The sequence below is a fragment of the Aedes aegypti genome, chromosome 2 (genome assembly GCF_002204515.2).
Source record: "Aedes aegypti strain LVP_AGWG chromosome 2, AaegL5.0 Primary Assembly, whole genome shotgun sequence".
Taxonomy (NCBI): domain Eukaryota; kingdom Metazoa; phylum Arthropoda; class Insecta; order Diptera; family Culicidae; genus Aedes; species Aedes aegypti.
Window position 1 is genome coordinate 244763490 of NC_035108.1, and position 144179 is coordinate 244907668.

The following is a 144179-nucleotide window of genomic DNA, read 5'->3' on the forward strand; positions in this document are numbered from 1 at the left end:
AGCATATATGCGCCAACGAACGATAAGTCCGATGACATGAAGGATGTGCTCTATGAAAGCTTGGATAAGGCCTACGGAGAGTGCCCAAAACAAGATGTCAAGATAGTCACCGGTGACACAAAGAAGATTGGAACGGAAAGCCTCCATTCCGTTACCAATGACAATGGCCTGCGGCTAGTAACCTTCACTGCAGCTAGAGATATGGCAAACAGCGGTACCTACTTCGCACGAAAGAATATCCGCAAACACACCTGGCGACACCCGAGTGCCGATGCCTGTTCCCAAATAGACCACGTGCTGGTTGATGGGTAACATTTCTCAGATGTCATGGATGCCAGGACCTTCCGAGGCCCTAATATCGACTCGGATCATTATCACGTTGTAGCTAAAATTCGAGCGCGGTTATCCAGCGTCACGAGTTCCAGAACAAAGAGAACGCTGCGCTTCAAAATACAATGCTTGTCAACTGATGGGATAGATGTACAGTACCGCCAGCAGCTAGACGAGCAGTTGGGAAGAATCAACATTGTTGGAGATGTCGACAGCCTGTGGGACCCTATCCACGAAGCTGTGGCAACAACGTCGCGGGAAGTGATTGGCACTGGTCAACGACTGGTTCGATGAAGAGTGCCAGAGAGTGACAGATATGAAGAATGTCGCCAGAAGCCGTATGCTTGTGGCCGATACCCGACAGAACAGAGAGAGGGCAGCGAGAGCCGAAGAAAAGCGAATCCACCGCAGAAAGAAAAGGTAGCACGAAGAAAGTGTGGTAGTTGAAGCTCAAGAAAGCATTAACCGGAATGATATGCGGAGATTCTATGCAACGGTCAATGGTGCGCGGCATAATACCGTACCAGTGTCGGCCATGTGAAAGAAGGGAATTTGCTGACCGATAAAACGGTGGTGGCTGCCAGGTAGAAGAAACACTTTCAGCAATTGTTGTACGGTGAAAATGAAAATGTAGCGAGAAACAGGATGAACATTGATGATGACGATCAAGCTGTGGACCCACGGACCATTCTTCTTCTTCTTTGCTTTAACGTCCTCACTGGGACAGAGCCTGTTTCTCAGCTTAGTGTTCTTATGAGCACTTCCATAGTTATTAACTGAGAGCTTTCATTGCCAAAGTTGCCGTTTTCGTATTCGTATATCGTGTGGCAGGTACGATTATACTCTATGCCCAGGGAAGTCAGGGAAGGTTCGAAACCAAGTGTTCGGATCGCAGACGTTCGTGACGTTAGACGGGTTGAAGCAGGGAGACACTCGAGGGTGCTATTAGGAGATCTGGCGTACAGAGAAATGACACTATTATCACAAGATTGCACATGCTCCTTGGCTTTGCGGACGATATAGAGTCTATATTATAGACCTCATTGGAATCGATCGCATGTCAGTGGAAGAGGCCTTCGTGTCTCTGAAGAGGGAGATAGCGAGGATAGGCCTGACCATTAATTCTACCAAAACGAAGAACATGGTTGCAGTTAGAGATAGAGTCAGGCTTGGTGGTGTAGGTGCTGAGGTAGTGTTTGATGGGGATGTGTTTGAAATTGTTGAAGAATTTGTTTACCTTAGAACACTTGTGACATGTGACAACGACGTTTCCCGTGAAGTAAAAAGACGTGTTGCGGCTGCGGATAGGGCCTTTTATGGACTACGTAACCAGCTTAGGTCCCGCAGCTTGCAAACGGAAATAAAATTCGCCCTGTATAAAACAGTGATTCTTCCGGTGGCTCTCTACGGGCACGGAGCGTGGACGTTGAAAGAGGCAGACCGGAAAGCTTTCGGTGTTTTTGAGCGTAATTATCAAGCGTGTGAAATACGCAGATTTCAGTGGGCTGGTCACTTAGTGCGAATGTCGGAAGGAAGAATTGCGAAAATAATATTCAGCAGGCAGAAGTCGGCGGCTTCGGGGAAGACCTCGAATACGCTGACTGTAGGAAGAAGACCTGGCGACCCTAAACGTTCGGGGCAACTGGAGAAGTTTCGCTCAAGACAGACGAAGATGGAGCTCTACAATACGCCCGGCAATAGCGTGACGCTACGCTGTAGCCATTACGATATCATGGTAGGTATGTAGTTACAAAACGTTATTAAAGTTTTATAAAATATGGATGATAGTGTTACCTAATACAGAACACCAATAAATAAGAAATGAATGTAATGTTTGACATGATACTAATGAAAAAAATAAAAACGACAATATCACGAATTGAAATGTAGTACTATAAACACACCATTCTACAGACCAGCATAAAATGTTTCATTAGCTAGCGACAATTCGTGGATATCAATCAAAACCTACCTTTCAAATCAAATCCTAATCATCGAAATTTGAACAAATTCGCCACAAAAGCCCTCGCCGACATCATTAGCATGCACCGGGCCGTGTTTCATCTCAGTCTATAGCGGGAATACACTGTGGGATGCGCTTCGGATGCTAAATTCCGGTGAGAAGAGTTCAGGCCAGGGCCAATATATTTATTTTATTGAAATTTTCGAGCACCTATTTTTGAGGGAAAAACAACGCCACAGCTGGCTGGCAGACGATTGAAAATTGAATTCTAATTATCGCAACTTTATTCTCATTGGCAGAGTCAAGTTGGTTCCGATTCGGGAGTGAAGTACCGTGCAGCTGCGGAAGGTCGACATCTAAATATGCACTGCACCCTTACCCAACGAGCCACATTCGAGTTTGTATGCATGGTAACGGACAAAAACTGTTTGAACTGATATGCATAATTCTTGGTCGGATCTGATTGATTGGATTTTGCACAGGGCACATTTCGAATACATTTCAGTTCAATGGCAGGGTAGCATTATTTTGCAATCAGTGCAGGATTAGCCCGGACGGTAACAGCGGCAACGGAATCTACTGTGGTTTTGTCTTCTGTAAATGTGGTAGCAGTAAAGCATAATTGCATGCAGGATTGGATTCAAATCAGACGAATGTCATCGAAAATGGCATAATGGGTATGATATGACTTTATAATTACTTCTACTGAAGTCACTACAAAGGTCTTCTTATAAGTAGCGCTCAACTTAGATTTGATTTCCATTCCAGTTCGGAAAACTTTGCTTTGCCATCCATTCTCATAAAATCAGAAAAAAAACAGCAGTTTACTATTTTCAGACGTTGTGGTGCAAAGTATTTTGCCTTTTTCTTCAATTTACATTGCGCCGAAACGTCGGAAAATAGTAAATTGCTATCTTCTTCTCTGGATGCAAAACCAAAGCAAAACAGTTCCTCTGTTGAAACGCATTTTAAACGCAAAGTACCAGAATGTCGATTCCTACAGGAGATATTTTACTGACGGGACCCGTTTCTATGGTTCCACTGGCTTCGGTGTCCTCAATGAAAACTCTTCCACCTTCTGAAAACTTCAGGAACCTTGCATGGTTCATGTTGCTGAGCAGGCAGCATTCAACTTCGCTTTAGGATTTATCTCCAACATGCCCACAGACCATTTCTTCATCTTCTCGTATAGCCTCAGTTCTGTTGAGGCACTTCGATTGATGAAACCTGTTAAGCATGCATCTTAATTTCTTACAAAAATAAATAAAATAACAGATATTTATGACTGGTCGGAAGAAAATAAAATTTAAAATACAAGATTACATTTGTATGGGTCCCCTCACATTGCTTAATTTATGGCAATGAGAAGGCGGACTCTCTCGTAAAGGTGATTTTTTTTTCATTTAGTAGCGGGTGTTCAGTACAAAATGAGAATGATTTCAATATCTTTCTTTAATTTCAAAAGAATTTCTGTCTGGACTCCCTAAAAATGGGTAGCATGTTTCTTTCCGCTCGGGTTCTGTCAGTTCAATCGAAGATGGCGTCGAAACAGCAAGCTCTCCGCAAGTGTGGTGTACGGTTTTACGTACGTGCCGAAAGAAAGGAACCCGACCAACTTGCTCTAGTGCCGTCCCATTGAGGATATTTTAGGCTCCCTAAGTGTCCAAGTGTATAAAAAAAATTGGTGGGCCAAGGATACGAAGCAGTTGACCACGAGGAGCCGGAATTGTATCTGGAAGATGGACGACTATATTCAATGAGGTTTTTTTGAAAAATGAACATTATTTCGTGTATTTAGTTAACACCTAAACAAAACACTGAATCAACAATTTCACGCCACAATACTCGGTTCGTGGCCGTATCTCTCCATCCTCGGTTCTGCCCCACGCTCGCCAAATCGATCCAACCACCTAGCGAGCTGCACTACACGCCTTCTTGTCCGCGAACACCATCTTTGTAGGGTTGCTGTCCGGCATTCTTGCAACATTCGTTCGCCGTAGAGTTGGCCAAAGATCGTCCTAAGCACCCGACGTTCGAAGACTCCAAGTGCTTGCAGGTACTCCTCGAGCATCGTCCACGTTTCATGCCCTTAAAGGACTACCGGCCTTATGAGCGTTTTGTACATGATACATTTGGTGCTGGTATGAATCTTTTTTAACCGCAGTTTCTTGTGGAGGCCATAGTAGGCCCGACTTCCACTGATAATGCAGCTCTGTATTCCAGGACTAACTTTATTATCAGTCGTCAGCAAGGGTCCAAGGTAGACGAACTCGTCAACCATCTCAACTTACGTGTTTCTTGAGACCGGCACAGCTACTCCATCTCCTCGCACTCCGTCTTCTCTAGGCGGCGTTTTTTCCTCCCTGCTATTGCCGTTTCCGTCTATAACGTTCCACGTTCTGCCGGGTCCCTTGTTGCAGAATGACCGCCCTGCATTCTTCTCCTCCAGAATGTGCCTACATTCTTCGTCGAACCAATCGTTCCGTCGACTCCGTCCCACGTACGCTCTCAGCTGCAATGTTGATGGCTGCTTTCACTGTTCTCCAGCAATCCTCAAGAGGGGCTTCATCCAGCTCATCCTCTTCCGGTAATGCAGCCTCGAGGTGCTGCGCGTATGCAGTTACGACATTAGGTTGCTTAAGTCGCTCTAGGTCGTACCGGGGCAGTTGTCGGTACCGTATGTTGTTAACGACGGAGAGTTTTGGACGCAGTTTAACCATCACCAGATAGTGGTCAGAGTTGATGTTAGCCCCACGATAGGTCCTAACGTCGATAATGTCGGAGAAGTGCCGTCCATCAATCAGAATGTAGGCGATTTGCGATTCTGTCTGCTATGGTGATCTCCAGGTGTATCGGTATGGCAGGCTGTGCTTGAAGTAGGTGCTACGAATGGCAATATTCTTGAATGCGGCGAAATCAATTAGTCGTAAGCCGTTTTCCTTCGTCAGCCGGTGAGCCGGTCAGCCGGTCACCATCAGTGCTTCCAGAGTGAGGGCACACGTGCACACGTTTATTATGCTGAAGTTGAAGAACCGGCCTTTGATTCTCAACTTGCACATTCTCTCATTGATCGGCCACCACCCGATCACGCGCCTCTGCATATCACCCATCAATATAAAACCTGTTCCCAGCTCGTGTGTGTTGCCGCAGCTCTGGTAGATGGTATGGTTACCTCTAAACGTTCACACCATTGATCCCTTCAAGCACACTTCCTCCAACGCTACGATGCCGAATCCGCAGTCCTTCAGCACGTCGGCGAGTATGCGTGTGCTCCCGATGAAGATGAGAGATTGACAGTACCGAGCTTCCAATCGCTAGTCCTTTTACTTCGCTGTGGTCTTCGCCGATTGTCCCGGTTCGTATTATCTCGTTGATTATTCTTTGCTTGATTTTTTTTCGGCTGACTTGCAGGGCCTGACACCAACCCCCTAGATTTCCGGAGATGATAAAATATACTGAATTCATTGAAAAAAAAAATTTGTGACTATATGACTGAAAAAAAAATCTCATTTTTAATTGAACACCCGTTATGTAGTTCAAAAGAGATTTGGAGGATTTGAGCTGATTAGTTTTTTAACGTAGATCCAGAAATTACTGTATTGAATAAGTTTAAGCAAGACTTACTTGAAATATACAGTAACACTATCAATATATGCCCACTTGAGTACTTCGCCACAACCCATTCCATCCAGCTGCTTGAATCTGTTCAAGACCGTTTCGCTTATTGGATCCATCAAAGTTGTCTTCCAAAACCCCATTCCAAGATTTAGTTTTAATATTGTGACAGCAGTCGTAACGAACCCGACAGCACAATAAATTATGTTCCCTAAAAGTAAATACCCGGAATTTATAGCAGTGTCAGTGTGGAGAGAGTTCTGCTACGAGCAGGAAAAAGTTACGACGAGTAGCAAATTTGATGTATAGCATAGCCGGTATTCAATAAATAAACCAAAAACAATGACGCTTATTTCGCTTTGTCAGGAAAATGCTTCAACCGCATTATTGCGAGGATAAAGTTTTCAAAAATTTCGCTGCTGTCAGGAAGAAAAGAGAAATCGAGGGAAGGACCAGCAACCAGAACCAGTACCAGCCAGTAAATGCGATCACATGGGTCCTCCACAGTTCGAGACGAAGGGGATATTTTAAACTGAATTTTTCTTCCACTAGGGAGGGAGAGCCAATGAAGTTTACGAACGATACTATGAAACGAAAAATATTTTACACAATTAATCCTTTTCCCTGCCTTTACAAACTTTGCACAGCATTTTCGCTGGAATACATCACTATAAGCGCCCACATACAACCCTCGACGGGTGGGCTCTTTAGTAAAGCTTATGAATTGGTTGACGTCGTATAAAATGTTTTAAGCTTCTTTCAGTCACAAAACTTTCCTCCAAAGCCGGCACAACAGAAGAGCTCCTTCTGCTTTGATATCTTTATAATCACTAGAGCACAGGTGAGTAAACGACCGATGGTAGTTACTGGCAGCACAAGGTTCTAATGACGATCAAAAGAATGAATTTCAGAACCATTTATGCGAGAGATTGGAAAAGATGTTTTACTGGCAGGAGATTTTTCTTTAAAATAAAAGTTTATCGTGTTGAGCAGGATTATTTTTGACGGTGATTATTTGAGCAAAATTGTGTAGATCTTGAAGTAATCACTTAAAAAAATGATGAAATATGTGATAAACTCGTGGTGGAGAAAATTTCTGAAAAGATCTTTGAAGAAAGTTTTGGACCTTTGAGGAAATTATAAGTAGACGATTCTTTACAAAAAAAAGGCTAAATCGTTATTTTTCATAACCAATTGGAACCCTGTATATTATACAGTGTATAATATTCTTCAAGATTCTTTGAATGAATTCCTTAAAAATACACGGACGGAAATTTATATATGAATAATCGGAGGATTTCAGGAATAATTGCTGTAGCAATTTTTGGCATGAAACTCTTAATGGTTTATTGAAAGATCTACTTGAGCCGTTATTCGGAACATCTTTGAAACAGACTGCAGGAATGATCCCTGGATAAAATGCTGGAGAAATCTCCAAAATAATCTTCGAAGGAAATTCCTGAAAATACTTCATAACTAATCCCTGCTCGCAATTGCTAAGGGATTTATTGAACAGTTCCTAAAAGATTTCGTGTAGTATTCCCTGGAACAATACCTGGGAGAATCCATTTTCGAAGCAAACTTCATTAAAATATCTGGTAAAATTACTGGAAGAATCACCGTTGGAACTCCACAAGGAGTTTTTGCAGGGTTTTCTGCAATAAAATCCAAACAAATTTCTTAAACTCTTGTAATAACCATTGTTGATTTTCCATTAAGAATTTCTGTAGAAAAATTGAGAAGATATCCTAAAAAAACTGGATAAATCGGTTAAATTACTGGAAGTATCTCTGAACGGAATTATAGGGGAGATTTACTGAAATACATCTACGTTGAACCGCTGAAGGGTTACCTGGAGCAAAGTCTAGACCGAAGAACAATTCGTACATATAAAAGTTTTGAACTTATTTGAAATTTCTCGAATATGAATGATTCATCGTTGATTATTTTTGAATTCTTGACAAATATTTTAGACAACTCAAATGCTTAACCCTCGCTGATTATTCAGCACTGAAAATTTTCGAAGAGAATATCAGGTAACTTAAACGTTTTGAACTTACTGGAAAAAAATCAAGCATTATTAGGTTTACCTATGAATATTTAAAAGACTTTTTTGGTTCATTGATAAAAAAAACAAATACTTGTAGCTAGCTCATCGCCAGAGAATCTTCCAAATTTCAACTGAACCAGCGAATCAATTGTCAGACAACACACACTGCAACAAAGACATTGTCCTCTTCTATTCTAATCTTATTCCGCAGAATCAGTTTGTCTCAACTTGAACAGAAGATGACAATGATCGCTTAGCGATTTTCTAGGCATTTCATTGCAATTTTCGAGAGCTCTGGACAAACATTAGAGAAGGTCTTGAGTCTTTTTTTCGGAAACGATGCTGTTAAGCCCTTTTCAGACCGTTCACGAAATCTAACACCACTATCAGAAAGGTTGAGCTTAACAGTGTCTTTTAAATCCATTATTTACCAACGTCGATGTGCCCTTTTCTAATGTTTTTCCAGAACTTCCTTCTTATTGGTAAACATTGCCAATTTATTGAATAACAACCATAAACAAATTAGATTTTGTGTTTAAAATAACAAATTGAGAAGGTTGCAACAATTTTGCCCTCTGTGTTTCTCATGACAATGTTTCTTGATCCTTAAAATTCGGGATAAACTATTGTGAGCGCGCTTGCTTGTTTTTTGTTTTGCGTCTGTTTCAATGCCAATTTGATTCACTGACCTGAACTATCAAGATCATTTAGATTATTACTAAGTCTCGAGGTGGAAAAAAACCAACAGCAGCTTTGAAATTGATATCAATGAGATCAAGAGTTTTGATCTTGCTTCATTTCTTCAAACCTAACTATTTAACCCTTTGCGCAATTGAAAATCATTGTCTTGGCAACTATTGTGAAAAAGTTCATAAGTTTCTAGGAAGAATTCGACAGCATAAGCAAAAATGCGAAATAAGATTTGATTTCGCAACCTGCCTAATATTGGCTCACGACTAGACCTGTGCGTTGCCGCGCCACGTCGCCGCCGCTGATCCATTTTACGTCACGCCGACGCCGAATGAGGTATCGGCGGCACGCCATACGCTGATCTGCACTACGCCGCCAGTTTTGTATTCTTTTTTCGAATTCAGCTCGTAAAAGTTGATACTTTTACTAAAAAAAATGCTCTTAAATGCTTAAATGCTGCTTTACTAAAAAATATAGAACTATTTTGTAGAGCATTTTTTTTAGTAAAAGTATGGAATTCAGGATTTTTTCTATCAAATCAAGGTTTAAAGATATCTTCCAGAGATTCTTCAGGGATTTATCCCGGAATACCTACATGGATGCCTATTAGACCTGAAATTACTCTTACAATGGACCTCAAAAGATTCATCGATAAGAATCAACTGTAATTTCTTTAGAAGTTCCTCCAAAACACTTCCTTGGATCTTGATAGGAGCAGTGTTGATAGACCCACACTCAAAATCTCAATCAATACGCTCTCCCGTGAGAGCAAACTCATTAGAGATCTGTTTCGTAAATCTCAAGCTTGAGATTTTGATGCAAAATCAACTCAATCAACTCAAACCGTAAAAAATGATTCAGTCGCAAAACCCGGCAAAAACTCGTGAAACCCGAATGTTGTTGTTTACGTTAGAAAGGATTACTATAACTTTACCAGACTAACAATAAATTATTGCCGTGTGTGAGTAAACTGCGGAAATACGAGACAATGAGTTAAAAAGGTGAGCCAACTCATCCATGATTTTTTGACTTCTGAGTTGCATGATTGACAACTCACACATGATAAATCTCAAGCGTGAGTTGTGAGAAATTGAGTTTTTCACAACACTGGATAGGAGTTCCATCATATATTCTTCAACGAGTTGTAGCAAGTCTATGCCCAAGAATTATTGCCAAATTGTTTTTTTTTATTCTCAATTTACTTATATTCTAATTGGAAGCTCATTTCGCCATTGAGCATCACTTGAGCGAGGATCAATTGGAATATTGTGCTAGAGCACAACGCCTAAATTTACACTATTTTATTACCTAATCTATTTTTAGATCTGATGCTACGCTGTCTCTTTGCGCTCTCTACTTTTCGCAGGTAGATCGAAGAGCCCGCAGGGATACTTTATCAGTCCAAGAGAGGTCCATTTGTTCATAGCCGTTGGTCGATTGCCGTGTTAATCTGGGTACAGTTGAGCATTCGCTCAGAGAAGGGTCAGATGTCAGTCCGCTTTCAGACAGCCGTGATGTTGGACGGATGTTCTTGAGTGGACTGACGAAGTTTGACGAACGTGCAGCCAACTACGCCACATTGCCTCCCTTATTGCCAAATTGTATCGGGGTATTTGTAGAAATTCTTCAAAATATTCTCTCATAAATTACTTTATAGATTCTCCCTGCAGTTTTTTTGTTTCAAAACAATGCACAATGGTCGGAAAAAAACGAAGTTTGGCCAAAACTAGTCTTATCGCTTTAATCGAGGAAATATGTAATCTGAATATGTTATTTGGCGTTTTTATTGTTTCAGAAAGGGTTATTCACATATTACGTAACATTTTTTGAAAAGTTTATTTTCATTAGAAATGCAATCAAATTTGGCTGAAAGCACAAATTTTGTTTTTATTTTAACGAGTTTTATCAAAATATGTATGAAGAGCGGTTAAATATATTTTATATCAACTTTGTATGAAAAATATCGTCAAAATGCATGAAAATATTGAATTATTCAAACAGCTCTAACTTGCAAATCAGCAAATTTCTGCATAAAATTTAAACGTTTTTTGTAAGATCTAAGGTTGTATTTTAAAGTGCAATATTCGAAATGGCGGCGACATGACGCGTCAAGAGTTGTTTTTCAGGTTCAAAATCACACTCTTCAAAATAATGAAAATTACTGTGGACGTAATTCTAGTTGTGACTGAATGGCACATGATGTAAGTGATGGAACGACACAAAAACGTTGCCTTGCAGATGTATTTAACCAAAAATGTAATTTTACATGTTGAAGGACACGAAAACGATAGAAGTGTGAGCGACATTTCCAGAATCAGACATTAACGTATTTAAAATTCGACTCAAATTTACGTCATTTGGCTCGCTTCTTTTATGTGCATCCCAAAAGACGTAAATCACATGATTTTTTGGTACTGTGCATCACAATTACCCAAGTGTAATATTGAACGGTATAAAAACTTCTACCAAATATTTTTTTCCATCCTCACGCTCGATAAAAGTGTTAACCATAAGCCTTCAGATAGTGTGTAACTTTGGGAAAATATTGCATTCCTTAAATAAGAATTTTGTACTTTATTTTATTGTTAAATTTTTCAATTTTTCGACTTCAGTCAGTTTTACGTCAAAGAAAGTTAAATTATAGTTCAATTTCAATTAAAAATTATAATAATATAATACATGAGGTATATTTTAAAATGATAAAAATCATAAAAATCTTAAAAAAGTGTTTTGGTAGTTTTGGCCACACCCTTAATATAGAACCCAACCATTGTGCAATGATGTAATAAAAATCTCGCGTTGAGTATCATACAGGCGTATCTGCAGTGATCGATTTCTCTTCGTCGATTTTCTCTTTGCATTATTACACGAAATTGAATAGATTTTCATAACATTTTAAAGTGCAGTACGATAAAGAGTGATGAGTACTTTCTACAGAGTCAAAAATTGCAGTCGAAAACAGTCACCCAGCCAAGTAAAAAGCTAAAGAGAAAATCGACGAAGAGAAATCGATCACTGCAGTTACGCCCTTATGATACTAAACGCGAGAAATGTATCCAAGGATTTCGTTTAAAAAAAAGCCTGCAGTTAATTTTCCATAAACCTTTAAAAACCCTTCTCGGATCTTTTCATATGTTTCTACAGGAGTTATTTATCTAAAGATTGCTTTGAACAGGGTGTCTTTTCATCCGGGAAAAGTGGGCAAACCTGATAATTTCAAATGTATGTATGGGAAAAATACGGGAAATACCCGGGAATTTTGAGAACACACCGGGAACATATGTAGTTCAAACATAAGAATACCGAAATTTAAGAATTTGTTTTATTTTTAACACCATGTGTGAAACTACAAAATTTTGCCAGGCAGTCGTGCAACCTGACAGCTCGTGTTTCATATCATGATTAACTTTTGGTGAATGGGTAGAGAGATAGTAACGGTTTATTATATTTTTGATTCTGAATTGTCTAAACCAAATCATCGATGTCCTAAGGAGTTGCTTGGTATATTTTTCTAACAATTTTGTGGGTTTCTAGTGAAATGCTTAGCAGATTTCTGGCGGCAAGATATTGATCAGATTCAAAGTAGGTTTTATTGAACATTATGAAGATCCTTGAAATATTCCTATAAGGGTACTTAGGGTTTTATTGCAAGATTCGAGGTAAGATGCTTGATAAATTTTCATTTAGATTTAGTTTTTTTTTTTTTTTTTTTTTTTTTTTTTTTTAATTTCTTTATTAGTATCATTCCAAACATTACATTCATTTCTTATATCTAGGTGTTCTGTGTTATTTGACAACACTATCATCCTAATTTGGTAAAACAAATTTAAGATTTAATTAACATTTTGTTAACAACATATTACATTTCATTTGCCGTAGCGGTTCAGTTTTTTTACAGGTGAGTTGATTTCACCTGCTTATAGGAGAAAAAAAAACGTTTTTAATATACTTAACCTAACTTAACCTAAACATATAACGCATTAATCGTGGCAATAGAAGATTGTAACGATTTTTGCCTGAAATTATTAATGATTGTATTTGACATTTGTTCCAATGTTTCAACATTGGATATTCTATGTAACTCATTGGTACTATACCAGGGAGGAAGCCTCAGAATCATTTTCAAAATTTTATTTTGAATTCTCTGCAGAGCTTTCTTCCTGGTATTACAACAGCTAGTCCATATTGGTACAGCATACAACATGGCTGGCCTGAAAATTTGTTTGAATATCAAAAGCTTGTTCTTAAGACAAAGTTTTGATTTTCTATTAATAAGGGGATAGAGACATTTTACATATTTATTACATTTGGCTTGAATGCCCTCAATGTGATTTTTGAAAGTTAAATTCTTATCTAGCATGAGCCCTAGATACTTAACTTCATCTGACCAATTTATTGGAACCCCTCTCATCGTGACAACATGTCTACTTGAAGGTTTCAAATAAAGAGCTTTTGGTTTATGTGGGAATATTATTAGTTGAGTTTTGGAAGCATTAGGAGAAATCTTCCATTTTTGCAAGTATGAAGAAAAAATATCCAAACTTTTTTGCAATCGACTACAGATGGCTTCGTCCTTTGGCGGAGAGGCCTGTGTCATCCGCAAACAAAGATTTTTGACATCCCTGAGGTAGCTCAGGTAAGTCAGATGTGAAAATATTGTATAATATTGGTCCCAAAATGCTGCCTTGAGGAACACCAGCTCTTACAGGAAGTCTTTCAGATCTGGAGTTCTGATAATTAACCTGAAGTGTACGATTTGACAAATAACTTTGAATTATTCTAACAATGTATGTTGGAAAATTAAAGTTTTTTAATTTTACAATCAAACCTTCATGCCAAACACTGTCGAATGCTTTTTCTATGTCTAGAAGAGCAAGACCAGTAGAATAGCCTTCAGATTTGTTGGAACGGATCAAATTTGTTACACGTAAAAGTTGATGAGTGGTCGAATGTCCATGGCGGAATCCGAACTGTTCATTGGCAAAAATTGAATTTTCGTTGATGTGGGCCATCATTCTGTTCAAAATAACCTTTTCAAAAAGTTTACTGATGGAGGAAAGCAAACTGATTGGACGATAGCTAGAAGCTTCTGCAGGATTTTTGTCTGGTTTTAAAATTGGAACAACCTTAGCATTTTTCCATTTGTCAGGAAAATATGCTAATTGAAAACATTTGTTAAATATATCAACTAAAAATGATAAGCTACTTTCTGGAAGTTTCTTGATGAGGATGTAGAAAATTCCATCATCGCCAGGAGCTTTCATGTTTTTGAATTTTTTAATAATAGTTCTCACTTCTTCCAAATCAGTCTCCCAGTCATTTTCGAAAACGTTCTCTTGATTGAGAATATTTTCGAACTCCTGAGTAACTTCATTTTCAATTGGACTAGTAAGTCCTAAATTAAAATTGTGCGCACTTTCAAACTGCATAGCAAGTTTTTGAGCTTTTTCGCAATTAGTTAGTAATAATTTGTTTTCCTCTTTCAATGCCGGTATTGGCTTCTGAGGTTTTTTCAAGATTTTCGATAATTTCCAAAAGGGCTTAGAGCCAGGGTCCAATTGAGAAATTTTATTTTCAAAATTTTTGTTTCTTAATTGAGCAAAACGTTTCTTGATTTCTTTCTGCAAATCCTGCCATATAATTTTCATAGCAGGATCGCGAGTGCGTTGAAATTGCCTTCTCCTCACGTTTTTAAGACGGATCAAGAGTTTAAGATCATCGTCTATAATCACGGATTCAAATTTTACTTCACATTTTGGAATTGCAATGCTCCGGGCTTCAACAATGGAATTTGTTAAAGTTTCAAGAGCATTGTCAATATCAAGTTTAGATTCTAAAGAAATGTTAACATCAAGATTGGAGTCAACATACGTTTTATATATATTCCAGTCGGCTCGTAAATAATTGAAAGTGGAGCTGATAGGATTGAGAATCGCTTCTTGGGATATTTGAAATGTAACAGGGACATGATCAGAATCAAAATCAGCATGAGTAATCAGTTGGCTACAAAGATGACTAGAGTCGGTTAAGACCAAATCAATCGTAGATGGATTTCTAGAAGAGGAAAAACATGTGGGGCTATCAGGGTATTGAGTTGAGAAATATCCTGAAGAGCACTCATCAAATAAAATTCTGCCGTTGGAATTACTTTGAGAATTATTCCATGACCGATGTTTGGCATTAAAGTCACCAATGACAAAAAATTTTGACTTATTGCGAGTCAATTTACGCAAGTCAGTTTGGAGCAAATTAACTTGCTGCCCAGAGCATTGAAAAGGCAAATAGGCAGCTATGAAAGTATATTTACCAAACTGTGTTTCAACAGAAACACCTAAAGGTTCAAAAACTTTAGTTTCAAATGATGAAAACAGTTGATGTTTTATACGCCTATGAATGATGATTGCAACTCCCCCACATGCCCCATCAAGTCGATCATTACGATAAACAAAAAAGTTAGGATCTCTTTTGAGTTTAGATCCAGGTTTTAAATACGTTTCGGTAATAATTGCTATATGCACGTTATTAGCTGTAAGAAAATTAAACAGCTCGTCCTCTTTACCATTCAGAGAACGAGCATTCCAATTTAAAATATTTAAATTATTATTTGGATCCATTAGAAAAACGTAATCCAATAACAATTTGATTAGTAAATTTTACACCTACTTGGACTGCTTCAGTCATAGTGGTGGCTTTGAACATTGCATCAATCATTAGATTCAATTGTTCAGTTAGAAAATTAAAATCAGAGGCAGACATGTCATCTGAAGATTTCCCATTGGAATTTTCGGTAGACGAAGAAGCGGGATAGGAGTTACCTGTGGCGGTAGGGTTTTTTCCATTTGATTTGAAACAAGTAGAATGGGTACTCATGGAACGAATAGGGGAAGAGTTCAAATTACCTGCTACGATATCGGCAAAGGATTTACCGTGGGTAGATACATTCGAAATTGAAAGATTCGAACGGATACCCGACGGATTAAAATTTGTTTGTGAATGAGCATGATTATGATCTTCCTGGTGGGTATGATTCCTAATCAAGCGATCGTTAACTGAAAAATGAGCATTGTTCGATACTCTACCAGGCAAATTCCGGAAACAACCGTTATCGTAACGGATATTATCTTTCATCTGCCTGGCACGAGCCTCAATGACCTTTTTGCGTGAAGGACAATTCCAAAAATTGGACTTATGGTTAGCCCCGCAATTACAACATATGAATTTGGTGGTATCTTCACTGGACAGACGTCTTTGGCGTGAGAAGAACCTCCGCAAATCATGCATTTAGCATCCATGCGACAATTTTTTGTACCATGACCCCACTTTTGGCACCGACGGCACTGAGTGGGGTTCTGGTAATTTCCTCCAGGTCTCTGGAAATGTTCCCATGTCACACGGACATCAAACAAAAGTTTTGCTTTTTCTAAAGCTTTAATATTATTTAGTTCTTTTTTGTTAAAGTGAACTAAATAAAATTCTTGAGAAAGCCCTTTCCGAACAATGCCAGATTGGGTTCTCTTTTTCATAATGATTACTTAGACTGGGGAAAATCCAAGTAAATCATTTATTCCTTTTTTGATCTCTTCAGGTGACTTATAGTCACTTGAGAGACCTTTCAAGACAACTTTGAACAAACGTTCAGTTTTGTCGTCATAAGTAAAAAATTGTGCTTCTTCTCTTCAAGATGTTTGAGAAGAAGCTCACGATCTTTAAGAGTTTCCGGCAAAACGCGACAGTCTCCTTTCTTTGCGATTTGGAAGGAAACCTTGATTCCCCTAATGGAGTTCAAGATCTCCTGCCTAAATCCCCCAAATTCGGAACAACTGACCACGATAGGCGGCACTCTTTGCTTCCTCACTTGAATCAAAGAGCCTGGGCTAGAGGCTGCTTCGATTTGGTTTTCGGAAAATTTGTCTAGAGCATCGAACTGATTGCTCATTTCGATACAATTATTCATTGCACCCTTGGAAGAAACTTCGCATTCCGGGGAAGCGTCCTTTCTTCCATTCTTGCCACGTGTAGTGACAGTTTTAAAACCCACTTTTTTGGAAGGAAGTAGTGAATTCAGAGATTCACCCTTCCTTTTGTTTGTTGTTGATACCATGTTTAATTAATAAACTAAAGAAGACGTGACCTTCGAAAGGTTTTTTCCCAAGACGGTGTCCAAGAAGGATTGCCACCGCTAGCTTTCGCCAACGGGTCCAACGAAAAAATCGAAGGCACGGGTCCAAACAAGGATCGTAAAGGGATCAATAGTAGAACAAATAGTACTGAAAAGTACTGTTTTAGTAGCACTGAAAAGTACCGTTTTTAATTTTAGCACTGAAAAGTACTGTTTTTGTAGCACTGAAAAGTACTGTTTTATTGCTTTAGGTAGTTTTTAAGAAAACTTCCAAGAGCAGAGAGAATTCGTGTACGCACAGCACGAAGGTACGATGCGCACTGATTTAGATTTAGGTCTTTAGTTCTTCCTAATGGGAATCGAGGCAATAATGGACTAGGGTAATTAGTAGATTGCTAATAAGATTTTAAGTGGATCCTTGAAAGTATTATTGGCTAGATTAGTACAGGTTTGCAGAAAGCTGATCACATAAAAATATTTGGCAACTTTTCGGGAGTTATACTGAAATCATGAACAGATTCATTGGGAATCAATCTATGGTGCATTTCTGGATTTAGTGGTAATATTGATTCTTGGTGAAATCTTATCAGAATTACTAGTTAGACTAGTCCTTGATATATATAAAAATCCGAATAAGGTCTCTGATGAGATTTTGTTTAGATTTCTGCACATTTACAGTGAGCTCTTTCAAACATTCCCAACAAATAAGAGTGGATTCATGACATCTCTTAAGCAGATCTTTGATGGATTGCTTGGAAAATTCTTTGATTTATGTTCTAAAATTTGGCCAGCTTCATAGCTCTCTTTGGATCTAACAAAAGTTTCGTCAGAACAAAAATTTCCCCAAGAACCAGCGATAGGAAAAGTCTATCGTATAATTCCGAAGCCATTCTTAGGGGGCAAAAGGTTGGCTATTGAATTTTGTCACTTTGTGGAGAATTATTATTTAAATTTAGGTTTTACATGTACACAGAGCAAAAGTGTGATCATATAATTTCAAAATCCCTCAGAACATTATTTGAATTCTAGAGGATTGACAGTATTTTACATATTTCAACAAATCCTTATATCTTTTTGTCCAAAAGTAGGTCCATTATGAAGATCTTTGAAATATTCCTATAAGGGTACTTAGGGTTTTATTAAACTTGTTTTTTGACAGGAAATATATTTGAAAATCTTGTTTGCGTGTTTTGTTAACTATACTATCGATGTGTTTAAGTGCAACTGTAAGAAATCCTTAAACATTTTTAAGGGATACTTCTACAAACTTCTATAGGTAATACTTCAGGAGTTTTTCCTAAAAAATGATCCACGCGTTTCTTTAGGAATTCAAAAACTCTTCCTCTAAGATATGCTCTTAAGATTTAACCCAGAACTTCTTCAGTAATATTCCCAAGATTTTGTCTTGTATTTCTGAAAGGTTTCTTCCAAAGTATTCTCCAGAACATCTTCAAGCAAGTCTTTATAATCCCATATTTTGCTGCTTGAATTTTTAAAAGGTTCTTGATTTTCTAAGGATTTTACTTCGAGAATTTTTTTCAAGCATTTGTGCAAGGATTCTTGGAAGAGTTCTCCCAAATGTCCAGCAAAAAAATTCCAAAGATTCTTCCTACATATTTTTTCGATAAACCATTCACATATTTGTGGGGTAATTTCTCCACCTATTCCTGCGAGTTTCTTTCTGGTTCTTCGAGTATTGTATCCTTGTTGTTATTTTTTCCAACGATTTTCTGTTTTTAGAATTTGTCCAGACATTTTAAAAGTATGAATGAAATTTTCAAATATATTCTGTTAGTATCCCATCAGGGTATAATTCCATGAGCTTTCCTGCAAGGATTTCCTAATGAATTTCTCCAAGGTTTTTCTAGGATCTGTTGCAAATATTTATTTCAAGATTTTTCAAAGTTTTCAGGATCTATCAAAGATTATTTCTGATAAGTGGATACGGGACAACAATTTCAATTACTGTATTATTTGAATTATGGTGATAGTGCATTAACTGTTTCGTCGCTTTTAATTTAGTTTATATACAGTCAGTGACATAAACTAGTAACCGAATGCTGTGTTCCCATACAAAATGACCAAGTTTGGGGTGCTATATCTCAGCTTTTGGTAGTCCGAATTGGCTGAAATTTGGATGACGAACGACAAATAGCTTTGCCTGTAAAGAAATCATTACATTTCAGTCATTTTACAAAGAGTTTTAGAGGGTTGTTCAAAGACAAAAGTAAGTAACCGAGAGACTTTTTAATTGAACTCGAAACAGTGCAAATATTCCGAAAATAATAAAATAAAATAATTGCCAAAAGACGTTATTTTGGCGTAATCTAGTTACTAAAGTATGCAGTTTTTTAAAGAGATAGTTAAATTTTAAAATCAGATATTTATACTGCTGTAGCCACGAACGAACGTAAATACAAATGTAAATAGTGAAAATTCTCGATAGCACAATAAACAATTTTAGAACGGCCTACTAAGATAAAGCTGTAAAACTTGTAGGCAAGAAATGTCAAATTCAATTCACGCAGTTTTATGGCAAGCGTAAAAAGCTGGATTATCTTTTGTCCCTCAACCCCCTTAAAGTGATCTCCTGGAAAACTTCCGAACTCTTGGGTTTTTATGGGTGTGCTAAATAAATTCCAAAGATATTTATTGAAAAACAAACAATGAAACTATTCTCTGGATAATAGTCTGTTAAATTTTCTGAAGAAATGCCTTTTAAAACATCGATCTGAATCTCTGAAGATTGTTTTTGATTAATCGAAATAATGACTGTAGCATACTGATCCTTGATGTGAAAATTTTGATGGATAGTTTTTTAAGAAATTCTTGTATGTTTTCGGGAGAATAATCCCTAACGAAAATCTTCAAAAACTCTGAATCAATCCTTTGAGGATTTTTTAGGTAGAACTTTTGTAGAAATCTTGGGAAGTTCTGCTAAAATAATTACTCGAGAAATCTACGAATGAAAGGATGAAAAGCTCTCTGAAGGGAAAATTGTCAGCGTAGGCTTCGTGGCCGTGCGGTTAGCGACGTCAGTCATATAGGCGCATTGTAATTGCCACGAGGCGTGGGCTCGACGATTCCCGCTCCGTTCGGTGGAAACTTTTCGTTAAACGAAAAATTCATCGCTGGACCCCTGGGTGTTTCGTGTTGTCCGTTGCCTAATGCTCGCGATTGTTCAGTCTATGCAGCCTTTGACTGAAGACGGTGTAAATTGTATCTTTTATCCCTATTGAAATTACTGGAGGTAAATGCGTAGGATTTAGAAAATAGTGACTTTAGAAACCATTTTAATCGAAAAAGAGATTTTAGAGACCTGCCATCAAAAATAGAAAGTTTCCAATTTTGTTTTAGAATAGTGAAAAGACTTATTCTGTCTTTAAAATATCATATTTACCTTAACACTTCAGTCATCGCGCTGTTGTATTTTGTACAACACTCTTGGAAAAATTACGCTTTTCGTTCACAATAGCAGCGTGGTGGTGCTGACGGTGGCAAACCGCGCGACGACTGGAGGGTTAACACCTGTACACCCAACCCCCCTCAGAGAGTCGGAAATGCAACTTACACCATGCATATCTTTCTAGTTTTCGAAGCGATTTTCAAAAAAAAAAATCAGCAATGGAACCGGACTCTATTCAAGATTGATGTTCATTTTTGGGGTTTTGAAATAGATGCGTCAAAGTTATTAAGCAAAAGGCACTTTCCTAGTTTTTTGAAATACGCATTTTTATCAAAAATTCAACAACAAAACCAAATTTAAAGCGATGACATGTAGTTTTTTCGGCTTGTTTGAGTGTAATGAACAAGTTTGATCAGAAATTGAAATATTTGATTGCACACAAAATTTCTTTTACCCAAAATATTACGAAAAACCCTATTTTTTGGATCCGTTTGCCTGTAACTCAAAATTCAAAGCGATGACATATAGTTTTTCGACATGAAATTGATTGCGAAAGTCAATTGAACATGTTTGAGTAAAAACAATGAATTTTCGTATACAATCTAAATTCATTTTAGCCGGAAAACCGCACTAAAAACGTTTTTCTTGAGCTTTTTTGTCTGTAATCAAAATAGAAGACTTTGACATGTAGTTTTTTCGACACGAATTTACTTGCAGAGGCCAAATGAAAAAGTAGAGAGTAGAGTAGAAAAATAAAATCAATGAAACATATCGATGTCTGTTAGAATTCATTTGCACTTTTTCTAACGTAAATTCAACAAGAAAGTGTGTATTCGTCATGTTCTGTCAGTTCTCACTAGCGTTGGGAAAATTTGTCTATAACATCGATGTTAGGGGTCGTCCATAAATGACGTAGCATTTTAGGGGGGAGGGGGGTCTTCACGAATTTGTGACGATATGTGACGAGGGGGAGGGAGGGGTTCCACCTAGTGGACGTAGCATTTTGAATAATTTTGGTAAAAAAGAGTAGAGCTGAAAAAAATTACAAATAGTTTTTTATCAAACTTTTTTGCCTGACTTATTAAACTTGGGTTATAAAATGATGATTCAGCTTTAAAACATTAATATGGCAAGAATATCTTTTTTCTAATAAATTTTAAATTTTCCTGATAAATGCAATCAAACAAATTTTATGAAACTTCAAATAGTTATGTGAATATTAAACTGTTTCCGTGTCTAACTATTAAATTTATAAATGAAAGAAAAAGATTAATAAGTAAAATAATAATCAATGCCTTATCGACATCCATTTGTTAACAAGACATAGAATCATCCGTTTTAATTTTATTCATATTAACTGTTGGAGTTTCAATTCTTCAATGGAATAAAATATGCACATTTGGGCAAATATTAACGTTGTTATAGAAAAACAAAATATTGATTAAGTGCGTTCCATATTGCAGGAGATTTCCACTAAGTCAACTCATCGGTTTGTTTTGATATATCAATGCAACATGGATGGAACAGCCTGGATAATAATAAGGTATAAGAATGCTACGGTATATCAAAGCATCATTCGTTAGATTATCCTTATGTTTCAGTCAGTAAATAATATCAGATAATATCGAACTTTGTTTTGAATTTCTGGATTTTATTGATTCATTTTAGCCCAATCGTTAAGTGCAAAATATAAAAAAATGGAGGGGGGGGGTGCTTGATTCGCTACGTATTTTTCCAGGGGGGGGGGGGGGGGGTGGATATCAGCATTTGTGACTAAATGCTACGAGGGGGGAGGGGGTGTAAAAAATCAGTGAAAAATTGCTACGTCATTTATGGACGGCCCCTTACTGAATCGAATCACATTTGAACTGCCGAATCGATTCACCGATTTAATCGAATCTTATGAATCGATGTTTTTGAAACGATTCGAATCGAGTTTGTATTCAAATTTTTGAAGTTTGAAATGAGACTATTTCAGATGCATTCGATTTTAGCATCCTTAAATTAAATCAATTTTTAAATTCCATGCAACAGATTTACTACTTGAAGGCAAATCCGAAATTTGATATTTGATATTCATCACTTCCAACAAAATGAATCGAATCAAAAAATCGAATGAAGTAAATCGATTCACCCGATTTTAGATGCCCCAAGCATCGATTCAAAAAATCGAATGATCGGAATGAAAACATCGATTCATAATCGTCCAACGCTCTCACCACAAACAGAGACAATTGTGCCAACGTTGCACTACCATGCAGGAAATTGGATTCGAATATTTGATTTATGAAATGTAATATTGAGGCTGTCTTTTGTTAAAACGTGAACTTATTTATTATTCTGTAATCTATGACAAAAGGTCGAAAGAACACAAGGTCGAATGACGAAATGTCGAAAGGAGAAAAGGCCACGTAGGACTAAACAATGGGCAAAATATAAAAAATCTTTTTTCAAAGACGGAAAAAATTTCCACCATTCAAATCATTTTCGATTATTTGTCATTTCGACCTTTTGCCTTTCGGTCCTTTGTATTTTCGACCTCTAGTCTTCCGACTTTTTGTTCCTTATCCAATCCAGAAAAATGAATATTGCTTTTGAGTTACAAACCAAAATAAAAAGGGGTGTTTGACATACTTAAGTGAAAGCAATAGAAATTTCAACACTGGATGGAATCAAAGAAGAGGAGGGTAACAGGGGCCCATGCCTGTGAATTTTTAGGTCTATAGCAAAACTTTTTGTACAATTTTTATCTTAATCCGTTTCAACAGTTCACCTAACCTCAATTTATTAATTTACGATGCATTTAAATTGACAACAACAAAATTAAAAAAAAAGAACTTGCTCTTGACCCCCCGATGGATTATTTTGATTTTAGCAGCAAATGAAAGAGGAAGGTCTTGGCTTTCATTGGTCCAAATTTGAGATATGCTTGTTTGTTTGTAAGATTGATTTGTTTGTTATAAATTACATAAAAAAGATACCGTGTCAACATTGAAGAAAATTTTGATTGTGATAAGAAAAACAATTTCTGCTCAAACATGTACACGTGGCTTCTAAAAGTTATTGCTTGCTGAAAAAAACTACTCGTCAAGGCCTTGAGTTTTTAATTACAGACGAACAAAACTGCCGGAAAAAACTACATAGCCATTAATTTTGATTTACAGACAAAAAAAGCTCAGGAAATACATTTTCTGTTTGGCTTTCTGGATGAAATAAATTTTGAGTGTTATCGAAAAAAAATTTTTTACTCGGTCATGTTCACTTGAGTTACATGCACAAAAATAGGAATATTCGTGATATTTTAGTAAAAGAAATTGAATGTAAAATTGGGGGTAAAATAAATTTTGAGTGTTATCGGAAGTTATTTTTTTTACCAAGGCATGCTCACCTGACTTTTCCAATCAATTTTATGTCGAAAAAACTATATGGCATCGCTTTGAATTTTGAGTTACAGGCAACCGGGTTTAAGTAAAAGAAATGTTGAGTGTAATCAAAAATTTCAATTTCTGCTCGAACGAGCAAATTCATGTCGAAAAAACTACATGTCATCGCATTGAATTTTGTTTTCTTGTTGTGTTTGTGGAAAAAAAAACAAGGAAAGTGCCTTTTGCTTAACCCCTCTACCGGCAGCTTCATTTTTTACCGCAAGAAAAAAATTCAAACTGCGATTACTTTTTTGTTTCTCGGTATTTTTGCACCATTTTTCCACAAGTTCTCAAAAAACTAAATATGAACTATACAATGCCATGTCATATGGAGCTAATCTGAAAAATAATGCAAATCGGTTGAATATTCTCAGAGAAATATGAAAATTACGATATGAGGATTTTTGATGTTTTTAAGATCTTTATTTGGCCAGCGTGGTACCAGCAACAAAATTGATTATTACTGAAAGACGGCTGCAGCAAATTGTTTCATTTTTTCACAGCATACTCTCATTAATGTATTGTTCCGAACAGTGAATACAATAAAAATTCAGTAGCCTGAGATATAGAGATATATACGTGGGTTATGGTCACGCGTCGGTCCCCCAAGGAATTTTGGAATAGCTCTGGATCCAGACGACCAATGATCAATGTTGACACAGATTCTTAAACAAGAAGAGTTTTTTGAAAACTTGTGAAAAAATGGAGCAAATATACCGAGAAACAAAAAAATTATTTGATTTGAATTTTTTCTTGCGGTAAAAAATGGAGCTGCCGGTTAATAACTTTGGGTAGATGCAACTATTTCAAAAACCCAAAAATGAACATCAATCTTGAATAGAGTCCGATTCGCTATCTTAAACCGGTCTGAATGCCTCTTGCATTAACAGTTTGTGCTTCAAACATGTAATTGAATGCCACTTGCATTAACAGTTTGTGCTTCAAACATGTAATTATTTTGACAGAATTGATTAAATTCAATCAGCTCATCTATACTGTTACAACACGTTACATTGAAGCTATCAGAAATTGTACGAATGTAAACAACATCTTTTCTCAAATTTCTGAACTGGGAGCGTAAAACTCCATAGGTTTTCATTGTTAATCGATTTTTCGGAATGTGTGCCAGCATATTAAACAAACAGTAGGGGAAGAGGTAGTAAAATCAACACCTTAAGGATATCATCTTGTTTCTGACAGAAAAACGAGAAATTTGTAAAGTTTTATTGCACAACATCGAAAATAGGGATATTATCTATACCAGCGACACGCATTCAGATCGAAATAGCTAAATTTTCACATATTTTTATTGCTAGCAAAAAACGATGCAAATGTTCATTTTACCTGCACTATGTGGATGGTAAAATGAACCAGCAGTATGCGGCGCCGCCATCTTTTCGAATCCAACATGTTCTAAGCAACCGTGGGATACTTAAATGCATTTCAATGCGGATACTCAAATGATCTTGGCTGCTGTCAAATTCATTAGGTGGGATTGGGGTTGCCATATACGTGAAATGAACATCAAGCAAAAAAATTGAGCAAAACAAATATTTTTGAAAATTTCCATTGCGTTCTCGAAAATATATCCATTAATGATTGTAACCCATTTTAAAAGAAATCTAAAGGTATCAGATTTGACATCATGTCATAACGGTGTTCATCTCACGGAAAAACCTCCAGACTCCCGAGCTAAAAGTTAAATCAGTTTTAATTTCCAAACGTGGTTTTCTAAAATCTTAGTTTTCGTTGATATTTACACTTCAATTGACCTCCGTATCAACTCGAACACTCCGATTTATTGTCTAAATCGTCCGTAAGTGATTAAAATTCAATAAAATTTGTTTTTTCTCGGTAAAAGGCACGGTGTTTATTTTACAACCCCTGTTTATTTTGCCACCGCTTTCCCTATGTTAGGCTTTGGCAGTGAAAAGAAATGAGCTTTGGCAGATAATGTTTGAACATGGTTTGCCGGCGAAACTAATTAGGCTGATACATGCTACGCTGGATGGTTCGAAATCAAGTGTTCACACTTAAAATAAATCGCAGTATCCTGTGAAATAAATCACCGAATTCGAACTGTAAACAACAAAACTACAGATGTTCCTGTGGAATTTATTATTTTACCGAAAAAATCCGTGAAATTGACTGTTTTACCGGAGAAAATTTGTGAAATCTACTATTTCACCGGAAATAAATCCGTGAAACAAACAATTTTACCGTAACCCTGTGAAATACTAACGAACAGGTCGGTAATGGCATTATTTTCACCGAACTTCTGTGAAATCGTGTGACAGCCGCTATGGCAGGCATGAGGTTCCTTTTGTTTCAGTTCTTGCACACCATTATTAAGCAAGAACGGACGATATAGACCTCATTGGAATCGATCGCAGGTCAGTGGAAGCGGCCTTCGTGCCTCTGAAGAGGGAGACAGCGAGGATAGGCCTGACCATTAATCCACCCAAAATGCAGTACATGGTTGCAGGTAGAGATTGAGTCAGATTTGATGGTTTAGGTGCTGAGGTAGTGTTTGATGGGGATGTGTTTGAAGTTGTTGAAGAATTTGTTTACCTTTGAACACTTGTGACATGTCACAACGACGTTTCCCGCGAAGTGAAAAGACGTGTTGCGGCCGCGAATAGGACCTTTTACGGACTACGTAACCAGCTTAGGTCCCGAAGCTTGCAAGCGAAAACCAAATTTGCCCTATATAAAACATTGATTCTTCCGGTGGCTCTCTATGGGCTCGAAGCGTGGGCGTTGAAAGAGTCAGACCAGAAAGCTCTCGGTATTTTCGAGCGTAAAGTGCTGCGGAGTATTGTCTTGAAAATGGTGTGTGGCGCAGACGCATGAATCTCGAGTTGTATCAAGTGTACAAAGATGCGAATATTGCTAAGCGTTATTTTACACGCAGATTTCAGTGGGCTGGTACTTAGTACGAATGTCGGAAGAAAGAATTGCGAAAATAATGTTCAGCAGGGAATCAGGTAGAGGTCAGCAGCTTCGGGGAAGACCACGAATACACTGGTTGTATGCAGTGGAAGAGGATCTGGCGACCCTAAACGTTCGGGGCAACTGGAGAAGTTATGCCCAAGACCGACGAAGATGGAGTTTTACAATACGCCCGGCAATGGCGTGACGCTTCGCTGTACCCATCAAGGTATCAATGTAGATATGTTAGGTTTTGTCTGCAATCGAATGTAAATGCCGCGGTCCAAAATATATACGCGGAGGATCCAAAATAATAGAAAACATTCAAAGCTACGCCCAGGCACACTATTATGGACCGCCTATTCATAATTACTGATAGTTATAAAATGCAATTTAAAAGAGATAATAAACATAGCCTTGAGCCATGAAAATTGTGTGGTTTTTTAAGAAAAACGAGGACTAAACTGTTTTTTCTTCGTGTGCTTTCTTAAATTTTACAGAACTTTCTTCTTCTTTCTGGCGTTACGTCCTGAGCCCACGGCATAAAAATTATATAATATAATAATAATAATAATATTAATATAGTACACCGTGTCTGACGCCCTCACTGGGACAGAACCTGCTTCTCAGCTTAGTGTCTTATGAGCACTTCCACAGTTATTAACTGAGAGCTTACTATGCCAATGACCATTTTTGCATGTGTATATCGTGTGGCAGGTACGATTATACTCTATGCCCTGGGAGGACGAGGAAATTTCCAACCCGAAAAGATTCTCGACCGGTGGGATTCGAACCCACGACCCTCAGCTTGGTCTTTCTGAATAGCTGCGCGTTTACCGTTACGGTTATCTGGGCCCCTACAGAACTTTATAAAATTCAATCAAACACTCGAGTTCATAAAAAAATCTGTTGGTGGTCTGATATTGCAACCGTACGTAATATTGATTCTCTTACCTGCTCGTAAACCACCTTTTCAGCGAACCCCTAGTGGAGTCATCAAAAAATCATGTAATTTTCCTTCCTGCCTGTTGAATTACTTACCATCTTTCAGGCATTGTTTATGCGAAAAGATTTCTTTCATTTGCATCTGTATTTTAATGTCAATTTGGAAATTGCGGAGCGAACCTACCTTCGTCAACGAACGGGAAGAAAACGTGCAGACGCCTGTCGAGAAGTTTTCCGTACCTGGGCTGTGGTATAATTGAAATAATGATTGAAGACGTTTTTTCCTTCGTGCTAATTTATTATCTTAATGTCATTATTATGCTAATTCTTAAAATTTTTAACAGCTTATTGTTTTCTGTTTGTTTAGGTATTTTCTCCGTTTCATTGTTAGAGCTTGCACTGTAATTTTATTTCGTTTGTGGGTGTTACTTTTTTTCTACAATCCTAGTCATTTGTCACTAGTATGCTTCTCATTCACTACGGTTCGCTAGCACACTGGCACTGGGGCATTCTTTTCTCTCGAGCATAACACAGCCAAATTCTGCATGGACTTTTTTGTATCTACACTTCCTCAATTTGGGGCCATACGTTCTGACTAACAGGTGGCGTCTGCAATGGGCCTTTGGTTTCCCTACATTCTGTTAGGAAATGTGCTATGCCTTGATAATAGCTGAAACGAGAAGACGAAGAACAGAGGAAAACGCTCTTAAATGGGTGTAATAATCAAGGCACATCATTCATATTTAAATGAGCCAGCCGGAAAATGAGATGCCATTGACACAGGAGAGGCAGTTTGAAACGAGATACCAGTGTAGAAGGGGAAGCAGCGGCCAATATTTTCCTCCTCAACTTCCGGACGAACGGGTTGCAGGGTTTGAAATTCGACCGACATCTGCACTCGTCTCGTCACTCAACGCGCTGATAACACTGCGGAACATGTTTTTGTCTCCAGCACCAAAATACTGCTATTCACTTAAATAAGGGCTGCTGAATCCATTGCCGTTTTCAGAAATATCATAGCACGTCTAGTTTTTGAGATATTGACTGTTGAAAATGCAAAAAATGAATATTTCGGCCAACTTGCATGCAAGTTTGCCAGCTTGTAAGGTAAATATATTGGCTTAATTTGCCACAGAATTCAAACTTTATGTGTATAACAATACTTATCATCAAAGTTTGTATTACTTTCGATACGGAAAAGTTATTTTTTGATGGTTTAGAGAATTGTTGTATTTTGCCATATAGAAGATACGAAGAATTTTGTATGGAGACTGCAAGCATGTTGAAAAAATCGTTTTAATCAAAATTTAATCGCGCAATTTCAATCAAATTATGTCTGAAATGAAAGTTCAAGTTCTATTTTGCATGTTTGGTGGATTAGATTACAAAAAAGTATGATAAATTGTACTTTAAATTTTATGTAAACATTAATAAAACCAGTGTTTTCTACAACTTTGGCGACCTGTAGCTAAAAATTGTGACGTGCTGGAACATTTCTGAGAATGGCACCAGATTCAGCAACCCCAAATCTACTAGAGACACATAATTTGATCCTTGAGACACGCAAAAATGTCATTTTTGTTACGCTGTGTAACCAGCCGAAACAACAATGACTTAGACTCACTGTGGGGCTCGGCTAAATCTTACGACGGAGGAAAATAATAATTTCCAACAATTAATCATCTCGCGGGAAGATTATATTAAGCAGCATTTGAAACGAGCGGGTGCCTCTAGCCGTGCTTCCTAGGAAAAGTTAATTTTTCAGTATAAATCATTTCATTATGAAATTAATAGCACAATAATTTACCGCCGGGCGGGCAATTTCAATGATAATTACTCGAAAATCACGTGAGCTACTTGATACTGAAGAATGCCGTTGATGATTGAGCATCTGTTTTGATTTTTTGAAATCGAATCCAATTTTAGAACTAGTCTAGTACACCCGATTCTGTTTTTGCACGAGGGATGCGTACCGTACAAAAAAAGTTTTCAGTTCAAAATTTCAAAAACCGTGCAAAAAAAGTAACAGCATTTCTCGACGTTTCATGCAAAAATAAGGTTTTGGCGGAAAAAAATGTATGGAAACGGCAGTGTAAAAAAAATCCGTGCAAAAACAGAATCGGGTGTAATAGCTTAGACTGGTATCGATCATTGGAACGAAAGCATTTACGTCTATTCCGTTACAAATGTAATTTAGCTACTGAAAAAAGGTTTTTTTATATCTTATTGGTAATAGGCTGTTAATATAATTTCATTTTTGTCTCTCATCCTAGTTTTTTTTTTTCAAAAAGGCTCAAAGCCAACCTAACTGCATGATATTATTTTCAGAATTTTTACTTCCTAATTCAAAAACCGTTTTTTGATTTCTTTATGCAAGTCCTGTCTTGTAATTTTCAAAGTAGGATTGTGAATGAGATGTAATTGCCTACTTCTCACGTTTTTTTTAAGATAGATCAAGAGTTCAAGATCATCGTCTATAATAACACTCGAATTGTACTTCACATTTTAGAAATGCAATAGCTCTGACTTTACCAATCGGACTTTCCAAAAACATTGCCATATCAAAATTCGTCAATCGATGTATGTTTTACGATTCTACCCCATTACCCCGAATGCCATTTCCCAGAATGCCACCACCCCGAATTCCATTACCCCCAATGTACCATTACCCCGAATTCCATCACCCCGAATGCTTTTCCCCGAATTTACAATTATCTTCACATGATGATATTGATGACATTTCCCCATGATATAGGAATTCGGGGTAATGTCATTCGGGGTGATGGATCATTCGGGGTTTTGGAATTCGGGGTAATGGCGTTCGGGTTAATGGCATTCGGGGTAATGGGATTCGGGGTAATGGGATAGATCATGTTTTACATGTACCTACTCCAATCGACCCTGCACTAACACAGCGTAACAAAAATGACATTTTTGCGTGTCTCAAGGATCAAATTATGTATGTATCTCTAGTAGATTTGAGGTTGCTGTATCTGATGCCGTTTTCAGAAATGTTCCATCACGTCACAATTTTTAGCTACAGACGGGGCAGGCAATCGTCGGATTCGTCACAGTGCGAAATAAAAAAAAGCCATCGTCATCCAGTATAATAACTCTGGCATGTAGTCACCTCGTCGTCGACGAAAGAATGCACAACGAACGTTAATCCAAAATCGTCAACAAACAACTTTGTTTTCATTCCGTTCGCTCCCCTTTATCAAACCAAGGAGGCGTTTATTGTACAGTCGGGTCTCCTATTAAACGCACTGCTATAACGTGCACTCCTATCACTATATATAAAGCGTTATAGGAGACCCAGGGCTTATGGGATTCCATCACTTTGGGGGTGTCGTTGAATATCTCGTATGCCAAAAGAGATAGTACTGTACTGTCTTCGGCGAAGTTTCAGTGCTAAGTACGATCTACCTTTAGGAGTTGAGGATCATCCTTTTAGTTGAGAACTTGGCCGGTAGGGGCGCGTTTTCAGTTTTGCACTATATGAAACATGAGGGATAAGAATGCAACATTTTGTAACATATGATATCTCTAGATCCTGATGTTTTGGAAGGGTGGTGTCTTCGGAGGAGTTGTTCAGTACCTCAAGGGCTGACATGCGGTGGTCATTCTGATACGGAATTACGCCACCAGGTGGCGCTAGTTAGCTTGGAATTTTTGTTTTGCGCATAGCTCAGTAGCCACAAGTATCACAAGGGCTAACATTATTTGAGCCAAAAGTTTCGAAATTTTGCCACTAGGCGGCGCTTGGGAGCAAATAATTTTTGTTTCGTGGATAGCTCAGTAGCCTGACCACTTAGAAAGATGGCGTCCTCGACAAAGTTGCTCAGTTTCACAAGGGATAACATTATTTGAGCCGAAAGTTTCGAAATTTTGCCACTAGGCAGCGCTAGTGAGCAAAGAATTTTTGTTTCGTGCATACAACTGAACAACATATCCGAAGACCCTACTGACAAAAAAGCTTCAAAAGCCAGGCCTGTTGTGTGTTGCCACGGTGTGGGACTCACGTTAGGCGTGCTTAACCACTAAAAAACTTTCCCTACTGCTCCTGTGCCTCGATCCCCCCCGGAACTACATCAGGCAACTTCATCGGGGGAGGGCTGTGCTCATGCATTTCTGTGCTCATGCACTTCTTCAATCTCAGCCTTTAACTGTACTGCTAGTTCGCTGTTGGAGCGTTTTGCCCAATTGGCGGTTGAACATCTCGCCGGGACTTTGGACAGCTTTCTGTGCGACGACGCATACTTCCCTTAGGCTGGCCTCGCGTCAGAGCTCTGTTGATCTTCTACTGGACGCTCATGTGCACTTCGTTGCTCTACGACGACTCGTTCTCCGCTGCTGCTGTTCGAGCTCTCCTTGTTGACCAGTTGGATGCCGAGGTCGGTCCAGCGATTCCGGTTGGAGGATGACTTCCGGTTCACTGGCGCCCAGACGACCCAAAACTGGTTTGTGACGATCGATGCTACTCGGCTTAGTCCCCGACGGTGGAGCTAGCCTACTCCGGCTACGCGCTTCTTCATGATTCGATACTGGCCGGTGGAGTGCCGAAGTCGGTCCAGCGATTCCGGTTGGAGGATGGCTTCCGGTGCACTGGCGCTCCGACGACTCAAGCCGGTGATACGCTACGTACTACTCAGAGTAGTCCCCGGCGGTGGATCTATCCTACTCCGACGAAGATTTCCCCGGCGGCGGAAGATCTCCCGAACCGATGCTATCCGGGCAGATGCCGAGGTCGGTCCTGCGATTCCGGTTCACAGGCGCCCCGACGATCATTTGCCGGTGCAACAACGCGACCTACTCAACTAGTCCCCGGCGGTGGACTTAGCCTACTCCGAAGCTGGCCGATGCCGAGGTCGGTCCTGCGATTCCGGTGGAAGGAAACTTCCGGTTCACAGGCGCCCCGACGACCATTTGCCGGTGCTATTTCGCGAATTACTCAGCTGGACCCCGGCGGTGGACTCAGCCTACTCCGACTCGACGTTGGTTGGCCAAGTGCCAGGGTCGGTTCTGCAATTCCGGTTGGAGGATGGCTTCCGGTTTGCAGGCGCCCCGACGACTATTAACCGATACTACGCTACGCCCGCTCTACTCGGTCTAGTCCCCGACGGAGGATCTAGCCTACTCCGATCGCGACCCGGAGCTCTCTGGTCTTCACGCCATCTCCTTTGCAGCAACGACATAATCGCCGTTATTCCCCTGTTCACCGCATTCCAGGTGCTTTCATGCTGGCACATGTTCTGCACGATGTTGTCCGGATTTAGGACGTTTGCGGTTTCTGGCATCATCTCGCTTCGTATATCCGTGAATCGAGGGCAGTCGAATATAACGTGCTCCGGTGTCTCCTCGATATTTGGACAGGCCGGACAATGTGGAGATTCTGCGTGTCCGAATCTGTGCAGATATTTCCGGAAGCATCCATGGCCTGACAGAAACTGGGTCAGGAAGAAGTTAACTTCTCCATGTTTTCAGGTCATCCACACCGACACGTTAGGAATGAGCCTGTGGGTCCACCTTCCTTTCTCCGAGTTATCCCACTCCTGCTGCTACCTGGCCATTGTGTCCAACCTAATGGTATTCCTCACATTCCTGGTGTCCTTTTGCTGGTAACATGCGATGTCCTCAGCCAGAGTGATGCAGATGGGGATCATCCCGGCGATAACGCACACTGCCTCCGATGATATAGTGCGGTAGGCACTCGCAACCCGTATAGCCATGAGCCGGAACGTACCTGCCAGCTTATCTCGATTACGTTTGGTTCCCAATGCTGCAGCCCAAGCCGGGACTCCATACCTCAGTATAGACGATGATACGGTCACTAGAAGACGCCTCGTGCTGCTTCTTGGTCCTCCAATGTTGGGCATGATCCTGGCTACTGTGTTAGCAGCTTTCGCTGCCTTTTCGCAGGCATAGTCTACGTGGCTGTTGAAGTTTAGCCTGTCGTCGACCATTACTCCGAGATGCTTTAGAGAGCGCTTCGATGGAATTGCGTGCCCTCCGACATTGATTTCCAACTGCTGTACCGCCTTGCAGTTGCTGACCAGCACCACCTCCGTTTTATGATGAGCCAACTGCAGCTTGACTCCAGTCATCCACGATTCGATGGTGTCTAGCGATTCCGCCGTCAGCATCTCCACCTCCTCCGCAGTCTCACCAGTTATCGCAAGAACGACGTCATCTGCGAACCCGACGATCTCGACTCCATTTGGCAGTGACAAGGTTAGCACTCCATCGTACATCATGTTCCACAATGTTGGACCAAGTATGGATCCTTGTGGAACTCCCGCCGTGACTTCAATTGACATCCGTCCCTGGTTTGTGTCGTAGACCAGTACCCGATTCTGAAAGTAACTTTGCAGAACTTTACACAGATATCCTGGAACCCGCATTCTGTGTAGGGCTGCGTCGATAGCCTCCCAACTGGCACTGCTGAACGCGTTCTTGACGTCTATTGTTACCACTGCGCAGTATCGATTGCCTCTCCTCTTCTGCTTGGACGCTTTCTCCGCGCACGCGATGACTGCCCGAATAGCATCCACCGTCGAAGTCTTTTTACGGAATCCGAACTGCCTTTTCGACAATCCGTTCTCGCCTTCCGTGTAGATCGTCAGCCTGCCGAGGATGACCTTCTCCAAAAGTTTGCCAAGAGTATCCAGCAAGCATATTGGTCTATATGAAGCAGGATCTCCTGGCGGTTTTCCCGGTTTTGGCAGTAACACCAGCTTCTGCACCTTCCATCTGTCTGGGAAGCAGCCTTCCGCTAGACAGTTCTGCAACGCTGTCCTGAATATGTCTGGGAACCCCAAGATTGCTGCCCTTAGCGCAACATTAGGGATACCATCTGGTCCGGGAGCTTTGTTCAGCTTCAATCCTTTCGCAACCGTTATCAGCTCGGCGTTAGACACATGTATACCGGCATTTTCCTCATCTACGTCAGCGTACGGTGTGGGCGGCCACGCTGTTGGAGCATGCGTAGGAAAGAGACCGTTCACTATCGTCTTCAGTTTGTCGGGACACATTTCAGCTGGGGTAACTGGGCCCTTGATCATCTGCGGACATCACTACTCGATAGGCGTTGCCCCAGGGATTTGCGTCAGCTTCCCGGCACAACTCCTTGTAGCAGTTCGTTTTACTCGTCGATATTTCCCGTTTGAACGCGGCTCTGGTAAGTCGGTAGGTCACTTTACGCTCTTCCATGCTGGCTTCGGATCTAGCTCTCTGCACGCGTCTTCTGGCTCTTAAGCATGCTGCGCGAAGGGTGCTGAGTCTGTCGTTCCACCAGTATGCAGGACGCCGTTGATTCCTTGGCTCCAATTTTCTCGGCATAGTTGCGTCACAAGCTCTCGCCAACGCTTCTGTCAGCTCTCCTGCATCCATGTTTGGAGCGTCGCTTACTGCTCGGAGTGCTTCGACGAAAAGATCCTTATCGAAATGCTTCGTCTTCCACCTTCGTTCTCCATTCCTCCTCTGCCATACTGAACAACTTTTCTGGCCAACGCAGTAGTGGATCGCCTGATGGTCACTGTGGGTGTATTCTTCGCTAACTCTCCAGTTCATATTGGTGATCAGCGACGGGCTGCAAAAGGTCACGTCTATGATGGACTCCCTACCGTTTTTGCGAAATGTGCTAGCGAGACCGTCGTTGCACAGCCTTACATCGAGCTTCGCTATAGCTTCAAGCAAACTGTAGCCTCTCGCGTTGGTCAGTCTACTACCCCACTCCACGGCCCACGCATTGAAGTCTCCTCCGATTATTACCGGCGTTCGACCGATCAGCTTGTCGGTTAGCACATCCAACATCTGGGTGTACTGCTCCAGTGGATAGGGAATCGGCCCATTACTTGAATCGCCGTCGTCTTTGCTCTGTCTGCTACCCAATTGCCGTTATCGGGAGGAACCCGATACGGTTCTGCAATGTTCGCAATGTCGCACTTTGTTTCTGTTGTCGACTGCCACAACAGTTGTTGTGCGGCGTCGCTATGATTGAGGTTCACCTGCGTTATCTCCATCATCATTACTGCCCTGCCTTCGCCTTCTGATATTTGGGGCACTTGAAGCCACCCGTCGTATGGGCGTTACCTTCCTCCACCTTACACAGCATACACCTAGGTGTATTCAGGCAGTCCCTGCCAACGTGACCTTTTTCACCACATTTCCTGCAGTGTTCGGACCTGTCCGGGCCTTTGCAGTTTATTGCCCGGTGGCCGAAATCCATGCATTTGAAGCATCTCTCCACCGGATTTGTCTCCCGAGGGATCAGTTTCAGCGGGCAAACCGACCATCCCACCTTGATCTTACCAGCCTCGACGAGTTTTTTGGCTGCTGCGACTGGTAATCGGATCGTCGCTATTTGCATACCTCCGTAAGCTCTCCTCAGCCAGATGGACTGCGGTGCTTCTTCCAGGTTGCATTGAGATAACAGTGCACCCCTCACGTCGTCTTCTGTTGTGATCTCGTCCAGTTCTCTGCATTCGATCACTGCCTCCTGGGATAAGGCTCTCACGCTTGCCTCGTTGCCCAGCGACTTCGCGACGAGCTCTCGGCAGGCCGAACTCTTGATCGACGGATCTTTTTTAAACTCGAAGAGCATGTCACCTTTCTGGGTGCGCCTGGTTCTCACCACGTTTTCATGACCACCGCATGTCAGCCCTTGTGGTACTGAACAACTCCTCCGAAGACACCAACCTTCCAAAACATCAGGATCTAGAGATATCATATGTTACAAAATTTTGCATTCTTATCCCTCATGGTTCATATAGTGCAAATAAGAAAAAGCTCCCCTACCGGCCAAGTTCTCAACTAAAACTATCCTCAACTCCTAAAGGTAGATCGTACTTAGCACTGAAACTTCGCCGAAAACAGTACTGTGCTATCTCTTTTGGCATAGGGGAAGTGTACCAGTTATGGCCATAGTGGTTCCCTATTTGGCCATATGTGAAATTTTGATAACTTTTAAATTTTAATTCTTTTTGAATGTTTTAACATCAAGATAAATCTTAAATCTAACTACTACAACAAACATAACTGGTACACCTACCCTACGAGAACACCCCCAAAGTGATGAAATCCCATAAGCCCTGGGTCTCCTATAACGAAGATTCCTATTACGCCCCCGAACCATGTGTCTAATAGGAGACCTGACTGTATATTCGCTTGCTATGCACAAAACGGCGAATGCCATCCCAGAATTGCTTGTATTGGCAATTTAACCCGTACTCCTCAAGCTTCAACAATAGCTCTGTTGGTAAGCGTTGACGATTCAGAGATCGTTTGTTCAACTCCGGACACGTTTTGTTTTATTTTCCAAAAAAGGCTCATAATCTATCGACGCCACGGTTTATATTTTTAGTCGGCTCAGAGCTCCCGAACGAAGATTCAACCATAACGAAGGAGGCTTCTTTGTTCGTCATGACGCCGAGCCTTTGTGGCGGACCACTGCAGCAAATCGTCATCCAACGCTGGTTGAATGACGATGACGATTCTTTTTCTAGTTTCGTCGACGACTTTTTTCTATTTGAGGGTAACGATTGTCTACCCATATGATTTTGATTTTCATTTCAGATTCAATTTGGTTGAAATTGTAGGATAAAATTTAGATTAAATCGATTTTTCCAACATGCTTGCAGTCTCCATACAAAATTATTTGTTTCTTTTATATGGCAGAAGAAAATACTTTTCAAAATCATCCAAAAATAAGTTTTGAGCATCGAAAGTATTAAGAACTTTGTTGATAATAATTGTTATACACATGAAATTTAAATTCTGTGGCAAATTAAACGAAAAAAGGCCATACAAGCTGGGAAACCTGTATGCAAGTTGTTTGATATAGTAAAATTTTGCATTTTGAACCGTAAATATCTCTAAAACTGGACGTGCTATGTTATTTTTGAAAACGGAAATGGATTCAGCAACCCTTAATTTAGTAAATAGCGGTATTTTGGTGCTTGAGACAATAACGTGTTCCGCAGTGTAATTGATAGTAGAACTGATAGGATACAGAATCAATAATGCGAAAATTTAAATATAATGGGGACATGATCAGTTTCTAGAATAGGAAAAAACAAGTGGGTCTATTAATTGTGCGTTTCCTATTGTAATTAGTGTAAATTCAAATTACACCTTTAAAATGGAAAAATTCCAAAGAACTACTGCTATTGTACGTAGAACCATTATAAAAACAAGATTGCTGAATGCTAATGAGTTAACTGGCGCAAATCCACCGTTTATTGCACGTAAAGGAGTACCAAGTAGACAGTCATGATAAATAATGTCAAACGAACAATCAATTATCCCTGCCAAGAGGTCTGCAGCCAGAGCTAATAAGAAAATTTTCTGCATTTGTCAGTCCTATTCGTTTAAGTCACATTCATCCTTCCCCTTGACTTGACCAATGAACGCCTGCCTGACTCGCATCGAAAGATTTTCATTACGCTCAATTGACTCTCACTGGGGACGGCAGCAAACAATTTCACTCGAGCTTTTTTTTTTCTCTCATGAAGTAGTGTTGAGTGGCGTCCACTGCAAGAATGGATTTTATTTTCTTCACGCTGTTCGAACGATTCGTATGGGACTTAATTAAAGGACAAAACAATAGAGAATACGCTGTAATCTTTCCAATTCGTAGCTAGCAAATGAGTTGAAAACGATGTGCAACAAATGTCAGCTTATTCTGAGCTTACTCTCACGCCATCGGGACCTGGCCAACAATTGGAGTAGAAACAAAGCACGACTGAGAAAAGTTTCATTAGTTGTTTGATATGTGCCAGGATGCAATTATGGTGTACATTGTGTTGGTTGAAAGCAACTTTCAAATATTATTTGATGGTTTGTTTTTCTAATGTTTCTGTTGATTTCTCATCCAAGGGTAGATAAAATTTGATTTCAAAATTTAAAAATTTAAAATTTATTAAAAACTAAGCAGACCTCCAAAATGGCATTTTCTAATAGCTGCCATGGGTGGTAAATGACTGGACAATGCGTACCATTAGTACTTCGCGTACCTGCAGGTATAAAATAGATCCCATTTGTGGTCCTTAGCCTCTTGTCCAATAACTCCTATCCCTACCTCCCCGTGGTGTCGTCTGGGGTACGAGTAAGAAGGGGAAGGTAGGGAAGATCGGGTAACCAACCCTGGTGGGACCTTGGTCGTATGCTGACAGGGATGTGGGCTCCTCTCTTCTGAGGGTATAAATTATCCGAGCGTCTGTTCTTCATGTTAGGGGCGACTCAAAACAGTGTCTGTTCTCCATGTTAGGAGCGGCTGATCATCGTCCTAGTGCCAGCGTGGAACTCGTAAAAATCATCAGTACAGGAAGCATACAATGTAAATTCGTACCGGAACAATCGGCATAGACCCAGGCATCGAAAACGGACTAACGATTGGAAACTCGGATCATGGAACTGTGAGTCTCTCAATTTCTTGGGAAGTACCCGCATTCTTTCCAAATTATTGAGGGTACGCAAGTTCGCATAGTGTACAGAGCTGTGTGAAGATATCGGGTGCATTATCGGACCCGTTTGAAACACGCAAAGGACTTCGACAGGGCAATGGTCTTTCCTGCCTCCTGTTCAATATTGCGCTAGAAGGTGTTATGAAACGGGCGGGCTTCAACATGCGGGGCACGATCTTCAATAAATCCTGCCAGTTCATCTGCTTTGCTGACGACGTGGACATTGTCTGAAGAACGTTCCAGGTTGTTTCTGAACAGTATACCATGCTGAAACGTGAAGCAGATCGGGTTGGATTGAAGGTAAATACGTCGAAGACGAAATATCTGCTGGCTGGAGGAACCGAGCGCGATAGAGCTCGCATTGGCAGACGAGTGACGATCGACGGAGATGAGTTCGAGGTGGTGGACGAATTTGTCTACCTCGGATCATTGATAACGTCGGATAATAACTGCAGCAGAGAAATTCGAAGACGTATCATTGCCGGAAGTCGTGCTTACTACGGACTCCACAAGACCTTGCGGTCTGGTAAACTTCACTTCCGTACTAAGTGTACCATGTACAAGACGCTGATAAGACCGGTAGTCCTCTACGGACATGAGACGTGGACAATGCTCGAAGAGGACCTGCAAGCGCTAGGAGTTTTTGAACGACGTGTGCTTAGAAGGACGTAGCGCCAGCAAAAGTAAAGTAAGTAAGTTCGACATCGTAGCGCTGCAGGAGGTTTGCTGGAAACGGTCGACGGTACATACGTATAGGGATGGTTATACCACCTACCAGAGCTGCGGCAACAGACATGAGCTGGGCACAGCTTTTATCGTGTTGGGCGAAATGCAGACGCGCGTGATTGGGTGGTGACCAATCGACAACAAAATGTGCAAGTTGAGGATCAAAGACCGTTTCTTCAATATCAGCATAATCAACGAGCACAGTCCTCACCTAGCAAGTGACGATGACGATAAGGACGCTTTCTACGCGCAGCTGGAACGTGAATACGACGGCTGCCCAAGCCATGATGTCAAAATCGTTATCGGAGGTCTCAACGCTCAGGTTGGCCAGGAGGAGGAATTTAGACCGATTTTAGGGAAGTTCAACGCAAACCAGCTTACGAACGAAAACGGCCTTAAACTGATTGATTTCGATGCCTCCAAAAACATGGCCATACGTAGTACCTACTTCCAGCACAGCCTCGCGTATCGGTACACCTGGAGATCACTCCAACAAACTAAATCGCAAATCGACCACGTTTTGATTTATGGAAGACACTTCTCGGACATTATCGACGTCAGAACTTATCGCGGCGCAAACATCGATTCGGACCACTACCTAGTGACGGTTAAAGTGCGCCAACAACTCTCCGTTGTGAACAACATTCGGTACCGACGCCCGCCACGATGCAATCTGGAACGACTCAAGCTAGCCGAACTCGCAACTGAATACGCGCAAAGCCTTGAAGCAGCGTTGCCGGAAGAGGGAGAGCTCACCGAAGCTGGACTGCTGGAGTAGTCTCAAAGTATGGTACAAGCTCTTTGGATTTGTCGAAGGCATATGACACGACCTGGCGACACGGAATATTGCGTAACTTAAGGTGGAGATGAAACGAAGCCAAAGTTCAAATTTTCAAGAGCACGGATCTGGAGAACCAAACATCTGTTTGAGCTGAAAACCTAATCGATTGGTCACCACCAGCTACCTTTGCCTCTCAAACGCAACTACTAAGTCACCACCAGCGAGTGACCAATCGATTAAGTTTTCAGCTTAAACGGATGTTTGGTTCTCCAGATCCGTGCTCTTGAATATATGAGGTTTGGCTTCGATTCATCTTCACCTGAAAGGAATCTACTATGCAACTCCCCATAAAAACATCATAAAAAATCACTCTTATGAATGATGATATCCCTTTGATATACAGATCTTTGGCATATTTACTGCCAATAATTAATGTAACAGTATAAATAAAGAGAATATCCTATTACCCATTTAAAGAGTAAATTCGACCACACGTCCATTCCGTCAATCGTACCGCTCATTTACGTATGGAGGAATTCCACGTGCAGCGAACTAAAAAAAAACTTCTCACAATTTGGCAAAGATTTCATCAGTAATTAAACAATAATCTAGCCATGCATTCATCAAACATCTAATCTGGAATCCGTTCGAGATGTAATCTATTATCCATAAGGACTCCTTTCCTACATATTATCCATGCATTTTTTTCTTTTTTATTTATGAAACTTTAAGCTTAATTAACCAGTTCATTCGTATCATTTCAAATGTTTTACAATTCTTTCAATAATCCAGGTTACTGTAAATATTTGAACATTCTTATATTTGCTTTTTTGTTATCGCTAAATGATATTGACACGTTCATTCGAATGCTTATAAACTTGGGCGACGCACGGTATGCTTTGATCGTTAAATGGAAATTTTCCATGCAAGGCCTGGCGAAGCCTACACGCAGAAGAATTTCTTTATGTTGAGATTACTATCCCGTTAATTACTTTTACCTACTCACAAATAGTTGTTTCGAAGTAAAACTAACTTACGCCAACACTAAATTAACGTCAAATCAAATACACATACTTCATTGATTCAGCTATCAACTTGTACCTATATCAATTATAATTGGGATAATTGCCATTATCCGAAAACATTCACATCTCTATACTTCAAGTCATGCTCACGAATCTACTTACTTTTAACTTGCAAGGAACAGGGTAGGTGATAGGCAAACCACCTCTTACGCAGGAGACCACGTATCAAGTTTACCGACGTGCACTTTATTTTGATTTTTGCAATGTTTTTTTTTAGATCGATAAAGCAGCAGCGAATGTTTTCAGATATGTTGATAAAGCAGAACAAAATGCTGAGTAAACATTGCAAAATATTATAAACCTAATTAAATTTACTTTGAGTCAACTAAATTATAGTTGAATTTTGACGTTTGACGTATGTAAATTCAACAAAAAATATAGTTATTAACAACTGTACGGTATAGTTGTTTCTAACAATATACTGTCTAATCAACTATATTTATATTTATCTCTAAATTAACATTAAGATATAGTTAACTTGACCGGAAAAAAATATTACGAACACGGCATCTTTCGAACATAAATCGGAAATTATACCATAGAAGCTATGGTGGAACCTGTTCCAGGTTGCTTTGGTGGAACCTGAGTCAGATGCTTTGAACCCGAAATTATTTTTCGTTTATTGACATGTTCTATAAAATGGAACAAGATGTTCTGTGTAAACCTTATGGATCGCGGGACAAATATGCGTAGAACGGTAGAGAACCCCCCCTCCCCCTATGGTCGTTTGTCCACGCAAATATTTAAAAAATTGTATGGACCGTGGTCATAGACCCCACCTCCCCCATTAATGACCACGTGGTTCATGGACAACCCTAAACTGATTCTTCATTTATTACCGAGTTCCCTCGAATTCATGTAGATTGAGACATCGCATTGTATGCTTTGGACATAAAACGGCAATGTCCGCAAAGAGGCCCTGGCGGAACCTGTTTCAGGTGCTCTGAAGTGGACAAATCTGTTGATAATTAGTTTATTTCTCCTTAATTGACATCTTCTTCTTCTTTTTGGCGTTACGTCCCGACTGGGACAAAGCCTGCTTCTCAGATTAGTGTTCTTATGAGCACTTCCACAGTTATTAACTGAGAGCTTTCTTTGCCGAATGACCATTTTTGCATGTGTATATCGTGTGACAGGTACGAAGATACTCTATGCCCTGGGAATCGAGAAAATTTCTTTTTACGAAAAGATCCTCGACCAGCGGGATTCGAACCCACGACCCTCAGCATGGTCATGCTGAATAGCTGCGCGTTTACCGCTACGGCTATCTGGCTATGTCCTTTCCAATTCACAAAGATTGAGACGTCGCACGGTATGTTTTGGACATTATACGGAAATGTCCCCTAAAAGGCCCTCTTGGAACCCGTGCCTAGAGCCTCTGGCACATCTGTTCGTACTGAGTTGTTTCTTCTTTTACTGACATGTTCTCCTGAGTTCATGCAGATTGAGACTAGAGATGGTCGGGTCTCGGGTTTTCAAACCCGAAACCCGACCCGAACCCGAACCCGACGGGTTCGGGTCGGGTTCGGGTTTGAAAATTTTTATTTTTTCGGGTTCGGGTTCGGGTCGGGTTTGAAGGGTAAAAAAATATCGGGTACGGGTCGGGTTCGGGTTTGAAAAAAGTCGGGTTTAGCCGGGTTTGGGTCGGGTTTGTGGATAATTGTTCACAAAGTAACAACCGGAAAGCTTCCCTATGCATCAGAAACGATGAATTTATCATCTTTTCGAACTCGGGTTCTATTCAGGTTTTTCTTACAAAACTTTTTCGGGTTTCGGGTCGGGTTCGGGTTTGAACAGCGAAATTTTTTCGGGTTCGGGTCGGGTCCGGGTTTGCTTTTAAATTTTTGTCTCGGGTTCGGGTCGGGTCCGGGTTTGAAGGAATAAAATAAGTCGGGTACGGGTCGGGTTCGGGTTTGAAAAATGTGAAACCCGACCATCTCTAATTGAGACGTAGCACGGTATGCTTTAGACATGAAACGGAAATGTCCTCAAAGGGGCCCTAGCGGAACAGACTACGATGTGGCGGAAGGGTCCCCTAGTTCAAATCATGTTTAAATGATGACAATCGATCATTATCATTACCCATATACTAACCCACATTGCACATTCAAGGGTCTGATTGTGCTGTTAACCTATCCTCAGTTTGTAATCTTCTCAACAGCTTGAAATTATATTTTCCACTAACCCCACCGTAACTTATTTTTTGCAATTTCTCAACGTAAAAAGCTGATTTTCATCACGCCAATATGTCATGAAACGACCTACTTTTCTGCAATGAATTATGTAGTGCGGTAATATTCTTTACGCAATTGAAACCAGTGGTGAGATGATTCATTATGCAACGCTTTCTCATTACGCAACTGTTTTGAATTGCGTTATGAGTCATTACACATTTTTTTCAGAAATTGTAAAATTATGGTGAATGCATTCCAATATGATTTCTGATACCTTCAACTGGTCTTCTTCGAAATTGCAAAAAATATGTAACTCGTTGCAGAACTCGATTTTTACAGCACTTGTCGTAATTATATAACTTGGCAAGCCTCATTGGATAAATGTACAACTCGTGTTGTAAAAATCATCATTCTGCACCTTGTTGCGTAAACTACTATTAACTCTTATTCGGAACAAACATGTTGCAAGTCAGCTCAAATTCAAATATTTTATTTTAATGGTACGTTTCGATTTTCGTTTGCAATTCTCCTCTACTCGGGTGGAGTGCTCTTCACATTTATCAAAATTGTTTCCAATCAATAGGGTAAACGACTGTTTATTTTGATTTTAAACGCTAACAGTTGGCGCCAGCGGCAAAAAGTAGGGGTTCCTGGGGTAATATGCACCACTTATGGAAAATGTGCCGAAATGGTTTTAATACACGAATCTAGTTGGTTTGGGTTTATCCCACATGGTGTTTAGCGAATTTTCATCACAATTACATTAGATTTTTGGAAAATTAAACTATTTTCAAACACTAATTTTGTACTTGTTTTTAATTATGAATCGTGGTTTACGGCCAACCAGTCGAGTGGAAGTTTAACAACTACCGAAAAGCTAAACATTAAGTACATATAAATTGCAATTGGATTAGATGGACAAATTGATGTGAAGATTTGCGAAAAAGTTACACGTCTTCTCAGTGAGAATCGAACTCACGACTCCCCGATCTCTAGTTGGGGCGCGTTACCACTACGCCATGAGAGGACTCATGAACGCAGAACTTAACCTGAATTCGATTTCAGCTCAATAATCACGTGGTCCTTTTTCGCAAAGTGCACCTCTTTCGGAAGAATTAGATGCCCATCCAAACACAACGCTTTCTATATATATATATATATATATATATATATATATATATATATATATATCCAATGCCTAGCCCGAGAGCACATTGTTTTTTTAGGTATAGGAATAGCACACTACACTAGCCAGCAACTGCGCTGGCTGAGGTTTCTATTGTGTGGGCTTCCAAAGGGTCGCGACGTTCTCAAACGACCGGTTACGGAACATGAGTCCGTTGCTCGATAAATACTTGTTTTTAATAATGAATCGTGGTTTACGGCCAACCAGCCGAGTGGAAGTTTAACAACTACCGAAAAGCTAAACATTACGTTAATTTCAGAGAAAATGACAAGGTGCGTTTTGCCCCGGCAGTGCATATTACCCCAGGAGCCCATAAGTTGTTGATGACATGTTTTGGCGAAATAACACAACGATTGGGGCAACATGCACTCCATTGGTCGGGGCAGAACGGTATACTTCAAAATAAGTTACAATCATAAAAGTTAGGTCATTTGAAGTCTTTACTAACGTATTTATGCACAATTGTATCATCTCGTAGACGAAAATCATCCAAAACTCGTGTTTTTACGATAAATTAAATTACGTTTAAAACACGATGGTACATCTTGCCTCATTGTTGTGGTGCATCATGCCCCTTTGTTTAGGTGCGTCTTGCCTCAATGTTGTGGTACGTTCTGCCCTAAAAAGCGGTGCAACGTGCCCCGCATCAATCTTAATTCACACAAAATTAGTGTTTGAAAAAAGTTTAATTTTCCAAAAATCTAATGTAATTATGATGAAAATTCGCTAAACACCATGTGGGATAAACCCAAACCAACTAGATTCGTGTATTAAAACACTACATACTTGTTGTTTAGTGTTCATTTCGCCACATTTTCCTTAAGTGGTGCATATTACCCCAGGAACCCCTACCCTGTCTCTAATCATCTGTTTTATGATGAAAGGTTGTAGAAATTCTCAATTCATCGCTTTTAAAACATCAAGTGAAATGATCGGGAAAGTTACATCAGAATCGTGTTTTTCGAATTTACTGTTCTATCTCCCTGTTAAGTTTTTAAAAATGTATCAAATTCTCAGGGTGTCAACAATTTGCAACGTTTAATCAATCCGCATAGTGTTTTCCTCTCAAAACTCGTTAATATCAGAGAAAATGACAAGGTGCGTCTTGCCCCGGCAGCGCATATTACCCCAGGAGCCCCTACAGACAACAACCTTTCGAACTTACAGTTTCTCTTGCTGGCCGCCGAGCAGCGACACTGATGTGTATATTCCACTCACGGATTGCGCTACGCTGGATTCTCAAATTTCTCAAACTTCCAACACAAGCGCATGGAAGAATGGTAGTCGGAGAGCTGTCAAAACGTATGGAAAATAATGAAAAACGTAAATTACTTGCAGTTTTTCTAACTTGATCAAAAGTAGTGATTAGAAATCAAGTGTAAAGTGAATACATAACTTTTTGTGTTTAGTTCATCTTCCGTGGTGCTTTTCAGGATTTCATTTTTACTACCACTGAAAAAGAGCCATCTATTGCCTTTTCAGTTTTGAATATCGCCCTATTCCAGACACAGAAATCTATTTTTTTTTAAACTTTTACAGCTAATTTGATGTGAGAAAATACCATCGCTTCCGACCGGATTTTCACCTGTAAATAGCCCCAAGTTTAGCACAATTGTAAAGAAACACATTTCCTCTGGCAACATTAATCCGATCAACCGTCACCGCCACGTCAGCCATTAGCAAATCAAGCGATTCCGACGTATTTCCCTCCTCCATTGCTGATGTGGCCTCCCTCTCTATTCCCAGGGGGTAACACCGTACGGTACGGGGCAATTGAATCGAATCCATTCACGCGGAAAAACGAACAACAACAATCACTTCAATTATGTAAAAGAGGATATCAAGTGGTGTAGAATAATCCTATCAATACGCACAGCTCGTAAAATGATGTCGATCTTTCGATGGTTAATGGTGGCGCCAGAAGCGATGTTGCTGTATTTCCATTTCCCATTGGCATTTTTTTTTTTTGTTGGAACTCAGCAAACGTACATTGAGTATGAAAGCAATAGAATTAGCTTTTAGCCCGACAAACATACAGTTTGCGGTAACAGAGCCGTTCTTGCTTGGGGAATCAACTCTGCCATATTGTACAGCCATTAGGCAACGGCACCAGCCCGCAAATATGTAAAATCATGTACGCCAATAAAATACCATCCTACATCTCACACGTCTAATAATGATGGCATGGTTGGTTGCCTGCTTTTTCTTCTTCCGCTACCCATAGTGGCACACACAAATATTCAACGCTTCTTGGAATCTATTCCAAAAACATCCGGCATTAAAGCCGGATCACACCACACCCATGAATAAATGATGGTTTGGAACGTGAGGACCTATGAGGACCGCGCATCCGCGGTCCTGAGCTCTCTACCTCAACGGGAACTCATTCACAAGGTGATGATTTAGTTGGTGAGTGACTGGAAAAATGACTTATAGAATACAGAAATATAGAATACCTGGATTTGTTTGGTATGATAGCATCAAAACTGGTGCCGCAATTACTCAGGATTTACTGGTCGGACTCGATGATCCGGAGTATCGATTTTTTGTTCACTCCGGATAATCGAATCCTCCGGATAATCGAATTATCAAAAGAGACCTTTAAATCTGCGATTAAGGAACTTATCCTTTTTGTTGTTTTATTTATATGATGCAGTGGCCTAGCCAGAATTTATTTCTAGGGACATTAGGGGTTTTGAAAAGAAAAAAAAAAGTTTTTGACCAGCATACACAAAAAACTCCTTTTCAAACCGCCGTTCTTCTTACCTACATCTAAAACTGATATTGTATATTGCAATACCAAATTATCTCAAATTTATTCATAAAAACTAAAAACAAAAATATCAATAAACATACTCAGGATAATCGAGTCTAAAATTCCGGATAATCGAGTCTCGGGATAAACGAGTCCGACCTGTACCTGCCTTATTTGTCTTGTTATTCATTTCAGCCCAGATATCAAAACTAACAAAAAAACAATTTCTAAATTCTTGCATCAAAAAGAGTAGTCGAGCTCATAGCCCACTTTTGCCATTAGGAAGATTATATTTTGTGCTCACAGGCCTGGTCATGTCAAACCGAATCCCTAACTCATGGTAACAATTTCATGCTTTTGACTGAAGTGACTTTGAAACGTCTGGTTGACACCTTTCTACCTTTTCGTTCCCATCCCTATTTCGCTGCTCTAGAGAGATACCCCTTTAAACCTCCGTCCGAATGATGAACTGTACACCCCCATTAAGCTTCCCATGCATCGTTATTTCGCCTTTCCTTAACCGTGAAAGTCAAAAGCTAACCCCTTGTTCGCCGTCTATTTGTGTAGCATCTCTGTTTTTGGATTTTCACGAGATGACAACTTCACCCTTATTCGTCTCGATGGTTGCTCGTTTGGTTTAGATACATATACCTTTTCCAAGATTACCAAATGGTGAGAGAGCGCATACATAGAGATATGGGACATACCGAAAGCACAGCCATCAGGATGAGAAGGGGAACATGTTATTATTTATTAAATTCACGGATGTCACATTCCTCAACGATGCTTTGGTACTAACTATTGCACGTTTGTGGTATCCTTTTCCCAAATGCAAAACGCCTAGTCATGGTTTGGCAATAATGACGGGGTAAAAGTTTTGCGGTTTCTTGTTAGACGTACCACGTACCTACATATGGTTATGGGTTATACACTTAAGGAAGAGTTATTTCCAGATGTTGCAAATATAGCATTCCTTCTTCTTCTATTTTTTTGTATTACGTCCTCACTGAAACAGAGCCTTTTTATTTTATAGTGTTCTAATGAGAATTTCTACAGTTATTAAGTAAGAGCTTTCTTTGCCAAAGTTGCCAGTTCGCATACGTATATCGGCAAGTACGATGATACTCTATGCCCATGGAAGTTAAGGAAATTTCCTTCAAGAAAACATCCTGCACCGACCGGGAATCATGATTTATAAGCCATGAAATTCATAAATTGGCTTCGATATGCTGTCAGGAGTCATAATCATGATTTTTTTTATAAGCATCCAGAGTGACAACACTAAGTGGTTTGCTTTGCTTCAAGTCATTCGTATCGATCACATTTGTAAGGTACGGGGCTCCCAATCAGAAGGTTCTTGGTTAAACCTCGCTCTGACAAAATTTGTTTTTTCTTTTATGTTTTCATGTTATCGAGTTGACTGATATAAAAACATAACGCTTGTGTTGCGTTACGACAATCTGCCTCATGATATCATGAGTCCGAATCATGGTATATTTTCATAAGTTGAAAACATTCTGGAATCATGATATCAGGGTGCATAATCATGATTTTGGGATCTGATTTCTACCAGTGTTCTTGATGGAGTCCATCAGCGCCTGCACTGTGGGAACGAACACGGGATCAGCGCATTTCTTCCGTTTTGCCCGCATTTCCAGGATGTATTTGTTAGAGATGGTCGGGTCTCGGGTTTTCAAACCCGAAACCCGACCCGAACCCGAACCCGACGGGTTCGGGTCGGGTTCGGGTTTGAAAATTTTTATTTTTTCGGGTTCGGGTTCGGGTCGGGTTTGAAGGGTAAAAAAATATCGGGTACGGGTCGGGTTCGGGTTTGAAAAAAGTCGGGTTTAGCCGGGTTTGGGTCGGGTTTGTGGATAATTGTTCACAAAGTAACAACCGGAAAGCTTCCCTATGCATCAGAAACGATGAATTTATCATCTTTTCGAACTCGGGTTCTATTCAGGTTTTTCTTACAAAACTTTTTCGGGTTTCGGGTCGGGTTCGGGTTTGAACAGCGAAATTTTTTCGGGTTCGGGTCGGGTCCGGGTTTGCTTTTAAATTTTTGTCTCGGGTTCGGGTCGGGTCCGGGTTTGAAGGAATAAAATAAGTCGGGTACGGGTCGGGTTCGGGTTTGAAAAATGTGAAACCCGACCATCTCTAGTATTTGACTGTCGCGCCGTTGCGTTAAACTCGCTGTTTTGAAATTGCCCTGTATTTTCCGACTGGTCCGAATTCCGGACAACTTGGGGACAACAATCCTGCAAAGATGGTGTTCGCGTCGAATCCGGTTGACACAAGAAGGCGAGGAACACAACGAGCGAGGTGGCTTGATCAGGTGCAACAAGATCTGGAGAGCGTGGGCCAAAATCAAAGTTGAAGGGACACAGCCATGGACCGAGTAAAATGGCGTAACATCGTTAACGAGGTTAACGATTATTTGATGTAACACCAACTAAATAAATAAATAATGAGTTATCGCCGGAATGATCCCCAGCAAAGGGACATAAGGAATGTGAGGAATACTATCAGATAGGATACAATGTCCAAGTGGCAGCAGGAGTGGAATAACTCGGAGAAATGAAGGTGGACCCACAGGCTCATTCCTAACGTGTCGGTGTGGAGGACCAGAAAACATGGAGAAGTTAACTTCTTCCTGACCCAATTTCTGTCAGGCCATGGATGCTTCCGGAATTATCTGCACAGATTCAGACACGCAGAGTATCCACATTGTCCAGCCTATCCAAATATCAAGGAGACACCGGATCATGTTATATTCGACTGCCCTCGATTCAGAGATATACGAAGCGAGAAACCGCAAGCGTCCAACATCCGGACAACTTCGTGCACAACATGTGCCAGCATGAAAGCACTTGAAATGCGGTGAACAGATGGATAACGTAGATTATGTCGTCTCCAGAGAGCTCCGGACCACGATCAGAGTAGACTAAATCCTCTATCGGGGACTAGATCAATTAGAGAGTTCTGTTTGATCTTTCGACCTTGACACTTGCTTTTGCCGGGGCGAGCGACGAGGGCACGATCAAACATGTCGCGCGTTGGTCTAGTAAGTGAAAAAGTGGCGTGATCGGTGAGTTCAGTTGGAGTAACTGAAAAAGTGCCGCGATCGGTTAGTTCTGTTTGATCCTTCGACCTTGACGCTTGCTCCTGGGCAGTGCGTCAAGAAAGCCCGAACAGTTTTTTTTTTATTCTTTTTGGGTCGCGCGCTTATTTTTTTTTTCCTGAGTGCTTTTTATAGCCGAGCAAACGAGTGAAGCCGAAAGTGGATTGTGGCTGCTCAGTCAAGGATAACGGATCAATTGGTGAGCTCGTTTCATGCTACTATTTCTAATCTATAAAATATGTATGACTGCACATTCAATCGTTACAATGGTGGGATGTAAATATGATTTTTCAACAAACTATGGATGGTTCGTCACTGTGAGTGTCGACACAAACTCTGATTCATGATTTATTTATGTTTAACATTTTTTTTCAGAACACCTCTTATATACCTTTATTTTTGTAATTAAAAAAAACTTTGAATGGTTCGACACTACAAGTGTAGACTTGCGAAAGGTTCACTTTATTCAACAAACTTTGGATGGTTCGCCACTGTAAGTGTCGGCATAAGAATAAGAGTGTTCTATGATGTCCCAACCAATCGAGTTTTTTGTTTCTTTTCAAATGAGTAAAATATAGTAACACATGCTTCCGTCCTGACAGCTGTAGGAATGTTACATTTAGGTATTTGTTCAACAAACTTTGAATGGTTCGTCACCTCAAGTGTCGGCATAATTTTCCTCTACATAGAAATTGTTCATATCAAATGAAAATATTATATTTACGTATAAGCATGTATATATCTCACAAATCATTGTTTATCATGGTCTAACCGCTTATCAAAGTGAATCCTATGACCCAACGATCCTCCCCATTAACAAACATCCCTCCCAGTAACCTTTGTGGAGATGCAGAGGCAAACACGGTCTCCAAAAAGCAAAGGTTACACACTAACATTCCTTCCCCCAATCCCGCCTGACTGCAAGGACGTGGCCGGCGCCGTTATTGACCCTGTATAAATAGAGGCACTGAATTATGCACACTGAAGAAGATTATGGCCAATCCCAGCCGAACTTCTAGTTGATTCTTTGTGCATTTTCACTGACTTCGGTCAATCACGGAATAGCAACCATTGATATGTGTAGTCAGTCTAAGCTAAGCTAAGCTAAGCTATCGGGGACTAGATCGAGTAGAGCGGGCGTAGCTTACTATCGGTAATAAGTCGTCTGGCGCCTTCAAACTGGAAGTCATCCTTCAATTGGAACGCTGAGTCACAGTAGGCTGAGTCCACCGCCGGGGTCTAGCTGAGTAATTCGCGAAAAAGTATCGTCAAATGGTCGTCGGGACGCCCTTGAATTGGAAGTTTCTCTAGACCGAAACCGCAGGACCGATCTCGGCATCTGCCCGGATAGCATCGGTTCTGGAGATCTTCCGACGCCGGGGAAATATTCGTCGGAGTACAATAGATCCACCGCCGGGGACTACTTTGAGTAGTACGTAACGTATCACCATCTTAGGGCGTCGGAGCACCAGTGAAGCGGAAGTCATCCTCCAACCGGAATCGGTGGACCGACCTCGGCATCCAACCAGTCAACCAGGAGAGCTCGAAAAGCAGCAGCGGAGAAAAGGTCATCGTAGAGCAACAAAATGCACAAGAGCGTCCAGTAGGAGTTCAACAGGGCTCTGACGTGAGGCATAGAATGCGTCGTCGCACAGAAAGCTTTCCGAAGTCCGACGGGATTTTCAACCGCCGATTGAGCAAAACGATTACGGGAGCCTGTACGGATTACAGGCTCAAAATCCGTACACTTCATACAAACAGTAGGCGTTTTGTATGGAGTGGACGGATTTGGATTCATTTCTTATGTGTACGGATTTCGACCTCGCACGGTAGTAGCAGAGAAACCGTAGAAATGTCGTAGTGGGCTGCGTTTTTGACGACATCAAGCTCCTACAGCGAGTCCGCTGTCATAAATGGTGAGTTCTATTAGAGCCTTGATAAGGCCTACGGAGAATGAACAAAACAAGATGGCAAGATAGTCATTGGAGACGCAAATGCGCAGATCGGGAAAGAAAATTTCTCCTGATCCGTGTTCGGAACGGAAAGCCTTCATCTCGTTACCAACAACAATGGTTTTCGACTTTCTCTGTTGCTACAGGGATGATTATTACTGGAGAGATCGCAGCAAGCCGTGCGCGATTTTCTGTCACGTTTACTTCGGTTCCGCGTTTCGGACAGTGAAAAATAGATTCGGCTGATGGCGCTATGCCACCTTCAAATTTTTTGTGCTCTCGTTGTTCCCGAATCCGCCGATATTAGCAGGTGCAACGTAATCCGGGTTGTAGTGCTTTGTACAGTGATAAACAGCTGCAATACTGATGGTGCAGTGATTTTAGTGTTATTTTTTATTAGCGAAGATTTTAAAGATGGCTTGTGGCTAGGCTTACCAGATGGTATCCTTTGGGAGGACATGTCCTCCTTTTCGATCATGTGTCCTCCCGTCCTCCTTTGGGCTGAAAATGTCCTCCTTTTTCAAATTAATCGAGTATTAAATTTCATATCCTTCAGTTCTGTGATAACTTATTTGATAGAATCTCTAACTGTTCATTGGTCTTGAATAAGGATGAAGATTTTTTTACTTTGAGCTCAATGTTGAGTTATTACAATTTTCAACATTTTATTCACACGTTTGCGAAATTTAAATTTTCTCTTCCAAATTTTTTAAATGTACATTTTCTAAGATTTTAGTATGGAACAGGATTTTGATTTCTTTTCTAGATAATGTTGGAAGAGCCTTAAATAGGATATCTTCAAGGCTTCGGTTGCTGTACAATACTTGACATGTTGTAAGGGGCTCTCTTAGTAGATTTGAATGCTCTTGGGATTTCCAATAAAATTATTATGTGGATAAATTATTTACCATCTAACCACCAACCATCTAACAACCATCAAAATTTGACACATTTGTCTACCAAATTATCACTCTTCATTTTATCTTGAAAAATAGATACTTGAAATGAGAAGCACGAATGCAGTTATTTATGCATTCAACTAATATTTGGAATACAAAAAACGTTTTAAGGAATCAGGTTGTCCTCAATTTAAGTTTTATGTTGAAAAAAGTAGAAAATTCAGGTTTGTTTTGTTATTATTATTGTTATATTTATCAAAGTGCTTTGTCGCCATAGGCAAATCAACAACTTTTTTTTTTCAGTAAGAATCACTTTCCAGGTTTTCTTGATACCTTTTTCAATGAATATATTTTGTTTCTCGAACAAATGATGTAATTATCAGTGTTTTTCATTATCCTAATTTTTTTTCCAAAAAATTGAAATTTGTTCAGGTTTGGCAAAGTTTAGAAATGTCCTCCTTTTTCAAAACCAGTAAAGCAAAATGTCCTCCTTTCTGAAATATTCTTCTGGTAAGCCTACTTGTGGCGTGCTAGATTTTTGCATGATTCCGTTAGTGTTACGAATAGAAATATAAGTAGTAGAACGCTAGTGGCGCTGTTATTATAAAATAGAATTGATTTATTAACACTTACTATTGATCTTTTTGATTGTTTGTTTAGTGCCTTGTTGTAGACAACGTTTAATTATGGTTGAAAAATTTGATTTGACACTTATAAACTCGGTACTCAGACTGTCAGAGCGTGGCAAACTATATGTTGGTCACACGAACAGTCGCGACATTGGCCTTCTACGGCTAATGCTTCTACTGTGTTACGCCACCCGAATAGTTTTTTTTTTTTCGTTTGAAATAAGTGTGACTTTGACAAAATAAGATAAAAATGCATACGGTTGTGAGATTTTCATCATTTTTAATTTTATGCTTTCTGATAATAAGTTTTGAAAACTTGTGTTAAGTATGAAAGCCGCCTTCGATGATGATTATTGTGCTACGCAGAAATTAGTTCAAACCAAATTCAGATATGAAACCATTCAGAGGATGTCGATTCAAATTCCCAACAGATTAATATTAATGTTTTAAAGAAACGTGCTTTTACTCGGCGTTTCGATAAATGGATGGATTTGGTGAGTTTGTTCCGATTTAACCGCTATTACTAATTCTGGGATATTTCTGTAGCATGGGGTTGGGTCGTTTAATCTTCTCGTTTCAGAGAGCGAGTAATGGCGCTCAAACCAAAGCTTCTTAGCTAGGGCACATCCTTGGAAGATGAACACGCATGGAGTGACTTTAACTTTCTTAGCAACGTCACTCCCAAGGATGATGAAAACATTTCATTCACACTTACACTCAATTACAAAAAGTATACATACACTAAATTTCAATCCGGTGGCATCACTCGCTTATAGTGAATCCTAGACCATTTCCCTTCCCATCATCCAACTCCTTGACATCTATGAGGGCGTCGGTGAGTCGCTGGCCTCTCTTCAAGTAGGTGTCATATCATCATTTTCCTGTCCTTTCCTCGTAACGGAAAAGATGGGCGTGGCCGACAATGGAAATTATCATGTCTTTGCATCTCTGACTTCCGATTGGATAACTATTTGATCCAAAATAGTTTTCCATGAGCAATTTGAATAAGTGTTGTAAAGTTTCTAACATGGCAGTTTTCAGTATGCAATCTACGAAATACTCCGTTACCACGCAACGCTACAGGGATGATTATTACTGACACCTACTTAGGCTGTGAGCCGTTTCACCAATTCGTTTGACTATTAGTTAAAAATTGGCATTTCGATAGTTATTTTCTCCTCAAATTGTTAAATTGAACTTCACGGTTGACCCACTTGAGCCTTGACAGTCGAGTAGTTATTTCAGAACCAAGTTTACAGATGGTTGGGGTAACCAATATATTTTGGACCCCTATATATTTTGGACCCCCTGGACCATTTTCCTGCAAATTTTCCGGTTTAAATCGAAAGACCAATACAATCCGCATGCCATTTGGAAAGATAAGACCATACCGCACTTGCATCAAGCATTTGTGCATGGAAAATGTGTTTATTTTATCTGAAATTAATTTAATTTAATCGGTTCATCCATGCAACCGTTACAACACGTTACACACAGAAATTGAAGACGTCAGAAATTTTTCAAATGTTAACAAAAACTTTTTTCTAATTTCTGAACTAAAAGCGTAGAATTTCCTCGCTTTTCCATTGTCAATCGATTGATTAGACTATGGGCAAGCATATTATACAACCAGTGCCGTGGACTTTGTCGCCAAACGATAAAAAATTGCCGGGGTCCAAAATAATGAAAAACAGTGCATCACAATTCAATTATATTCGACGCCTTTTGGATCCTACATGCCCGTATGGGCATTTTTATCTCGTAGAGGAAGTTTTTCTCTACATTTTGGTATGTCCTTTGACTTGGTTACGCTGTGCAATTAATTAATTGGGACAAAAATGTAAGATCACTTCCTTAGGGGGTCCAAAATACGACCGTTACCCTAGTTATTCTCAAATTCACGGGAGTAAAATATAACTTTCGAACTGTCAAGTTTAACCATGCTCCAGAGCAGGGTTATTTTTAACCGGAGGGGAAATAACTATCGAGCTGTCAAATTTTAACTAAAAGTTAAACGAATTGGTGAAACGGTTCACAGCCTTAGTATATCATATCATATATTGACTCGGATCATAACATCGTTGTAGTTAAAATTTGGGCGTGGTTATCTAACGTTACGAGTGCAAGAAATAATAGAACGATACGCTTCAATATCAAACGCTTGTCAACGGTTAGATTATTTACATAAAACAGTCTGTAGCTAGACGAGAATTTTGAAAGAATCTACGTTTATAGAGCTGGCCACAGCTTGTGGGACCATTAGGCGAATTCCGGCGCGTATTTTCTTGGAAGAAAAGAAAATTTTCTTGCTGGTGAGTAATGGAAGAAAATTTCTTCTCTTCGAAGAAATTGTGCGCCGGAATTCAACTACATATCCACGAAGTTGTTACCACAACGGTGCTGGATGTCATTGGCGCTGTACAACGAAGAAGATGAAACGGTCAGATCTATTAATATTGTCAAAGAGTGACAGACGTGAAGAATGTCACCAGAAGCCGACCGAAGAGAGAGTGGTACAGGGCAGCGAATGCTAAGGAAAAGCACATCCACAGCAGAAAGAAATGGCAGCACGACGAAAGACTGATAGTTGAATCTCAAGATAGCATGAATCAGAAAGATATGCGGTAATTTTATGCAACGGTCAACGGCGCGCGGCACGATACCGTACAAGTGTCAGCAATGTGCAACGATCGAGAGGAGAATTTTCTGACCAATGCACTTTCAACAGTTGTTGAGCGCTGAAAATGGAAATGTTGAGAAGTAACATGTGCATCCCACATGTAATTCACATTCTTTTCGATCATGTATTTCCAGCAGACCACAGCAGTAGAATCATGATGAGAAAATAAATTCGACCCGACATTGAACCTTCAGTTCAATCCCATGCATGCTCGGCAACAAACAGAAATGTTGCATTACAATTTTTTTGTACCGTGCTGTTACCAACAACACAGCCATGCAGTTTTGAGGTACTCTGTCTCTCCCGCTCTCACTGGCCATGGTTTTCACGAGAGACGCTCGACAACTGACCAAATGTCACTTTGTGAATGATCTTAGACAAATTTCTGATTTATAACATGCAAACTAATTATCTGTTTATTGATTTCAAAATAGCGTACGATTCAGTGAAAATAAATGAATATGGCTTTCCGGCGAAACTAATTAGACTGATACTAAGCTGGATGTTTCGAAATAATGTGTTCGAATTGCAGACTGAGTTCAAATTTCGGTTATGGCGTTAGACGGATTGAAGCAAGGGTATGTACTACGAATTTACTCTTCAGCATTGCACTCGAGGATGCGAATAGGAGATCTGGCATGCAGGCCTTATTGGAATCGATCATAGGGCATTATAGAACACAACGAGGATATACTTGATAATTAATTTTACCAAAATAAAGTATATGGTTGATATAGATGGTGATATTGGTGCTGAAGTACTGTTTGATGAAAATATGATTGAAGTTGTTGAAGAACACCGAGACATGTAATAATTACGTTTTCTTTCATGTGAATTATATTCCAATTTTCATTTAGTGTCAAAGTTCAATAGAAATGTTTGTTAATGAAAATTAGATTCGGCGGATGGTGCTATGCCACGTGCAAATGTTCTGTGGAAACATGTTTTTCAAAGTGATAAAAGTGTGTTTTTTCGGGAGATGATTTGCTTGCTTTTTTCTCGAAAGTGCTCTGTGATATCTCTAGCAATTTAATTCGTTTCACGCGACTCGTTTTTTATCTCCTGTGTGTGTTAAGCGTGTTGATTGAAAAATGGAATGTGAAAAGCGACGGATTGCAGAGGAGTTTCGAAAAAGGAATTTGGTGAGTTTGTTATGATCAGCAGCGCATGATTACAATGCATAAATATGAACCATTTGTCGGCCTGAACGTCTACCAATCGTATCTTATGGCACTATAGTGGGTATACCCTTTCCATCAACATTCCACAATATCCCGTAACATCTATGAAAGGTCGTAGAGTTCTCTGCATCTTTCTTAAGTAGGTATTCAATCAATCATCCTTTCCCATTTCCCAGCTTTCGCAAGGACGTGGCCAGGACAGCTCTCGATTATTAAAGGATGCGTCAATCTTGTCTAAGCGTTAGAGGTTAGTCCAAAATTTCTGACTTTGGTAACGGATGGAATGGAGGCAACCCTCATACAATGGTCTAGGACTGTACCACCTACGAATTTGTGCGAATTTCTTAATGCTAATGCCAATGCTAGTTGTTCAATAGAAATGTTTCTTATTTCTTGATTTTGATGCACTTTAGTTTAAAAAAATATATGTTTCAACTCAAAAGAAGAAACTATGTTTTGTTTATGTATTTGAAAGTTTTTTTTTATTGACGGCATTTTCATCCCGAATCAAAATCATCTCGATACCAACAGTCCGTAGATTCGTCTCTTGCGGCTTTAGTCACAGATTCATTTTGATGAATGAAATTGACTTCAAAGTTCGTGGTTTCAACTGTATGCGAGGGAGAAACACATTATCGCTCACATGGGAATTTACCTTCATTACTTTTGGCGTTGCACGGAGAATAACGTGAGGAAGCTATGCCTAATAGAGGCTCGTGCGACCGAATTCAAACCATATAATGTTGACACTTTTGGTGCGGAACAGAAGTGTAAATTTCATGCCTCAACGTACACTTATAACAGCGTATGTTACTCGGGGCAGCAAGTGTTACCAGATTGACAAAAATATGTTTCCAAGATTATGGATGCAGACATTAGATACATTTGTTACTTTTCGCTTAAATGTCCTCAATGTCATTTTTGAAAGTTAAATTTTTATCTAGTATGAGCCCTAGATACTTAACTTCATCTGAGCAATTTATTGGAAATTGGAGCTCAATTCATCGTGGAGGTTTCAAATAAAGAGTTTTTGGTTTATGTGGGATCTAACAAGTGGAGTTTTAGACGCATTAAGAGTAACCTTCCATTCTTGCAAATATGAAGAAGCAATATCCAAACTTTTGTTGAGATCTGATACTACGCACAGACTTCGTTCTTTGGCTCTGAGCCAAATTTGCAAATCAGCTTTGTTCAACGAAGGCAACCCATTAGCAACACTGCCTTTCTATCCATGTCAGAATCACTTCATGCATATATGAAAAGGGGTTGACTTACGGTTGTCAAACAATAATAAAACTGACGGCTCTAAATATACAGTGTAGGTTCATTATATATCCTCTTTGGGGGTAGCTGCTCTCCCTTAAAAGCACCAGAGAAGTACGTTTGCTGTCACAGCACAGGACAAGCGACAGCTAAAATCCCCAGAGGAGGGTTTATGAGCGATAAGGGCAATGCTTCCGAAAACGGGTTAAATGATGGCTAATGAAATGTTTATACATAATTAAAAGCATACATAGAGAGAGGTACAAATGCAATAGCTCTCGATGTAAAGATGATTCTGTCGTCCGTCCCAAGGAGCAGCCCGATAATGTATGCAAATTATCTGCTTCGCTGCCGGAAAAAGGGCGTTTATGTGCAATTGTTTGCTCTGAAACAAGGCAAGTTTTACGACCAGTCCTCCATCTGATTTAAAATTCCATTTAGTAAGATAATACTAATCTTTTGTTCTGTATGCAGATGCCAATATTAATCTCAACTTACTTACTGGCATAATGCAAATTGATAGACTTGATTCAGCTTCAGGTTTACTGTCCTTCTTCGCATAATTGTCTCATGTATTCACGAAATCCCACAGAACATGGGACTATAATGTGAATAGGGCCAGTTTAGATATTGATGAGTGGTTATTTGGTATCTACAATGGTGTTCGGACTAACAGCATAGGCGAGGAAGAAGATCAAGAATTGAGGGGATTAGAAGTAAAGGAGTGTAAGCACATAAACCTAATTTTAAGGAAAAGGGCTTTGCAGTTTTTTGGTAGTCTATCTAAACAATTGTATGCTGGTAGCGACTGGGTGTCTTTAAAATATATCATGCCTGAGAGACCAAACAGAATTATTACGGAAGAATTGCTTTGTTTTTTTTTTTCAATAATTCATCAGTAACTAATTTAGGTTTTTTTTTTTTTTTTTTTTTTTTTTTTTTTTTTTTTTTTTTTTTTTTTTTTTTTTTTTTTTTTTTTTTTTTTTTAAATTCTTTATTAGTATCATTCCAAACATTACATTCATTATTTCTTATATCTAGGTGTTCTGTGTTATTGGACAACACTATCATCCTAATTTGGTAAAACAAATCTAAGATTTTATTAACATTTTGTTAACAACATATTACATTTCATTTGCCGTAGCAGTTCAGATTTTTTACAGGTGAGTTGATTTCACCTGCTTATAAGAGAAAAAAAAAGTTTTTAATATACTTAACCTAACTTAACCTAAACATATAACGCATTAATCGTGGCAATAGAAGATTGTAACGATTTTTGCCTGAAATTATTGATTATTTTATTTGACATTTGTTCCAATGTTTCAACATTGGATATCCTATGTAACTCATTGGTACTATACCAGGGAGGAAGCCTCAGAATCATTTTCAAAATTTTATTTTGAATTCTCTGCAGAGCTTTCTTCCTGGTATTACAACAGCTAGTCCATATTGGTACAGCATACAACATGGCTGGCCTGAAAATTTGTTTGAATATCAAAAGCTTGTTCTTAAGACAAAGTTTTGATTTTCTATTAATAAGGGGATAGAGACATTTTACATATTTGTTACATTTGGCTTGAATGCCCTCAATGTGATTTTTGAAAGTTAAATTCTTATCTAGCATGAGTCCTAGATACTTAACTTCATCTGACCAATTTATTGGAACCCCTCTCATCGTGACAACATGTCTACTTGAAGGTTTCAAATAAAGAGCTTTTGATTTATGTGGGAATATTATTAGTTGAGTTTTGGAAGCATTAGGAGAAATCTTCCATTTTTGCAAGTATGAAGAAAAAATATCCAAACTTTTTTGCAATCGACTACAGATGACACGCAGGCTTCGTCCTTTGGCGGAGAGGCCTGTGTCATCCGCAAACAAAGATTTTTGACATCCCTGAGGTAACTCAGGTAAGTCAGATGTGAAAATATTGTATAATATTGGTCCCAAAATGCTGCCTTGGGGAACACCAGCTCTTACAGGAAGTCTTTCAGATCTGGAGTTCTGATAATTAACCTGAAGTGTACGATTTGACAGATAACTTTGAATTATTCTAACAATGTATGTTGGAAAATTAAAATTTTTCAATTTTACAATCAAACCTTCATGCCAAACACTGTCGAATGCTTTTTCTATGTCTAGAAGAGCAAGACCAGTAGAGTAGCCTTCAGATTTGTTGGAACGGATCAAATTTGTTACACGTAAAAGTTGATGAGTGGTCGAATGTCCATGGCGGAATCCGAACTGTTCATTGGCAAAAATTGAATTCTCGTTGATGTGGGCCATCATTCTGTTCAAAATAACCTTTTCAAAAAGTTTACTGATGGAGGAAAGCAAACTGATTGGACGATAGCTAGAAGCTTCTGCAGGATTTTTGTCTGGTTTTAAAATTGGAACAACCTTAGCATTTTTCCATTTGTCAGGAAAATATGCTAATTGAAAACATTTGTTAAATATATCAACTAAAAATGATAAGCTACTTTCTGGAAGTTTCTTGATGAGGATGTAGAAAATTCCATCATCGCCAGGAGCTTTCATATTTTTGAATTTTTTAATAATAGTTCTCACTTCTTCCAAATCAGTCTCCCAGGCATTTTCAAAAACGTTCTCTTGATTGAGAATATTTTCGAACTCCTGAGTAACTTCATTTTCAATTGGACTAGTAAGTCCTAAATTAAAATTGTGCGCACTTTCAAACTGCATAGCAAGTTTTTGAGCTTTTTCGCAATTAGTTAGTAATAATTTGTTTTCCTCTTTCAATGCCGGTATTGGCTTCTGAGGTTTTTTCAAGATTTTAGATAATTTCCAAAAGGGCTTAGAGCCGGGGTCCAATTGAGAAATTTTATTTTCAAAATTTTTGTTTCTTAAATCTGCAAAACGTTTCTTGATTTCTTTCTGCAAATCCTGCCATATAATTTTCATAGCAGGATCACGAGTGCGTTGAAATTGCCTTCTCCTCACGTTTTTAAGACGGATCAAGAGTTTAAGATCATCGTCTATAATCACGGATTCAAATTTTACTTCACATTTTGGAATTGCAATGTTTCTGGCTTCAACAATGGAGTTTGTTAAAGTTTCAAGAGCATTGTCAATATCAATTTTAGTTTCTAAAGAAATGTTAACATCAAGATTAGAGTCAACATACGTTTCATATATATTCCAGTCGGCTCGTAAATAATTGAAAGTGGAGCTGATAGGATTGAGAATCGCTTCATGCGATATTTGAAATGTAACAGGGACATGATCAGAATCAAAATCAGCATGAGTAACTAATTGGCTACAAAGATGACTAGAGTCGGTTAAGACCAAGTCAATCGTAGATGGATTTCTAGAAGAGGAAAAACATGTAGGGCTATCAGGGTATTGAATTGAGAAATATCCTGAAGAGCACTCATCAAATAAAATTCTGCCGTTGGAATTACTTTGAGAATTATTCCATGACCGATGTTTGGCATTAAAGTCACCAATGACAAAAAATTTTGACTTATTGCGAGTTAATTTTCGCAAGTCAGTTTGAAGCCAATTAACTTGCTGTCCAGAGCATTGAAAAGGCAAATAGGCAGCTATGAAAGTATATTTACCAAACTGTGTTTCAACAGAAACACCTAAAGTTTCAAAAACTTTAGTTTCAAATGATGAAAACAGTTGATGTTTTATACGCCTATGAATGATGATTGCAATTCCCCCACATGCCCCATCAAGTCGATCATTACGATAAACAAAAAAGTTAGGATCTTTTTTAAATTTGGATCCAGGTTTTAAATAAGTTTCGGTAATAACTGCTATATGCACGTTATTAGCTGTAAGAAAATTAAACAGCTCGTCCTCTTTACCATTCAGAGAACGAGCATTCCAATTTAAAATATTTAAATTATTATTTGGATCCATTAGAAAAACGTAATCCAATAACAATTTTATTTGTAAATTTTACACCTACTTGGACTGCTTCAGTCATAGTGGTGGCTTTGAACATTGCATCAATCATTAGATTCAATTGTTCAGTTAGAAAATTAAAATCAGAGGCAGACATATCATCTGATGATTTCCCATTGGAATTTTCGGTAGGCGAAGAAGCGGGGTAGGAGTTACCTGTGGCGGTAGGGTTTTTTCCATTTGATTTGAAACAAGTAGCATGGGTACTCATGGAACGAACAGGGGAAGAGTTCAAATTACCTGCTACGATATCGGCAAAGGATTTACCGTGGGTAGATACATTCGAAATTGAAAGATTCGAACGGCTACCCGACGGATTAAAATTTGTTTGTGAATGAGCATGATTATGATCTTCCTGGTGGGTATGATTCCTAATCAAGCGATCGTTAACTGAAAAATGAGCATTGTTCGATACTCTACCAGGCAAATTCCGGAAACGACCGTTATCGTAACGGATATTATCCTTCATCTGCTTGGCACGAGCCTCAACGACTCTTTTGCGTGAAATGCATTCCCAAAAGTTTGCTTTGTGAGGGCCCTTACAATTGGCGCATTGAAATTTTCTGGTATCTTCTTTCACAGGACAGTCGTCCTTAGCGTGAGAAGAACCTCCGCAAATCATGCATTTAGCATCCATGCGACAATTTTTTGTACCATGACCCCACTTTTGGCACCGACGGCACTGAGTGGGGTTCTGGTAATTTCCTCCAGGTTTCTGGAAATGTTCCCACGTCACACGGACATCGAACATAAGTTTAGCTTTTTCTAAAGCTTTAATATTATTTAGTTCTTTTTTGTTAAAGTGAACTAAATAATATTCTTGAGAAAGCCCTTTCCGAACAATGCCAGATTGGGTTCTCTTTTTCATAATGATTACTTGGACTGGGGAAAAACCAAGTAAATCATTTATTCCATTTTTGATCTCTTCAGGTGACTTATAGTCACTTGAGAGACCTTTCAAGACGACTTTGAACAAACGTTCAGTTTTGTCGTCATAAGTAAAAAATTTGTGCTTCTTCTCTTCAAGATATCTGAGAAGAAGTTCGCGATCTTTAAGAGTTTCCGGCAAAACGCGACAGTCTCCTTTCTTTGCGATTTGGAAGGAAACCTTGATTCCCCTAATGGAGTTCAAGATCTCCTGCCTAAATCCCGCAAATTCGGAACAACTGACCACGATAGGCGGCACTCTTTGCTTCCTCACTTGAATCAAAGAGCCTGGGCTAGAGGCTGCTTCGATTTGGTGTTCGGAAAATTTGTCTAGAGCATCGAACTGATTGCTCATTTCAATACAATTATTCATTTCACCCTTGGAAGAAACTTCGCATTCCGGGGAAGCGTCCTTTCTTCCATTCTTGCCACGTGTAGTGACAGTTTTAAAACCCACTTTTTTGGAAGGAAGTAGTGAATTCAGAGATTCACCCTTCCTTTTGTTAGTTGTTGATACCATGTTTAGTTAATAAACGAGAAAGACGTGACCTTCGAGAGGTTTTTTCCCTAGACGGTGTCCAAGAAGGATTACCACCGCTAGCTTTCGCCAACGGGTCCAACGAAAAATCGAAGGCACGGGTCCAAACAAGGATCGTAAAGGGATCAATAGTAGAAAAATAGTACTGAAAAGTACTGTTTAAGTAGCACTGAAAAGTACCGTTTTTAATTTTAGCACTGAAAAGTACTGTTTGTGTAGCACTGAAAAGTACTTTTTTATTGCTTTAGGTAGTTTTTAAGAAAACTTCCAAGAGCAGAGAGAATTCGTGTACGCACAGCACGAAGGTACGATGCGCACTGACTAATTTAGGTTTTTTTTTTTTAATTTCCTTCAGGTATTAATTAAGATTTCTTTTGGAGCGAATTTATTGGTTCTTTTGCGGACTACCTAAAGTATTTCTCAAATAATTTCTCTAAGATCCAACTGATCTTTCCTAAGGATAACCCAAGAAATTACAGATATTCCACCAAGGATTTCTCTAAAGATTCGTCCTCAAATTCCTCAAGAAATTCTTAAGTCATCTATGAATTCATCCAGTGCATCTTCCATAAATTTCCCTAGGATTTTATCAAAGGATTTCGTATAAGTCATCGTCATGAATTTAAGCAGTATTTTTTCTGATATACCTCCACTGATTAATTAATATTTATAATTGTAGTTCACAATTTTATAAGACTTCAACCCGGAATTTCTGCAAGGATACCTTCAGTAATAAGTAAGGAATCCTCAGAAGTTCTCTCGAAATACTTTGAGAAATTTCCTATCCTTAACCCTATCCCTCGCATGACTTTTTTTTTCATGATTAAAAATAGAAATGTACATTTTTGCGCAAAATCGTAGAACAAAACCTTGTTTTTGAACTATGAATTAGTGATCAAGGTAACTTAGAATCATATATGAGGTGGTGCTCTGATGCACCACCAGGAAATTGGAGTACTTAATGGCTTCATCGTATTTTTTTCAGAAGAGCTTTCTTCAAACGTTTTTGTAATTGTCGTTTCTTATCTTTTACTTTACCTAACTCGTTACATAAGTATAATTCAATACTTCGATGTTTTACGACGGTGGAAGTACCGTCAACCAGTGCCGGATTTGGGCTTCGGGGGCCCGGGTAAGATCTTTTGCGGGGGGCCCTCTTGGTACAAAATGTGCGGGAAACGTTAAGCATAGGAATATTAAATATTATAAAATTAAAATATTCGTCAAACGCAAAAAAACTGTTATGCCACTCAAATTTTACTACACCCACATCATTTCGTAAATGTTGCGTAAAATAGATCATAAAAATAAATAAATAGTCGATTAATTTATTGTTGATGATGAGACTAAATCGTTCTCAATCAACTCTTATATTGAAAATGTTCTACTTCAAATTAAAACTATACGATTTATCGAGACCTGAATACTGTTACATTTTTGCTGCAGATAATTTCATTTAATAAAATTGAACAACAGTAATTATTGAAGCAATAAACAAATCGATTAATTATTTTATTTTATTGTGTAGAAAATTCGTGATTTCTTACCTTTATTGCCAGAAAAAAATATCTACCCGCGACAATATTATTTTAAATACTTAATTTGATTTTTGTAAACAGAACAGGGATAAACTATTGTCTAGCGTTGCTTCATTCAGATATTTAACTAGTCTTCACCGAAAAGGAGCCATTTCTTTCAGAAAAGCATATGAGCTTCACTCTCGGTCAACTAACAACTTCCAGAACTATATATATGAGGCTCCAAGGCTTATGTTTTAGTCCCTTGCTTTATTATTTTAATGTCACAGTTTGGAAGATTTATGCACGCTTGTAGATGATGCTATAGTCTCTGTAAATAGACCTCGAGAGAAAATTTTGCAATAACCATAGCAAAATTACTTTGCTAAACTATCCACGTGGGCTCAGAATAAAAAAATACTTGTATTCAAATTCTGTAGAATTGGGTCAAAATTATGGCAATTTGTAGACTTTTATAAGCAGTTTCTTCACCACAGATTAGGCCGTATGAGTAAACGTGGTTTACGGCTTAAGCGAAGGTGAAGAAATCAGCCCTTAGCAAAATTTTATCGATTTGAATGAACATTATATTAAATTCTAAATTCTTAGTAGAGCTTGCAATATTTAAATGAAACCATGAAAATATAAAAATAAAATTCAAAAAATCAAGCACAAATGGAAAAGAGTACAGTAGAATATGGAAATATCGAATTTCCGGTAAGATTAAGGATGTGTTGATAGAATAGTAGTTTCAGTACACTGATAGTAAAATCAAGAAAATGTATGAACTACCGAGAACCTTAATCTTTTCAATATCATTCCAGGACATAAAACATTGTTATATAGACAGTATGTTTCCTGAAAGCTGTGATAGTTTGCTGTTTATTACCCAGAGAAAAGTTTTGAAGTTTTTGATATAACTATTAAGTAACATAAACATGAGATTATGTTATTTTATAGTTAGTAGTAAATAACTCTGCTAGAAATCGCATCGGATTTGTATTTTCAATTTAAAATTACAGTGATACCTCCATGAGTCGATGTTCCATGACTCGATATCGACTCATGGAACCATACTAACAACAAAATTTCCCGGTTACTATGATGGTCCCTAGAAGAAGCTTTCCAAAGGATTGCTGTTCCATGACTCGATATTTCCATGAGTCGATGGTCCCTTCAATATCGACTCATGGAGGTTTCACTGTATTTATATACAAAAAAATTCCTTGATTTGTGTTTTATTTTTTTCAACTTCTCGGGGGCCCCCTTCATCGGGGGGCCCGGGGCATTTGCCCCCTTGGCACCCCCCCCAAATCCGGGCCTGCCGTCAACTGAATTTCTTCATATCATCATAGCTCATATCCTAATTCTCCTCTTCCGTTTTATCTCCTTCGGGACAATGATTAAGTGCACGATATCGGAATCTGTAATATAGCTCTATATCTTACGATATTATTCTAACTTTGAACTTACTTCTACATCTAATCGATTTCGGAGTATGCTTAACGATGTTCGCCACACTTTATCAGTAACATCGTCAAATCCACTCAAAGCATAAGAGAATCACAACTTTCGTAAAGATTTGCCTTATTTCTTGACGATTTTGCAGTAAAATTTGCAAAATGAACTGATAACAACAATTTCATGTTGAATGTAAACAATGATGAAATTTTAATATTACGCTTTTGTGTGTGCCGTGCGTCCAGTGGTGCATATGTGCACTAGACTGATGCAAATTTTAAAGTTTTTGCTCCCCTATGCTTAAACGGTGTCAATTATGATTAAAATGATCCTCCCAAAATTTGGAGAGATTCGGATGAAATTTGGTTGTGCACACGCTATTTGAAGTTTATATGGAAATAACTATGTAAAAGGCAAACCTTTTGTGTTCATTCCTTTAACTGCTCGTCATAATAATCTATGGAAAAGTGAAGACACTCATCTCATGTGAAAACTTCCCAGCTACAACTTTGTCGAAGACCACATTTCGATGGGACTTAAGGATAATATGTTATTATTGATAACAAAGTCTGAATCATGCTGAGACGATCAATCAATTACTTTCAGAGCAACACTGCTTTTTTGCTGTAGAACATAGTAGCCTGGATTACTTTGATCTATTCTTCCCGCCAGGAGCACCACTGCACATTGGGGAATTCCGAACCCAAAGGTGGAAAAAATTGATAACTTCCACAATAGAAAGATAAAAAATAAGTTTTATAGCTCATTCGAAAGGAAATTTTCTCAGGAATCGATTGGTGATGGTTTCATGCATGTGGGGCCACTCTGGGATAAGCTATGGTGCCCGTTTTGCCCCAATTCCTTGAAAATTTTAGATTTTCATGTTGTTTTGAGTAAAACTATTTTATTGTGGAGATTATTTCCCATGAAATCCATCATTTCTAGTCCATTCAACAATGTTTCACAGAGAACGTTATAAAAAGATGGAAATTTAGGGGATTATGGGGCCAAATGTACAATGAAATATTTTTGAAGAGGAATTTTTGTTTTAAATTTTTTCAACGTGTTTTTATGTTGAAATAAATTTTAAAATAGTCTAATAATCATGAATATAGCTTGCAGAAATAAGTTGTATTAAAATTTTTAGAATATGTATAATCATTATTTATGCTCTATGCAACATATTGTGAATAATTTACCTTCTTATATCACAAATTCCAAACATTTCCAAACGATGTGCGATAGTTTGGGTAAACGATATTGATCTAAATGATCGATTGCCGTTAGCCTCATTGATAGGAGATAGTGGGAGCATATAGTTTTTTGGCTATTTTTGCCCCAATTCCCCTAAAAACGATTTCTTTCATAATTAATTGAACAGATATCTCCGAATTAAATTTATTATGTACTAAATTGTTTATTCAGTAGTTGATACAGTATTAAAATCATAAAACATAGGAGATTATGGGGATCTTTTACACATGAAAACACTCAAAAATGGATCCATTAAGTAACCATCTGCAGTTTTATTTTCTGTTTGAAACAAATCACTCAGAATTAAAGTAGTTACACAATCATTCCTGAAGAAATTTCATGAGAATAAAATTGCATTTTGAAGAAATTTCATGAGAATAAAATTGCGTGGAAGTGCCCAAGTAGCTCTGCCTGCACCATAATACTAAAAAAGTGATCATAAACAAACAAAGTCTTCCATATATTTCAATATGGCACATTTTGATTGAAGATGTTGTAGTTAATAATGCTTAATTCAAAATAAATTGACGCTTATATTGAGCTGTTCGGTAATCCAATCCGCATGGTTATTAAATTAATTAACTCATTACGCGTGGTTAAGATGGACAAATCATGGGTGAAATTATGAAAAAAATCCACTTGCTCGGCTGGGATTTGAACCCAGGACTCTTGTATGCTAGATGAGCGCTTTACCAACTAAGCTACCGAGCCCGTAAAGCGCTCGTCTAGCATACAAGAGTCCTGGGTTCAAATCCCAGCCGAGCACGTGGATTTTTTTTCATATTTTCACCCATAATTTGTCCATCTTTACCACGCGTAATGAGTTAATTAATTTAAATTTTTATATGCATTTTAGAAGGCTCTTGAACATGCTTGAAATTAAGTCAAATAGATGTAACCATAATTACTGTTTACAATATTAACAAAGTATGGTTCACCATGAGGAACATTGATGTCAACCAACAAGCAATCTGTTAACAGCAAATGTAGAGACAACATAACAAACATAGTAACTATAAATTATACTAATGAAATGAATGATCGATTTTGGAGAAATATAGAATTGAGCATTATTAACAACAGCATTATCACTTTTATGATAACTTTTTCTGTAGTGTATGATGGCAATTGGAATATTAAATACCAAATATTCACAAAAAGACAAAATTATTTCCCGAATAATTTCTTGTAAAATGCAATTTGACTCTCACGAAATTGCTACAGTAATGATTGAATAACTAACCTGATCCTGAGTAATTTGTTGCAATCAGAAAAAACGGCTGATGATTTCTTGATAGATTTATTTTTGATTTTTTTATTTGGTTATATTTTTGTTTATGGGAATAAGATCCCCAAAATCTCCTATGTTTTATGATTTAAATATTGTATCAGATACAGAATATTATACAATTCAGTACACAATAAATTTGATTTGGGAAAAAAAGTTGAATTAATTACGAAAGAAATCGTGTTTAGGGGAATTGGGGCAAAAATAGCCAAAAAACTATATGCTCCCACTATTTCCTATCAATGAGGCTAACGGCAATCGATCATTTAGATCAATATCGTTTACCCAAACTATCGCACATCGTTTGGAAATGTTTGGAATTTGTGATATAAGAAGGTAAATTATTCACAATATGTTGCATAGAGCATACATAATTATCATACATATTCTACAAATTTTACTACAACTTATTTCTGCAAGCTATATTCATGATTATTTGACTATTTTAGAATTTATTTCAATAAAAAACACGTTAAAAAAATTTAAAACAAAAATTCCTCTTCAAAAATATTTCATTGTACATTTGGCCCCATAATCCCCTAAATTTCCATCTTTTTATAACGTTCTCTGTGAAACATTGTTGAATGGACTAGAAATGATGGATTTCATGGGAAATAATCTCCACAATAAAATAGTTTTACTCAAAACAACATGAAAATCTAAAATTTTCAAGGAATTGGGGCAAAACGGGCACCATAGCTTATCCCAGAGTGGCCCCACATGCATGAAACCATCACCAATCGATTCCTGAGAAAATTTCCTTTCGAATGAGCTATAAAACTTATTTTTTATCTTTCTATTGTGAAATTTATCAATTTTTTTCACCTTTGGGTTCGGAATTCCCCAATGTGCACTGTTGCCTGCCGAACAGTTGGTGAAGCATGCTACATGCAAACCAACTTTATAATGATGAATAACAATTTATCCTGACGTTCAATCAAAAAATGGTCTACGGCAAAGTTGTAGCTGGGAGGATTTCACATTAGAAGAATTTGTTCACTTTTTCATAAAATTTTATGACGAAGAGATAGAGGGCTGAACACTAAAGATTGACGTTTTCCATAGTAATCTCCATATAAACTTCAAATGGCGTGTGCACAGTCAAATTTCTTCCGAATTACTTCAAACTTTGGGAGGATGCTATTTTTCATAAATAAAATCGTTTAAGCATAGGGGAGCCAAAATTTCAAAATTTGCATCACTCTAATGTGCACCATACAATTCCATCAAATTCAATGATTGCGAAACTAAATTGTACATTTCTGAACATATGTTAGTGCAAATAATGGGTAAGTCTATTGGGAAATATTTTCATTGCTACTTTGAAAATTAATTGTCTTTGTTATATCAGGCTTCGAAATCATGTAATATTTTTCGACCGGTAAAACCCATTCTTTCATACATATGTTTCTTAAAAAACATGTTAAATTTGTAGGCATCCCTAAAATAAGGCATTGAAGTGAAAGAGGAGATGTATAATTATGAAGTAGCGTAAAAACAATTTAATTTTGTTCGTTATTTTTAAAGATACAAAGGTTGAAAGCTTTGGTGCTTTACAGACACCATGGGCGGGAAAGGGATAAGTCCTGGGCCCTTGAGAAAGTCATATTCTTCTTCTTGGCATTACGTTTCCAATGAGAGAGAGCCTTCTTCTCAGCTTAGTGCTCTTATGAAAAGGAAATTTTACAATATCAACAACTTTCTTAAAGTTTTTTGATGAGGAAGTAAAATATTTCATCATCGCCAGGGGCTCTCATATACTTGAAATTTTCATTAATAGTTCTCAACTTTTTCCAAATCAGTCCACCAAAAATGATCGAAAACGTTCTCATGATTGAGAATACTTTCGGAATTTTGAGTACCGCGAAACGGTGTAACATTCATCGGAATGTCCCTTCTGATATGGGATCATCCATAAATGACGTAGCATTTTTAGCTGAAACCCCTTTCCTCCCTCGTAGCATTTTCTCACAAATGATAGTAGCCTCCTGCCCCCTCCACCCCTTGAAAAATACGTAGCATTGCATAACAACCAACCCCAACCTTTTGAAATTTTTAAAAATCCGGCCTAAGGGAAAGTCATTTGAATTCACTAATAGAGTAAAGTGGGGCAAAAGTTCGAGTGGGGTAAGAGTTTCTTTTTAAGATTTCTAGCTCAATGCAAAACAAATCTTATAAATGTCATGGTGGTTCAATTGCTATTCAAGTAAGAGACTTTCACTCCAAATATCATAAAAATCGATTGAGATTTGGAAAAGTTATGACTATTTGTTGTTTTTCGACGTGAATATTGTAATTTTTGATCAAACTTTCGTTGCATGGAATCAATTGAAGATAAAATCTTTTTCAATATTTTATGTAAGGGCGTTTCTAGGCCTATCATAAGGTTACTTTGAGGTGTATTAGTTTTTGCATAAATGCTTGAAAACAGTTTTTGGCCCATAGTGGGGTAAAAGTTCGAATCAGCGGGGCAAAAGTTCGACCCATGTATAAAATCACGGAAAAATTTGCAAATTGCCTAAAATCCACATATTATCTTCAAATTTAGTTAAATTTGCCTGATCGTGTGGAAATTGTCACCAAAATTTTACATTTCCACTTAGTTTTGCGAAAAACTGCTATTTTTGAGTATATTATAATTAATTCGGTTTTGGGCAATTTTTTGATGAAAATTTAGTGTGTATTTTTCGTTAAACTTAAGTTTACGGCTGGTGTAAGGTATGCCTGTCATAAAAAGATCGATATTTTGTGTTTTAGCCAGCGAACTTTTGCCCCACACTTGATTCGGACTCTTGCCCCACCGGTGGGGCAAAAGTTTGAATAAGACAATCAATTTTGAAACTGTTATAACTAAAAATGAGTAAATATTTTGACACAAGTTTGTTCAGCAAAATTATAGCCAATATGTTGAAGGTTCACTGTATGATATTTGTTTTGTTTCAACTGCTATTGTTTTCCTGGAAACTTTGATTATACCACTAAGGTCGAACTTTTGCCCCACCTTACTCTACATTTCAACCTCTTTTTACAACCGTTATAGAGCTTAATGATATTTGAACACTGTTTTGCTGGTCTGCTCGATAGGTAGACGGTTTGACAGTTCACTCCAATTCGACCGGAATAGAAAAATAAAGCTCTTCTGTATGTCAAGGTATCGAGCAAGTTGATTAAAAAGTTTGCTACCAGGTGGCGCCAGTGAGCATAATATTTTTGTTTTGCAGATATGTCAAGAGCCTGACAACTTAGACAGATGGCGTAAAGGTAGTGAGTATGAAACTTTTGTTTTTCAAATCTACTGGCTGAAATAATAATGACTTATAACCAGCTGAATAACTCTACCAAAACACCATATTTCCACGAATTCATTTGGACCCCTCATTTGTTCCTTGTTTTGCTCCTAATGGCTCAAAGCAAAACTACCTATTAGTTTTAATATTTTACAAAGGAATTAAACATGGTTAGCGGACACTACTTTTTTAGAATTCCTTCTTTAAATATGATTTGAAAGGATCGTAATATAGCATATGGAGGTGTAATGATCGAAATTCGTCAGAACATTAAATTTAAATTTTTAATGTTTTCATTTATTTATTATCGTCAATCAAAGTAGACTACATGTTAACACTCAAATCTATATACTGCTATATCTTACAGAGTTAAAGTATATTCTTAGGTTACTACGCGACATTGTTAAGTCTATTGTTTCGCAATGTTGATTATATAAACTCATCATTCGGTTTAGAGGAGAAAATTTTGCATAATTAGTACGACGGTGTTCCGTCTCCCAACGGAAGCTAGAACCACTGCCAGCAAACCCATCAACACTCTGCCGCCAATCAACGAGCGCCACGCGTTCGCCAGCGTGAACGACATCGAAGACGTATGTCTTTTACTTTTTCCCACCACTTATGCTCAAGCCAACTGCAGTCTCAACGGCTGCATCAGTTCGTTTTCACCCGACGTCGAGTACGCATCGCTTGCGTAGTAAAAGTGAAAATATCAATGTAGAGAAGAAGTAGAAATAAAGTTACTAGTTTTAGCGTAGCCGTCCGCGTTCAATTCCTTCGCATCCCAAGAAAGTTGGCCCTTGCCAATCCTCCCGCGAAAGTGATCCTTCCGCCGCGAAGTGTTTTGTTCCGCCGTGTTTTCCCCCCCAAAGTGTATTACAGTCCGCTGCCTTTCGACCCACCCTGCTGGGCTCGAACATCTGGTCCGTTCCGAACCGGATCACTGGTGCCGTAGTGAATTTGTTTAGAAGATTCTGCCGGATTTGACCGCCGGCCGAGTGGTGCATCCGGAGAAGAAAACACCCAGAAAATCCCTCCTGCATTGTGTCGCCGCCCGAGTGGCGCAAGCGGAAAAAAAAGTGTTGTGACGATCCAGCCGGATCGAGCCGTCGACCGCCCGCGTCGTCGGCGTGCAAAAGTGTGAAAAAGTTTGCCCACGCTGTGCATGTTCGAACGTGTTCGTTCGAGACGAGCTACGCTAGTGTGGAACAAAGTGGAAAACGAATCAAAACAAGTTTTCTCCCGCTGCTGTGAATGCCCGAGCAAAAACTTTGAACTGAAAAACTGCGTCGCGAGTTTCGAACAAAAAGTTTTCGCGCGTTCGAGAAAAAGTGCGCACAAGTAGTGCGCTGTGTAACAAGCCCTGGTGTAAAAGTGTTTTCGCGACGAGTTGAGTTCCGAAACGCGTCCGAAAGTGTTGAACTGTGCGCGATCCTGAATAAGAAGAGCGTGAAGAAAAACAGTGCTAAATGCCGCCTGTGACGCGGTCGAAACAAGTCGAAGAAAATAACGCTAATCAGCAGCAACCAGTGGAGGACCAAGATTCGGTATCCGTTGCCGATACTTCCGGATCGTTCCACGGATTCGCCGAGTGGGAAGCACAAATGGATCCAGAAACGAAGAAGGAGTTTGAGAAGGCCGTCAGGCAGCGCAACCAGGTAAAAATGAAGCTGGTGAGGATAAACCGGACGCTGGCCTGCAACCAAGAAATTGGATTGGCACAACTGAATGTGCTGACCAAAAGTCTTTCTGCCACCTACGCGGAATTCAGCCAATTCCACTCCCAGATTGTGGGGCTGGTACCGGATGAGGCGATGGAGGAGCAAGACCAGGAATACGCCGATTACGAGGAAATGCACTATGCTGCGTCCAACGTCGTCGAAGCGCTGATTTTGGCAGCAAAGCCAGCTGCTGTCCCTCCAACCAGTGCAACAGCGCCTCAAGTGGTCATCCAACAGCAACCATTGAAGGCACCGATTCCGACGTTCGATGGGAGCTATGCCGCCTGGCCTAAGTTCAAGGCCATCTTCCAAGACTTGATGGAGAACTCGGGGGATAGTGACGCAATCAAACTCTATCACCTTGACAAGGCGCTCATCGGAGAGGCAGCAGGTGTCCTGGATACGAAGGTCCTCAGTGAAGGTGATTACGACCAAGCTTGGGACATTTTGACGGACCGCTTCGAGAATAAACGCGTGATTGTGGAAACTCACATCCGTGGGTTGTTGTCTCTCAAGAAGATGACCTCGGAGACCCACAAAGAGCTTCGAGCGCTCCTCAATGAAGCCACCCGTCATGTCGAGAGCCTCCGCTACCTCGAGCAGGAAATGACCGGAGTATCGGAACACATCATCGTGTATCTGATCATCTCAGCGCTGGACAAGTCAACCCGGAAGGCCTGGGAAAGTACCCAGAAGAAAGGACAGCTTCCCAAGTACTCGCAGACCATCGATTTCCTGAAGTCCAGGTGTCAGATCCTGGAAAACTGCGATGCAGCGTTTCCAACAACAAACCCTACAGTGAAGCCGAGGCAATTCCAGTCACTTCCGAAGCAACCCCAGAAGAGCCATGCAGTTTCCACTACTATTTCGCAAGCGTGCGAGATTTGTGGTGGCGATCATCGGAACATCCAGTGCACCGCATTGGACAAGCTGAGTGCCTCCCAGAAGCAAGAGAAGGTTCGAGCTGCAGGAGTTTGCTTCAACTGCCTGCGTAAAGGGCACCGCTCCCGAGAGTGTCCATCCGATAAAGCGTGCCGCAAGTGCCAACGCCGGCACCACACGCTGCTCCATGATGATGGGGCACCCATCCAAGTGACGAAGTCGAACGTTTCCCTTCCCGTGGAGTCCGTGGTAAACCTACCACCGGTTCCGGCTGCTCCGGAACAACCGAAGTCGGGGCAGATGAATCCTCCTGTGGGCCAGCCTGTGTCCACTACCTGTTCGTCGAACTTCGCCCAGTCGTCCAAGACGGTACTGCTGCTTACCGCAGTGGTACAGGTGTTTGACAAGCGAAATCAGCCATTCCCATGTCGTGTCCTGCTGGACAGCGGCTCTCAGGTAAATTTTGTGACCGAAGAATTAGCAAATCGACTAGGTTTACCGAAGAAGCCAGCTAACGTCCCGATTACTGGTATCAACGCCTTGCGCACTCTGGCCCGCGACAAGGTAACCCTGAGAATTCGATCCCGAGTGTCCAGCTTTCAAGCCAGCCTGGAGTGCCTAGTGACACCGAAAGTGACGGGCACGATTCCATCGTCCAAGATCAACATCAACCACTGGGACATTCCTGACGGAGTGGTTCTGGCCGATCCTGAGTTCCACACACCCGACAAGGTGGATCTACTAATCGGCGCGGAACTATTCTTCGACATTTTGAAACCGAGTCAGCTCAATCTAGCGGACAACCTTCCGATGTTGCGAGACACTCATTTCGGGTGGATCGTATCCGGCGTCATCGTCGAGCCTCAAGTCACAAACGTTTCCGTCCAGCAATCCAACCACGCTACCGTCGAAGATGTCGAGCGAATGATGCAGCAGCTCTGGCAAATCGAGGAAGTGCCAGACGTTCCCAAGCTTTCATCCGAGGAGTTGGCCTGCGAAGCCCACTTCTTGTCCACCTATCAGCGAGATGAAGATGGACGATTCATCGTGAAGCTACCGTTCAAGCAGAATATCAACCAGCTAGACGACTGCCGCGCTCTAGCACTCAAGAGGTTCCTGCTGGAGAAGAGACTCGTCCGCAATCCAGAACTGCAGACGCAGTACGTGGAGTTCCTCCGGGAGTACGAAGCTCTTGGACACTGCCACGAAGTCCGGGAAACCGACGACCCTCCAAATCAGCTAGCGTATTACATGCCGCATCACGCGGTGTTACGACCTTCCAGCTCGAGCACGAAATGTCGTGTCGTGTTCGACGCCAGCGCCAAGTCTTCAGCATCCGAGCTGTCCCTGAACGAAGTGCTGCAGGTAGGACCTGTAGTACAGAATGATCTGCATTTCATCGTCCTGCGCTTCCGGAAGTTCAAGATAGCGTTCTCCGGAGACGTATCCAAAATGTACCGTCAGGTACTGCATGCGAAACAAGATCATCGTTTCCTGCGAATCTTTTGGAGACCCCACCCGTTGCAACCGCTGCGGGTCCTGGAGTTGTCTACCGTTACCTACGGTACCGCATCGGCACCATTCCTAGCTACTAGGTGCTTGGTGCAGTTGGTGGAAGAAGACGGCGATGCCTTTCCAATCGCCTCTCGTATCGTGAAAGAGGAAACGTATATGGATGATGTGCTCTCCGGCGCAGACTCGGTGGAAGAGGCCATCGAAGCCCAGCGACAACTGAAGCAACTCCTGGAGCTAGGAGGATTCCCCATCCACAAGTGGTGCTCGAACTCCGAAGAATTTCTCGAGCACATCCCCGAAGAAGATCGCGAGCAGAAGAAGCCATTGGAAGAACGAGGAGTGAACGAAGCCATCAAGGTGCTCGGTTTGCTCTGGGACCCGAGTGCTGATACCTTGTTCATCGCCAACCATCCGAAGGCCACGACAGCAGCCGACCAGCAACGTGTGACGAAGAGAATGATGTATTCGGAGATCGCCAAGTTCTTCGACCCTTTGGGTTTGGTGTCGCCGGTCATAGTATTGGCGAAGCTCCTGGCTCAGCGACTGTGGCAGCTCAAGATCGGCTGGGACGATCCGGTCGACGAAGCAACAGCGCAAGAGTGGCAAGAATTGCAAACATCGTTGTCATATTTGCACCAAATCGATATCCCGAGATGCGTAACCTTCTATGAAGTGATTGCGTATGAGCTGCACGGGTTCTCCGATGCCTCAACCGTGGCGTACGGGGCCTGTGTCTACCTGCGAAGCTTGTTTGCCGACGGTTCGGCGAAACTACGACTCCTCACCAGTAAGTCCAAGTTGGCTCCTCTGCATGACCTTTCCATTCCTCGGAAAGAGTTGTGCGCCGCTCTCCTGCTCACCCGGTTGGTGCAAAGGGTGTTACCAGCCCTGGGCATGACGTTCCGGGAAATTGTGCTGTGGTGCGATAGTACGATTGTCCTGGCCTGGATACGAAAGCCTCTCAACCAACTACAGTTGTTCGTACGAAATCGAATCGCTGTAATCCAAGAGAATACCGGAGACTACAGATGGGAGTACGTCCGGTCCCTGCGAAACCCCGCTGATATCGTTTCCCGAGGCCAACTACCAGAAACACTGAAGAACAACCAGCTTTGGTGGAATGGCCCGGACTTCCTCCAAAGGGTGGAATACGACATCGACTTGCCGCAGTTCGTTCCAGACGATCAGTTGCCTGAACTCAAAGGAGTGATAGCCAGTCCGGCTGTAAGTATCGAACCGTTTCCATTTTTCTCCAGGTTCAGTAGCTTCCGAACTATTCAACGTATCATGGGGTACGTGCTGCGATTCGTCAACAAATGCCGAAACCCTCGCAATCAGCGCGTATCAAGCCGGCATCTGACCGTTGGTGAACTTCGTCGGTCAACTGAAGCCATCCTCCACGTAATCCAGCTCGTTCATTTGGCGGACGAGATTAAGCGAGTGAAAGCCAACGAACCCTGTAAGAGACTCGCCAACCTTCGTCCGATTTACTCTTATGGCCTATTGAGAGTGGGCGGCCGTTTGGATCGCTCGCTGCTACCCTTCGAAAATCGTCATCCCATCATCTTGCCGGATAAGGATCCGGTTGTACGCCTGTTGGTGCAACAGATGCACATCGAACTGCTTCACGTCGGGCAGACCGGCCTGATGAACGCCCTGCGCCAACGTTACTGGCTCCTGAATGCTCGTTCCACCATTCGTTCGATCACCCGTACATGTGTGAGATGCTTCCGAGTCAACCCAAGCAACAACAGCCAGCTAATGGGTAACCTGCCTGCTGCCAGAGTTGTACCATCACCTCCGTTCGCCGTCACCGGCGTAGATTACGCCGGCCCGTTCATCATCAAGCAAGGAGCGCGCCGTCCAGCGTTGATCAAGGCATACGTCTCCGTCTACGTGTGCATGACTACCAAGGCTGTCCACCTGGAAGCAGTGTCGGACTTGAGCACCGATGCTTTCCTGGCGTCCCTTAAGCGTTTTATCGGACGACGAGGCATGGTTCAACAGCTCCACTCGGATAACGCCACCAATTTCCGAGGAGCCCACCACGAGTTGAACGAGCTATACCGACAATTCCAAGACCAACAATCAGTATCGACCATCGAAGACTTCTGCCGCTCCCGTGAGATTGAGTGGCATTTCATCCCGCCGGATGCACCGGAGTTCGGCGGCCTATGGGAGGCCGCAGTGAAATCTGCGAAGACCCACCTCAAGCGCATCGTCGGCAACGTCAAGTTAACGTTCGAGGAACTGTCTACCGTCTTGGTTGAGATCGAGGCGGTATTGAACTCTCGACCACTGTTCACCATCTCCAACGACCCTGCGGATCCGCTGGTGATTACACCGGCCCACTACCTTATCGGCCGTCCGCTCACCGCCATGGCCGAGCCTTCGCTAGAACATGTCAACGCAACCCGCTTGACTCGATGGCAGCATCTCCAGCTAATGCGAGAACATTTCTGGCGCGCATGGAGCCGGGAATACCTCAACACGTTACAGCCAAGGAAGAAGAATCTCCGAACTGTGCCCAACATCAGGAAGGGCATGGTAGTTCTACTCCACGATCGAAATCAACCTCCGCTCTACTGGAAGATGGGCCGTGTTACAGCGGTCTACCCTGGTGACGATGGCTTAGTCCGAGCTGTCGACGTGTACACAGGAGGATCCACCTTCCGCCGTCCAATCAACAAGCTGTCGGTGCTACCCATCGAGGACAACCAACCTGGTTCCGACCAACCGCTCCGTGAGGATTGTTGAGTACCCTCAACGGGGGGTGTATGTTCCGTCTCCCAACGGAAGCGAGAACCACTGCCAGCAAACCCATCAACACTCTGCCGCCAATCAACGAGCGCCACGCGTTCGCCAGCGTGAACGACATCGAAGACGTATGTCTTTTACTTTTTCCCACCACTTATGCTCAAGCCAACTGCAGTCTCAACGGCTGCATCAGTTCGTTTTCACCCGACGTCGAGTACGCATCGCTTGCGTAGTAAAAGTGAAAATATCAATGTAGAGAAGAAGTAGAAATAAAGTTACTAGTTTTAGCGTAGCCGTCCGCGTTCAATTCCTTCGCATCCCAAGAAAGTTGGCCCTTGCCAATCCTCCCGCGAAAGTGATCCTTCCGCCGCGAAGTGTTTTGTTCCGCCGTGTTTTCCCCCCCAAAGTGTATTACAGTCCGCTGCCTTTCGACCCACCCTGCTGGGCTCGAACAGACGGTAATTAATAAAAAACAAGTTACGATTCCTCAATTGCCGGGAAGGAGTATAAAAATTTAAAATGTTTAATAGGTTAGGAGAATCAATACGATGCGAAACAATATCGTTCACGAATGAAACCATAGCGAATTCGCGGCGCTTTTTCAATGTCTGAATATCAATGAGCATGCATCTTGATTCATAAGATGGAAGAGGGAAGGATGTCCAGCCCAATTTACGAAGAGCATATAACAGAAATTGCTTTTGAACTGATTCAAGACGTTCTTCATGCGTCTTCATAAAAGGAGACCGTACAATACTACAATACTCTAATATAGACCTCACGTAAGCGACGTACAAAGTTTTAATAGTGTATGGATCATTAAAGTTAGAACCAAAGCGTTTGATAAAACCAAGCATATTTGTTGCTTTATGTATAATGGTGTTGTAATGATCGATAAAAGTGAGTTTTGAGTCTAAAATTACGCCTAAATCTCTGACCCTATCGCATTTTTCAACGATTTGGTTTCCTAAAACTACAGTTGTTTCTTCTGTGTTTCGCTTTCTGCTAAAAGTAATTAAATTACATTTTTTAACATTTAACTGAAGTAGGCTTTTACTACACCATTCATCAAAAATAGATATTTCACTCAGATAGATGTCAATGTCGTTAGCATACTTGATTTCCATGAATAACTTCATATCGTCGGCATAGATAAGAATATTTATATGCTTAAGAATGTAGGAAATATCATTTACATATAATATGAAAAGAAGAGGTCCTAGATGTGAGCCTTGAGGAACTCCTGATGTAACTTTGATAGGATTCGATTTTTTACCATTATATCTCACTATTTGTTGCCGATTTGTTAAATATGATTGTATCCAGTTTAAAGATGGTTTATCAAATCCTATTTTTTCTAACTTGAAGAGTAACATAGAGATATCAATGCGGTCAAATGCTTTGCTGAAATCAGTATACAGAGCCTCTACATAGTTACCATTGTCCATAGCATTCAAAGTATAATTGGTGAATTCTAGTAAATTTGTAGAAGTGGAACGGCCTTTAAAAAATCCATGTTGTGCATTTGTAATTCTGTTCCTTAATTGCCCAAACAATTTTCTATTAACAATGGATTCAAAGAGCTTTGGAATACAGGAAATTATAGCAATTCCACGATAATTACGAATATCAGTTTTCTTCCCTGATTTGTAAATAGGTACTAAGAATGATTTCTTCCAGATTTTAGGAAATTTGCCGGATTTTAGTGACATATTGAACAGCCAATACAAAGGAGATGTTAATTCAACAGCAAGCTTCTTCATAAATACTGGAGGGATTTCATCAGGTCCTGCACTTTTTGTGGCATCCAATCCTTTCAAGCCTGATAAGATGTCTTGTACACTTATCTGGTGCACACTAATGTCATTTGAGGGGGCAGGGAAGAATGAAAAATAATTTTGGTCCCGATCCTCTTCTGAAAATGTCGTATAGATTTCTTGGAAAAACGTTGAAAAGAGGTGGCAAATTTCTTCCGGGTTGTTAGCGTCTTTATCGTCAAGTTGCATTTTTGATGGTAGATTGTTTGATTTTAATTTTGTTTTAGTATAATTAAAGAAACTTCTTGGGCATGACTTTATATCGCTCTCAATTTTACTATTATACTCTTCAAGTGCAGAATTTATAGCAATGTTCAACTGCTCACATAAGTCCAGGTATTTCTGCATATTATCATCACTTCCATGTTTTTTATAAATTTTGTGAGCCTTTTGCTTTCGATTTTTTAAATTCCTGATATTTCTATTGAACCAGATGGGATTTTTTGAATTACCAAAAAGTTTTTTCCTTTTCAGAGGTACCTCTTCACGAATAATTTCCATTAGTAAACTGTAAAATATATCAACAGCTTTTTCGACATTATTTGTACTCAGTAATTGAATATGTAAATAATATATCTTCTCCATTTTACATACTTGGTGATCTTAATACTCATAACTTAGCTTGGGGTAGTGAGATATCTGATAGCAGCGGATCATTAATTATGGATCTAATTGATAAGTTGAATTTGAATATTTTGAATTGTGGCTCATTCACTAGAATTGTAGTTCCTCCTACTCATCATTAATGCAGTGATCTGTCATTGTGTCCAAGTAGTTTGACTTTAAAATCAACTTGGAAAATTATAGATGATCCAAATGGTAGTGATCATTTACCTTTTCAAATTACTATTCATTTTCCTCTTCGTGATCAATATCACCAAGAACTTTTGTTTAGTTGGAGCTGCCTGACAGCTTTACTTGTCAAGGCTGAATTGAATCCTCGGTCTGGCTTTTGCCAAGTTTCCCTTCTACCAGGACCAATACTCAGACGGACCAGGCTATGGTGCCCACATGAACACTGTTTTTTTCATTAGTATTGTGAGTTTTTGAAAAGTACCCACATTCCCTTGCTTCTGAGAAAAGGAAGCATTGTGAAAATCAACAACTCCATTAGAATTTGTTTGAAATGTAGTGTCATTACTATATTGTCTAGTCGAAATAATTTTCAATAATTTGTCATTTTTAGCTATGTTATTGTGATTACTCCTATCTTTCACATAAGTCTTAAATGTTACCTAATTGTCGTCAAGTCTTTACCAAAACTAGGCTGTTTAGTCGTAGTTCTAGTTCACTTCGTTATTCTTGTTGTTGAAAGTATTTATTGGTGATATGCCCTTAAAGAAATGAGTCGTTTTCCTTGTCTGTATGTCTGTCTGTCTATATTCCTATGTGTACCCTAATGATCAATCTTAACTTCTTACTTTTCATAGTTATTACAGTCTCCTACAAGATTCATTTTTCGGTGGCAAATGCAATGCTTAACAACGCCTACTTTCTACTTGTAAATTTTGCGAAAATTGCTGGAATTAGATTGTTTATATCATTGTTACAAAAAAAGTATTCCTTATTATGGCATTGTTAAAACCATATTAAAATAAGATCCTTTTCCTCAGAATAATCCCCCTATATACGACATGATAACGATGTATCTAGCTAATTAATAATAAAAGTGGCTACGAATCATTCTGGTTAGCAAAATGCAAACTGACCATTGCCAATAGTATTAATGTCTACTTCGAATAGATTATTTATTTGAAATGGGCATCGAAGTTATAAACGACGCAGAATGTCCGTTAGATCACATCCGAGAGATTAGTGCGTCTATGCCAGATGAATTATGACGCGGCCTTAAGCAAAAATGCCAAAATGTGATACCAGCACTACAGGTTACGCCTTTGGTTTTCATCTAATGGGCTAATGGATTATGCCCTCCCATCGCGACAAGGTGGCATAACCAATGGGAGGGTGTTTCGAAAGCATTGTCAATATCAAATTCCGTTTGCAAAGAAATGTTAACGTCAAGATTACTAACGATGTATGTTTTATATGTATTCCAGTTTGTTCTTAGATAAAAGTTAGTAATGCTGATAGGATTAAGAATCGCTCCATGGACATTCCAACTGATCATTCCCCATCAGAATCAAAGTCAGCGTAAGTATCCAATTGGGTACAAAGCTGTTTAGGGTCAGTTAAGACCAAATCAATCGCTAGTAAAAGTTGGTATATTTGTGGAGACACCCTTTGCTTGTCGCACAACCCTAAACTATATATGTTTTTGGACCACCCTAAGAGAAAACGTCTTCGCCATACTCCACTGCACTGTGACGTCACGCATCAATTTTGACAGGTACTGGTCCTGTTGTTTACAGTTTGGACTTAGTACTTTTTTCGAATCATTCTCAATTTCGTGAAATTTTGCTGCGAGAAGAGGTCAAATCCACTGCAGATACCCACGGATCGTATTATTCTATCTTCCTACCGTGGAAAATCGTCACCATCAGCATGCTGGTGATAGAAATGCAAAGATGAGAAAATGATGGAAAAGCATAGCATAGCATAGCATAGCATAGACTGACTGTACATGTAAATGGTTGCTACTCCGTGATTGATCGGAACTGGTAATAATTGCACTGCGATCCAAATGAATAAAGGATGGGAGTTTCCGCTTACTCTCGGAGTGCAATTTTAGCAGATCTAATATTATTGATCAATAACGGCGCCGGCCAAGTCCTTACAGTCAGTTGGGATAGGGAAGGAATGTTAGGGTGTAATGATTGTTGCTTCTAGAGACCGAGAATACCTCTGCATCTCCACAATCACCACGGAAAGGGTGTTTATTAGTGGAGAAGGAAAAGATCTGCGAGTCACCTTTGGTCGGTGATGCGATCCATGGATAAGGAGGAAAAATACGGCTTATACTTAAAGCTAGTTTTTAGTTTTGTCTCAAAAAGTTTTTGGTAGAAGATTTGAAATAAACGTCAACAACTGTAATGTCGAACCATTCAAAAGAAGTTTTTATTAATGGCGAAAAGAGAAAAATATATGCGTATATTTTAAATTATATGAAACAGGAATAATGCCGACACTTGTAGTGAAGAACCATACATAGTTTGTTTGAAAATTACATAAAAGTATTACTGAACATTTAGGCCTCAAGGAGAAAAGTCTTTCGTAGAAGTTTCAAAATAAACGTCGACATTCACAATGTCGAAAAATTCAAAAAATATTTTAAGTTATGTCAAAAAGTTTCTATGTTTATTAGAATTGTATAAAACAGACATAATGCCGACACTTGTAGTGACGAACCATACAAAGTTTGATTGAATATTACAAAAAAGTAACGTTTACATGAAAAACTGTGTTATCATAAGCATGAAACAAGCTCACCAGTTGGTAATCCATCCTCGTCTGAACACGAATATCTTTTCGCACTCACACAGCGCGAACAGCAAAACTTCTCGGCGCCTCAAAAACGAACCGTCTTGCTTGGGCTTTCCAAAACACTGCCCAGCAAAACCCGCGAACCGAAAACCAAACTCCCGACGTCCCGAAAACGAAGCGTCTTGCTTGGGCTTTCCAAACCCGCGAACCGAAAACCAAACTCCCGGCGTCCCGAAAACGAAGCGTCTCGTTTGGGCTTTACAAAACACTGCCCAGCAAAACCGGGAACTGAAATCCAAACTCCCGGCGTCCCGAAAACGAAGCGCCTTGCTTGGGTTTTCCAAAACACTCTGCAAAGATGAGAAAATGATGGAAAAACGACTAAGTCCGAAACGTAAATAACAGGACCAGCAGCTGTCAAATAAGTGAGGTTATTCTCGTCATATGCAGCGCTCTATTGTTATTGTCACCGCGTCGAGAATTAATGAATCGTAATAAACACATTCGCTTAATTTCTCGCATTTTTATTGATTGCGGTGAGAGAAACACCTACATTGGTGACCCCGACGGTTCCGACAGTTATCGTTTTGAAGTTTCAACGCGAAACCGGTCGTAAAATCGTTTCCGCAGTCGAAAAATAGTTTCCACTCATTCCGAAAGCAGCCATATTTGTTGAACATGACGGAGGAACGTAACCTCGCTGATGCAGGGGCTGCTTTTGTTACTACTGCTTCGGTGTCCGTAAAGCTTCCAGATTTCTGGAAGAGCGACCCGTCTATATGGTTTATCCAGGCGGGAGCCCAGTTCGCGCTTGCTGGTGTTGTGAAGGATGAGACGAAATACTACTACATCATCAGCAAGATAGACCAGTCTGTCATCTGCCATGTTGCAGATTTAATACAAAACCCGCCGGCTAACGACAAATATAAACAGGTGAAGGATCGGCTGATACCTCGCTTCGAAATCTCCGCACAGGGCAAGCTGGAATGTCTTTTGAATGCCTGTGACCTCGGGGATATGCGGCCAACACACCTACTAGCAGGGTTGGGAAAAAATCTGAAATTCACTCTACAGTAGTCAAACAAAGCCAATCACAGTCAGCGAACCCAAGCAAAGTCCAACATCAAAATGAAAGCAAGTTGAAAACATATATTGTTTTCAGCATCAAGTTGATATCATAATTTGATATCAATTTATCAATAAAATATTCGATATCATATTTTGTTTTCTTTCTGCTATCATTTTAAATTTTTACTTATATTTTCTTTTTATTTAATTATAAATTTATTCGTGCTAGGTACATGTTTAAATACTACGAGAATATGAAAATAAAGCATTTATCTAGTCGCAGCCATGTTTCAATATCAATCGAAAATATGTATATCTCAGCGAGTTCTCAATTTGCTTTCAATGACAGCAGAAACTGTTTTCAATTTGCTTTCACTGACAGCAAAAAGAGTTTTCAATTTGATTTCATGGGAACATTTTTCTGCTCTCAGTTTTGATATTTTAACCGTTAAAACGACCAAAATGACAACAAACTGAGTTATCAAAATCCGCGACAGCACAACATCAAAATTAGTTTTCAATATGATCTCAAGCTTTGCTCGGGAAGCCAGTGAAACTCACGCCCATCGCTGCTGTAGGCAAAGAGCCTTGAAAATTGCAAAACACCCGTTGCTAAGGGCAACCCAAAATTACTGTAGAAAAATGTTCTATTTCCCGCTGCATTTCCCGCATTTAGAGCCTTCAATGACACTACTGATTTAGAGAAAATCATGTACCCAATATAGGCTACTTGATGAGATTCACGATTTTAACGTGATTTTCGCGAAATTCAAGCCTACTACTATTACCATTCCCAGCACTGCCTACTAGCACGTATGCAAGAGCTAGCAGCAGGACTCAACATCAGCGATGGCGTCATGAAAGTTTTGTTTCTACAGCGGATGCCGGATAAAATCAAGCCAATTTTGTCGATCAGTGACGGCACGATTGCTAAGCTGGCGGAGATGGCCGATAAGATGGTCGAGACAACCCCCGACGTTGTGGCAGCAGTATCTACACCCGTTGTGCCAGGATTAGAAATGAGAAGTTTGCAAGAGCAAATTGCGTCGAATGAAAACAGCAGCTCCGAGAAGTCGTTCCGTCTCACGATCACGACGCAGTTCCAGTTCAGGTTCAACCATCTGCTGATACCATCGGAAATTCGGATCGAATGCTCACCAGTGTCGTGAACACGCGAACATCCATCTGAAACGGCGGAGGTGGATGTTTTCTCTCGGAAGTCGCCGTTTACATATTTATGACAGAACTAGTGGCTTTCGTTTTTTGATTGATACGGGATCGGACGTTTCCATTATTCCGGCAACGGCTAAGGATCGTCGTAAACCGCCTACATCATTTCGACTGCATGCAGCTAATGGCACTACAATTAAAACCTACGAGTCTCGTCTTGTTGCCACTGATTTGGGCTTACGTCGGTGGTTCTGCTGGAATTTCCTCGTTTCAGATGTGAAAACAGCGATAATCGGTGCAGATTTTTTATCATTCTTCGGTAAGCTGGTTGATCTTCAACATCGACAATTGACCGACGCTAAAACAAAACTGCATTCTACCGGCGGATTGACTGCCACCGATATCTATGGCGTAACAACCATTGGTATGAGTCATCCATGTAAGGATTTGCTGGTTCAATATCTTGAAATAACCCTACCATCAACTATGCGAACAGCTGTTCCACAACGAGAGGTCAAAGACCATATCGTAACGAAAGGCCCGCCAGTTGCGTTCAAACCACGAAGATTGACTCCTGACAAGTTAGATGCAGCAAAAAAAGAGTTTCAGTTCATGACCAAATTGGGAATTTGTCGGCCGTCTAGTACCTGCTGGGCTAGTCCGCTGCACTGTGTGCCAAAAAAGAATGGACAATGGAGATTTGTTGGTGATTACCGTGCATTAAACAAGGTAATCACTCCAGATCGATATCCTGTCCCACACATTCATGATCTATTGAATGCTTTTCAGGGAAAAAGGATCTTCACTACAATCGACCTGGAGCGAGCGTATCACCAGATAACAGTCTACGAAGATGAAACTGAAAAAACGACGGTAATTACTCCATTCGGTTTGTTCGAGTTTTTGACAATGCAAAATGGACTCTGCAACGCCAGCCAAACCTTTCAGCGCGACATGCATCGGTTGTTTGGTGATTTGGATTTCGTGATCATCTTTATTGACGACATCTGCGTTGCGTCATCGTCAAGCCCTTAGTACACGCTTTGCCAAGTGTGCAAATTTTTCCACACGCATAAACTAACACTTCAATATCCTCTTGACACTTCAGATGTTTTGTCATTGTTGAGACCGATGTTTGCATGTTGGTTTATGTGTGCGGAAAAATTTGCACACTTGACAAACAGTGTACTGAGGGCTTCAGAAGAGGAACACCGGCAGCATGCTCAAATCGTGTTCGAACAGCTGAAGGACAATGGCCTGGAAATCAAAGTAGACAAGTGTAGATTCGCCAAGAAACAGGTGGAGTTTTTGGGATACTTGGTGAGTAGCGATGGAATTCTTCCCTTGCCGGATCGTGTAGAAGCAATTTGCCGTTACGAGCTACCGACCACAGTGAAGCAGCTACGTCGTTTCCTCGCATCATTAAATGGTTATAAACGGTTCGTTGCACGAGCAAGCGACCTTCAAGCTGAATTGCTTCAAATGATTCCTGGAAATAAGAAAAACGATGGCAGACGATTGCAATGGACCAAAACGGGCAAATAATCCTTCGAGCTGCGCAAAAAATCTCTATCGGAAGCAGCCCTACTGTGTTACCCTGATCCAGCTGACAGCAGCAGGTTGGCGTCCTCTTGGATTCTATTCGCAAAAGTTTTCGCAATCTCAACAGTCATATTCAACATTCGGAAGGGTGTTAACGGCCATGAAAATGGCTGTAAAGTACTTTTGTCATCTAGTAGAAGGACGCCATTCACCGATCATCATCCACTGACCAACGCTTTATCTTCAAAAACATCTCGTCTACCACATGAGGAACGCTATTTGCAGTTTATTTCTCAGTTTACGACCGACATTCGCCATATTAGTGGCAAAGACAACGTGGTGGCCGACGCTTTGTCTCGGGTGGAATCGATTGCGCAACTCGATAGGGGAAGTTGTGGTAAAATGAACAGGGGTGGTAAAATGAACACCGTGTCTTTTACCGAGAAAAAGCAAATTTCGATGAATTTTTATCACGCACGGACGATTTAGAGCATAAATCTGAGTGTTAGAGTTGATACGTAGGTCAATTGAAGTGAAAATATCAACGAAAACTAAGATTTTCGAAAACCACGTTTGAAAATTACAACTGACGTAACTTTTAGCTCGGAAGACTTGAGGTTTTTCAGTGAGGTGAATATCGTTATGATATGATGTCAAATCTAATACCTTAAGAACTAAATCATAACATATTTTGCCATTGTAATAACAAAATAATAGCAAAAATATAGGCAACCGTAAATAACAAAATATGTTATTATTTTGATATTGATAACAAAATAAAAACTAAATAAGCTATTCACGAGTAGGGTAGGTGTACCAGTTATGGCCATAGTGGTTCCCTATTTCGCCATACGTGATATCTTGAATGCCTTCACATTTTGAAAAATCTTTTGTGTTTTAGCAGTAAGATAAAGGATAAATCTTGATGTTAAAACATTCAGAAAGATTAAAAATGTAAAAGTTATCCATATTTTGCATATGGCCAAATAGGGAACCACTATGGTCATAACTGGTACACTTTCCCTAGATCAAAATAACGGTAATTTTAGTTCTTTGATTTTAATATCTAAATTTAGCATGATTAAAAAATAAACTTTTAGCTTTCCTGCTAAAAAAAATTTGCTTTTTGAATCTAACATACAAATAGTAAAATGAGCTATTATGGCAAAATTTTATATTGGTTTGTTCTCATGAATAATCTGAATAAAGTTTTCAAATATAAAAATGATGACATATTTTATTATGATGGCGATGTTTGTTATTCTTTAGATATTTATTGTTTTTAGTATTTTTGCACAAGTATCAAATTTTACCATGATAGTATATTTTGTTATTTATTAGTTATTACATTAATTTCAAGTATAACATATCAATGACAGATTTTGCCATGATAGTATGTTTTGCTATTGATGAGATATTTAATGTCATATATTAGTAACATAATAATGGTTAAACTAGATATGATTGCAAAATTTGTTCTTATTTTACCATTATTTTGTTATTCACCTCTACCCGGGTAATGGATGTATTTTCGGTGGGGCAATGAACATTTTCAGAAATATTTGTTTTGCACACGTTTTTTGCATGATGTTCGTTTTACCACCAACCGCTGTTCATTTTACCCACATAGTGCAGGTAAAATGAACATTTGCATCGCTTTTTGATAGCGATGAAAATATGTGAAAATTTAGCTATTTTAGTATAAATCTATGTTGCTGCTATAGATTACACCCCTATTTTTGATGTTGTGCGATAGAACTATAGAAATTTCTCGTTTTTCCATCAGAAACAAGATGATTTCCTTAAGGTGTTCATTTTACCACCCCTTCCCCTATTGATGTCAACGGTTTTTCTGTGGATCAAGCAAATGACATGGAGCTTCAACGTTTACTGCGATCATCATCCCTTAAGCTAAGTATGCTGTCCTAGAGTATGCTGTTCAGCTCAAGAAAAGTAAAAATTTCTGCGGAAAGAAATGGTCTAGAAATTTTCTACAGTGAGTCCCATTTGAATTGACATTTCTTTTCAACTGCGTACTGCGATCAAAGAAAAATGCATTTCTTGCAAGAAATTTCCCACGCATCGAGATAGGCGACTACTTTTCTGTTGAAGTGCATACTTCCCATTAAAGCTAGGTTATGCTGTTTCGCTCAAGAAAAGTAAAAATTTCTGCCCAAGAAATGGTCAAGAAATTTCCTACAGTGAGCTCCATTTGAATTGACATTTCTTTTCAACTGCGTACTGCGATCAAAGAAAAATGCTTTTCTTGAGCATTTCTTGCAAGAAATTTCCCACGCATCGAGATAGGCGATTACTTTTCAGTTGAAGTGCATACTTCGCATAAACTAGAAAAGCGAACTTGTGTGGGTTGTTCAACTCCGATTTACTGCGATGTTTCAATTCAAGGTAAGATTCGTCCAAAACTTCCTGTGCAACAACGTCAACGTGTCCTGCATACTCTACACGGATTATCGCACTCAGGTATCCGCGCGACCCGTGAGTTAGTAGCCGACCGTTTTGTATGGAGTGCTATGAATAAGGACGTTCACACATTCGTCAAGCATGGAGCTGTGCACGGGTTCACTATTTGACGTTTTAGCGGTGCCATGTTATTTATGTGACCATGGAACCGGTGAATTCGGCACCGCTTAAACGTCAAATTAGTGAACTTGTGCATCGGTCCGTTGCATTGAATGTCAGAAATCGAAAATGGCACGACATACTAGATCACCGTTGAATAATTTTGATTTGCCCAAAAAACGATTCCAACACGTACATGTGGATATTTTTGGTCCGTTACCTACCTCTAATTGATTTTCGGTACCTATTAACTATGGTCGATCGATTTACACGATGCCCAGAAGAAATTCCGTTAACGGATATCCTAGCTGAAACTGTTGCTCGTGGTTTCGTTTCTTCCTGGGTATCTCGTTTCGGTGTACCACAACAAATAACAACCGATCAAGGGAGGCAGTTTGAATCTATACTCTTTAATGAGCAAAATCGGATTATGGGTGTACAACATCTTCGGATTATGGGTGTACAACAAACTTTCACTGGAATTGCTAGGAATCAGATCGGCATTGAAATCTGAGTTCAACTGTTCTGTTGCGGAGCTTGTATACAGACAACAGTTGGCCGTTCCTGGAGAATTTTTCGACGCGCAAATAAAGGATGTCAATCACTGCGATTATTCTCAACAGTTACTTCAGATCTTCGATCAGTTGAGTGCTAAAAATGTCAACCACCATGGTAAGCCAAGAGTGTTTCTGCAACCTGCATTAACTGACACTAAGTTCGTTTTCGTACGAACCGACGCTGTTAAGAAATCACTGCAACGACCGTATGAAGGACCCTACCTGGTCATCAAGCGACATGAGAAATTTTTCGACTTGTTGAGTTCCGGAAAGCAGCAACGAATTTCCATCGATCGCATTCAACCTGCGTTTGTGCTAGTTGAGGATCATGATCCAGATACAGATAGCAAGACAAAAGTCACTCCATCAGGACACCGTTTCCGATTTCTGGTGTGACTGGAGAGGAGTACTGTGGAGCAGGGTTGGGAAAAAATCTGAATTTCACTCTACAGTAGCCAAACAAAGCCAATCACAGTCAGCGAAGCCAGTGAAACTCACGCCCATCGCTGCTGTAGGCAAAAAGCCTTGAAATTAGTAAAACACCCGTTACTAAGGGCAACCCAAAATTACTGTAGAGAAATGTTCTACTTCCCGCTGCATTTCCCGCATTTAGAGCCTTCAATGACACTAACGATTTAGAAAATTCATGCACCCAACATAGGCTACTTGATGAGATTCAACGTTTTTGAACTACTGTAGTCAGAGAGCCACGTGACTTTCTCGAAATTCAAGTCTACTACTATTACCATTCCCAGCACTGCTGTGGAGACACTCTTTGCTTGTCGCACAACCCTGAACTATATATGTTTTTGGACCACCCTAAGAGAAAACGTCTTCGCCATTGTTATTGTCACCACGTCGAGAGTTAATGAACCGTAAAAAACACGTTCGGTTCTTAATAGTAGTTAATTTCTCGCATTTTCATTGATTCCGGTGAGAAAAACACTTACATATTAAAGGTGGCACCCTTAGTAAGGGTTCTAACAGTTCCAGCCAGTTTGCTTCGTCGAATATTTGAAAATGTGGGTAGGTTTTAAGAAAAGACTAGAAAAATCAGCCAAAACCAGACCAGTATTTGCTAAAGGCAGATACATTCGACGATGGTCCCAGCCCAATTACAAATGTATGACGTAACCAACGAAAAATGCTACTTACCCATTAACGGCCCACGTGTCGTTGTGCGATCCTCCCACTACCTGCAGCATGTTCTTCCGGGTACTACCGCAGCGCGTGTGCAGCATGGTCATCATTTTCGGAGGCACTAAGGTATCCGCGAGGCCAGAAACGAACAGTATCGGGGCGGAGATGAACTGAATCTTGTGCACCGAAAGAAACTTATTCCTGTAGCAAAAGTACGGCAAATAACGGATGCAAGGGTGAATCAACTCCACGGCCATGTCGGGAATACTGGTGAAGGTATTTTCAACTATAACTCCCATCAGTTTGGATCCGTAAACGGCGTCTGCTGCCACGTCGATGGTAACCGCCCCGCCAAGTGACCGTCCGAACAGAATCAACTGACTGTGATCCAGGTCATGGCGACCGCACAAATGGTCGACAACAGTTCTTGCATCTGAGAAGAAACTCCGTTCGCTGGCAGTCCCGTTTGAAAGACCATATCCACGATATTCCACCATCAAGACATTGCACTGTAGCGTATGATAGAACCCGCTGGCGTTTTGCAACCGGTGGCCCATATTTCCGGCGTTCCCATGAAAATATACAATTGTCGGAACGTATCGACCTTTGTCTCCAGGATGTCGAATCCAGAACGAGTGCAGCGTGACCCCATCTCTAGTCTTGATGTGCAACGATTCATAAGGCAACCCGTGCATCGATGGAACCGGAACGAATATCCTCGAATTGGTAGGCAAATCCGGATGGTAAAGGAGGTTGTCCTGGGCGTGGTACAAGATCCCTACAATGAAAAAACAAATGTTTTAGGCAGCGTCCATTAATTACGCTAAAATTGGAAATTTTCGACCCCCTTCCCCTCATCCGTAACGCTTTTTGTATGAAAAATTTCAAATTTGTGTATGAGCCGTAACGCTTGAGCCTACTCCCGCCTCCCCCTAGAGCGTTACGTAATTTGTGGATGCCGCCTTACTAGAATTTGACAGGGATGATAGCGTCTGAGTGTATGGACCAATGTACGAGTTCACTATTTGACGTTTGTGCGGTGCCGTGTTATTTACTTGACCATAGAGCGCTGCATATGACGAGCCTAACCTCACTTATTTGACAGCTGCTGGTCCTGTTGTTTACGTTTCGGACTTAGTCGTTTTTTACTTCATTTTTTCATCTTCGCATTTCTATCACCAGCATGCTGATGTCGACGATTTTCCATGGTAGGAAAATTGAATAATACGATCCGTGGGTATCTGCAGTGGATTTGACCTCTTCTCGCAGCAAAATTTCACGAAATTGAGAATGATTCGAAAAAAGTACTAAGTCCAAACTGTAAACAACAGGACCAGTACCTGTCAAAATTGATGCGTGACGTCACAGTGCAGTGGAGTATGGCAACGAGTGAATTCGACACCGCTCAAACGTCAAATTAGAAGAACTCGTGCGTGGACCAATAACAATGGGTCCTTAGAGACCGCATGCTTGAAAAAAGAGACCATGATCCGAAATAGAACCACTCAAAAAACACCAAAGGCCAATCAGGAAACAGGTAATACTAAAAGATTAATTTTGTAAGGTTTTTGTTGAAAAAAACCTCATGAATCCAACCAGAGATTTCTAAGAATTTCTTTAATAATTCCTCATAGCATTACGCCAGGTATTTTGTCATGACTTTGCCAGGAATTTCACCAGAATACCTATATTTTGCGTATTCATATCTTTTTTTTTATTAAGGGGTCTATTTTATAAGTCGAGTCGATCAAAATGACTCGACTGGAATCACTGTCAACCGAAAAATTCGCTCGACTCAGCTCTGTCACTCGAGTTTTTCGACAGTTATCACTCTATGTGACTGGGTTATTATGAGATTCGACGGGTGACATTTGAAATATACATGCTTGCTTTGATCGACAATGAATGGAGACGAGTCACATGAATCTGCTCGATTTACAAAATAGGCCCCTAAAGCTTATTTGGGCAAAAGTTGGACCTCAGTGGAATAATCAATATTTTTAGTAAAACATTCGTGCTTATTCTGCGCCGCGTATAAGTCGAGACGAGTCGCTCTCACCTCGGGTGACGTGAGACGACTAATGCTAATCAAATGAAAGCGAGTCGATAATTGTTACCCCATTAGACTCGTCTCAACTCACACGCCGCGCAGAATAAGCACAATTAACCGTTAAAATACTAAATATCACACAGTGGAGATTAGACTGATGCTAATTTTGAAGTTTTTGCTCTCCTACACACTCAATTGAGCTCGGCTGATTTTCATTCTTTTGTCGAGATCCGCACAGCCGAGCGGTCAGCAAATGAGTTTTAGCTGATATGTCAGCAAAAAAATAAGTTTGTTTATAGCAGCACCTGTGGGTGCCGCTGATATCAAACGTCACTTTTGCTGAGATGTCAGCAAACGAACTTTAACCGAGATTTGCACAGCTGAAATCGGCATTCTGATTTAAGTGTGTATGATAAAATGCTCGATATCTCTCCCTTCTTCTTCTTTTTTCTGGCGTTACGTCCCAACTGGGACAAAGTCTGCTTCTCAGATTAGACCATTTTTGCATGTGTATATCGTGTGGCAGGTACGAAGATATCGCACCGGTAAACTTCAGCTCTGAACCAACTGGTCGAAACAAAGAAAGTGGAACTCCAGAAAGATTTAGCCTTCCTGTCCATTTACTCCCATTTTGCACGACCTGCATCTCCTACAACAGGAGCTTGTTCCGACAACACGGACGATACTTCCACTGCATCCAAGTGAAGCTTGACCCGGAAGCGCCAATTCTCTTAATTCGGTCCGGTCAGTTGCGGGACTCCTTCCTTTGACGAGCCTATAACCTATTGTAATAATAAGGAGTGGGCGGATGCCCCCAGAGAAAGAATCAATCTCAAACAACTAAATAACGTTTATTAGGAGAGAATGGTCTATACCTGGGGGGTGCGAACAGAAAATCAACTAGGTGCCAGGCTGCCGTCAAACTAAAATGTTCATAAAAATGATCAGAGTATGCCTAAAAATGTAAGGTCGTGATTTAGAAACGCTAAACATTGTTATACAATTTATGTAACACAAACGCCAACTGTTAAAGAATTGTTGTGCTTTGTCCAAATGATGCACAATTCTTTTACAACTGCTCAAAATATGTTTCTAACTCACATACGGCCAGAAAATTTCTGATTAAGTCTATTTATTGGGTGCATTTGCTGCATTGAACTGATGGAGCTTTGTGTAAAGTATTTTAAGTGTGCCTTTTGAATGTGGTTTCCTACGAGACAAGCAAACACACAAGGGATGATTCAAATATTACGTAACGCAAAATTTGCCAATTTTAGACTGCCTCCCCCGACCTAACAGCTTTTGTATGAAAAATTTTGTACGGACCGTAACACTACGGAAGACCCCCTTCCTCCCCCTGTTGCGGCACGTGATATTTGAACGATCTCCAACGGTTAGCACTCGTGGGAAAGATTGTGTTCATTTTGAACAACCTAAATCTTCGAGTCGGCACCCTCTAGGTCTATATAGTTTGAAGGCTTGATTCGTAATGAACTCCACTAGCGCTTGTCAGTATCTCATGGCTTGCTCAGCAAGGCCTACTTCTTCTAAAAATCCATCCCGTAGAGCACACCAACTTGTTTGCCGGTTGCCACGACATCTTGGTCTACATAACACCGGCATGTTTAGCATGAGAAGCACGATGTCCTTCTCGTCCATTTTCGAACCGGTAAACTTCAGCTCCGAACCAACTGGTCAAAAACAAAGAAAGTGGGACTCCAGACTTGAACGCTCATCGTGCTTCATCTCCAATAATTTCCGCTTCAGCATGAATCGATTCGTCAAGCTATTCCGCTCGGAAACTTCATGTCCTTGATGTATTCCGCGACCGCACCAACCAGGACCGAACGACACTTGTTGTCCAGTCTCTTCCGGCTTCCTCTTGCGCTTCTTTTTCGACGCAGTGCGCAATTTCCAGCTGTTCCAGAAATGCCAACATCCTGAACCTCCAATTGTTGAAACTCGTACCGTCGAAAGGCTTTATCTTGAGGCAGTGATGCATTTGAACGCGTTCAGTTCGCGTTCCAGTTCAATTTTTTGAACGCAGCGATCAAGTAGGCTTGAACATTAAGCAGTTCAAAAATATGAACCCGTGCGAGCCAAAAATTGATCCCAATTGGCTTTGACTGACACACGACAAAAATCTATGTCAAAGTTATGTTTAGATATTTAAAACAGCAAGAGCAGCATAATTTATCTTTTCATGAAAGTTTAAGACGATCAATTCATTTCTTACGTAAGAGCTCCAATCATAATTGTGAACTGAACGGGCCGTTCTTGAGCAGCGGCTGGCTCTTGCTCGGAAGTTCACTGTCTACTGCGTTCTCGTGCAAATTTGGCTCGGGCTCCCACTTTTGGCTCGCGTTCAGTTCAAAATGCATCACTGTTGTCTCCCATCGCTGCAGATTTTTCGGCTTACTTCTAGAAATTTCTCGGTTTGGATTCGCTGGGTCTACAACCTTTTAGCAGAGCTAGTTAATTCAAACACCTTTACTGGTTGGTGATTGGCAAAGCAATGAATAATTTTATTTTCTGTCGAATCTATGTCTAGATAGCCTAGATTGCTATGATCTATCGTACTTCAATAATAAGCCATTTTACGAGACGTTCGAATGACGTTTTCTGGGGGGCCGCTCATTGTTGTTGTTCAAAAAACTAGCATGATATCTGAATGGCGCTGGTCACATTTTTGTTGCCGATGACTTCCCCGTCTCTTTCAGCGCATGTTTCTGCCCGGTTTACATGTATTACAGGTAACGTAGATGAAAAATATCTTCCCTGCCTACTGATTTAAATTTTACATGCGAACATTAAGGCCGCACGGGACGTCATCATAATCACCCTATCCATGTCAAGAAGCAAATCTCAAGAACCACGCCATATATCGATGCGAAAATGTATCACTATGATTCTATATATGTTGTGCACAACCCGATAAATTTTCAGCTTCATCGGTTCACTAAAACTCGAGATTTGCTTCCACAAAGTTTTGATGATTATTGTTAGAGTGAGACGAAAGATAGGGAAAATAACACGGTCTCCCGTGTCCCCTTAAAACTATGTTGCATTGCCACCAGCGCCATTATTGAATATGCTCCTTCCAAATGTAGCGCTAGAAGAAACGTAAATAAATCGGCCCGCCAGAAACTTTCAAAGCTGGTAAACAAACGGAAACCATATGATTCGAAACGTCTCATAAAATGGCTTATTACTTCATGGATTCCATGAAATTCTGCCACGAATATTCTTAGAAAAATCTTGGATGGGGTAGGTGTATCAATTATGGCCATAGTGATTCCCTATTTCGCCATAAGTGATAACTTGAATGTCTCAACATTTAAAAAAAGTTTTTTGTGTTTTAGCAGTGCAGTGTCGTAAAAATTCACCCGAATGATACCCGATCAGTGCGAAAACGAACAAAAACAAACTCCGCTAGCAAGAAGCCAATCTGACTTCGAGTGCGAATGCGACGAGAAAGAGAGTGGGTGCAACACACGCACACATTCAGTTTCACCCACTGTTGGTGTCATTTCAAAATTCAGTTTCACCTAGAGGCACTGAAATTGAAAATTGAATATAAAAAATTACAAATGAATTTTATATTACTGGTGTAAGAAAACGGCAATGTGATGCCTCCAGTTGATGAATCATGATTGTCTTTTAATAAAAAAAATACAACTTTTGCAATTTGCGGATGTTTTGTGGGGTGTTCTGACGGAAATGATTTTTTTCACTACTGAAATTGAATTTGAATGTCAGTAGTGGATGAGAATTAGTGTAGCAAAAGTAATTGAAAAACTGAATGCACGTTCTACCAGATTCGTGCATATATTGTCAAACAAACATTCACACAAAGAAGAATTCAACGATGACGGAGCCTACTGAGGATCGGCGTTGTTGACTGTATATTGAAATATGCAGACACTGGCAGTAAGTAATAGTATAGGGAAAATGTACCAGTTATGACCATAGTGGTTCCATATTTAACCATGTGCAAAATTCGGATAACTTTCACATTATTAATATTTTCGAATGTTTTAACATTAAGATATTACTATAACTTACTGCTAAAACACAAAACAACTTTTTTAAATGTTGAGACATTCAAGTTAACACGTATGGCGAAATAGGGAACCACTATGGCCATAATTGGTACACCTACCCTGTATCTTGATGACATTCGAAAAGATTAATAATGTGAAAGTTATCCGAATTTTGCATATGGTTAAATAGGGAACCACTATGGCCATAACTGGTACACTTTCCCTACATTCTTAGAGAGCTTCTTAAGTGCTTTAGAAAAATCCCTGAATGGATTTTTCGTGAATTTTTGAATGTTTATGTCTGGACTCTGGATTAAATACTAGAGGTCACTCAAACGCTAGCTACTTTTCAATTGCTGTCATTGAAAATAGAGACCAAGTTTCTAAAAAGATACCTGCTTCAGCCTAATACCAGCCCTGAATTCCGATCATCCCGCTTCCGTAAAATAGGTACTCACCCGAAACGGCGAAAAGCAACAGCAGGAACGCGACAAATCCTCCGTACACAATGTAGATGACGAAGGCGGCCAAAAGCGCAGCACCACTTGCTGCCCAGATTCGCATCGCAATCCCGGTGACTATCCGGACAATCTTCCAATCTCGGAACGGCATCTCGTTGCAGCCCGGTTTTTTCTTATTTGTACTGTGAATATGGCAAACTACGGTAGTTCTACGGCCAGCGCCTCCTACTAAATATGGGGAATCTTTGGTAAACTAAACTCTAAATCGGGGACGAAAATATTAATCGACCGAAAAACTTTTCCACGCCATCGGAATGATAAGCCGTTCGGGCCTTATGTTGAACACTTGCACAAGAAATAAACTTATTCACCTTTTAAGTTGTACTATCAGCATTTTACTTCGTTATTTGGAATAAAATACACGAGGAATTTAGTAAATTAACTAAAATTTGCGATAACTTTTCATTGTATAGTTTTTTTGTCGTTTGTTTTGGTTACGAATTTCTTGATTTTCTTGTGGTTGTCAAAACATGATAGGAACGCGTTCACGCATTACTTCAGTGTTTCCCAATTATCCTTGTGTGCTCACTGAGCAGGTGTGATTTTTACAGCTCGAGTCGTAAATTTATCCTACGAGGCTTGCCGAGTGGGATATTTAAGACGACTGCTCTAAAATCGAGTTCTGCAAAGCTTCATTTGCAAATTTAATAACGCCAAAAATGGCCATTTTTGACACTCACCCACCCCCGCGTAACGCATTTTGTATGAGCTGTGACATCTTCTGGGCACCCACCCACCCCTTTCAGCGTTATGACATTTGCGAATGGGCCCCAACGAGTTACGTACAACATTTTTTGCAATTTCGTAGAAGACCACTTGAGGGTATCAGAAATGCATTCACCATTATTTTACAATTTCTGAAAAAATATTCTGTTATGACGAGTATAAGCGTTGCGTAATGAATCATTACGCACTGTATCCAGCTTTTTAAAAGCGCTAATGGCTGCCGCAAACAGGCTCGCTTTCTAGTAGGGATCAGTCGATTTGACGTTTGGCTTGGGTCGTTTTATATTGAACGGTCCCAAGCCAAACGTCATATCGACTGATCCCTACCAGAAAGCGAGCCTGTTTTCGGCAGCCATTAGCGCTCGTAAAAACCTGGATACTTCAGTGCATGAAAGTATGCCATTTCATGACAGATGGCAAAAAAACAATATACAGTCAACTCTCTCTAACTCGATATTAAAGGGACCATCGAGTTACAGAACACAAAACCAGTGCAACTGCGATCCAAGAAACCATCGGGTTAGCCATGAAATCCAACTTTTACTATGGCTCTATAACTCGATATCGAGATACGGAATATCGAGTAAGGGAGAGTTAACTGTATCTTATTGTTTAATTCAAATCTACCCGCATAAATCAAAACCGTAGTAGAACTACACAAAATACAGTTTATGTTCCTCTTTGAACCGTAATGGTAATAGTTTGATGAACCATAAACGGACATTACTGGGATACAGTTCTAACCATAGCGGACGCAGTTTTCAGAGACTCGACCATACCAAAAACGGGTTGTTAAGAATGTTTACCGTACCAGAATCGCATTTTCCCCATACAAATATCTTTCATCCACCGCAATGAGAATGTACTGACTATAGTTCATATGCGAGGCAAACGAAAGTAGGGTTTATGGTTCCCTTATGTTTGTACCAAAACGAGTAGAACAGGTTGTTGGGGGATCATTACAAATTATAAATAAATCATGAGATAAAAAAATCAAACCAGGAATAAAACATATATGAATAATATATATATAATAATAATATAATAATAAATATAATAATATAATAAGGAATAAAACATATATTATATATAATTCAACAGCATAGTTTTAGCATTTATTCGCTTCATTGGTAAATATACAAATTGCACACACCGACGTTATTCAATTTTGAACATAAATCTCGCTGTAGAAGCTCTTGATGAAACTAATTTGGATGGTCGGGAATCTCCTGTGGAAAAAATCACAGTATGTTTTTCGCAGGGGGGGTATACGCAACGAGATGCGCCTACCGTTTATGTTTTGTGGGTGAATTCGTTTGGCTCACAACGCTGATAGGCATCCCGCTGTTTGAGTGTTGAAATGCATCAGCATTTGCTGCCTGGCATGGCCCGCGTTCGACCTGCGCTGTTTGGGTCGGCCCGCGTGAAAGATGATGCTGTTTGGGACGGCCCGCCCGAGAGATGATTGTTAGGCGAGCTTTGTTTGTAGTTGACAGCCGTACACCCACCCTGGTTTTTCGTTGCGATTCTACACGGAGACGGAATTCAACTCAATTTTGGGTTGTTTCAACGCAATTCCGTAGTTGAGCCCAATAACTCAATTTTGGCTAAATTTCCAAGGTCCCCACTAGGTAGTTTGGCTTTAATTCCATTAGAAAAATATACTCAATTTTGGGTTGATTTAACGCAAAATTGAGTTCTTTCAACTCAAACATAAGAAGAGTTTCATTTACCCAAATTTGGCTTATTGGGCCAAAGTACCCCGATTGGGTAGATGCAGCTCTCTCTATTTTTGACAACATTCGTGTGGGAGAAAGAGAAAACCGAGAGATTTTGGGTTGAAACTATAATCGATATACTTAATTTTGGGTAAAGTAAACTCAAAAATTAGGTAAAAATATTTCTCCGTGTAAGCTGCAAGTGCAAAACATCGTCTTTTTATTCTAGTCTCTTTAGTAAACTACTTTTTCTTTCATGTGTGAACAGAATCCACTTTGTTTGGCGCGATTGTTTTGAATTCAAACCACAACACGATTTTCCTCGCAATCCGTCAACTTTGTTAGTCGCTCTCAGCCGTTTATTAAAAAAGGTTTTCCTTTACATTGTTCTGTGAAATTAAAAGTAATAGTGCATAAACATGGTAAGTTGGATTAAATACCTTTCATTTAATAGTTCAAACAAATGCCTGCTTTCAGCGCAAAAGCACCGCACCAAGTCAAAGCTTGGCCCTCACTCCAGTGAACTCCGCCTTCAAGAGTCCCATTTCGCTGTCCAACAAACGCACCCGAGAATGTCGCGACCGTTCGAAGGACAAAATCAAGGACACGGGACCACCCGCGCCCAAGATTTCCGCCTCCGAGTACGAGCTGATGATCCAGAAAATCCTGTCCCGGCCCTTCAAGGTTCCGATTGCCAACTATGTTCCGGAACATACGACCCGTTGCTTGGGAATGAAACGTCCCGCTGCTAGAAGGGCACTTCATGACCCTTTCGCTTGTAATGCCTTGGTGCTGTACACGCCGGAAGAGCTGACGGAACACGATAAGCTGAAGTCCGATCCAGGGAAGATTCAGGTTCACGTCATGGTCGATCCCCTGCTGGGGAATATTCTGCGGCCACATCAACGGGAAGGCGTCCGGTTTATGTACGAGTGTGTTACGGGGAAGCGCGGAGACTTCCAGGGCTGCATCATGGCCGATGAAATGGGGTGAGTATAGGAAGGGGAATGGTTTGGGATCACAGGGCTGGTAGCGAGACATTTTTTTTTAAGTAAGTCACTATTAAGACCTAATCTTAGTCTTATTAACATCAGTACACGGTTTGCCAAAGGTGCAAATATTTGGCTAAGCATAAACCAACAGACAATCAATCTTCAGCATAAAAGAACAGCAACGATCAATCTTTGCAGACTCACGCAAAATTATACAGCCCAAGTGGCGCTAGTTCAAGAACCTTACTTTCGTAAGGGGAACTTCCATCAAGGTAACCTTGAGGACTCTGTTTTTGCTACTTTCATGTGTGCTCGCTAATAACGCAATCGTTGCTATACTCATTTCTGAGTTAACTACCAAAGATGTATGTGCTGTCACAATCGAAGTTTCAGTTGGTGACTTCAACAGGAAATACGTCTATTGTTCGGCATGATGAACCGGTCGGTTCACGATCTTTTCGTAATGTAAATTTCCTTGACATCCCTGGGCATAGAGTATAATCGTACCTGCCACCTCTCATGTATACCTAAATGAGCAAGTGTGCTATGCGATATTACATATGGACCAATGCACGAGTTCACTATTTGACGTTTGAACGGTGCCGTGTTATTTACGTGACCATGGAAACGAGTGAACTTGGCACCGCTTAAACGTCAAATTAGTGAACTCGTGCATTGGTCCATGGACCAATGCACGTGTTCACTAATTTGACGTTTGAGCGGTGCCGAATTCACGCGTTGCCGTGGTCACATAAATAACACGGCACCGCTAAAACGTCAGATAGTGAACTCGTGCATCGGTCCATAGCAGCTCACAGATTATGTGAGACACGTACAAAATATATCGAAGTGAGCGAGTCTCATGAGACATGTCGTGAGGCTCGTCACATGCGCTTATTAGGAGTACTTTTATACAGTTATGTTTGCCTAGTATAATAACTCCACAGAAGCATACCGTTTTGACTCATATTCCGAACACTTAAGGCCAACAGTGACTTCAAATGCATTTGATTGGCCTTGATTCTGTAGCGAGTCTGATGTCGAGGAGGTCATCCGAAGTGTTCAACTCCGTGGTTGCGATACGAATGAATTTTACTCAAGTCTTAGAAATCTATTTTTTTGTGTGGTATTCAGTTGGAGCTGCCTGACAACTTAACTTGTCAAGGCTGAACCCTCGGTCAGGCTTTTGCCAAGTTTCCCATCTACCAGGACCAATACTCAGACGGACTAGAATATGGTGCCCACATGAATACTGTTTTTTTTATTAGTATTGTGACGTCATAGTTTTTGAAAAATACCCATATTCCTTTGCTTCTGAGATAAGGAAGCATTGTGAAAATCAGCAGCTCCATCAGAACTTGTTTCAAATACAGTCAACTCTCTCTAACTCATAACTCTAATAAACAGCCTAATTTTGTTAAGACTTCACGACAATTGACATTTAAGCCTCTAATCTTACGTTAAAGACAGGAGTAATCAGAATAGCACTTAAATGACAAATTTTTCAAAACCATTTTGACTAAACAGTATTAGTAATGACACTACTACACTACTACAGTTAACTCTCCTCTACTCGATATTCCGTATCTCGATATCGAGTTAGAGAACCATAGTAAAATTTGGTTTTCATGGCTAACTCGATGGTCCCTTAGATCGCAGTTGCACTGGTTTCGTGTTCTGTGACTCGATACCTCCCTAACTCGATGGTCCCTTCAATATCGAGTTAGAGAGAGTTGACTGTAGATTGTTTATACCATTGTTACAAAAGAGGTATTCCTTGTTATGGTAATGTAAAAACCATTTTAAATAAAATTGTCGCCTTATTTCTACTCATTGAATCTACTAGTCATTTTCCTCAGAGTTATATTCCCTACGTCGTATATGATAACGATGTAACTAGCTAGCTAATAGTAAGAGTAGCTACGGATCATTCTGGTTAGCAAAAGGCAAACTGATCGTCACCAATAGTATTAATGTTCACTTCACACTAGATTAATTATTTGAAATGGGAATCAATTTTATCAATGACGCAGAATGTCCGTTGGATCACATCCGAGACATTAGTGCGTCTTCTTCTTCTTTCTGGCGTTACGTCCCAACTGGGACAAAGCCTGCTGCTCAGTTTAGTGTTCTTATGAGCAGTTCCACAGTTATTAACTGAGAGCTTTCTTTGCCGATTTACCATTTTTGCATGTGTATATCGTGTGGCAGTTACGAAGATACTCTATGCCCTGGGAATCGAGAAAATTTCCTTTACGAAAAAATCCTCGACCAGCGGGATTCGAACCCACGACCCTCAGCATGGTTATGCTGAATAGCTGCACGTTTACCGCTACGGCTATCTGGGCCCCTAGTGCGTCTATGCCATACGAATTATGACGCGGCTTTAAGCAAAAAAATGCCAAAATGTGATACCACCACTACAGGTTACGCCCTGGATTATGCCCTCCCATCGCGGCAAGGTCGCATAACCAAGGGGAGGGATTCAAGTCTAAGAAATCTATTGAGCCTTAAGGTGATTATAAAACCGAAGCCAAACCTTGAATTTTCAAGTGCACAATACTGGAGAATCTAACAACAGTTCGCGTTGAAATTTAATCAAATTGCTTGCTTGCTAGTGGTAACCGTTGGGATAAATTTTCAACGTGGAGCGCTGTTTGGTTCTCATGACTTGTGCTCTTGAAAATATGAGGTGTGGCTTCGTTCTATAATCACCTTAATCCTAACCTACATAATAAATTGGTTTCACGGAGAGAAATCGAGAGAATGAGAGAATCGGTAAATAGGAGGCGCATGGTAACATCGATATGCGTTAAAATTATATTGCAGTTGACAACCCGTCGATAAGTGAAATTCGAGAATCATTTAGCCTGGGAATATTGAGTTTGGGAAAAGAGCATCGTTGGCGGATGCAACATGGGCTATTGCACTTGGGTTCTCTTGACCACGTTGCAAGACCTTGACGATGGGAATTATTGTTGCTGTGCCACATCTGTTGGCAATATGCAACTCAACTAATTTATGCACTACAATTCAAATTCCGAACAGCACGAATATATCGTTTTCAAATGAATAATTTCGCAAATAAATTTATCTGAGCCTGTTCTACTAGTCTCAAATTAGAGAATCATGACTACTCCCGCGGTATAAATTATATTGGAGACGTCAAAATTGAATTGCAATTGATTTCCATTTGCTTGTTATTTGGTGATATATTTCAGCGAAACATTTCAAACGAATCACCATACAAAAACCGAGTGTTCGGAATATGGGTCTGTTCGGAATTTGAGACAAAACGGTACGACTTCGGTCTATGCCTATGCCTATGTGCTGGCCAAGTTTTTCAATTCAAATGCTAGAACCTCAACCGCGTTGAACCACGTCAGTCCTTTCAGGCTGCATACGGGCAGTTTAATTCATAGTTTAATACCTTTTCCTTGCTTCTGCAACCTTCGCCTGCGAGGCTCAAATGCACTGTTACATTGAGATTTTCTCATGAGACGGCGCATGAGCCAGTGCAGATGTGATCGTTTGAGTTGGACCTTGACGACATTGCTACATGAGATCTAACATAATGTGTCTCACCATAACACGTGCTCAAGTGCGCGATTATTTTTGTGCGCTCATGGCAAGCTGATCTCAAGCTCATGATATGAAGCGCGTATATATGATGTCTGCCTGCCACACGATATACGAATGCGAAAATGGCAACTTTGACAAAGAAAGCTCTCAGTCACGGTAGACACAACAAGGTAGGCTATTCCCACGTGTAAACAGCGATTTTCAATATAAACATGTGTCGTCATTCCTTTCGCCAAGCATGGAGCTAGTACACTGAACCAATAAATATCATAAAAAGTATTAGAAACGTCACATACATCTACAATAATGGAAATCCTATCAATGTTATATGTATCCATTGCAATTTATGTAGAAAGTACATAAACCTCATTACAATACCCTATCATGTTTATTGGTTTGTACTGTGAATTGTATATGAACAAAAGCCATATATGCTATCCGATAACTATCATGTGATTCGCAGATGTGAAAATTAGTAGTGTTCTAAAGATGGCGTATTTAGTTTGTTCAATTTTATGCAGGTTCATTATTCTTTAAGAAATAATTACAACGCGTTCAGTGGATTTCTAGAACGCCATTGATTAACAACAAAGAAAAGTAAGTTCAATGTTTATATACAAAATAATCAAAAATAAATTTGTTATTTTAATTTAAAATTTACAGAAGGAAGAAGGATCAAAGGATTAGGAAAACCTGCACTTTAGCAAGTCGTAGACGATGGATCATGGATGAAAAAAAAACATTGAATCGCAGTTTTCAATATGCACGATATACAGAAATTTTTTTGTGTAATAATGTTCATATGAGAATCACGAATAAAACCAATAATTTCCATCTGAATTTTGCATATAATTTATTGTAACAATCCTTTAAATCATATTAACTTGTCAGATCAAATGTATGTGTTTTATCTGATGAACGTAATCAAAATTAAATCGCAAATGTTCATGTTGTAATCTGATGAACCTTATGTGAAAAACTACATGGAAAAAAACCATATGTGTTTTCAGATGAATCCGTCATGATTACTTGGTTCAGTGTAGGATAGTAAAAGAGAGCACCCGGATAAAAAATACAATACAAAAACAATATAACGTATTGTAACAGTACCATTCAATATATTGGAAATACAATACAGTATATGAAAAATGACAATACAATTACAGTACAATATATTGTTTTGAACAGTTCACTGTATGGTATATGAGATTTTTGCAATATAATGTATGGGTGGTTAAGTATCGTAACAATACAAATATAAATATTTTCTCATACAAACATTTTGAAAACACAATACGATATAATGTTCATGTATTGTCTTGATTAGCAATTCGTGTATTGTTGTACAATACAAAAACAATTCAACGAACTGTATCATGGTTGCATTCGTCGTTACAGCTAATGTCAAGTAACTTCTAAAAAACTACTTAATTTTACTTTTTGAATATTTTTCACCCAACATTTCTTGCTTTCTGAACTTGTTTTGTTTATTTCTTTCAGCAAAGCTACATAGAAAAAAGCAACAGTTGTTTTATGCGAAAATATGAATTTGACCAAAATTGTAAGGTATAGAACCAATTAAAAACAATACAATGTTCTGTTACAATATATTATATTGTTTTTGAATTGTATATCCAAACAAGAATAATATTGCTTCGACATTAAATTACATTACGCTGTATTGTATCCAACACGTTATATTGTACATTAATGGTTTATTCCATTCATTGAATGATACGTTTTTATCCGGGCAGGCTTTGCTTTCTCTTGTACTCGTTCGAGATTGCGATAGGAATGACGTCACTACCAAATGTCATTTTTCGGAATATAATACCTTGTTTCTTTCTATCGTGACTCTCCAGGCTATCGATATGGATGGAGACACCATCTTCTATGGTGACAGAGGGCTCGTTTGGCTTGTCAGATGAATCGGGTCCGGGACATCCTGTCTACTGCGAAACGCTGCAGTTGATATAGGGCATGTCCATTGCCTGTGGCTCTCAGTTTATAACTGTGGAAGTGTTCATAAGAACACTAAGCTGAGTAGCCGGCTCTGTCTCAGTGGGGACTTAATGCCAGGGGGGGTGGCATGAGCCAATATTTACCAACCCAACATCAATTCAACATGGCGTCCAGTGTTCTTGTTTTGTTCATTTTGGGAGGGACGAAACATATGTTTTTATGGATAAGATACATCAATGATACCTCGCTGATACCTAAAACATTTAACAAAATGATGAACTAATCAAAAGCGTCATCGAATACGACGATTCAATGCTGTATATTTAATTGCCAGAATCTAGCACTAGCAGCGTATGAGCCGTATACTCGAAAATCAGGAGCAAGGTTAGGGCAAACCGACCAGAAAATGGGTACTAAAACGCGAAGTACCAAAAAGATGTGAGGAAGAACAGAAATGTATGCAGGATGACAGCCGTGTCAGTCCCCTGGTTAATGCCAATAAGAAGAAGGTGAAAAAGAAGAAAAAGAGTGTTTGGAATCCTTGAAAGTGTACATTGAAGATGGTGAGCTACTACCAAAGTACATCGGTTTGTTCCTTGTGCATCTTCGATTAATCTGGTCATTCACGGAATAGAAACTACGGATTGCAGGTCATCAATGTTCATGCTCACTAATTTTGTGAATCCGGTCACTTAAATAACGATTTTTGGCATTGCTTCTCGCTAACAACCTTGGGATCGTGAGAAGATATGAATAACTTCTTTTTTTTTAAATTACAGGCTCGGAAAGACCTTACAGTGTATAACGCTTCTGTGGACTTTGCTGCGGCAAAGTCCGGATTGTAAGCCTACCATCAACAAGGCGGTCATCGTTTGTCCGAGTTCGTTGGTCAAAAACTGGTACAAGGAGTTCGGGAAGTGGCTCGGATGTCGGGTGAATTGTTTAGCCATCGACGGAGGCTCGAAGGAACACACCACGAAGGAGTTGGAGCAATTCATGGCCAACCAAAGTATGCGCCATGGGACACCGGTTCTGATCATAAGCTACGAAACGTTCCGGTTATATTCGCACATTTTGAACAACTCGGAAGTGGGCGCCGTGCTGTGCGACGAAGGCCATCGGTTGAAGAACTGCGAGAATCTCACCTATCAGGCTTTGATGGGACTGAAGACGAAGCGGAGGGTGCTGCTGTCGGGGACACCGATTCAGAACGATCTGACTGAGTATTACAGCTTGTTGCACTTCGTCAACCCGGGAATGCTCGGAAGCACTAACGTAAGTATTTGGGGGTTCTGAAAAATTCTTTAACGTTCCCCAGAATACCATTTCCCAGTAATGAACCCTTTAGACTGCACTGTTGCTCAGCTACAGTGTTGTACACTACCTATATTTGCAAATTTTTAAATTTTTCATATAAAATAGTCGATTTTAGAAGATATCTACAATAAATTGGAATTCAACTTATATTTTTGAGCTATGTCTCCAATCACGTCTTCTAAACCACCGGTTTTAATTACCTGACTGTTTTTGACAAATTTTGATAATTGACAAAGACCGATTCAAATGTGATATAAAAATATCATTCATTATCATATAACATTGTAGTACTGAAAGCTCTAAACATATTCTCAGAAACAACTATGGCTCTAAAACCAATAAATCGAAACTAAAACCTCATGTCCGCCTAAGCTTCCTGGACTAGTGTCCCTATTAATGACCATTATGCCAAAAAGGTCTTGAACATCTTATGTCACACGGCTTTATGACAAACAACAAACCGTTTGTACATTTCGTACTGATTAGTTTTCTGGACAATGAAATTCTGGGGAGTGGTCCAGGAATTCTGAGGAATGATTTCCTAATGGGGAGTGCTGTAGAATCTTCTGAAGTCTAGTCTTAATCATATTCGTATTTCAGGAATTCCGTCGCCAATTCGAAAACCCAATCCTTCGAGGGCAGGATGCAAACGCCACGGAATCCGAGCGCCAAAAGGCAACCGAACGACTTCAAGAGCTGACTGCCCAAGTGAATCGTTGTATGATTCGTAGGACGAGTGCCCTGCTCACCAAGTATCTACCGATCAAGTTCGAGATGGTCGTTTGTGTGAAAATGACTGAGATTCAAACCGAGCTGTACAAAAGCTTCCTCCAATCGGATTCCATCCGCCGGAGTATGCTGGAGAAAGCTCAGGTGAAGGCCAGTTTGACGGCGCTCTCGAACATAACTTCGTTGAAGAAGTTGTGCAACCATCCGGATTTGGTGTACGAGAAGATTCAGGAAAGAGCTGATGGGTTCGAAAATGCCCATAAGATTCTTCCTAGCAATTACAGCTCGAAGGAACTGCGGCCGGAGTTTGGTGGGAAACTGATGGTTTTGGATTGTATGTTAGCTAGTATCAAAATGAATACCGACGACAAGATTGTCCTGGTTTCAAACTACACTCAGACGTTGGATCTGTTTGAGAAACTCTGTCGGAAGCGTGGCTATTGCTACGTTCGATTGGACGGATCAATGACCATCAAGAAACGGGGAAAAGTCGTGGACGAGTTCAACAAACCGGACTCGAAGGAATTCATATTCATGCTCAGTTCTAAGGCAGGTGGCTGTGGACTGAATTTGATTGGTGCGAATCGGTTAGTGATGTTCGATCCCGATTGGAATCCAGCCAATGACGAACAAGCGATGGCTCGAGTTTGGCGCGATGGACAAAAGAAACCGTGCTTCATCTATCGACTGTTGGCGGTAAGTTTTTGTTAACATTTCATTATCCCTAGCAAGTTACAAATTTTGATTGATGGGGCTGGTAACGATTAAGGTGAAGATGAATCGAAGCCAAAGTTCAAATTTTCAAGAGCACGGATCTGGAGAACCAAACATCCGTTTGAGCAGAAAACCTAATCGATTGATCACCTCCAGCTAGTGACCAATCGATTAAGTTTTCAGCTTAAACGGATGTTTGGTTCTCCAGATCCGGGCTCTTGAAAATTACAACTTTGGCTTCGATTCATCTTCACCTTAAGTGTTGAAGAAATAGACACCACATGTCTCAATGAAGAGACCAAACTGGAATCAGGGAATACTCCAAGAATAATTTTATAAAGATTCTACGGATAATCAATTCAGGTATTTGTCAAAAATTCTTTCAAATGTTGCTCCCAAAATTGGTTCAGGAATTTATCCAGTGAATCTTTCTCTGATTTCCCTAGGAATTCCTTCAATATTTTCGTTAAGGATTGGTACAACTAGTAACTTTCCTAAACTTGTATTCAGAAATTACTCCAGAAATTCATCCTATTTTACTGAACTTAGTCCTCAGTTCTTCTGGAATGCATCCAATAATTCTTCCATAGAAACTCACGGGATTCCCTCCTGGAATTTTAAGTAATTTTCCATAAAGTTCCTTAAGGTTTTCTCCGAAATTTAGGATATCTTCAAGATGTTACCAGCAAGTTCTCGAAAGATTTTATTACATAGATTTATACTGGGTTTCCTTCATAAATTCTATCAAAGATATATGCAAAAATATCCTTCTGAACATTGTTATTTTTCAGATTTTTTAGAAAACTTCATAAGGTCTTTCTAAAACAAAATTCTAAAGTAATCTGATTCTTACGATGATACTTCCTGAGAAATACCTAATGACCAACCCGTATAGACCTGAGTGGAAGATAAACAACTAAAACTCTCACCGCTCAGCGAATACATATTGGATTTAAATCATTTTTTGTCAGCAAACTCGTATACATATCTAGGTAGTTATGAAAAGTGGCCAGAGGATGTTCCTGTGGCCGGAGGAGTGTTCCTGTGGCTTGAGTTATACCGGTGGGTAACTGGGTCAGGTCGGGTTAAAAGGGTGCTGTGCATTTGTGCCCGTGGAGGTGGGCAAATTTCAAGTCACAAATAATTTCCGGAATCGGCTATAATGTAGCCACTATATCAAGAAATTTCAAGAAAATCGCATCAGTGTAAACCTTTTGAGAAACGATTAATTTGGATAAATAACCATGTTTCCTGCATTTGATTGATCCTACAAATGCCCATTTTCGGGTTCCGGGACACCTCTTATTTACGATAAAGTGGCCAATTTGTATTTAAACATCTGTGCCAAGCTTATGGGAAGGCGTTACAGTGAACTGTTATCTATGTTTGATCTCTACTTTTTGAGAACTGAAACGGTTAAGTATCCAACAAATCTATTGCCGGTTCTTCCGGACATTAGGTCCGATTGGCCACATCCGGTACATTCTAAATGTTCACGTGCAGACCATCCCTATACGCTGTGTAGACTTCGTGCACATCCCTCGCCAAACGTCATCATCGTAGCCGCACGCTGCCAACATTACTCCATTTCCTTTTCCGCTAAGAAAAGACAGAAAAAGTACAGTCGTCTGACCAACCGGTCGTAAAAAGTGTGCTCACTAAAAGTAAAATTAAAATTAAGTTGATACAGTCCATTTTGAGTTCAAAAGTAGTCCGCCGTGTTTTATTACGTCCCGTTAGCTCCCTCCCTCCCTGGACCTTCGTCGCCGGATATTTCGCGAAACCGCTATGGAAGCGATTCGGAAACGCCGCAATGTGCTTTTCGAGAACGTGAGTGCGGTGGAAAAACGGAAGCCTCCTGTCGGCGAAGTGCAGGTGCGCATGCACAAACTTTTCGAGCTTTGTGAACAGTTTGATGAGGTGCAAAGCGAAATCAAAGATCAAGCTGAAGCAATTTGTGAAATTAGCTCGATTTTCAACCACCGGTTGGAATTCGATGAGTTATACTACCAAGTGAAAGGGCGCTACATGAAGCTGCTCGAGGAACATAACCCCCACGGAAGCAGTGAAGAAATAATCGTCGAACCAGCGGATGATCTACGAGAGACAATCAGGTTGCTTCTGGATTCGCAGCGAATCCTAATGACGTCCCAGGCTGCAGCTTCGAATAACGTGTCGCAGTTGGCTGGCCAAATCAGTTCCGTAAGTCTTTCCCATCCGGTTGCTGACGCTCAAGCGTCCGGAGGCCAAATTCCGCTCGAAGTACACTTGCCAACGATTGCCAACCCGGTCTTCAAAGGCGACCGGAAACACTGGACCTCCTTCAAGGATTTTTTCGAGAGCTACACCCATTCGAAAAACCTCAAAAACTCCGTGAATCTGCATTACCTGCTTTCCCACCTGGATGGAGAAGCGAAAAAGTTGGTTAGTTCCTTTACTATCACCGACGCTAACTATGTGGAAGTATGGGAGAGGCTCAACGAGTTATATGACAAGAAGAAGTACACCGTCGCGGCACTTGTCAAGGAATTTGTGGACCAGCCGCCGGTTAATGCGCCAACGCTCATTGAACTTCGAAAGCTCGTATCAACGACGGATGAAGTGGTGCGGCAGCTCAAGGCTCTAGGAGAGCAATTCGAATCCCGCACTCTTAAAAATAATGAGAATTACGGGTGACGTAAACCTCTTTACACTTAAATGTTTTGTGTCTTAAACTTAAAAACGATTGAAATGTATGTGTCTTCTGACGTATTATAATATTCCAATGTTCAATAACCTAGTTTTACATATTTATTTAATAATAAAGACCCCTTTTCAAAACCAGGTGTTTTTGCTATGAAAATTTAAAGCACAACTGATATTTATGTTCATTTAATCGTAATTTTACATGAAAGTCAGCTTTTCAGACGATAGCACCCATCAAGTCAGTTTCCAAACATGGCCGGTACACGACGTCGGGAGTGAGTTCGTTTGAAATTGTTTTGGAAAGTTTCCATTTCACATAATTTTCGATTGCCATTTCACAATCGGTGATGGTATAATGTTATTAACAGCAGTGCGTGATCATTTTACGAGTGCAGTAGTGATGAAGATGACCGCAAAAATCCGGATATGGAACCAAATCCAATGTTTTGATCTTCTGGCTTTTGTTTATGCTGCCATACAGTTCTTGCTAAGAATGCCGGTGGAGAATTGTTCAAAACCTATTCTAAGTGAATGGTTCAAACGAATCAAAACTAATAATCAAAGTGTACCTGCTGTTTTCATCCTCTTAGTGAAATGAATAATTGGTATAACGGCATCCAGAAGGACTAATTATTCCCGACTTGGGCCAAGTTTATGTGAATAGCAATTAGAAAGTGAGGTGCTCCTAAGCTATTAATCTATGGTCGAAGATGTCAGTCCGTTTCGAAAATGAATCTTGCTGAATAGCGAATGTACAGTGTGATAAGTAAGTGAGAATTTCTGTAGATTATGTTTCAGTTCCTTTTCGCCTAGAGAAAAACAAATCCCACGGCATGACGCGAAAACTGTAAAGGTTTACTTTTACGTCATGATGTAAAAGTAAATCATTATAGATTTCACGTCATGCCATTTTTTTTTGTTCTGTTGGTATCATGTAATTTTAAGAATGGACGTAAATTTAAATCATATGATTCGCTTCTTTTATGTGCATCTATGAAGACTTAAATTTACATGATATTTTCGAAGTGTGCGTGACCCGTGGCTGATTCATTTGCTGTTGGAGAAACTCGACCGAGAAACCCGTTCGTTGTGGGCACAAAAGCTAGTCGACGAGGAGAATCCTAGCTTCCAAGATTTCATCGCGTTCCTTGAGCGACGATGTGATGCCTTGGAAACCTGCGCGTCCTTTTCCAAGAAGGGGACCAACACCGCAACGAAGAAGAAGCAGAAGCGAAGAGTGAACTAAAGCACGAAACCCGGTAAGCAAATTCAAAGCTTCCTTGCAAGCCCTCAGCAGCCTTGCCTGCAGTGCTCTGAGGCTCACACCATATAGCAGTGTGCCAGCTTCGAATGGATGGCAGCGAATGACCGTCGAGATTTTGTGCAACGAGCTAAGCTCTGCTTCAATTGCCTTAAAGTGGCCCATAGTGTGAAGAACTGCACGTCTGCAGTGGTGTGCAAACAATGCAAGAAAAAACATCACTCACTGCTTTGCACAAGTGGTGACAGCTCTGCCTCCGATTCCGGCCAGCCCCGCGAAGGACCAGCAGCAGCAAATCAGCAACATTCAGGAGAAGCGGAATATGCGGATTCTGTGGCATCATATGTTGCTGATCTCAAAACCAGCTGTCCAGTGAACTTCCTCAGTTTGCTGCCTACGGCACGAGCTGCTCAACACGACTGTTTCAAGAAGGAACTCGATTGACCAGACAAGAACGATCCACTTCCAGGCAATTGCAGGCTGAAAAGTCTGTTTCCTTTCATCAATGCTGATGGCACTCTGCGAATTGGTGGTCGCCTTCACAATTCCAGCCAACCGTACGACGTTCGCCATCCGGTTATTATCCCGAAGGAGCACCAGTACACTAAGTTGCTTCTGAAAGAAACTCATCTTCGAGTAAGCACACTTTTTACGACCGGTTACTTTTAGTGAGCACACTTTTTACGACCGATTGGTCAGACGACTGTACTTTTTCTGTCTTTTCATAGCGGAAAAAGAAAATGGAGTAATGTTGGCAGCGCGCGGCTCAATGTGATGGATTTTACTAAGGTGGCGCAGATCATTGAAGCGTGCCACTAGTTCTCTCTTTCGTTCTTCCGCTGTTCTTATGCAGCGCAAATAGTGACGTATCCCACCGTAATAACTCCGGCTACGGGAATATTCCCGAGTTCTTCTGGCCACTTCTAGAAACTAAATATGTGTGCTAGTACACTGACCAAAAATCATTTAACCCTTTCTTTCCCACAGCTTTGTTCGACAATTTAACTATCAAAATGGCGTTTCTAAAAAAAGTGCTTGAACAAAAGTTGTTCCAAATAAGCTATATTATTCAAAACCACAATAAAAAATGATTGTTTTTTCAATAGTTAGTTGATTGTTTTTCAATAGTTTGACCAGGTCCGTCCGACTCGGGCTCAGATTGGATACCACTTCTAGTACTGCATTTGGTCCCTCGGTAGTGCAAAAGGTACCCAAGTTTGACAGATCGCAGTACACTTTTCACGGCATTCTAGATTACCTTATGAGCCATAAAATTTTGGGCAACTGCAAAAGACATGGGGGTCTTTAATGTGTCTTTGGTTTGACCCTTAGGTCACTTACAAATGAGCGTATAAATTTATTCCAATTATTATTGAGCTACTCGTACCAATTCGGTTTAGCCCGCGTTGGTTGAAAATCGGTGGATCACCTGTGCTACCATGGGAAAGAGAGGGTTAAATCAGTTCAGAATCCGCTGAACAGTAAGGGTTTTAGTATTTTTGCTTCCACTATACGGGTTAACTGTGTTACGAAACTCCTGTACGGATCTTTGAAGAAACTTCAGAGAGCTTGGGATATTATCTCGAGAAATCTTTGGATGAGTCTGCTGCAGTTGGAAACGCTTGATAATACTGGAAAATCTCTGTAAGAAATTTCTAGATCAGCTTCGTGAGAAAACCCCGAATGAATTTATTGAGATATGCTTGATAATTCGTAAACGAATCCCTGGAACATCTCATGAATTAGTAACTAAATAAATCAATAGAAAAAGTCCCTGAGAATTTTTCGCCTAACTGACTATTTTATTGACACAAAGGAGCAGAATCGACAATAGGGTCCTATAGCCCTGTCCCAATTTTAGTGCCAAACGCTTAAGTTTAGGCCAAAAACACATGTTTACTCAAATTTCTAATGTTTTCCGTTGGTTTAAGCCCAAAAAACATTTTTTTTAGATTTTGTCACACCCCTTGGCTTAAACTCAAATTTTGGGTGTATTTTGTTTTCCGTGTCCCTTACAAAATGTCAGATAGGAACCACCCCAGTGCAATGTCATATATAACAGGTCCGGCTCTTAGTATGTGTTTGCTTGTATTAGTCACGAAAAAAATGTAAACAAAACGATCAGCTGATGGTGACGACAAGGCTGCGAAAAAATTTGTTCGCAGCTTTCTCAACGTGACGTCATCTTCGGCTACTTCGTGAACTTTCGGCTCGCCGAAGTTGGCATTGCACTACTACCACTTCAAAACTGATGTTATCACAAATACTAATTTGATATTCGCCCGCACCTCTAAATACCCCACATCGACCCCAGTGGTCGAACTAAAACCCCTGTGGTGTTTTTGTCGACTAAGCGAACGTCAAACATGATCAAAAGTGTCAAGGTTTTTTTAATTTTAAATTTTAAATTAAAGTTTAAACATGATAAAGCCATTATTTGAGCGGGAAAAATTGCTAAAGTAGTTACAGTAACATGCTTCTTCGTGTAATTAAATAAAAACAAGATTTCATTAAAAATTTTAGGACCCAATTGAGTTTTTCAATACAAGAAAGATGCTCAGAAAATTTGAATAGCTGGGTTATTCCATACAGAAAAAAACATTGATGTGAGTTTTGAAATGGATCGAAGAAGACCCAAAAATCTTTTTTAAGGTTAACTTTTGTAAGGTTGCGATGTCTACATGTACAGGACGAACACGTGTCAAATGTACAAATTGAAAATAAAACTGCAAAAAGAAACCACGTGCTCCGGTGGGGATCGAACCCACGACTCCCTATTCGCTAGAAGGTCGCTTCGACATACAAGCTGCGCAGCCCCTTGCGAGACCCCGACGCTCGGAGGCGAACTGAGTTCGATTACCCCAAAGCACAACAGTAAAATTTCTTAGGAGTAGCCTAGAACAATCAAGGCTAATTTATTCATATCAATCAAAATTTTTCAACTCTTTGCTCCACTTTTAGACGGGAACCATTGAAGAGAAAATTTTCCAACGCCAAACCCACAAAAAGGCGCTCTCGAATACCGTTGTAGACAACGATGAGGACGGAGAGCGACACTTCACGCAAGATGACCTAAAGGATTTGTTCCGATTGGACGAATCCACTATTTCGGATACTCATTCCAAGTAAGCGATTCTTTAAAATATCTGAAGATTTGTCTACTAATCCCCATTTGACCCTTTCAGATTCAAATGCAAACGATGCGTTAACAATATCCAGATGAAGCTCCCGCCGGAGGATAGTGACTGTACTTCGGATCTGTCCCATTGGTATCACTGTTCGAACAACAAGGGCATCCCGGACGATATCCTGTCCAAGTCGTGGGACATGACCAAGTGTGTTTCGTTTGTGTTCCATCATCGGTCGAACAGTGCAGTGGTGGAGCAGCAAATCGCCGAACAGAAACGGGCTGAAGCGCTGAAAGGCAAGGATGGAAAAAAGGGCGATGAGGAACATGTGGACGAAGTTAGCGACGAGGATGATGATGAGGAAAAGGAGAACGAAGACTCTGGTCTGGATGATGATGATGACAAAGATGAGGACTTTGTGCCAAGAAGGTGATTCCACAGAGATGTATATATCAATAATTGTGTAATCTAGTTGTTGCATTCTGAATTGAATTTACAAGAAATTCCTGGAACTCAGTAGCATTATTATGTTGATTAAAATATTTTATCGCTTCTCAAATAAGAAGCGCAAGGATCGCAAAATGAATTTCTACTCTACTGGTGAGTCGCAATTCGATACGTTAAATCTTGATGATCCTCTTCACTAGACTCGGAGCATATCGCTCCCAGCTTCACCCTATTATCAGGTATCAGAAGTATTGGAAATTGTCTTTCAATAAGTGGAAACAAGTACACGAGAATACTGTAGAAACACAAATTAACTTTATTAATCGGAAATAAAACGAGAATAAATTCAGAAACGATGCTCTTACTTCAATGGCGCTTTCACTTATGAATGAGAGTGGGGATGAATGGCGCGCTGGATGCGCTTAACAAGCTTTTCGCCATCACAGTAGGTGATGCTTTCGCGTGTTGCCTGATGTGCGTCACAGTTGACAGCACAGCCTTGTCGGTAAGAGCATCTTGATCGTTGCTCCTTCCAATACTCCTCCTCAACGATCTCCGCCGGCCAAACCGAGCAAACCAGCGAACTTTCGAAGCTTCACCTGCCCAAGTGCCTTGGTGAGTATATCCGCAACCATCTCCTCTGTGGAACAGTAAAGCAGCTCCAAAACTCTTGCTTCACACAGCTCCTTCACGAAGCACTGACGAGTCTCGATGTGCCTCGATCGCTTCGTTGTCCGTTCCGAACTGACGAACTTGATGCAGCTCTGGTTATCTTCCCAGAGTGTCACCGGCTTGAACGTTGGCTCACCGAAATCCTCAAACAAATGCAGAAGCCAAACAGCCTCTTGGCTCGCCTCGCTCAACGCCACGTATTCCGATTCCATCGACGAGAGTGTGACGAAATCTTGCAGACGGCTTGTCCACGAAATCGCTCCTCCGGCATACATGAACACGATACCACTTGTAGACTTGCGAGACTTCAAATCGCCCGCCCAGTCCGCGTCCGAGTATCCAACAAGCTTACCTTCTGAGTCTCCGTATCTTAACTGCCAATCTTTCGTCCCTTTCAGGTAGCGCACCACACGTTTGGCTGCCACCCAATCGGCTTCAGTCGGTGCACATACGCATCGTCCCAAAATCGACACACTAGCAGCAATATCGGGTCTCGCACAGACGGCGATATACAGCAACGCTCCCACTAGACTCCTGTACTGGCCATTCGATTTCAGTGGTGGACTATCCTCCCTGGTCTTGACGAATCCATCTTCCATCGGGGTTTTCGCGCACTTGGCATCGATCAAACCAAATCTCCCAGCAACGCGGTCTATGTAGTTCTCCAGCGAAATACCGTACTTACCACCTTCTTTCCGGATTTCCATTCCCAGGAAATAGTTGGCATCTCCCAGGTTGGCCATCTCGAACTCCTTGCTCAGGGCAGCATAGATCTTTTCGATCTCCTCCTCGCTTTCGCAGCCCAGCAAAATATCGTCGACGTAGACAAGCAAATACAATCGCTTTCCGTTGACCACTTTCGTGTAAAAACACGGATCAGCTCGGCTCTGTTTGAACTTCAAACTTTGGAGGAAGGCGTGAAGACGATGATTCCAACAACGAGCAGATTGTTTCAACCCGTAAATGCTTTTCACCAGCTTACACACCTGCTGCTCCTTGCCTTCAATCACGAAGCCACTTGGTTGCCGCATATAGAGCTCCTCTTCCAGCTTTCCGTACAAATATGCGGTCTTCACATCGAAATGCTTCAGCACCAGGTTCCGTTTCGAAGCAATGGCCAGAAGTGTACGCAAAGTTGTTTGCTTTACAACCGGCGCGAACACTTCATCATAGTCTTGCCCATACTTCTGATTGAATCCTTGGGCGACCAGACGTGCCTTGTACTTCACAGCTTCCCCAGCAGCGTTTCGCTTGATTTTGTACACCCACTTGCAGCCTACTGGTTTTCGCCCAGCAGGCGGGTCTACCAGCTCCCACGTTCCGTTCTCCTCGTGAGATCGCAGCTCTTCAACCATTGCTTTTCTCCACTCAGCACTCTTTTCACAGCTCAAAGCCTCCTGTAGCGTTCTCGGCTCAATCTCCTCCTCTGGGGGAAGAGTGCCTGCCACGAAAATTTCCTCAATGAGCCGCCGTGGAGGTACACCTTTTGTTGACCTTCGAGACCTTCTTGCGATTTCTTCCATCGGAAAACCATGGAACGAACTTGCACTTGATGACACTGAATAGTCCGACATGTCCAACTCTTCCAGGTCTTCATCTTCTTCTTCATCGCTACCTTCTTCTGCTTCAGGTACTGGATCGATTTCTTCAATCTTCTTCCCCAACGATATAACGACTTCTTCTTTCTTCTTTTCAGGAATCACTGATGCTTCGTTTTCTTCCCCAGGAAACTCCTCCTGACGCCCGCTGGGCACCTCTTCTTTACGCACTTCAACGAACTTCGCATCGCGGCTTATCAAAATCGTATCGTTCTCAGGGTTCAGGAAACGATATGCTTTCCTTCCTTCCGCGTACCCGACGAAGACCAACTTCACTGCCTTCGAATCTAATTTTCTCCGTTTCTCCTTCGGCACATGAACGTACGCCTCCGAACCAAAAATACGAATATGGACATACGACGGTTTCTTACCGTGCCACAGCTCATACGGTGTCTTTTCCTTACCCGACGACGGAAGACGATTTTGCAAATAGTTCGCCGTGTTCAACGCTTCACCCCAATACTTTTTGCTCAAACCGGACTCAAGAAGCAAACACCGAACCATTTCAACTTCGTACCGATTCTTCCTCTCCGCTTTACCGTTTTGTTGCGGAGAATACGGTGCCGTTTGTTGCAAGACGATACCACTTTCAGCCAAGAAACGCTTGAACGCCGTGCTCGAATATTCACCTCCTCCATCCGTACGAATGATTCGAGGATACCGGCCGAACTGGTTCTTCACCAAACTACAATACTCGCGCACTTTTTGTTCAACTTCCGACTTCGCCTTCAGCAGGTATACCACCGTGTAACCACTGAAATCGTCCACTAGAGTCACATAGAACCGATTGCCGCTGGGTGTGGCAACTTCCATCGGTCCACCAACGTCCGAATGCACTAAATCGCCAACCGCTGACGAATTACTTTCGGATCGCTTCGGAAACGAAATGCGACTCATCTTCCCTTTCAAACAAACTCCACACACGCAATTTACATTACATTTCTGTAATTTCAGACCGAAACCCAAATCGTGTCGCACTATTTTCACTATTGCTTCCGGATCGCGATGACCCAGCCGACGATGCCACAGATGCTCACACGATTCTGGATGGTTCTCAGTCGTTGCCAGTGCTTGCTCAGGGAACTGCTTCAAACGATATAACCCCCCGCTTCGCTCGCCTACCAGCATCACTTCCTTGTCACGTAGGACTCGACAGCCGGATTTCTCGAATACAACGCTGTATCCAAGATCACAAATCTTACCTACGGACAGCAGATTACCAGCGAGGGACGGCACGTGGTACACATCGTTGAGCGTAACGTTCATCTGGATTCCACTTCCCGTTAACGATGCCACTTTTCCGGTTCCGGAACCACCGGACTTGATGCGGGTACCATCGGCCAAGCATATTTCCACGCTTTTACTGCGATCCAGATCACTCAGCAGCTTCACGTCACTCGTCATATGCGACGTCGCTCCGGAATCCAAATACCACTTTCCGGGGGCACACGGACTCGCTGCTACCAGACACATTTCCATCACACCGCTCGAAACTTCCGCGGCCATGTTCACTTTCCCAGCATCTCTTTTCACTTTGTCCGATTTTTCTTTCAATTTCGGACAGTCTCGCTGGAAGTGTCCGGATTGGTGGCAATGATGGCACACAACACTTTTCTTCTTTTCGAATTTGCTTTTGCCACTCATCGTCTTCAGAGCCTTTTCACTGCTCTCCACACCACCCCCACACGCTTGTCGACGACGCCACTCTTCGCGCAATTTGCTTTTCACAAAGTCCACAGTCACTTCCGCCTCCGGTCGGCTCTCAATCACATTGATGAGGCTACCATACGACATCGGGAGGCTCGAAAGAATTAACGCCATGAACACTCTGTCCTTTAATCCCTCTCCCATCACTTCCAGCTTGTTGTGCAATGCCGTCATGCCATTCAGATGCTCCAGCAGGTTGTCTTCTTCTGCTAACCGCATCGAGCACAACTTCCGCAACACGTGCAAAGTCGAAGAAAGAGACGACTCCTCATGAATTTTCTTCAATGAGTCCCACATCTCCTTCGCAGTCGTCTTCCTGATGATGTGGACCAGTTGCGTGTCTTCCACAGCCAAACCGATCATGGCACGAGCTTTTCCATCCTTCAGGATCCAGTCGGCCGACGGCTCGTCGGGCTTGTCTTCCACCACAACCGCGAATAGCTCTTCTTTCACCAGGAAAAGTTCCATCTTGAACTTCCACACCGCGAAATTATTGTCATTCAACTTTTCGAACGATACCTTCACGTCCGCCATGTTGTTTCACACACACAAGCGACGCATCTACCGAACCGAAAAATATCTTCGAAATTGAAGCACAACTTTACCGGAAATACCGTTCTACAGTTCTCAGTATACTGCCGGGACCATAACCTATTGGAAATTGTCTTTCAATAAGTGGAAACAAGTACACGAGAATACTGTAGAAACACAAATTAACTTTATTAATCGGAAATAAAACGAGAATAAATTCAGAAACGATGCTCTTACTTCAATGGCGCTTTCACTTATGAATGAGAGTGGGGATGAATGGCGCGCTGGATGCGCTTAACAAGCTTTTCGCCATCACAGTAGGTGATGCTTTCGCGTGTTGCCTGATGTGCGTCACAGTTGACAGCACAGCCTTGTCGGTAAGAGCATCTTGATCGTTGCTCCTTCCAATAAGAAGGCCAGCTCCAAAGGCACGTTCCCCACCAGTTGGGAGATTTGTGCCATCGCCATATTTGAGCCTATTTCATCTACCCGATGGGAGAGGAAAGGGAAAGGAAAGATGGGAGGAAATACGATTGGGGTCCCTTGAAGAGGGAAGATCGCATAAGCGAAATAAGAGCATGTAGCTCCATACCACATTGGGTTCGAACAGCGCTCTAAAAAGGGCACTGCAAAACGCATGAGCGTAAAGAGAGCCTATAGGCCTTTTCACATGACGTTTTAAATCAGCTGATCCGGAAGCTCTTTGACAGTTCTTCTATGAAAATGACAGGCCCGTGTTAGCACCGGTCCTCCACCGATGTAAATAAATGCATAGACGGACCTGTCACATGAAAAGGCCTATAGCTCATTACCACAGCGGGTTAATAATAACAGAATGTCCTGAAGATTCAGGCTTCTGAATTCAGTTTCACTTAATAAGTGTTTACCAAGTAATTGGAATCGCATTTGCGCAAAAACTGGACAGTTACATATCAGGTGATACGAAGTTCCATAATCGGAGTCACAACTATCACACACAAATGAGTCAGCACGCTGAATATTTGCCATGTGATAGTTGAGTCGGCAGTGGCCTGTCAACGCTCTGACCAAGAGACTGCAATTCTGCTTTGACAGATTTGTTAAATACTTCGCCACCCTTGGAGATGGCTCAGTAATGTACAATTTTGTTTGACGACACGACTCCAAACTATTCCAATATTGCTTGTGCTGAGTTGCCGCCCAAGAATTTATCTGAAGCTTCACCCAGCACTTCGAAATTGGAATAGCCGGCTCAGGGCCAATGAAGTCATGCGATGCTCCATCGCGAGCTAGCTCATCAGCCAATTCATTTCCAGCGATGGAAGAATGGCCAGTAGAGTGATGCAAATTTTGAAACTTAGCTCCCCTATACTTAAACGATTTAAATTACGGTAAAAAGCATCCTCCCAAAGTATGAAGTAATTCGGAAGAAATTTGACTGTGCACACGCCATTTGAAGTTTATATGGAGATTACTATGGAAAACTCCAATCTTTTGTGTTCAGCCCTCTATCTCTTCGTCATAATATTTTATGGAAAAGTGAAAAAACTCTTCTAATGTGACATCCTCCCAGCTACAACTTTGCCGAAGACCACTTTTCGATTGGACGTCAGGATAAATTGTTATTCATCATCATAAAGTTGGTTTGCATGTAGCATGCTTCACCAACTGTTCGGCAGGCAACAGTGGTGCTCCTGGCGGGAAGAATAGATCAAAGTAATCCAGGCTACTATGTTCTACAGCAAAAAAGTAGTGTTGCTCTGAAAGTAATTGAATCAGTGCTGGAAATGGTAGTAGTAGTAGGCTTGAATTTTTCGCGAAAATCACGTGGCTCTCCAGTACAGTAGTTCAAAAACGTGAATCTCATCAAGTTGCCTATGTTGGGTGCACGAATTTTCTAAATCATGAGTGTCATTGAAGGCACTAAATGCGGGAAATGCAGCGGGAAATAGAACATTTTTCTACAGTAATTCTGGGTTGCCCTTAGCAACGGGTGTTTTGCTATTTTCAAGGCTTTTTGCCTACAGCAGCGATGGGCGTGAGTTTCACTGGTTTCGCTGACTGTGATTGGCTTTGCTTGGCTACTGTAGAGTGAATTTCAAGATTTTCCCCAACCCTGAATTGAATGATCACCTCAGCATGGTTTAGAACTTAGAATCAATAATAACAAATTATCCTTACGTCCTATCAAAATGTGGTCTTCGACAAAGTTGTAGCTGGGAAGATTTCACATGATATAAGTGTGTTCACTTTTCCATCGATTATTATGACGAGCAGTTAGGGGACTGAACACAAAAGGTTTTCCTTTTCCATAGTAATTTCCATATAAACTTCAAATAGCGTGTGCACAACCAAATTACTTCCGAATCACTTCAAATTTTGGGAGGATCATTTTCATCATAATTGACATCGTTTAAGCATAGGGGAGCAAAAATTTCAAAATTTGCATCAGTCTAATGGCCAGGTACCCATACAAGGTTTACAGAGTTGACTGAATTCAGTTCCTCAATTTGAGTTCGACATGCGATAACAAGCTTCGACCTTGAGTTGACCGAAGCGAGAGCTTTTATAGCAGCCTGGATATCTGAACAGAAGTATATGACTTTACCCATTATGCGCTGTTGAAGTGCTGATTGCACTCCACACATAAAAGCAAATATTTCCGTCTGAAAAACGGTGCAGTTTCTACCAAGTGAGTAAAACTCATTCAGCCTTAGCTCACGAGAATATACTCCTGCACCAGCTCTACCTTCAAGAAGGGAGCCATCAGTACACGGGAAAAAATTCTGTGGTAAAAATTACTATTTTAGCTGACTACGCCCATTCTTGAAACTACCATGGAATATCAGACCTATTTACTATGTTTACGGTACATCCCACCACATTACTGGTACATTTGACAGAAATAATTTACAACAATCTGATTTCGACAACAGACATGGTAAAATCAAGCGCATTTATGGTCTGCTGAAAATTTTCGGTGCGAGCGCTTAAGTTATTTCCCTAAAATTGTAGTTTTTACCGCACAATTTTTTTGCGTGTATAACATACTACAGTGGCCCAATTTCATATTCGTACAGGATACTGTTTCCACATCAAGTTAGTAAAAAACTATTAAGTGAAGTATTGAGCTACAAATACTTTATCCCCATTGAAGGCAACAGATGTTATCTATTGTTTGCCAATCACAAAATGTTTCTATTTACATTCATCTTTGGATTAATAGAAAAGTATTGAATTGATGTCTAAAATTCACCCAATTCCATATTCGTACACCTACCAAAATTCATACGCACAACGTTCAAAACTAAATTTAGAAGCTCTATTTGATTACTGAAATGCTTTATTATGATGTTCAGATGTAGTGAAATACATTTGGACAATTTATAAGTGGACATATATGAAATTTAGGTAAAGTTATGAGAAATGCCAGTTTTCCAATGATTTTTGCTATTAAATCCTGAAATAAGAAGATTAGAAACGTTTGCCAACTATTTCTCAAGTTTAGTGCCTTTAAAAACGCGAGTAGGGTCACAAGTCGGCCATTGTGACGGTCATATTTGGATTCAGAGATGTTTCACCTTAATAGATTTTTTATACCTTGTGGGTGATAATTAGATCTTCCATTCTCGAACATTACGTTTTAAAATATGCATTATAATAATTAGTGCGGTCTCATAAGTGCGAAAGTGTGAATAAAAATGCGGGATAGCATTAAATCCTGTTGGTGTCTTCAGAGCACTTATTCTTTGATGTGCGAAGAATAAGTCCCCCGAAGACACCTACCCGATTATATGCAATTGCGTTTTTTATTAGCGTTTCCGCACTTGTAAAAACTTCTGCGATAGTCCAGTGGTGAAAGAAATGCGCAATATAATGCGCCACCATCATAGAGGTCACTGGGGAAGAAGGAGAGAAATGTAACTGAAAATGGTTATTTACATCCAAAATTCAATTTTTCAAACCAAAAATTAGGTCATAATCAAATAATTATTGAACTATTTTCCACTGGCATACTCATTATGATACTTTATTCTTGCGATACGCGTGATTTCACAACAAATTTATCCACTAACAAAGAAACCGGAAGTTTATAACCTATATTGCCAAACACCAATTTTCCGATTTTCTCCCACTAAACGTACATGAACACCGACCGGATGTGTACATTTTTGAAAGAAAAAAAGTTTTTTATGTTTTTCAGTGATCTTTTTTCGTCTTCAAAATAACTATTCAGAGAAAAAGTGTAAATTGTGTGCTCCACACTGTAAACTCGGCAGTACCCTTTAATGTGTAAAAAGTACCCACTTTTTTCTCATATATGGAGCTGTCAAAATAAGGGGTATTTCAAATATTTGCATAATGGGTAAACTATGCCCATTTTCAAATTCAGAGCGCTTACTCATTAATGGGTGAAAATGTTCTTAAGTCTGTGCAGATTGGATGGTGATGTTTAACGAAATTGTCTCAGAACAATTACTGCTAGAAATATAAATGAGGGCTGAAGTCAAAAATACTGGTAAGTGCAAAAAGTTCATGCGTACAATCAGAATATTATATTTTGTAATGTGTTTGTAATTGTTTCAGAAACTTCGAGTGTGCTGTTTTGCCGATTTTGTTGATGGAGAGTATAAAGGGACTCTACATAACCACACCCACACTACATAACCACATATCCCGTTATGTTCCGGATTGCAACGATGATGGTCATGGGTGTAAAATATCGCTTATCTGCAGCCTAACGGAGATTACATTTTAATCATGGGTTTAGAAAGTTAAATAAAATTTCCCTAAATAAAATGCTTGTTTTGTTTTGTTTATTTCCATTTGAAATAAATTAAAATGACTGAAAAAAAAACAAAATAATATTTAAAAAAAAGAGTAAATTTTACTCTGTTTCTCGAAAGCTATTTTTTGGATAATGGGTAAAATTCACTCGTTGATTTGACGTACAAGCCGTCTACTCTTGAAGGAGTAAAGGCCCTTTACTCTTTTTATGAGTTAAACTAGTTTCTCTCAAAAAGGGTACTTTTTTACCCTTTAAAGAGTACTTTGGTCCTACAGTGCATCCTGTGCTGCACACGATGTATTCTCAACCCAACCTCTCTTTTGACGATACTTCTACTAGCCACCAGATGTCACAGTGATCGTTTAACTTTGAAAATATTAGCCTATTGTCTTTCGAAATTCGTTTTATTAACCAAACCATCCTGGTATAAAGCACATTAGCGCTTTATTTTTTTTTCAAATTAATTTTTCTGTTTGAAGAAAATTAAATATGGTACTCAACTTGACTTACTACATGTAGTAGATCATATTGAATATTCGATTCTATAACATTCCCCAGAAAACCATTCCCCCGAAAACCATTCCCCAGAATTCCGTTCCCCAGAATGAACCATTCCCCAGAAAATCGTTCCCCAGAATGTAACATTCCCCAGAATTCCATTCCCCAGAATGCACCATTCCCCAGAAAGCTATATGAATATCCATTTTTTTCTTTTTTTTTAATTATTGCTTTGCGTGAGTCACTTATGTGGGGGCCCAGATAACCGTAGCGGTAAACGCGCAGCTATTCAGCAAGACCAATATGAGGGTCGTGGGTTCGAGTCCCACCGGTCGAGGATCTTTTCGGGTTGGAAATTTTCTCGACTTCCCAGGGCATAGAGTATCTTCGTACCTGCCACACGATATACGCATGCAAAAATGGTCATTGGCATAGTAAGCTCTCAGTTGATAACTGTGGAAGTGCTCATAAGAACACTAAGCTGTGAAGCAGGCTCTGTCCCAGTAGGGACGTAACGCCAGAAAAGAAGAAGAAGAGTCACTTATGTGACAGGCTAAGGTCTGATTTGACAAAACAAATATGTAGGTAGGAGGGTTAGGGACATAATGAACACACGGGGCGAAATGGACACCCCCTTACTCTCTGGGAATATGCATATTTCAGCAAAACTTTATAAACTGTACGAAATCTGTATTGTATATGAACGTTTTGACAGTATAAAAGTTTACGCTTTGCTTCATTTTTTTTTTTTTTTTTATAAAAGTTTTTATTCTGTCATTGAAGTTTACTTAACTTATTGCTATTTACATATTTCTTCAGATTTCAGAGTCAAGGTGGAAACTTAACGCATCAGTGTCTATTTGATTATTGTTATTGATTATAAAGGCTACGTATTGAATGAATATTTTTAGGATTAACAATCTGTCAGCTCGATTGACTCTTTTGAGTATAGGGTTTTTTAAATCTTCAAATGTGAAACCTCTATTAGCAACTATGTTACGTAATCTGTTCTGCAATATAGTCCATGCTCTCGATACTCGTCGGCAAGTTGAAAGTTTGTGCTTGAGGTCTTCCGGTACGTTACAAATCTCACACGTAGGCGAATCAGCGCGCTGCATTCTGTGCAGCAAATCTTGATGAGGAATTTTGTTGTTGACCAGCATGTAGTAGAGACCACGCTCTGTACCGTTGAGTCGGCGATCAGCGATGTTTCGCCAAATACGTTTCCAATCCCGGTTAGGATTTTCCCTCACGACTTTTGCTTGTTCTGCTGCTAGTACAAATTCTCTAAGTATCCCACTGGATGAAGGATTCGTTTTTGTAGCATTAGAAAGATACGAACATTCCAAAGCAACCAATTTAAGGCACGGGCAGTTGCTTGGAATCGCTTGCAGATCTGGAGGGTTTTGCACTTGGTTCAAGAATCGGCTGTAGAATGGCATGCATTGCAACTCGATAAGATGCCGATTTATGAGCAGAGCTTTGCATTTTTGTCCTGGTAGCTGCAATTTAAGTCCACCAAGTTCAACTGGTAGAGCTAGCTGTTGTATAGGGACACGCGTAATTTGACCAGTCCATAAAATACTTCCTATCAATGACGTCAGTTTAGCAATATACAGATTATTGATGGTTACAACGGACGAAACGTACCATATCTTCGAGGTGATCCAAGTATTCAAAAGGATTATCTTTTGGTGGAGAGTCAGAGAACGGCAGCGATGCAACCACAGCTGTTGAGCAAAACTACACGGGAAAAAATTCTGTGGTAAAAATTACTACTTTAGCTGACTACGCCCATTCTTGAAACTACCATGGAATTTCAGACAAATTTACCATGTTTACGGTACATCCCACCACATTCCTGGTCCATTTGACAGACATACTTTACAACAATCTGATTTCGACAACAGACATGATAAAATCAAGCGCATTTCTGGTCTGCTGAAAATTGCCGGTGCGAGCGCTTAAGTTAACCCCCTAAAATGGTAGTTTTTACTGCACAATTTTTTTGCGTGTATGGACTAGAGGATCCCAATTGATTTTGCTCATTAATCTAACAGTGTTACCACGTAACAAACTACGCACTGTCTTGATAGTCGAATTTATTTATGAGTCGCTTCAAGCTATAATGTAAAGGAAGATATTAAATATACGGAATAAATTTCCAATTATCTTATAAGAGTTCCAATTATTCGCTTACATTAACAGTGCGCCTTCTAATTATCGAATCCACTGATGACCCTTAGATCATGAACTAGCGCCTTTCACGTATAAATCTGCTGGGTTAATTATAGGCATATAGTTTAGCTTGAGCAATCATCAAATCCCAACCCACCTTTTATGCTTCCTGCATGGACAATTCACTTCAGTCGGGCGATGATATACTAGGCACTTAATTCAAGAGTTTGCTACGAAAATTCAATGAATTATAAGCTGATAGCGGATAACTAAATGAATTAACATACTTAATTGTAAATATGATGATTTGGAAAGCCTATTTGGTAAATATTATAACTCAAATTCAGATCGACGCACAAAACTGCTTCGTAATTGTTTTGTTCACATACATCCACCTATTTTAGTTTACTACCTACAACTGTTGGGTTGTGTGGAGCCCATTACCACTATCGCACTATTGGGTCTCTTGTCTAAGGCAAAAGCGTTGCGTGCCGGGTTGCCGGTATGGCGGTCGCATTAACATCCCCCTCCCCGTGAGGATCGGTAGGATCCTTCACCTTTTCTGCCAGATCGAGCACCGCCAATTTGGATACTGGCCGTCGAAACAGTCCAGCTGACGTTTGTACTAACGCTTGTCGAACCCTTCCGTCTTTGCCAGCAGTCACGTCTAGGACACGCCCTCGTACCCAGCCGTTCCTCCTAGTCTCGTCGATCACGATGACCAAATCTCCAGGCCGCATCGGCTTCGTATCATGCAGCCATTTGACTCGTTTCGTTAGGGTTGGAAGGTACTCTAGGATCCAACGCTTCCAGAAGTGATCAATATTCCGTCGAATCAGGTTCAGAGAAGGTCGAAGTGCTGCCTCTGAATCTATAAGCTTCACCGCAGGTTGCTTCACCCCTGTTGAACTTCCAAGGAGGAAGTGATTTGGCGTGAGAGCCTCTTGTTCCGCTGAGTCCAGTGGTAGATACGTTAGGGGTCGTGAATTCACTATCGCTTCCGCCTCTACTATCAGGGTCTGTAGTCCTTCATCATCCAGTTTGTCGTCCTGAGGCATGCTTCTAAACGCGTTCTTGACGGAACGTACCATCCGCTCCCAAGATCCACCCATGTGGGGGGCTGAAGGCGGTATGAACAACCACTTCGTTGTTGCACTCGTGAAGGTCGTCGCCGCTTCCTCTTCGAGGCGCCTGACTTGTTCCCGTAAAACACGATCTGCTCCGGTGAAGTTACGTCCGTTATCGGAATAGATTTCAATTGGCGCCCCTCGTCGACAAACGAAACGGCGAATGCAGGCGATGCATGACTTCGTAGATAGGTCGTACGCTACCTCGACGTGAACAGCACGCATGGTCAAACACGTTATCAGGCAAATCCATCGTTTCGCTATTGCACGACCTATCTTCACCTGGATAGGCCCGAAATAGTCGATGCCAACATAGCTAAACGGACGAATTCCGGGCGATAGACGGGCTGTCGGAAGTAGTCCCATCATCGGTGTCTGTGGACGAGCCTTGTGTATCTTGCACCATTGGCAGTGGCTGACTACACTTCGCACTGTGGTACGTAGTCGGGGAATGTGGTAACGTTGACGCACTTCGTTGACTACTGTTTCAAAATTGGCGTGTAACAGCCTCTTGTGGTAATCGTCAAGGATGAGATGAGTAATGTAGTGCTTCCTTGGCAGGATTACAGGAAACTTTACGTCAATAGGCATCCCTTTCGCCGCAGAGATGCGGCCGTCAACTCGGAGAATTCCATCGTCGTCCATCATGGGAGTTAGATTCAACAGCACACTTGACTTCTCCAGGCCTGCTTGTTTTCCACTGGACAGATCCTTATTTTTCGAAAGGACGGCTACTTCGTCGCGATACGCTTCGGATTGAACCAGTTTCCAGATCAGAATTTCTGCTGCATGTAGTTCATCTTGCTGTAAGGCTGAGTTACGGCGATTTCCATCAGTTCCGGTGCGTTTCAGCCCGCCGATGAACCGAACTACGTATGCTGCTGTCCTCAAAAGTCGATTCCATTTGGAGAACCGTTCGAAAGTAAACGGATTGTGCAGAACTGTTATATTCTGGTGCAGGTAACACGCTCGAAGATCCTCGTCGGTAGCTACAATGTTCTTTTCTTGGGCGGGCCACATTTTCTCTGGGAGTTGCAGAAATGGTGGACCGCTGAACCATCGACTTGACGCATCAAGACACGGCCTTTCATTCCATTTCGTGGCATCATCTGCAACGTTGAGTTTGCTCGGGACGTATCTCCACTGTTTAACATTGGTCGTCGATAGAATCTCTCCGACACGGCAGGCTACGAATGGTCGATATCGTCGATGCTCTGAACGCATCCAGGCCAACGTAACTTGCGAGTCCGACCAGTAGACGCAGCGCTTGATTTGAATGGTGTGGCTCTCCTTCACAAATGACAGTAAACGTACTCCCAGCACCGCCGCCATCAACTCCAGACGAGGAATCGACACGTATTTGAGAGGAGCAACCTTCGTTTTGGCCGACACTAAAACGCACGTTGCTGTTTCGTCCGACCTGATGACGCGGAAATACACTAGTGCAGCGTACGCCACCTCACTCGCATCGACGAAAATGTGGGCCTCCACCGAATCGTACAGAGCAGCAGTTGCTCCGTTAAAGTAGCACCGTGGAACGCGAACTTCGTTGACGTCCTGTAGCAACTCAATCCACTTCACCCACCGCTCGTTGATCTGTTCGTCGATGCATTCGTCCCACTTGATCGCGCTCCTCCAAATGTCTTGCATCATTATTTTCCCATGCACGAGAACGCAGGCCAGCAGCCCTAAGGGGTCAAATAGACTCATTACACACTTTAGGACTTGCCGCTTCGTTGGCTTTGTACCCGCCTCGATCAGTGTGGCGATTTCCTCGCGAAACGATGTCGAAAACAGTAGAATATCGTCTTCAGTGTGCCACAGCATTCCCAGCACGCGTTCTGAATCTGACTTTGGGGCGAGATTCTTGGTGGATTGCTTTGGATGCTCCCCTAGATACTCTAGGACAGCCCTTTGGTTGGAGGCCCAGTTACGCAGCTCAAAACCACCATTCGAGTGAATCCACCTTACTTCGACCGCCACTGATTTCGCTTCGTCGGTTGACTCAAAACTATCCAGATAGTCGTCAACATAGTGGCACTTGTGAATCGCCTCCGATGCCCGTGGGTATCGCTCGGAGAACTCCTGCGCGTTGCGGTTCTTGATGAACTGAGCGGATGAGGGGGAGCTAGTGGCTCCGAAGGTGAGAACGTCCATCATGAATACGCTGGGCTCATCGCCGGGATTTTCACGGAACAAGAAGCTTTGTGCCGGTCGGTCACGCTCAATGACTTGTACCTGGTGAAACATCTCCTTAATGTCACCACTTACTGCCACTGGATACTGTCGGAAGCGGAATAGCACGGAAGGGAGCGATATCAGGAGGTCTGGACCAGGGAGTAGCACGGAATTTAGGGATATCCCGTCGACTTTTGCTGCTGCATCCCAAATTAAGCGCACTTTTCCTGGTTTCTTAGGGTTGCACACAGCGCCTAGCGGAAGATACCAGGTCCGTCTGGGGTCAGCATTCGCAAGCTCTTCTGTAGTCGCTCGGTGAGCATACTTCTTCTCCTGGTACTCGCTAATTTGCCGATGAATGTTTTCCTTTAAAAGGGGATCGCGAGACATTCGCCTCTCAAGGCATTCCAAGCGTCGAAGGGCCATAGAGTAACTGTCCGGCAACTCTACAAGATCGGATCTCCAGAGAAGTCCCGTCGCAAATCGGTCACCCACTCTAATCGTCGTTTCCTCCATGATTTGTCGTGCTTTCAATTCTTCCCTGGACTCTAACTTTTCCGGGAAATTTGTCGGACAATCTTCGGCGTTGAAGAAATGTTTAATGAGACGATCCAGTTTCTCCTCGGATTTACACTCGCAAACGTGGTAGCTGTATTCTTCCGTTTTCCCTAACTTATCCAAACTTCCGTAGACGCACCATCCTAAGCGAGTCTTTGTCGCTATGACACCACTGTTTCCTTCCTTGATCTTCTGCGGGACGGCCAGCTGTAGGTTTCGTAGGCCGACTAATATCTTCGGTGTAGCGGCCTCGTAGCTCCGAATAGGCAATCCTTTCAGGTGGGGGTGGTCCGCTTGCAGCTCAGTGAATCGTATTGTTTGCGTCGGCAAGTTAAGATTCCCGACGGTGCGTGCGTGCACCAACTGGAACGTCTTCTTTCCTCCAACTTCCGAAACTTCCAGCGACACAATCTGTGACTCGTCCTCGCTTCTCGTCATGTTAGCGGTCCACCTGAGGCACAGCGGTACTGTTGGTCCTTCTATTCCCAGCTCTTGAACCAGGCTTTGCTCCACCAAAGTCGAAGAAGATCCCTCATCTAAGAAAGCGAACGCATTTACTGACTTGGATTTTCCGTGCAGTGTCACGGGAACGATTCGGAAAAGTACGGATTGGCCACAATGGTGATGAACATGGTTCTCTGCTGATGACCCAGCTGTGTCGATCGATGTGTCAGGTTTTCCATGTAACAGTTGATGGTGACGGAAATCACATCCATTAATTCCACATCGGCTGGACACTCTACAAGGGCGGCGACCGTGAGGATTAAGGCAGCTGCGACACAGTTTCAATCGTTGAACATTTTTCCACCGGTCGTCGACCGAGAGTTGCTGGAATTTTGTGCAGCTTTTCAGACGGTGGCCGACGCTTTCGCAAAATAGGCATGGCTTTTCACCTTCCCACTTTTCTTGCACTGGAGTGCTGATATTGTTGCCCTCGGAATGGGTGTTGACGAAGCTTTTATCTTTATATCGGGGCTTTTCGCTCCTGGCTTGTTGACCCCCCGTGTAAATCACCACCTTGCTGACAGACTCAACAACTGTCCCCATGAAGTCACTGAAGGTTCTCAAACTCGCTTCAGGTTCGAACATCAGATGCTGGGCCCATTGCAGCTTCACGTTGGCCGGCAATTTTTCCACCATTTCTTGTAGAAGCGCTGGGTTCGACAGGTGTGCTTGTTGCCCCGCTGCTATGAGATGCTGAGCCAGATTTCTAATCGACATTCCAAAATCGATCAGCGAATCCAACCTCTCTGGCTTTGGCGCGGGTGTTTCGCGCACTCTCTCGATCAACTTGTTAATGATAACCTCCGGACGACCATATAACGTTCGAAGAGTCTGTATCACATTAGGCACCGACTCTGGCGACAGCAAATAATAGCGTACCGACTTAAGCGCGTTGCCTTTCAGGCACCGCTGCAACCGTGCGAGGTTTTCAATGTTGTTAAATCCACACGCCTCGGTGGAGTTGTGGAAGCTGCTGTAGAAAATTGGCCATTCTTCTGGATCCCCAGAAAAGTCCGGAAGATCCCTCGGCATGACTTGCCTGGCTGCCAGTTGTTCGGGGGAAGGCCGACGTAAGTTGATTTGTTCCGGATTCAACGCTGGAGGTTGACTGTTTTGAAATCCCGTGTCGAGGTTGAAGTTCATAGAGGGAATATAGGGATTTGGCGGCTGAACAAAACTTGTCGCACTGGTGTTCGGAATCGTGAAAGAACTATCACCGAGTTTCACGCTTCTACCGACATTTTCGGTGGTTCTTGGGATGACACCGTTCGCGGGAGCGCTCAGGCGGGTATTTTCGTGTAGAGGAGTATTGAAACGAGTAGCAGGGGTTTCCAATTGGAAATTTCGACCCGTCGGCTGTAGCGTGCTGTTGAGTGGTGGAGGAATTGAGTGCGCGTGTCTGAATCGCGTCTGCTCAATCAGCGTTGATTCTACCAACGGCGGCTTCACAGCGTTTTGCTTAGGGGCGAAACGAATTCGGGGGCCCGCTCTACTAGTTCCTTTAGATTCGTCTCCCTGGGCGAGCAGAGTTGAACTGCGATGTCTTTGATCTGGAATTCCACTCTCGGTCAATCTCGTCTGGTTCGAACTCACTACAGAAATTTTGGGCGGTTTGATGGCATTGCGAACAATCGGAATCTTTGGTCTTACTCCTTTATTGGCAGTGGTATCTTGGCGAGGGTTGGTGAGGGCGTCGCCACCTGAGACTTCTTCTTCCTGCTGCATCATCTCCAATCGGCATTTTCGCAACTGGGATTCCAGGCTTAACAATTGCTCTGCTGAAAGGGGCTGTTGTCCGCACTGAGACAGCTGCTGTTGCAGAGTACGTAGAACAGCATTGCCTGCAAACGATTTGCCAACCTCACTAGCAGGCTCAGTAACGATGGGAAGCTGAAGCAGTGGATCAGAAAAATGTCCGACTTTATTGGTCGAGATATCGATGCCAGCATCCTGGGCTAACCGACGGTACAGATTTAACGATCCGATGGGTGGATCAGCGGTTGTTAACTCAGGGTTTGAATACTTTTCAACCCATTCTTCGACCTGCTTATCACGATCTTCGATCTCGATCATGCGGCTTCGGACGCTACAGTCGTCGGAATCATCCCCCACAAGCGACTCTTCCAGCTGATACATTTCCTGCGAATGTTTTTTCTGCAACTCTAACTGCTTCCTTTCCAGCTCCAATTCTTTTTTCTCTAACTCCTGTTGTTCTGCCAAGCGTTTGCGTTGCAAATCTGCTCTTCTGCTAGAAGTCGTCGACCTAGATGAAACCGGAATGGAGGGTGGGCGGCACCTCGGGCAGATCCAGTCACGGCTTGAAATAGACTCGCTGACCCCAGCGCAGGTGAAATGCCACCATTTGTCGCATTTGTCGCATGCCACCAGATCATCTTCCACTTCTGGGTTGTCACAGGCCACACACGTACAGATTTCGGATTGTTCCAAATCCATTGTCGATCCACTAGGCCTATCAGTGGTCATGATGTTAATCTTGAAGATTTGTTACCACGTAACAAACTACGCACTGTCTTGATAGTCGAATTTATTTATGAGTCGCTTCAAGCTATAATGTAAAGGAAGATATTAAATATACGGAATAAATTTCCAATTATCTTATAAGAGTTCCAATTATTCGCTTACATTAACAGTGCGCCTTCTAATTATCGAATCCACTGATGACCCTTAGATCATGAACTAGCGCCTTTCACGTATAAATCTGCTGGGTTAATTATAGGCATATAGTTTAGCTTGAGCAATCATCAAATCCCAACCCACCTTTTATGCTTCCTGCATGGACAATTCACTTCAGTCGGGCGATGATATACTAGGCACTTAATTCAAGAGTTTGCTACGAAAATTCAATGAATTATAAGCTGATAGCGGATAACTAAATGAATTAACATACTTAATTGTAAATATGATGATTTGGAAAGCCTATTTGGTAAATATTATAACTCAAATTCAGATCGACGCACAAAACTGCTTCGTAATTGTTTTGTTCACATACATCCACCTATTTTAGTTTACTACCTACAACTGTTGGGTTGTGTGGAGCCCATTACCACTATCGCACTATTGGGTCTCTTGTCTAAGGCAAAAGCGTTGCGTGCCGGGTTGCCGGTATGGCGGTCGCATTAACAAACAGAATTAGCAAAATTGATTCCGAGTATTTTTACTGTGTCCACTGTTTGTAACCAAGGAACAACCAGTCGGGTATTGTTATTTATGTGACCGATGTCTACACCCAACGTTTTGTTGTAGTTGAGTTTGGCTCCAGCTATCGCACCAAAACGATCGAAAGCAACCTTCACGCTCTCAATTTTTCCCATGCTTGTAGTGATGATCGTAATATCGTCGGCATATGCTGTTACAAGATCGTCGGGTCCACTGCAGATTCTTTCCAAATTTCGTAGCAGTGGTTGTATGTACAAAACAAACAGATGCATTGCGATTGGATCGCCCTGCCGAACTGACCGTTGTATTGGAAACGAAGGTGATAGGTTCCCATTGACAAGAATCCTGGAGGTGGAAAGCTGCCCAATTTTGTTGAGCAAAGCTATCAGATCAGTGTTGAATCCTAAGGACTCCATCGTGCGGAAAAGAAATCTTCGATCAACCCGATCGAAAGCGTGATCGAGATCGAATGATATCATTTTCCCACTCAGTCTTCTTTCCTTTAAAGAAGCGATCCGGTCTTTGATAGACAGGGTTGCTTGGAAAATATTGTTGTTTCCATTTGAACATTTCTGAGCATCACTTAATATACCACTCTCAACAAGTGTTTGGTTTAATCTTAGCTTGATTATCCTTGAGAAAAGTTTGTAATCAGCATTGAGAAGTGATATAGGTCGGAAAGATTTGATTGATTTGTCTGGCCCCTTTTTCTTGACCAAGACTATCACTCCTGCCACAAATTTATTCGAAAAGTTCCCACTTAGAGCTTCATTCATAATAAGGTTCAACTGTCTATGAGTTATATCGAAGGTTTTTGCATAAAACTCGATGGGAATGCCGTCGCAGCCCGGAGATTTTTTGAAGGAACTTGTTCTGATTGCTTGGAATAATTCATCAGTCGTGATCTCATCCATACAACGGCCATTAGATAGACTATCGGCTGGTATAACCCTCTCCATGACGAAATCATTGCCAGTTCCGATTTCGGTTTCCGTGTAAAGTTGTTGGAAATAGGCAAAGATGTGTTGCTCAATCTGATCGGTGTTGGTTAACAAACCATCGTTATCTGTATCCAGCTGATTTATTACTGTTTTCCGCCGTCGTGTTTCGCCAAGTTGGAACGCTGAAAGAGGCTCCCCCGCAATTCTTGTTTCATTGATCTGCATGAACGTATCCGAAAATCGCCTTTGAAGAATAAGCATCTGGCTTTTGATCCGATTTATGGTAGTAAGGACCAAAGGGTTACCAAAATACTCATCATATGCTGTATCAAGTTGAGTGTATAGTTGTTGATGTCTTCGGTTGAATTCGGAATATAGTTCTCGCGACTTCCATCGGAAAAAGGACAGAATTTTTTTCTTCGCATACATGGTCCACCAATCCATCCACGATGAATAGTACCTCCGTTGTCGAAGCCAATAGTTCCAACTCAATTCGAACTCCGCTATATTGTCCGTTGATAATATCTGTGGACGAATGGACCAAAATCCTCTCCCATGTTCCACTCCCATATGAGGCAAGCACAGGCGGAGTGTTAGTGCCTTATGGTTGGTAAACGAACAAACATGAGTGTTGGTTGAACGAAGTTGATTCCGCAGGCTACGACTCACATACAATCGATCAATCCTTGATGCAGAGTTATGTGTTATATAGGTATACCCACTTTGACTTCTTCTGAGAGCAGCCCATACATCCACCAGTTGTAAATGTTGCAATGTATGTCGAAGAGAGGCACTGTAGTTGCTATTACCGGTAGAATCTCTCGCATCCACCACAGAGTTAAAATCACCGCCCAATACTACATGCTCAGTAGCTTCTCGCAAGTAATACGAGAGTGTATTGTTAAAGAAATATTCTCGCTGGGTTCTTTGTAATACTCCCGACGGAGCGTAAATATTGCATAGGGTAACTGAGTTATTCAACCGCAACACAATCAACCTGCCATCCAAGCTTCTGTCGACATGGGAGATAGAGATATGTTGCTTAACAGCTATGGCTGTACCTCGTTTGGTATGGTCGACGTTCGTCATAGTGTTATAGCCTGGAATAGTCATATGTTTATCTTCAACTTCTTGAAGCAGAATTATGTCGAGATCCAGAAGACGGATGAAGTTGTGCAGTGCATTTATTTTAGTTTGATTAGATATGGTGTTAATATTAATTGAAGCTATAGTGTAACTAAATGTAGCCATTGATTCTAATCAAATCCTGCGTCGGTGTTTCGAAGAACCTTGTGATGTCTCTTACTTTGTCTTCGATCCTTCTTGCTATTGGCAGAAGCTGCAGAGTCATCGGTAGTGTTCCCATCATCTCTCTTGTGTTTGCTGGTCGAGTTACTCATAGTGGAGCATGGAAGTATTGGTGGCTTGAAGGTGGTATGTGCGGTGTTGGACTCCATGGAAATTTCTGTGGACAAATTCAGAGGATTCGTTGCTTGTGTTTCCAGACCCTCTACGGTGGTGTCCATCTGCTCCGTTTGCACTACAACAGTTGGATTCTCCGGTGGTTTGAGAGTAGCAACGGTAGAGCCGTTTGTTTTGGTCGTTGTACCCTCGCTATCGCTGATCTCGTATACATCCGTGAAGAGGTTGTTAGTATCTTTTGGCGCAGCTGGCTTTTGCTTGAGAACTCCAGCATAGCTGGTTCCACCAGATGCATTTAGACGTTCGTTCACGCTTGCCTTTTGGACAAGGAGTTTTTTATTTTGTACACATGGAATTCCAGTGTGTATGTATTCTCCGCAGTGCTTACATGTAGCGCGCTGTCCGGAGTAAGTGACGTATGTGTTTTCACCACAAATACTGACGAAAGATTTTATTGGTTTGTTACCGTACAGTAACATTTTGCTTTTGATTGATGTGGGACGGTAGGAGAATAAAATGTAAGTTAGCCAACGTTCAAATCAAATGGGCGGCTTGGGGGAGCTAACGCTCAAAACGCAGGCCTACGAATGGGTGGCTGCGTGTGCTACTCAATAAAAGCGGAGGTGGCAAAACGCGGAACCCTTACCGAAGGTGATGAGTGCTGGTAGAGCGAAGGATCGGAGATAGGCAGTAAGTTAGCATCTCTCAACCAAGCCAGAAGTGTCGGATCATCAAGGTAGAGTCGAGTGGAAAATAACCACGTCACGCCGGTCTTGTTCAGACCCTTAGCCAACGAGTGGTATCAGTCATCGGGTGCTACCGGAGAAATATCGGTTTGACCCACGTCTATCTGGTTTCTGGGCAAGCAATCAGCCAAGCAATACGGTGGGTATCCCGCCTCGACGAGCCGGCCCCAACGACTAAAGTGGGTCGAACGTTTTGGGTTCGTTGGCCATCATCAGGCTCTCTAAGTCGACCACGTGGAGGTCCATCCACTGCTCAGGATCGCCGTATAGTTTCTTCGGGCGGATATTGAAGCCACCTCGTCAAACTGGTGGTACAGTCGAGTCGTTTCAGGTCCGCCACCCCGACGCCGTTTACCCTGTAGTGAAAAAGAAGGTCAGCCAGCCCATGACGACCGCCTTCGGTAGCATATGGTCCCCCAGCGCTCCAGTCGACTGCTCCGTCACTCCGAATCCCAGCACGAAGTAATTGGGACCTTCAGCCCCGCAGCATTGCACCATCCGTCCCCGAATCTTCAGCACCGCCCACTCCGCCGTCCATCGCCGGTGGTAATTGCCTTCCACTACCGAGTTTCGTCACCCCTCGCCGCCCACGATCATTCGAATAAAAACCGTAAGTTAAATCCTCATCATTTTAGGACTCCCACATCCGAAGCTCTCCCCTACTATATACGCCCTGGGACCCGGGAGACAGAAGACGGCCTTTGGTGCCCACCCCGGAAGCGGCCGTTGGCTGTAGACCAGCTGCTTGGGGCTTAGGCCAGTCCTCTTCTGGGACTGAGCATCTTCTCCCGGGGTCAACTCGTTTCAATGGCGCCCAACGTAAAAGTAGGAACAGGTTCCTAGGAGAGAAAAAATATTCTCGAATATTTTTTCTTCACTAGTAGTGGGAGAGTTTCAAATAGCTTAATTTGAAAGTCACTCTGGTCAGGCTAGAGACGGAAAAATAACGTTTTCTTGTGGTTCGCGTTTTCAAAGCCGCTTGGCGAAGTAGAAATACGTTGTGGAAAGCAACGCGAGTGTGCATTTTGCGTCACTTCGGCTATCTGATACTTTCTAAACTAATCACCAATTTCTATAGGCCTCTGGGTGTTTGAAGTCGAAGATTGGAGTTGTGAGTTGGGGTTTTAACAACCAACGACAGTAGTTTAAAAGCTCCCATTTTGCATTCAGTATCCCGTTGCAAATTCCGTTAAAATGCCACCTCGCGTATCCGTGTCCGGTCCGGACTTTAGCACCCTTTATAGGGGAATGAGGGTAGACTATTTGTCTCCCGAAGAGCTCAATTACGAGCTTTTCTTACGAAACATTATCATAGGGGATGACCAATCGTGTTGCAAACGTCGCCGGCGGTTAAAACAGATAATGAAAAATGAACGAGAAGGTCATGAGTTTATAATACATTATGATCAGGATCCTGAAGACGATCTTAAGACCTGTCGGTATCTGTTTCGGGAACACGAACAGACTCTCTCAAAATCCCCAAGTGAGCAGGTGAAAAACACTTGTAAAGCTCGCTTGTTGCATTTGGGACATCGACTCGCGATTGTGAAAAATCACGCGATCGGTGAATGTAAGACACAAGCTATCGAAGCATTTCGCAGTGTGCTTGATCTTTTTTCGGAGCACTTCTGGTCCGATGATGCGTTTTACGCGGAGACCGGTGGCGATTCCAATGAGGACGACTTGTTGGACGAAGCTGTCGGGGGTAGCGATGACCCACCACAAACCTTTCAAGCGCAATACGTAACTACTGAGCAGTTCAACCAAGCGATGACTGATGTTGGAAGTCTAATTAAAGCTTTGGCTTCCCAGATCAGTGGCATGAGGGAAGAGATTCAAAAGATTTCTCAACCCGCCCAGCCTTCAAACAACAATGACACCAATCCTTTCCGGCAACCACTCGAGAGACCAGGACAGCTTCCCCCTTCTTCCAGGGGAAGTTGGGCAAATCCTAATGCAGACAGACCTGCGGTTCCTCCTAAGGTCTCTTTTAAAAAG

General features: G+C 40.9%; 2 protein-coding genes across 5 annotated transcripts; one reads left to right on the plus strand and one right to left on the minus strand.

The window, feature by feature from the left end:
* Positions 1-27751: 27751 nt before the first annotated feature.
* LOC5575441 (protein ABHD13) lies at positions 27752-100761 on the minus strand. Of its 4 annotated transcripts, none has more exons than XM_001661910.2 (4): positions 100545-100761; positions 100253-100483; positions 93717-94479; positions 27752-28144 (listed from the first exon to the last, which is right to left on the minus strand). In XM_001661910.2, the coding sequence occupies exons 2-4, from the start codon at positions 100404-100406 to the stop codon at positions 28036-28038; spliced, it is 1026 nt and encodes a 341-aa protein (XP_001661960.1). In that variant the 5' UTR covers positions 100407-100483; positions 100545-100761; the 3' UTR covers positions 27752-28035. The 4 variants fall into 4 exon arrangements, with proteins under 4 accessions (XP_001661960.1, XP_021700371.1, XP_021700369.1 ...); XM_021844679.1 differs by having other exon boundaries at positions 27831-28144; positions 100253-100480; positions 100627-100761; XM_021844677.1 differs by having other exon boundaries at positions 27831-28144; positions 100627-100761.
* Positions 100762-103036: 2275 nt separating this feature from the next.
* On the plus strand, positions 103037-119929 carry LOC5575440 (DNA repair and recombination protein RAD54-like). The gene is made up of 6 exons (XM_001661911.2): positions 103037-103181; positions 103237-103748; positions 110075-110570; positions 111213-112037; positions 118963-119126; positions 119187-119929. Exons 1-6 carry the CDS (start codon positions 103179-103181, stop codon positions 119560-119562), a joined length of 2376 nt encoding a protein of 791 aa, XP_001661961.1. The 5' UTR covers positions 103037-103178; the 3' UTR covers positions 119563-119929.
* Positions 119930-144179: the final 24250 nt, after the last annotated feature.

Bases quoted from the DNA above. Each gene is read 5' to 3' on its own strand.
- LOC5575441 (XM_001661910.2), bottom strand. From the start codon at position 100,406: ATGCCGTTCCGAGATTGGAAGATTGTCCGGATAGTCACCGGGATTGCG. The intron at 94,480-100,252 runs GTGAGTACCTAT...TTTTCATTGTAG, and splicing joins GTTGCTTTTCGCCGTTTCGG to GGATCTTGTACCACGCCCAG. The intron at 28,145-93,716 runs GTAAGTAGCATT...TTCTCGTTTCAG, and splicing joins GACACGTGGGCCGTTAATGG to CTATTATCAAGGCATAGCAC.
- LOC5575440 (XM_001661911.2), top strand. The intron at 103,749-110,074 runs GTGAGTATAGGA...TTTAAATTACAG, and splicing joins ATCATGGCCGATGAAATGGG to GCTCGGAAAGACCTTACAGT. The intron at 112,038-118,962 runs GTAAGTTTTTGT...CTCCACTTTTAG, and splicing joins TCATCTATCGACTGTTGGCG to ACGGGAACCATTGAAGAGAA.